Source organism: Hyperoodon ampullatus (assembly GCF_949752795.1).
Source record: "Hyperoodon ampullatus genome assembly, chromosome: 7".
NCBI lineage: Eukaryota > Metazoa > Chordata > Mammalia > Artiodactyla > Ziphiidae > Hyperoodon > Hyperoodon ampullatus.
The window spans coordinates 58,698,335-58,819,689 of record NC_136920.1 but is presented as its reverse complement, the minus strand read 5'-3'; the positions used below and the strand labels follow the sequence as shown (position 1 = coordinate 58,819,689).

Genomic DNA, 121,355 nt, shown 5'->3' with positions numbered 1-121,355 from the left:
AGGGAGGGCTGTCAAGATAGCAGGTGCCTTCAATTAAAATGCTTTTCTGAATTCAAATTGAAGGCTCAGCAGGCCAGGACTTACAAGTGAACCCCTTTGGGAGTGTGGGCAGAATTTGCCAGGTGAGGACTGATATTTTGGTTGCAGAATTGCTCATTGCCGAGTCTCCTTTAGGGAAGATGAAAGAGCAGCAGCTAATGGATGAGTGTAAAGTTGGAGGATGTGTAGTGACTTGAAGATAAAAAGGTGAATAAACGCATGTATACACACAGACACACGCTGCCTCCATATCATGTGGGCAATGGGCAATGTCATGTGGACCCCATTTAGGAGTCTGAAATACAGTGGTATTTTCCAGTTGCCCACCTTTCCTTGTTATTAATTTGTGAAAGCACGATGTAAGGTTTCATAAATTGACAAGATATTAGAGCTAAGGGACCTTGGAACCCAGCCAGCCTAAAGCAAGTACAGGTTAGGGGCCCAGGAAGGGCAGTGCTTTACTCAAGGTGACAGGGCACCTCGTTGGCAGAGCTGGGAGCAGGATTCAGATCTCTTGATTCCCAGTGCATCACTTTCCATTACATCACTGAGGGATGAGTCAGGCTTCTCTCTTAAACAGGAGGCTGCCGGGTTCTGTCACCTTGGAGCTCTTGTGTCACTGACCTAGTTGATTTATCCTCTGACCAGAGCCAAAGGGCTTTTGTTGCTCATGATTAGTCTGACCTGAAACAAATGGAAATTGCTCATAATGCCTTATCCTGGTAAGAGGGACAGATATTCTGATTGCTAGAACCTCAGAGTTACAAAACAATTATAAGCTTCATTTGATTTTCCAGAGGGAAATGAACTTCCCTAGGATCACATGGCAGTGAAATCAAATGGAATGCAAATCTCTGGGCTCTAGCTTGAAAATACCGTCCCCTCCCTTCGTGAGACAACCTACAATATTATAAAGAAAAGAGGCAGACAAACCTGAGCTATTCCTAATTTCTACATTGATTAGTTTTGAGGCCTCAGGTGAGTTATTTTAACCTCATTAAGCCTCAGTTTTCTGATCTGTAAAGTAAGGATAATCCCTTGTAGGAGCTTGAGATGGAGACGATGTATAAAATGGGCAAGCATGTGCTCAGTAAATGTTAGATTACCTTCCCATCTAAACTTCACTATACATTTTTTTTAAGTTTATTTATTTATTTAGGCTGCCTCGGGTCTTACTTGCAGCACACGGGATCTTCTTTGCAGCATGTGGGATCTTTGGTCACAGTGTGTGGGCTTCTCTCTAGTTGTGGTGCGCAGGCTCCAGGGCATGCAGACTCCAGAGCACGCAGGCTTGGTTTCCCTGTGGCATGTGGGATCTTAGTTCTCCGACCAGGGATCAAACCCGCATCCCCTGCATTGGAAGGTGGATTCTTAATCACTAGACCACCAGCAAAGTCCCTCACTGTACTTTTATAAAAGATTATTTTTTCATTGAGGTATAATTTATCTATAGTGAAACACACAGATCTTAAGTGTATATTTGATCAGTTTTGAAAATGCAGGGCTTCCCTGGTGGCGCAGTGGTTGAGAGTCCGCCTGCCAATGCAGGGGACACGGGTTCGTGCCCCGGTCTGGGAGGATCCCACATGCCGCGGAGCGGCTGGGCCCGTGAGCCATGGCCGCTGAGCCTGCGCGTCCGGAGCCTGTGCTCCGCAATGGGAGAGGCCACAACAGTGAGAGGCCCGCGTACCGCAAAAAAAAAAAAAAAAAGAAAATGCAGTCACCTATGAAACCTACACTTATATCAAGTTAAAGAACATTTCCATCTCCCCAGAAAGTTCCCCTACATTCTTTCATAGTCATTCTTCCCAGAAACAACCACTAATCTTATTCCTATTGCCATAGGTTAGTTTCACCTATCTAGAACAATATATAAATATCATAGAGTTATAACCTTTTGTGTCTGACTTCATTCACTTACCCTGATGTTTTATCCACATTGTTGCATGTAGCCATAGTTCATCCTTCAGCATACTTTTAGTTTTGAACCCAGTTAGGGTTAAATTATGCCTAGTACTGCTGCAAAAACATGAGAGCTAGGCAAGAGAGAAGAAAAGGAAGGTCAATGGATTAGGAATCAGGGTAGCTGGGTTCTAGTTTTGGCTCTATCAATGCATAACCTTTGAAATAATCTGTTTTGATCTTCATTTTACAGATGACTTAACTGGCCCAGGAGGGAAAGAAACGTGTCCAAGGTCACTCACAGGGATAGCTCCAGGTCACTCAATTCCTGGTTGAGTACACATTACTGAGATTTTTAGAAATGGATTTTTATGTGGATCAGTAACTTTCAAGAAGGACCAAATGTCCAGGTTAAATGGGCAGTTTTCCTAGTGAAGGCCAGTGGATTCCTCAGCTTGTTTGTCCCTTTCTTCTGGCTGGGGATGCCTTGTTCCTCCACCATCGAGCCTAAAAATTGCCAGCTGTGGATTCTGAAAGGGTATTTTTTAGTTGGACAGAAAGAAATGGAATCTGGATATTCTGGCCATTCAGACAATGTAGCAACACTCAGAGACCCCAGTCCCCACTGTTCTAGGATATAAAGTATGTAAAGCTCTCTGAGCATGCATTGGGTTATGTCTGGAACTAGACCTGCTGACAAGGCACTACAGACAGAAGCAGCCAATGTGTCTTGTGCTTGTTTAATCTGTACTTTAACTTTGTGCCATTTTTGTCTTCATATGTCTGATCTCCCTGGAGAATTTGAAATGATTCATTTAGTTCTTAAACCACCGCCCCCCCGGAATAACTTTCATTCTCAGACATTTCAGGTTTGGAGAATCAGCTCCATATTTAGACAGAATAGCCAGGCTCTGAAAGATGTCCAGGCTCTGAGGAATGAAAACTCTTCAGAAGATAACTGCTAGAGAAGGAAAGAATCCCTCCTGCTTCCTCTGCCTGTTTTAAGTCCCTGCTGGAGCAGAGCACAGAGCCCTAGCTTTCCATACAGTGGAAAAGTATATAAGGTTTCAACCTGGACTTCCTCCAGTTCTCCTCCGATTTCTAAAGTCAGCAGCCCAGGATTTGGTCTGGCAACTTTACCTGAGGGAGGAAGGGTGGGAGGAGTATCTCATTACTCATCTAGTAAAACACTTTACGGTGCACCTTTGTACTGAGCACTGGCCATATCTCCAGCCAAGGAACTTGCAGGGAAGAGCCAAATCATGAGTCTGCCCTAGGCCTAGCCAACGGTGGCACCCAGCCAACAGATCTCTCCACTCATCCCTGGCACCAGGCCTCTCTGCAGAGGTAGATGTAGAGTGTATAGGGATAGGCATGGACCACCCTAAACTCCCGGTCCGTGGCTGTGGGCTACAGAGCCGAGACTAAAAAACCATACTAACCTAGAACACTGTGGGGAACTTTCACTGGTTAGTTTCCTTTTTTATAAAGCACTAAAAAAAAAAGTAAAGTAATATGTATTAACACAGTAAGTATGGTTACTTACTGTGTGTTAAGCACCGTATAGGCACTGGATGCTTGTGAGAGAGAACAGAGAATAGCACAGGCTTTAGAACATACACTTGGAGTCTGATGCCCAATCTGTCCTTTATTTCCTCCTCTGTAAAGGAGAGTTAGTAGTGTTATGAGGATTAAATGAGATAATGTAACTCAGGACAGTGACTAGCACACAATAATAATAATAGCTAACATTTAGTGAATGCTTACTATGTGCCAGATGCTATTTCTAAGCTCTTTACCAATATTGACTCATTCTTTCAACAATCCTATGAGGAAGATCTACATTTATTAGCTTTGATGCCTTTGAGGAAGGTATTATAACTGCACGTCTACAGAAGAAAACACAGATCCTGAGATGTTAAGTAGTTTGCCCAAAGCCACACAGCTAATAAGTGGCATAGTGGAATTTGAAAGCAGCATATCATAGGGATCGAGAGCACAGACTCAGGAACCAGATAGCCTGAGTTAAATGCTTCATACATACTAGTTATAGTAGTTCAATAAATACTAACAACTTTTATTACCAGGTATTTATATATTACCTCTCATTTAATTCTCTTAGTGTACCTATTAAATAGGAATTATCCCCATTTATTGATCCTTGAGGAAACAGGCTTGGGTGGCAATAGAGCCCTCTTTGCCCAAACACATTCTGTGACCGTCCCAGCGTTAGCTCCCTGTCAACTGGAGTCCTTCCAAACCTGCTCCCTCCACTTAGCTGGTTTGAAAGCCATTCCTCCTGCTGAGGTCCTTCCACCCTTTCCCTTTGCTAGAATACCCTGCCCCCCATGACCTATTATTTCTATTTTAATTATACAAATTAATATATAGGTACATTTCTGTTGTAACATATTTGAATATATAAGAATACAGTCCTTACTGATAGAACTTCACACTGTGACCACTTATTCACTGTTATAAACAATGCTGCAATGAACATAATAGATGTTTAAGCAGATTCCTAAAAGAGGTTAAATATTTAAAACATTTGTAGATCTCACCAAATTGCCCTGAAAAGCTTTACTAATTTATGATCCCTTCAATAGTGTGAATGTGTCTGTTTCTCTCCATCCCCACCAACACTGGTCATTATAAATACTTTTAATTTTTGTCAACAGGATCATCTAATAGTACTTTTGTTTTTAAAATCTGTATTTCTCTGATTATAAGTGATGTAGGATATATTTACATTTTCGTATGTTTTGGGGGCATATTTAACTTTGTTCACTTTTCAGTTGGGCTATTTGCTTTTTCTTACTGATTTCTAGTTTTTTTTGGTTTTTTTTTTTTGCCGCACCATGCAGCACGCAGGATCTTAGTTCCCCAACCAGGGATCAAACCCGTGCCCCCTGCAATGGAAGCAGTGTCTTAACCACTGGACCACCAGAGAAATCCCTCTAGGGACTTTTTGTTGCAGATGGTAATCCTTTCTGCTATATATGCTACAAATATGTAGTGTCTACTTCATCTTTAATGGTGTCAACTCAACTACCTCCCTTCTCTTTGAGATTCTTGCTGACAGCTGCAGTCCACACTGCTACCTCCGATGACCCACAGCACTGGGTACACATGGCCCAGCAGAGATTCATTCATCCTTTTATATATATATATATATATATACACACACACACACAAACATCCCCTTCTGCCTGAAGGCTGAAATTGGATTTTATTGTTCTTTGAACTCATATTCCTCATATCTTCTCCCCTTCTCTCTTTCTCTCCTTCCTGAATACCAACACAAAGGCTCAAAGTAGTTTTAGGGCCTACTATATTTCAGACTTGTGCTTCTAATATATATATATGCTTAAGAAATGTTACTGATAATGATGAGAGCATATGCCCCTTTGCATTCCAGTTCCATAGCAGGGGTCACCCTCCCAACTCCCTTCCCACTCCCAAATGTCAGACAGAAAGTAACAGACTGGGTAATGCAGTTCCATGGAAGAAAAATGAAAAGTGGTGGCAACTGTTGTGAACTGGAAAACACATCCACCTAAAAGAGAAATTGTTAATTCAGCTCCAGCAAATTGTTAAGTAAGAATATAAGCTCCATGTTGGCAGCTTCTCCACTTTTCAAAAGCTGAAAATCTGTATGTTAAATGTACTTTTGAAATGTCAAGCCAACATTGTGTGTTTTTTTGTTTGGGAACATGTTGAGGTCAGACTCTTTATCTGTTAATGCAACAGAGTCTGGCATATGAGAGGCACTCAGTATTTGTTTTCCCATTTGCCTTCTTCCTTCCATTAGACTGACTGAAACATCCAGAACAACTGATGAAAAAGAAAGTCATTTACATCATTGTCAGGAATTAATTAGTTATTCTAGTGTTGTTTTGTTTCTCTCTTAAACCAGACTAAAGCAACACAAAGGCAGAGATCATATTTTCATCATATCAATTTCCTACACAGTGCCTGGCACATGAGAAGGTCTCAGAAAAACTTGATGTTTTTGAACCAATGACTGAATAAATGAAGAACTGACTAGGTAACCAATTTACCTTTAGATTGTAAATTTACTTTAAAATTAAATGTCCATGTAATCAGCGCAGTACTTGGCGCACTGACCCAAGATGTAGCGTAGGAGAGCATCCCTTAACCCATTTCTTTGTTTTACACGGCAAATACTGGTCAATATTTAATATCGGTGATATAACATGGGTGAGGATGTGTGGGATCTCAACATGACAATATGACTGCTCTTTATGGCAGGCATGTCCAAACCCATGGCTGCCTGGCTCTCAACCCCAGGCCCAAATACTATCCCCAAGTCTTACACTTCTTGGCCCACACTTCCACCATGGAAGGATTTCTTTCTCCCATGATCTCTCTGGGTGCTAGTTTCTGCAGGGCCATCCTCTGGGGACAGGTGGTGTGAGGTCTCAGCTGTGGGCACTGCTTTGCTCTTTCCTCCTCTGCAGCTCCTCCCGTCGCCTTGCCTGCTGTTCACTCATGCAGTCCCTAAAGGCCTGCACCTGTGGCTGGCACTGTCGCCAGTCCTGGTGCTGGGCCATGCACTCCTGCACTGCATAGTGGGAAGCAGCACAGCCAGAGCGGGAGATCAGCTGGTCCAGTGGGTCCTCTTCTTCATCTTCTTTCTTCACCTGTCGGGACCAGGTATGGCCTTGAGCTGACATCTTTAGGAGTCTCTAGAACATCAATGGAGGCAAGGTTAGAGTAGGGACATGATTATATATGACACTGTTCCTGTTATAAATAACATTGACCACTGCACTGTTATAGCCTATTTAAGCATATGTCTCCCCTTGAAGGTTGTAAGCTATTTGAGGACAGATACTGGGCCTGATTCACCTTGGTACCCCTAGCACTAGGCCTGGCAGAAAGCAGGCCTGCAAAATGGTCTAAACTGAACAGAATGAGATAAAGTATATGAGAATGCTTAGCACAGCACTAATAACCTCGAATAGATTCTACTAATGGAATCTGAATTAAGTGAAATGTTTCCTTTCTGGGGAAGCTATGTTCTTTTCTCCAATTAGCCTTATTCTATGTCTGGAGAAGAACAAAGTTTAGCACTTGGGAGAGTATCCAGATATGTGTAGAGTTTGACATATGAGAGAATGGAGAGAGTTGTGTGGCTGTAACATAGAGCATACAGGGTCCAGGGCAAGAAATGAGTCTGTGAGGTGTGAGAGTATTTAACGTGAGGTGTATCTGCCCAGACTGTCTTCCTACAATCATCTGCTTCAGAACACCTAGCACAAGGTAGCATACAGAAGGAACTTAAGAAAGGTTTGAAGATAAATGACCTCAGCCTTTGTACAAATTCTACCATGACAGACTGTAAATGAGCTAAGACTACTTAATGCTTTTCCTGGGTCTCTGATTCATTCAACAAGTGATCACTGAGTACCTATCATGTACCAAGCACTATGCTAGATTTGAAGATACAGGAATGACCTAGACAGACACAGTTTCTGCCTTCATAGAGTTTACAATCTAGATAAGTAGGCTGTTTACTTGTGTACAGTGTGTACAGACAGCTAAGATTGGGAACACAGTGGAGGAATACCTAATCCAGACAAGGGCAGGAACAGGCAGGGAAGGCTTCTTGGAGAAAGTGATTTCTAAACTGAGGCTTAAAGGATGAAAAGGAATAAGCCAGAGATGTAAAGAATATTCCTGGTCAATGGAACAGCAAGGTGGGGGTTTGAGACAGAATTTGGCATGAGAGGAACTGAAAGTTCTACATGACTGGAGAACAGAGTATGAGAACAGGAAAATTAATGAAATTGGTGACTTGAGAAAGTATCTGATCATAGGAAGGCCTCATATTAAGGCGTTCAGAGGGCAATGGGGAAGTCACAAGAAGGACTTAAGAACTCTATAGCCCTACACAAAACTCATTTGCTTTAGAGGCAGTATAACCTAAGGGAGGAGGGGGAAACTGGGCTTTGAAAACAGACTTGGATTGGAAACTTAGCTTTGTCACTGACTCACTGGGTGGTGACTTTGAGCAAATCACTTCAGAATCTCTCTTGAAAAACAGAGATCAAATCTACCTCACAGGATTGTTGAAGACTAAATGTGATAATGCGTGTAAGGAGCCTGGCACGTCCAAAGAGTTGGATAAGTAATAGTTCCTATGTTTTCCTCTTCCTAAATACACTGTGAGCTCTTTAAAGACAAGGGCAGGGACTTCCCTGGCGGTCCAGTGGTTAAGACTTTGCCTACCAATGCAGGGGGTGTGGGTTCGATCCCTGGTCCGGGAGCTAAGATCCCACATGCCTAGTGGCCAAAAAACCAAAACAGAAAACAGAAACAACACTGTAACAAATTCAATAAAGACTTTAGAAATGGTCCACATAAAAAAAAAAAATCTAATAAATAAATAAATAAAGACAAGGGCAAACCTCTTGGAACAGTGCGGTGGAAAGAACAGTGCCTTGGATCCTAAGCCAAGAAATCTGGGTTCAAATACTTTACTCACTTTACTATGCACACACCTTAGCATGCAATCTTTTTTAGTTTCCTTCTTAAGGTAATATTTAACTCTTAGAATTACTGTAAGGATTAATATCCTGATAAGTCACAAGTGAGTGCATGGGCTACAACAGGACTCAAGTAAATGCTGCCGTATTCTTTCCCCACTACAACCTAGCTTCAGTCTTCCCTAGAGTAAAAAAAGGAAGACCCTCGCTCAGAGATCAAGACAGGCTAAATGGTCGATAGCTGGTTCGCGGAAACCGGCCGGGCAGAGGAAGGCACGGTAAGGACAGGAAAGCAGAGAAACCCAGGTGGCTAAGTCACCTATGGCTTCTCTGGCTCCTCTCCCACCTTCAGAAGAGGACGCATGCGCGTGCGCGGCCGCTGGGCACACCCCCAGTTGTGCCAGCTAGGCTTCACGGCGCAAGATCGCGGCACACAGTGCTCACCGAACACGCGGACAAGAGGACCCGAACGCGCGCTCCTGCACAGCTGCGTCGGTTTTGCAGGCACTTGGAACTCTTCCGACTCTCCTGTCAGGAACCAGCCTCCTGTAGGAAGCGCGGGCGCACAAAGGGGCGGGGAGGGGAAGAGGATCCACCGCGCATTTTCATTGGTGGCCTCTCGGTGTAGATCCCGCCCGTCGTTCTCGACGCAGCGCCTAAGCGGGGACCCACTTCCGTGAAAGAGCGGAAGACGCGGGTTGGTGGAGGCGGGATCAAGATGGCGGCGCCTTTGAGGATTCAGAGCGACTGGGCCCAGGCTCTCAGGTGAATCTAGGTCCAGAACCGGGACGGAGGAGGCGGGTAGCAGATGTTGCCTTTACGTTAAGGAGAGCCATGCCCGATCCAGGATATCCGTAGGGGTTACCTCATCAATTGTTGAGGGAACCCTGGGTCTAGAAAAAGAAGTCTCAAACCCACATGGTCATTGTTTTTCGTTCTCGCAAGAGCTGGGCCGAGGCCGAGGAAACACATATGCGCCGTGTGATTTCAGAGACAGAATAGGATCAGTGAGTTGGAGAAAGACAGAAAAACTCAGAAAAACTGGGAGGCAGGAAGACTCTTGGCCAAGTAGTCATGGTCATTTAGCAAATAGTTATTGGTCCTCAGTTATTTGCAAAAGTCCCAGTACTTTCCACCACCACATTGTCTTTGAGTGTGTGATGGAGTCTTTGTATGCTCCTCGACCCCTAGTGGTATATTAGTCATATTGTACAGTTCTTTTCAGGAAACAGTGTAACGCCTACCATGTCCAGACTCTGACCTAGATAGATGCTCGGCGGAGTTCAGATGTGTACTCTAAAGTTAAGGGGTGGTTCCTGCCCTCCAAAAGGAAACAGCTTAATTGGAATGCACAGCAAACCATTCATTTATTTAACATATATTAATCATATACTGTGCAAGTTATTATGCTAGGCACTAGAATGAGTACAGCAGTGCCATGAATGGCAACTATTATACTAATACGTTTTTCAAATGGAAACAATGGTGACGATGACTAAAACATAGTCTCCTGCATTTAAGAAACTTACACTTTTCTAAGTGGCTGAAATAAAATACACATTGCTTACTACAACACAGAATGTGTAAAAGGAAGACCAGTGACATTTATTGAGGGCCACCAAGTGCCTTTGAGAGCATGCAAGACCAGACTCAAGAAGTAACTTTGACCAAGATTGTGCAACTAATAAGTATTTCATGAAATGTTTGATGAAATACTTGAGCTTCATTTAACCAGCAGATCTATTCGTTAAACACTTAATCCACAAATATTTCTTCAACAAATAAACAAAATTTGTCTGTGCCTGGATGAGATGTTAGACTAGATCATGTCTAAGTGCTGTGGCCAAACTAGAAATTATATGATCTTTCTCCCTTGCATCAGTACCATCCTTTTTTGACATTGAGTGAGCCTAATTAGCTTTTTGTCTCTCTTCATAGGAAGGACGAAGGGGAGGCCTGGCTGAGCTGTCACCCCCCAGGTAATGTCCTTAAATCTATATGCCTTCCCTTTAGAGAAAGAGGATTTACTACCCCTAGGAGAGAGCTTCCTTTCTCCTAGCCCAAAGTTCTTGCATAGTGCTAAGAGTCTTCAAATGTTCTTGACCACTCTGCTGTAATGATTCTGCAACTCCATTCTAGGGGAAGACCTTCAGATTGGTTTTCCATTTGGAAGCCACAGACTTATTCATGGAGACATTGCTGATGCTTCTTAATCAGTCTCTTAGCCATATATTATTGTATTCTAAGCAGTTCTGTAGCTTCAGTTGTGACCTTCCTGATTATGATTCCTAGATCTATAGCTCTAGTTCTGACCTCTCTTCAGTTTCAAGCAGACATTGAGTAGTTGTCTGCTATGCATTTCTGCTTAAAGTTCTCACTGTCATCTTGAGTTTATCAAATCCAAAACCTGAAGCTGAGCACTTCTGTTGTCAAACAGGTTCTCCTTGATTTTCTCAGTTCTTAAGTTACCACCATTCTAGGCATCAGAGTAAAACACCTGGTCACCTCACCCTGCCATTTACCATTCCCAAGGTTTATAAATTTTCCTTTGTTTTACTGATTATTTGTCATTTCAGAGACCTTTGATATCTTTTTATAATAAGATATTTTATTTCTGTGAGAACTAGAGTTTTAAACAGAATTTTCTTTTGAGGAAATTGATGCTGCATCGAAGCGACAGGGTAGCTATAAGGTCTCCAAATCAAGCGTTTTTGTTTTATTTTTAAAGATGGGAACTAATTGGAGAGCAATTAAAATATAGGTTGTAGGTAGAGAAGTGAAGGACTAATAGAAAAAGCATTGTCTTAGAGGAGAGAGAAGGAGATTGAATTAAGTCTAAAAGCCTAGGATGAAAGAAGATGAGGGTAAGTGTAGATGTAGATAAATGCAAAGACATGAATATGGAAATGTGAGAGTATCTTATAGCCTCAGTTTTCTTTGTGATGTTGGAGGTAGGGTCAGCTTTTTCTTTGAAATAAAATGTGCGCTATCTATGTTCTAGATGCTTTACATACATTATTTCTATTCCTCACAACCGTATCAGGTAGGTACTGTTAGCATTCTAATTTTTTTTAGATAATAGCTGTATTGAAATATAATTCATATATGATAAGGTTTATCTTTTTAAAGTGTACAATGCCGTGGATTTTAGTATATTCATAGAGTTGTATGTCTGTCACCACTAATTCCATACATTTTCATCACCCCTAAAAGAAACCCTGTGCTCTTTAGCAGTCACTCCACATTTTGCCCTCCTCCTAGCTCCTAGCAACCACTAATTGACTTTCTGTCTCTATGGATTTGCCTGTTCTGGACATTTCATATAAATAGAATCATAATATGTGGCCTTTTGTGTCTTTCATTTAACATAACATTTTCAAGGTTCATCCATTTTGTAGCATTCATTTGTTTTTGCGGCCAAGTAATGTTCTCTTGTAAGGATATATCACATTTTTTGTCCATTCATCAGTTGATGGACATTTGAATTGTTTCCAATTTTTGGCTGTTATGAAGGAAGAAGGTTTTGATGGCAGGCTAGGTGTTATAAGAACTGGCTGCTCTGGGGAACAAAAGGGGCAAAAGGACTGCAAAACTGTGCAGAGTTTTGGAAAATGGTAAATTGTAGTGGTGCCAGTCTGCACAGTTGTGTCCTTTTCTGTGTCTGCACTCAGCAGCCTACATGTAGAAATGTAGAAGGTGAGTAGTTGGATCATTCCCACTTTTGTTATATAGACAGAATACTGAGACTGGGATCATTTCAGAGACTTTACAAATGTAGAGAGGTCATTGAGGGTGATGACAGGGGATTGGTTGAAATAATGTACCAAAAGGGCTAGACTTCATAGGATGGTTGGTGAAGTCAGGAGGGAATCATGAAATGTGACAAAAAGCAGAGTTCACTCAATCCTATTTTTGTGGCATCTTTCCAAACTAGAATTTCATGCCATTTCTCTGCAAAACCTACTTCACTAGATCTTCTCTAGTCCATAACTTCTACCCTAGATGGTGAGTTACTCCATTAGTATCTTTCAACTACCAAACTGGTATATTAATTGATGCCTCCTTCCCCCTTGTTCTTTGTGACTTTTTCTTATTCTTGACACGCCCCTCCCTGACTTGGGGTTTCCTTTCCCTTATCTTTGGCCTAGTCCTATCTTTTTTCAAGATCCTACTTAAGTCCCACCCTCTCTAAGAAGCTCTCCCACTCTGCATGAATCCATGATGGTTTTTACTTCCCTCTTACTCCTAGAATTTCAGTTTGCTGCAAGTTACTTACTGAATAATTTGTAGCACCTTGCTAGTTTCTGAGCTCAAGGACTTCACAGTCTGGTGGGGAGGCCAGAAATGTAAACAGCATGTTATGGGCTGTTGCAGAAGTGTATATATAAAGTGCAGAAGAAGAATAGAATGTTTTTAACTCCATTCTACCATCTGCATATGTTTATGTGTAGGATAATATCTTATTTAGCCCATATCACTGCAAAAGCAGTGTCCTACTTAAGCAAATTTTCCAGTTATTGAAGCTTAACTCTTTACTCTGTATTATGTGTATATACTGTGGATAAATGCATATGTTCATGTTCATCTTCACCTTTCGTCCTGGTAGAATTCCATTTCACAGCCAGTAAAACTGAGGTTGAGATTACTCTAGTAGTTTTCTCTACAAATACTATATTGTGTCTCAAAATCTTTGTTCCTGGCTTTTAGCCCTTGAATATATTTCTTCCAAATTAGGTTTGCCTAGACTAGTGCTCTTTCTACTTCACCTCACTTTTAACACAAGTGCCTGCTTTTCTTTCATGAGCCAATTTCCTCGCATTTTTACAGATGCCTGAATCGGGTCTTCAAGGAGAAAAATGTTTAATTCTTCTTATTTTTTTGAGACATGCTTTTTTGTGCTATATAGGGAAACCAACTTTGTATGGCAGCCTGACTTGTCAAGGAATTGGCCTTGATGGCATCCCAGAGGTTACAGCTTCAGAAGGATTTATTGTGAACGAAATAAACAAGGTAGGTTTTCATGTCTTCTACATAGCACTGTGTCCAAAACTATGGTAGTACCTATATATGTACTTTAAATATTTATACTGTTATCTGCGTATCAGTGTCGTCTCCATTTCATTTGTATAATAATCATAGTTTTTACTGCCTTTGAATGTCAAGAGTTTTCTTTTTCTTTTATATATACATAAACTTTTAGATGGAAACTTCCTCTTACTTCCCTTGTACCATTGTTGTCCAATAGATGAATGTGAGCCACATATATAATTTTTTTTATTGAAGTATAGTTGATTTACAGTGTTTCAGGTGTACAGCAAAGTGAGTCAGTTATGTATATACATATATATTTTCTTTTTCAGATTCCTTTCCATTATAAGTTATTACAAGATATTGAATATAGTTCCATGTGCTATACAGTAGGTCCTTGTTTATCTATTTTATATATAGTAGTGTGTATCTACATGTGTAATTTAAAATTTTCTAGTAGCCACCCAAAAAAGGTAAAAAGAAACAGGTGAAATTAATTTTAATAATGTATTTTATTTAACCCAGTATATCTAAAGTATTATTTTAACCTGTAATTAATATAAAAAATTATTAGAGATAGTTTTTTTTTTTATTACGTCTTTGAGATCCTCTGTATATTTTACACTTAGAGCACATCTCAATTCAGACTCTTAATTTTTTTTTTTTTTTTTTTTTGTGGTACGCAGGCCTCTCACTGCTGTGGCCTCTCCCGTTGCGGAGCACAGGCTCCGGATGCACAGGCTCAGTGGCCATGGCTCACGGGCCTAGCCGCTCTGCGGCATGTGGGATCTTCCCGGACCGGGGCACAAACCCGTGTCCCCTGCATTGGCAGGCGGACTCTCAACCACTGCGTCACCAGGGAAGCCCCTAATTTTTTTATATATAAAATTTATTTATTTATTTTTGGCTGTGTTGGGTCTTCGTTGCCATGCACGGGCTTTCTCTGGTTGCGGTGAGCAGGGGCTACTCTTCGTTGTGGTGTGCGGGTTTCTCATTGCGGTGGCTTCTCTTGTTGCAGAGCACGGGCTCTAGGTGCGCGGGCTTCAGTAGTTGTGGCACGCGGGCTCAGTAATTTTGGCTCGTGGGCTCTAGAGCGCAGGCCCAGTAGTTGTGGTGCATGGGCTGAGTTGCTCTGCAGCATGTGGGATCTTCCCAGACCAGGGCTTGAACCCGTGTCCCCTGCACTGGCAGGCAGATTCTTAACCACTGTGCCATGAGGGAAGTCCCAGACTCGAATTTTTTATTGGAAATACTTGATATGTATTTAGGTTTTAAAAAATCTACAGTTGAAAACAGATTCACATATCTAAGTAGTTCCAAACGTACTTAAAAAGTTTTCCAGTAACTGAATCAAGTATGTTTTTAAACTAAACTTTAAATAAAATTAAAAATTCATTTACTCATTTGCATTAGCCACATTTTAAGTGCTCAGTAGCTTTATGTGGTTAGTACCCACCATATTGTACAGTGTAGTTTTTTTTTGTTTTTGTTTTTGTTTTGCGGTATGCGGGCCTCTCACTGTTGTGGCCTCTCCCGTTGCGGAGCACAGGCTCCGGACGCGCAGGCTCAACGGCCATGGCTCACGGGCCCAGCCGCTCCGCGGCATGTGGGATCCTCCCGGACAGGGGCACGAATCCATGTCCCCTTCATCGGCAGGCGGACTCTCAACCACTGCGCCACCAGGGAAGCCAGTGTAGTTTTATAATGTGTCTGGGCACACCTTGGTGAAGACCTGTATTACTAGTACTTAATTGTTTTTCTCATTGGTCTTTGAGGTGAGTAGGTGGCCAGATGTAAGTGTTGCAGAACTCATGATCTGACTTTCCTTCCTCTTTTTTTTTTTTTTTAAATAATTAAATATTTATTTTATTTTTATTTATTTCTGGCTGCGTTGGGTCTTCGTTGCTGTGCGCGGGCTTTCTCTAGTTGCAGCAAGCGGGGGCTACTCCCTGTTGCAGTGCGCAGGCTTCTCATTGCGGTGGCCTCTCTTGTTGCGGAGCACAGGGCTCTAGGCACGCAGGCTTCAGTATTTGTGGCTCGTGGGCTCTAGAGCTCAGGCTTAGTAGTTGTGGCGCAGGGGCTTAGTTGCTCCGCGGCATGTGGGATCTTCTTGGACCAGGGCTTGAACCCGTGTCCCCTGCATTGGCAGGCGGATTCTTAACCACTGCGCCACCAGGGAAGCCCTCCTTCCTCTTTCTAATGGCAGCAGTCAGTGTGCTCTGGTGAGATGATTCCCAAAGGGTGAAACAGCCTTTTTTGGTGTGTGTATAATTAAACTTTTTTAGTTGTAAAATATTTTAGGTGTACTGATAAGAGTAGAGAATACTTTGTTTTTTACATAAGATCTTTAGATGTTCATTCATTACCCTCTGTGCAAAATAATAAGCTACATGTTATTATATATTTTATATTTGTTTTTCATAAACAGTATTGTAGAAAGTTCCAGAAGATCTGGGTCCAAGTCTTAGTTACTGTGACACTTACTAGCAATATGGTTTTGGACAAATAGCTTAGTTACCTGAGCCTCAGCTTCCTCATCTATAAAACAGAGACAATATTCTACCTCATAGGCTGATTAGTGGGGAGTGAAATTGCATATGAAAGAAACTAAGATATTAAAAGTGAGTTATTGTTTATCATAACAATCCTGTGGGATTGGCATTTTAAATTTACATTTTGCAGATAAACAAACAGATTCAGAGAGGTTAATTAACCCCTAATAATCAAAGCTAGTTAGACTATGTCAGAATTGAAACCCAGTTCTATTAACTTCAAGTATAACACTACCTTGCAAGCCTACATGTTTTCCAGGTGTTTGCCAATATCCATCCACAGCCTGGGCGCTGACTTCCTTTCTTCCCTTTGTACTCAGGCTGTGATACAATCCTTATCTTTTCCAATATCATTACTAATTTCTGCAGTGTACTTGCTAAGTCAGACAGTAAATGCTTATGGTTGAACGTTCATTTGTTTCCTAACTGCAGTGAGTCACTTTGCTGTTTGATGTTGCTACAGTGTTCTATTATACAGATCTGTCATTATGCTTAAAAACCTAACCTGGAAAGATAAAAAGTTTGACTTTTAATTTTATCTTAATGTGGAATATTCACACTTCCCCCTCACACTGAATTTTGTCTGTTTTGATATCTCCTGCAGCTTTTCTTTAATATCTTTTCATTAACAGCATGATTCTCTACTGTTAGAAGGTAATTCAAAATTTATCTTCCTTCATAGTCTGTTTATGGATTAAAGGGTGATTTGCAGGACCGATAAGCAGGAGAAAACCACTGATTCTTGAAATCTTTTACATAATTAGCCCCAAAGAAATAGTCTTCTGAGAGCAAACCCAGTTCTTACAGAGGCTCGAACACTAAGCTTTCAGAGCTCCTCAGGTCCTTGCTTGGTATGAATATTTGGCCAGGAAAGTTTAGCTGACACTTTAGTTTCGGGTACAGGAGACAATTCCAAATCTGGGTCGGCTCTTGCAGCTGTATGGGCTTTGTCATGTGGTTAGAAGCAAAAACTCATTTAATGAAAGGCCTGCAGGCAGCCAGGCATAGATACGCTGGCTAAGAAAGTACTGTTTGTATAGATAATCTAATTCTCTTTTTAAAGGAGAAGACCTGTAATAAGAACATATTGATTTTCAGTGATGAGAATATTATAACTTTGAAACTGTTCTTTCTAATGAACTCTGAGGACTGCGCTTGTTTTACATAGATTAGCCTTATAAAGAGGTTCAGAAAATCTTGATTATTGAAGGCATTTTCATTGTCCAGCAGAATTTCCAGAAACTTTCAAGTACTACTGCAGAAGAGATAACAGGTTAGGGGCCATTTGGTGAGAGCAGCTCCTCAGCTCTGTGGAGGAGATATACACTTAGGGGATGGTGTTAGTATTCTGCAAATTAGAGTAAGGGATTGTTGTACTGCAAGAATCCTTGAGGCGATGTTTACCAAGCCTTTTATACCTCTGCCTTGAAACACCAACATATTTACCCTAAATGGTTGCAGTCTGCCTTCAGCAAGTCATGTCACTTGAATCTAACATCTGGTTCTAGGTGTAATTTACTACTATGTCACTAGTGTTATCTTGCTGTAGTAGTGGAAATATATGTGATAATGACTAGTCAAAACATGTGGGAAATCATAAGACAGCTATTTGGTGATGACCAGTCTATGAACATGTATAGTCAGTTTAAGTCCTAGTTGGGAATGGGCACCACAAGCCTGACCAGGGCCTACACATTGTGTGAGTATACCGTAATTTACTTTACCTACTTTCTTACTCTGGTAACTATACATGTCAGTAGTCTAACATTTTTTCTGAAAGTTCTTTTATAGGCAGCAAGTTTACTTTTAGACTAGTCTTTTCAGCCCTAGGCCCGGGAGCTGGTGCTGTTTTTTCACAACTGTTGGTACTATTCCTTGCCACACTGCTGACTGAGAGTACTGGTATTAGATTTTCTTATGAAAATTAATGTTCTCGTGTTTGTCATTTGTATCTTATTGTTGGTTTGTCTTCTATGGAACAGTTTTCTTCAACATAAAAGCATAATGGCTCAGCAGTACCAAATTACATTGCAGCCCTCTGCAGTAAAAGGACTGCTGATCTGTAGGGGAGTGATAGTGTCTTGGGTTGGGGAAGGAGGATTAGGGTACACACTTAAAAGGTAAGAGTGTTCTTTCGTCCTAATGTTTTCTTTAAGAAACTTTAATTCCATTGGAGTAGCTTTACTGATGGATTTCATTTTTCCTTCTCTGTTTAGAAAAGCATTCATATTTCATGTCCAAAGGAAAATGCATCTTCGAAGTTTTTGGCACCATATACTACTTTTTCCAGAATTCATGCAGAGAGTGTAAGTATTCTGATTAAATGAGGAGAAAATATAATAACATGTTAGTTTTTCATTTTATCTGCTTGTCTAGTGCTATAAATATATTCATAATTAATGTGTTTTTCATTTACTTTGCATTATAAGATGACACAGCTGATAAAGTGTGATATGTTTGGCAAAACTGGTACTTGGGTCCACTTAGAATAAATATACAAATCCACTCACTGGTAATCTCAAAGAAAGGAATTGTGTGAAATTTCCTTATATATGTTTTACCAGAGCTACTTACCAGCTTTTGGATAATGATGATAGTAGTTGATGTTTGAGTAATTTGCCACTGCTCATATTTCTGTCCCTTTGCCTAACGGAAGGGGCATTTTCTCAAAATTCCAAGTACAGCATATTGAGGGATAATTTTCAAAGGTCTTCGTGATAAAGGCCTTTCTACTACCATAAGCTTTTTAGAAGCAGAAATGAGAAATAGGTGAATAAACTGATTATATTAAAGCCTACTGCTTCTTAGTGTGTGGTACATTTTCAAAAATAGCTGTTTTTATCCTTATTGCAAAACAAATATATATTTAGTGATGAAAATTTAGGAAATGTAAAAGTGAAAATCACTCATTTCTATAATCTAAAGATAACTATTGTAAGCTTTTGTTATGTAACACTTATGAATAATAATCACAGTAATCTTGCCATTTGCAGCAACATAGGGGGACTTGGAAGGCATTATGCTAAGTGAATTAAGTCGGAGGAAGACAAATACTGTATGATGTCACTTATATGTGGAATCTGAAAAATAAAACAAACTAGTGAACATAACAAAAACAGACTCACAGATATAGAGAATAAACTAGTGGTTACCAATGTGGGGAGGGAAATAAGGAGGGACAAAATAGGGGTAGGGGATTAAGAGGTACAAACTATTATGTATAAAATAAATAAGCTACAAGGATATATTGTACAACATAGGTAATATAGCCAATATTTTATAATAACTATAAATGGAATATAACCTTTAAAAAATTGTGAATCACTATTTTGTACACCTGTAACTTATATAATATTGTATATTAATGTATCTCGATTTTAAAAAGTTAAAAAATAATCATAGTAATAGCTGACATTTATTGATCACCTGCTATGTGCCAGCACATGCTAAGCTTTACATATCATTATTTTACTTGATCCAGTCTTTTTTCTTTAAATATTTTACCAAGTAGGTTTTTACAGTATATGTTGTTTTATAAGTTATTTTTTAATTCTTAATAATATATTATGTACATCATTGTGTCTTTTTTTTTTTTTTTTTTTTTTTTTTTTTTTTATGGTACACGGGCCTCTCACTGTTGTGGCCTCTCCCGTCGCGGAGCACAGACTCCGGACGCGCAGGCTCAGCGGCCATGGCTGACGGGCCCAGCCGCTCCGCGGCATGTGGGATCCTCCCGGCCCGGGGCACGAACCCGTGTCCCCTGCATCGGCAGGCGGACTCTCAACCACTGCGCCACCAGGGAAGCCCCATCATTGTGTCTTTTATGTGTATTATTTTAAAAATTGCATAGTATTCCACTGTTATGACTATACTATAGTTTATTTTTCTAATCTTAACATTACCAGACATTCAGTCATTTCCGATTTCGTGACTTCATATTTTGATGTTATAGCTAACCCTTTTCTCACAAAGATAAGAAAAAATTAGAGTACATTTATAAAAGTATAATGTTGAGTCACAGGAAATGTACTTTACAAGGCTGTTGGTATGTTCTAACTGACTTGCACTTAACTGATTTGAGTCAACCGTTGCTCTACATTTCCTCTGTAAACCATTCTGACTTACGCCCACAACACATTTGCAGCTTGTAAAGTCTCTGAGGTCTGCATACTGACACTCCCAGTTAAGCTGAATGCTTACCAAGGGTCAGTTACAGTGCCAGTTGTATTGTTTTTGAAATTATGTTAATTAAATATATTAAACCAATGAAATATGTGTGTGAAAGGCAGAGTGACTATGTCTTTGAAAACCAAGTTGATTGCTTCATAGAGACTTGATAAAGAAGAGGTTTTTTTTTTTTTTGTCTGCGCCACGCAGCATGCAGGATCTTTGCTCCCTGACCAGGGATTGAACCTGTGGAGTCCTAACCACTGGACTGCCGGGGAATTCCTAAGAAGAGTTTTTTTTTTTTTTTTTTTAATTTATTTATTTTATTTTTGGCTGTGTTGGGTCTTTGTTTCTGTGTGAGGGCTTTCTCTAGTTGTGGCAAGCTGGGGCCACTCTTCATCGTGGTGAGCGGGCCTCTCACTATCGCGGCCTCTCTTGTTGCAGAGCACAGGCTCCAGACGCGCAGGCTCAGTAGTTGTGGCGCACGGGCCTAGTTGCTCCGCGGCATGTGGGATCCTCCCAGACCAGGGCTTGAACCCGTGCCCCCTGCATTGGCAGGCAGATCTAAGAAGAGTTTTTTAAAAACCTGCTATTTTAGTATGTGTGGACAAGATAAATGTAGTAGAATATTAGGGGAAAGATTTTTTTTAAAAACCCTGTATAAATCTTTGCTCTTAGATTGCTTTGTAAGTGTGACTAAAGATTTGCCTTGCTTTAAGGAAATTGGAAGTTGTGTACCTTTTGCTTATAGTATATTACAAGCAAGTCAAGATAAAGCTTCCTTATGGTAATTAGTGGACCGATGAAAAGATTAGTGAATATTAATGTACATTTATATAGTTGAGTTAAAATAAAATATAGGTATTTATGTATCATTTTTTATTATTTCCTACTCTAACTGAATTTTTTGATTAACTGAGCTGCTACTGGGCCCTATCCATTGACTAAAAAGACTTTTACCATATTGCTTTTCTACCAGTCTGACTTGACATTCTCTGCTGATACTGGGTATTCGAATTTTTTGAAGTTTTACCATTTTTAGGGATGGTGTTTCATTGCTATTTTAACTTACATTCCTTTGATTAATTATGAATTGACCACATTTTTATATATTTATTGGCCTCTCTTCATGTCATTTGCCCATTTTTCTAAGTGTGAATTTTTTTCTTTATGATAAGAGCTCTTCTTATAATAAGGGTATTGATCCTTTGCTATATATTTTGCAGTTTTTTTCTAGCTTATTGTTTATTGTTATTTGTTTATTGTGTCTTGACATACAAAATATTTAATTTTCTAGATAATGAAACCTGTCAATTTATGGTGACTACCTTTGGGACCCTGCTTAGGGTAGTCCATGATTTTATATATATAAATATATTATTTATATATATATATATATATATATATATATATATATATATATATATATATATAGTAATTACACAGCATAATGGGTAAGAGCAGGGACTCTAGAGACGGGCTCATTGGATTTGACCCCCTGGATTCGAATTTTGGTTCTACCACTTACTAACTGTGTGACCTTAGGCCAGGTACTTAACCTTCCTGTGCTATAGGTTCCTAATCTGTAAAATGAGAGTAAAAATATTTATCTCTTAGGGTTGTTATGAGGATTGAAGCAGTTAGAATTGGGTCCGGAACATGGCAAGCACGATATAAATAGTGTTTGTTAAATAAAATTATAAATATAGTAATCTTTGAATTTTTATGTTTTATTTTTTACATTTCAAACTTTATTTTTGTTATTTGATTTGAAATAGGGGTCTAACTTAATTTTTTTAATTTATTTTATGGAAGTTTAGTTGATTTACAATGTTGTGTAACTTAATTCTTTTTGAAATGATTAGCTTGTTACAGCACTACAAAGTAATCCATCCTTTATCTCAAGAACTTGAATTGTCATCTTTTTTTTTTAACCTCTTTATTGGAGTATAATTGCTTTACAATGGTGTGTTAGTTTCTGGTTTATAACAAAGTGAATCAGCTATACATATACATATATCCCCATATCTCTTCCCTCTTGCGTCTCCCTCTCATTCTCCCTAACCCACCCCTCTACGTGGTCACGAAGCACCGAGCTGATCTCCCTGTGCTATGCGGCTGCTTCCCACTAGCTACCTATCTGTTTTACATTTGTTAGTGTATATAGGTACATGCCACTCTCTCACTTTGTCGCAGCTTACCCTTCCCCCTCCCCGTGTCCTCAGGTCCATTCTCTAGTAGGTCTGTGTCTTTATTCCCGTCTTGCCCCTAGGTTCTTCATGACCATTTTTTTTTTTAGATTCCATATATATGTGTTAGCATATAGTATTTGTTTTTCTCTTTCTGACTTACTTCACTCTGTATGACAGACTCTAGATCCATCCACCTCACTACAAATAACTCAATTCCGTTTCTTTTTATGGCTGAGTAATATTCCATTGTATATATATGCCACATCTTCTTTATCCATTCATCTGTTGATGGACACTTAGGTTGCTTCCATGTCCTGGCTGTTGTAAATAGAGCTGCAGTGAACATTGTGGTACATGACTCATTTTGAATTATGGTTCTCTCAGGGTATATGCCCAGAAGTGGGATTGCTGGGTCATATGGTAGTTTTATTTTTAGTTTTTTAAGGAACCTCCATACTGTTTTCCATAGTGGCTGTATCAATTTACGTTCCCACCAACAGTGCAAGAGGGTTCCCTTTTCTCCACACCCTCTCCAGCATTTATTGTTTGTAGATTTTTTGATGATGGCCATTCTGACTGGTGTGAGGTGATACCTCATTGTAGTTTTGATTTGCATTTCTCTAATGATTAGTGATGTTGAGCATCTTTCATATGTTTGTTGGGAAACTGTATATCTTCTTTGTAGAAATGTCTGTTTAGGTCTTCTGCCCATTTTTGGATTGGGGTTTTTTTTGTTTTGTTTTTTTTTGCTGTACACAGACCTCTCACTTTTGTGGCCTCTCCCGTTGCAGAGCACAGGCTCCGGACACGCAGGCCCCGTGGCCATGGCTCACGGGCCCAGCCGCTCCGCGGCATGTGGGATCCTCCCGGACCAGGGCACGAACCCGTGTCCCCTGCATCGGCAGGCAGACTCTCAACCACTGCGCCACCAGGGAAGCCCGGGTTGTTTGTTTTTTGATACTGAGCTGCGTGATGAGCTGCTTGTAAATTTTGGAGGTTGACAGTTGCTTCATTTGCAAATATTTTGTCCTATTCTGCGGGTTATCTTTTCATCTTCTTTGTGTTTTCCTTTGCTGTGCAAAAGGTTTTAAGTTTCATTAGGTCCCATTTGTTTATATTTGTTTTTATTTCCATTTCTCTAGGAGATGGGTCAAAAAGGATCTTACTGTGATTTATGTCATAGAGTGTTCTGCCTGTGTTTTCCTCTAAGAGTTTTATAGTGTCTGGTCTTATTCATTTTGAGTTTATTTTTGTGTATGGTGTTAGGGAGTGTTCTGATTTCATTCTTTTACATGTAGCTGTCCAGTTTTCCCAACACCACTTATTGAGGAGACTGTCTTTTCTCCGTTGTATATTCTTGCCTCCTTTACCAAAAATAAGGTGACCATATGTGCGTGGGTTTATCTCTGGGCTTTCTATCCTATTCCATTGATGTATATTTCTGTTTTTGTGCCAGTACCATACTGCCTTGATTACTGTAGCTTTGTAGTATAGTCTGAAGTCAGGGAGCCTGATTCCTCCATCTCCATTTTTCTTTCTCAAGATTGCTTTGGCTATTCGGGGTCTTTTGTGTTTCCATACAAATTGTGAAATTTTTTGTTCTAGTTCTGTGAAAAATGCCACTGAGTTTGATAGAGATTGCATTGAATCTGTAGGTTGCTTTGCGTAGTATAGTCATTTTCACATTGTTGATTCTTCCAATCCAAGAACATGGTATATCTCTCCATCTGTTTGTATCATCTTTAATTTCTTTCATCAGTGTCTTGTAGTTTTCTACATGCAGGTCTTTTGTCTCCTTAGGTAGGTTTATTCCTAGATATTTTATTCTTTTTGTTGCAATGGTAAATGGGAGTATTTCCTTAATTTCTCTTTTCAGATTTTTCATCATTGGTGTATAGGAATATAAGAGATTTCTGTGCATTAATTTTGTATCCTGCTACTTTACCAAATTCATTGATTAGCTCTAGTAGTTTTCTAGTAGCATCTTTAGGATTCTCTATGTATAGTATCAATGTCATCTGCAAACAGTGACAGTTTTACTTCTTCTTTTCCAATTTGGATTCCTTTTATTTCTTTTTTTGTCTCTGATTGCTGTGGCTAAAACTTCCAAAGCTATGTTGAATAGTAGTGGTGAGAGTGGACAACCTTGTCTTGTTCCTGATCTTAGAGGAAATGGTTTCAATTTTTCACCATTGAGAATGATGTTGGCTGTGGGTTTGTCATATATGGCCTTTATCATGTTGAGGTAATTTCCCCTATGCCTACTTTCTGGAGGGTTTTTATCATAAATGGGTGTTGAATTTTGTTGAAAGCTTTTTCTGCATCTATTGAGATGATCATATGGTTTTTCTCCTTCAATTTGTTAATATGGTTTATCACATTGATTTGATTGATTTGCGTATATTGAAGAATCCTTGCATTCCTGGGATAAACTCCACTTGATCATGGTGTGTGATCATTTTAATGTGCTGTTGGATTCTGTTTGCTAGTATTTTGTTGAGGATTTTTGCATCTGTGTTCATCAGTGGTATTGGCCTGTAGTTTTCTTTCTTTGTGACATCTTTGTCTGGTTTTGTTATCAGGGCGATGGTGGCCTCGTAGAATGAGTTTGGGAGTGTTCCTCCTTCTGTTATATTTTGGAAGAGTTTGAGAAGGATGGGTGTTAGCTCTTCTCTAAATGTTTGATGGAATTCGCCTGTGAAGCCATCTGGTCCTGGGCTTTTGTTTGTAGGAAGATTTTTAATCACAGTCTCAATTTCAGTGCTTGTGATTGGTCTGTTTATATTTTCTCTTTCTTCCTGGTTCAGTCTCAGAATGTTGTGCTCTTCTAAGAATTTGTCCATTTCTTCCAGGTTGTCCATTTTATTGGCCTATAGTTGCTTGTAGTAATCTCTCATGATCCTTTGTATTTCTGCAGTGTCAGTTGTTACTTCTCCTTTTTTCATTTCTAATTGTATTGGTTTGCGTCTTCCCCCTTTTTTTCTTGATGAGTCTGGCTAATGGTTTATGAATTTTGTTTATCTTCTCAAAGAACCAGCTTTTAGTTTTATTGATCTTTGCTCTTGTCTCCTTCATTTTTTTCATTTATTTCTGATCTGATCTTTATGATATCTTTCCTTCTGCTAACTTTGGGGTTTTTTTATTCTTCTTTCTCTAATTGCTTTTGGTGTAAGGTTAGGCTGTTATTTGAGATGTTTCTTGTTTCTTGAGGCAGGATTGTATTGCTATAAACTTCCATCTTAAGAACTGCTTTTGCTGCATCCCATAGGTTTTGGGTCATCATGTTTTCATTGTCATTTGTCTCTAGGTATTTTTTGATTTCCTCTTTGATTTCTTAAGTGATCTCTTGTTTATTAAGTAGTGTATTGTTTAGCTTCCATGTATTTGTATTTTTTACAGATTTTTTCCTGTAATTGATATCTAGTCTCATAGCGTTGCAGTCAGAAAAGGTACTTGATATGATTTCAGTTTTCTTAAATTTACCAAGGCTTGATTTGTGACCCAAGATATGATCTATCCTGGAGAATGTTCCATGAGCACTTGAGAAGAATGTGTATTCTGCTGTTTTTGGATGGAATGTCCTATAAATATCAATTAAGTCCATCTTGTTTAATGTATCATTTAAAGCTTGTGTTTCCTTCTTTATTTTCATTTTGGATGATCTGTCCATTGGTGAAAGTGGGGTGTTAAAGTCCCATACTGTGATTGTGTTGCTGGTGATTTCCCCTTTTATGGCTGTTATCATTTGCTTTATGTATTGAGGTGCTCCTATGTTGGGTGCATAAATATTTATAATTGTTATATCTTCTTCTTGGATTGATCCCTTGATCATTATGTAGTGTCCTTCTTTGTCTCTTGTAATAGCCTTTAACGTCTGTTTTGTCTGATATGAGAATTGCTACTCCAGCTTTCTTCTGATTTTCATTTGCATGGGATATCTTTTCCCATCCCCTCACTTTCAGTCTGTATGTGTCCCTAGGTCTAAAGTGGGTCTCTTGTAGACAGCATATATACGGGTCTTGTTTTTGTATCTATTCAGCCAGTCTGTGTCTTTTGGTTGGAGCATTTAATCCATTTACATTTAAGGTAGTTATCGATATGTATGTTCCTATTACTATTTTCTTAATTGTTTTGTGTTTGTTATTGTAGGTCTTTTCCTTCTCTTGTGTTTCCTGCCTAGAGAAGTTCCTTTAGCATTTGTTGTAGAGCTGGTTTGGTGGTGCTGAATTCTCTTAGCTTTTGCTTGTCTGTAGAGGTTTTAATTTCTCCTTCAAATCTGAATGAGATCCTTGCTGGGTAGAGTAATCTTGGTTGTAGGTTTTCCCATTCATCACTTTAAATATGTCTTGCCACTCCCTTCTGGCTTGCAGAGTTTCTGCTGAAAGATCAGCTGTTCACCTTATGGTATGGGGATTCCCTTGTATGTTATTTGTTGTTTTTCCCTTGCTCCTTTTAATATTTTTTCTTTGTATTTATTTTTTGATAGTTTAGTTAATATGTGTCTTGGCATGTTTCTCCTTTGATTTATCCTGTATGGGACTCTCTGCACTTCCTGGACTTGATTGACTATTTCCTTTCCCATATTAGGGAAGTTTTCAATTATAATCTCTTCAGATATTTTCTCAGTCCCTTTCTTTTTCTCTTCTTCTTCTGGGACCGCTGTAATTCGAATGTTGGTGTGTTTAATGTTGTCCCAGAGGTCTCTCAGACTGTCCTCAATTCTTTTCATTTTTCTTTATTTTGCTCTGCAGTAGTTATTTCCACTATTTTATCTTCCAGGTCACTTATCCATTCTTCTGCCTCAGTTATTCTGCTGTTGATTCCTTCTAGAGAATTTTTTTTAATTTATTTATTTTATTTATTTTTATTTTTTGGCTGTGTTCGCTCTTTGTTGCTGCTCGCGGGCTGTCTCTAGTTGTGTCAAGTGGGGGCTACTCTTCATTGTGGTGCGCTGGCTTCTCATTGTGGTGGCTTCTCTTGTTGCAGAGCATGGGCTCTAGGTGTGCGGGCTTCAGTAGTTGTGGCTTGCAGCCTTCAGTAGTTGTGACTCGCGAGCTATAGAGCACAGACTCAGTAGTTGTGGCACACGGACTTAGTAGCTCCATGGCATGTGGGATCTTCTCCGGACCAGGGCTCGAACCGATGTCCCCTGCATTGGCAGGCAGATTCTTGACCACTGTGCCACCAGGGAAGCTCCCTTCTAGAGAATTTTTTATTTCATTTATTGTGTTGTTCATCATTGTTTGCTCTTTAGTTCTTCTAGGTCCTTGTTAAACATTTCTTGTATTTTCTCCATTCTATTTCCAAGATTTTGGATCATCTTTACTGTCATTACTCTGAATTCTTTTTCAGGTAGACTGTCTATTTCCTTTTCATTTGTTTGGTCTGGTGGATTTTTACCTTGCTCCTTCATCTGCTGTGTGTTCCTCTGTCTTCTCATTTTGCTCAACTTACTGTGTTTGGGGTCTTCGTTTTGCAGGCTGCAGGTTCGTAGTTCCCGTTGTTTTTGGTGTCTGCCCCCAGTGGCTAAGGTTGGTTCAGTGAGTTGTGTAGGCTTCCTGGTGGAGGGGACTGGTGCCTGTGTTCTGGTGGAAGAGGCTAGATCTTGTCTTTCTGGTGGGCAGGACCACATCCAGTGGTGTGTTTTGGGGTGCCTGTGACCTTATTCTGATTTTAGGCAGCCTCTCTGCTAATGGGTGGGGTTGTGTTCCTGTCTTGCTAGTTGTTTGGCATAGGGTGTCCAGCACTGTAGCTTGCTGGTCATTGAGTGGAGCTGGGTCTTAGCGTTGAGATGGAGGTCTCTGGGAGAGCTTTCGCCATTTGATATTACGTGGAGCTGGGAGGTCTCTGGTTGACCAATGTCCTGAGCTCGGCTCTCCCACCTTAGAGGTACAGGCCTTACACCCAGCCGGAGCACCAAGACCCTGTCAGCCACATGGCTCAGAAGAAAAGGAAGGAAAAAAAGAAAGAAAGAAAGAAAAAAATAAAATAAAGTTATTAAAATAAAAAAATTATTAAAAATAAAAAACATTAAAAAGTAATAAAAAAGGGGGGAAAGAAAGAAAGAAGAGAGCAAGCAAACTGAAAAACAAATCCACCAATGATAAGAAGCACTAAAAACTATACTAAAAAACAAAAAACAAAACCACAAAAAAAACAGATAGACAGAACCATAGGACAAATGGTAAAAGCAAAGCTATACAGACAAAATCACACAAAGAAGCATACACATACACACTCACAAAAAGAGAGAAAGGAAAAAGAAGTATATATCTTTTGGGAAGTCTGAGATCTTCTGCCAGCGTTTGGTAGGTGCTCTGTAGAAGTTGTTCCACATGTAGGTATATTTGTGATGTATTTGTGGGGAGGATGGTGATCTCCACATCTTACTCCTCCACCATTTTGAAGGTCTGTGAGTTGTCATCTTTATCCAGTATTTAGGAATGCTCCATTGATCTGTCTGTTCTTTTGCTGTAACTAAGGAATAGATCTTTAGCTTTAGGCTCTGACCTAGGTTTGTATCCTAGCTCTGCTCTTTCCCCTTGGGGAAATTAAACTACCTCTTAAACCTCAGATTTCTCACCAGTACTTAAAGATTTTTGAGTGGATTATATGAGAGTAGTGTCTGTTACATGTCTGGCACATAATAGCTAGCTATTCAATAAATGTTAGTTCTCTTTCCTCTTTCTCTTTAATAAAAATCTGGAGGAAGGAGACAACTGGTATGATGTATAATCTACTTTTCAGTTTTCTATCACTTTGGAAGAATAGATAGTTCAGACTTAATTACTTTTTAGGTCTAGGAACTAGGGCCCCAAAGATATGTAACTGAGATAAATAACACAATATCCCTGTCCTCTCCAGGAAGAGTATATTAACTGAGAGGGTACCAAATAATATATCAGAGTTTCTCAACCTTGGCAGTATTGACATTTTAAGCTAGATAATTCTTTTTTGTAGGGGGCTGTTCTGTGCACTGTAGGATGTTTAGCTGCATCACTGGCCTCTAGCTACAAGTTGTCCATTGGACATCGCCCCCAGTTGTGACTACTAAAAATGTTTACAGACACCACCAAACGTCCCCCCAGAAACAAATTGCCCCTGGTTGACAACCACTATGATATATTAAGTTGGCCAAAAAGTTCGTTTGGATTTTTCTATAACATCTTATGGCAAAAACCCAAATGAACTTTTTGGCCAACCCAATATAAACATAGAAGCTGAAGACCACTGGGGGAGGAAGTGGTGAACTCCTTGGGGAGTTGGGAAAACCATTTACCTTTTGAGGAGTGGGTCATTTTTAAAAAAATAATTAATTGTCCCTTTATTCTATTTCTTATTCTCCCTTTCTCTTATTTGAGCTCATTATTAGGTGATTCACCCATTTATTAATCACCTACTATATTCCAGATACTCTTCTGGGCACTGGGTCTATATAGTAATGGATAGACCTGTGGTATAGAGCCTGTATTCTAGGGTGTGGGTCCAGACAGGATTTGCCAATGACTTGGATATGAGATGTGAGAAAATGAGGAGTTGGGATAATTCCAAAAATTTTGGCCTGAGAATTGGGTAAATTCTGGTGTCATTTACTTGGGGGACAAGTAGTTGCATTGGTAGGGAGTGGGGGAAATAAGAGTCCTGTTTTGGACATGTTAAGTTTCAGGTATCCACTATAAAGCCAAAGATAGATGCCTAGCAGGCAGTTGGATAGATGGCGCCCGAGTCAGGAAAGAGGTTGGGCTGTATTGCTTTAGGGATTAAATTGACTTCAGAGTGAGTAGGAAAGTGTTTAAATATGTTTTGTTTCTGGGACCTTTGAATGGGGACAGTAGCTGGTCTCATTGATACAGGTCAGATGGCTTTACTTTCTTATCTAGTGTTGATGAGCTGCTTCATCCCTCTTCCCAAACTGTTATTAGGTATTTGTTAAGTAGTTACTCTGTACATAGCCTGTGATTTGTGTGAGAAAGTGCTGGACATGGTTCTGACACTTATAAAGCTCATCATGTAGTTGGGGAGCCAGAATAGAGTTGAACTTGACAGTACTGGTAGTAAGATTTAAGGCCCAGGATTAGGGTGGTAGCAGTGGTGTTGGAGAAGAAAGATCTGAGAAATGTCTCCTACACTAGAATGTGAGAGCAGTATCCACCAATGAGAAGCTAGGAGCAGAATGGGATTATTATGAGGATCAAATGATTCAGTGTATTTGAAAATGTTTTATAAATGATAAAACATGATATAAATGTTAATTGTTGTCATAATCCTTAAAATTAAAAGAACTACAATTAAGTTAATGGTCCTTTTATTGAGGAACCAAAATAAAGAAGAAAAAGTCTTAGAAAGGGTTAGAGTTGACCCATATATCCCTCTAGTTTTTGCCAGACCTATTCATTATGGCTTAATTGACATAGAAATGTAAAGTGGAAGGTTGAATAATTAAAGACAAAGTTCCTATTTTTTTTGTTTTTTGTTTTTGAAAGTTCCTACTTTTTAAAAATAATTTAGGTCATATTGGAATCATAGTTGCTGGGAATATGACTGTGATTATGTATCTCAGTCTTACATTTCTGCAATATTTGCAACTGGGTGTTTTTAATAAAAAGGGGATATTATGTATGCATGTATTGATATATGAAAGAGACTTGGCATTCTGATCATGGCTTATTCATGAAGTGATTCCTAATATTGAAATTGCATAAGTGAATTTGAGAATTTTTCTATTACTTATTCTGAAATACACACACAGACAGTTAAGATTTTACAGAGGGAATGTAAAGTAGTAAATTGGAAGCATCTTTGCTTTTCCTTGAATCCTGGTGCATCTTGGAAATCTGTCTTTTTGTGTAAGTGGGTTCCTAAGAATTAGGAGAGGTATCTTAATTTTAAAATAAAATAGCAAAAGATAGAAACTATGGAAATGATATGGGAATAAGTAACTTTATAGCTGAAGCAGGAGATTATAGATGACTACAAGAATAGTTTTTTGTTTCGAGAAATAAAGGGTTTTGGCTCCAGCCTTGTTGGGAGATTGGTGATGATAACTCAGCCTTCATATGAAACACATGTCCTTTGTGTTGGGAAGCATAGGCTTGAAGAAGTCTTAGAGGAGTGTGAAATGAGAGAGGTTTATAACATATTTCAAGGGAAGAAGAACATTTCGTTATTTGTAACAGTGGTTGTTTTGTCGTTTAAACAGATAACATGCCTGGACATTTCCAGTGGAGGAGGCCTTGGTGTGTCTTCTAGTACCGATGGGAGCATGAAGATCTGGCAGGCTTCCAATGGAGAGCTCAGAGTAAAGGCTTTGTGTACACTTTTAGGGTGGTCTGAGAAACCTTAGACTGGGCCGTGGAAAGAAGAGTGGCCCATTCTGAAAATGTAGGAACACTGCACTTCAGTTGATCTTTGTTCTTCCATTTGTTAATCTGAGAACCATGCTCAAGTTTGGTGATTTGCCAGAACAGATTGGGGCTGGAACAGTGGAAGAGCCAGGCTAGTGAATGTCTGTGGGTGGATGGGATGAACTGCCTTCAGTGACCCATTTCTAAGACAGAGTAGCTAGGCTGTTACACTGACTAGGTGGCTGAGCCCCCCAACCTGTACAGAGGATTTTAAGAAAAGACAAGTAAAAGAGCCCTCAAGCCTCCTCAGCTCCTTATATGTAGAACTAGACTTAGGGATGGCTATGAGAGCTATGGAATCCAAATTCACAACATTTGCAGCCAAAGCCCAGGAAAGGGAGCCAACAGCTCTAAGAACATTACCTGGTATACAGATGAACTAAAGAGATTCTTTGGACCTCTTTTGTTTTAAAATGCAGCATGTAGATATATCATTTACAGGACTAAGGATATGGGAGGTAAGAGAACATCAAGGGATGGACAAGAGAACTAGCATGGAATTTTCTTTTGTTTTTCCAGAGAGTATTGGAAGGACATGTGTTTGATGTGAATTGTTGCAGGTTTTTCCCATCAGGCCTTGTGGTTCTGAGTGGGGGAATGGATGCCCAGCTGAAGATCTGGTCAGCTGAAGATGCTAGCTGTGTGGTGACCTTCAAAGGTCACAAAGGAGGTATGAAGAGTGATTTCTCCTAAAGGTTTCTCTAATGATCCCCAGAAATGAATCACCAAAAAGATAGAAACAGAATCCAGTTATCCACAAAAACACAAGTAATTCATCCAACTGGCCATTTAAATGAACTGGTATTTCCCCAAGGATTAGAAATTCCTTTCCTTCTCAGTCTTATTATTGCTATCTAGAATTAACTAACTTACATAGATCGTTGTTTTCCACAATTGATAAGAGGAAAAAAGCCTCCATAGGAGATCATCTCCTTGTGTGCTGGGGAGAAAAGAGAGAGAGGTATGCCCACTATTTCACATTAGTCCTTTGGCTGAGGTGATAGTAAAAGCTGTGTTGCAAACAGCTGCATCACCAGACATCAGATAGACCTTGGTATTGATGGTCGATTCCTGTGGATTTAAATCACAGTTCAGTTTTTTAAAATGGATTAACCATATAACCTGTTGATACCAGATTGTGGAGACAGAGTGAGAACATCTTCCCTCTGTAACTGATTGGTTGCTTTGTTGGGAAAAAAAGTTAATTTAGAGATGTTTTATCCTTAATTTGGAATGTTTAAAAAAATGATAAATATGTCATTCTTATTTTTACAAGTTTGGATATTTTTGAAAATGTAATAACATCCCCAAATAATTTCTTACCTTGATCCCTCCTTTGGGACCATAATACACATCATCTCACCACTCATTTGGGAATTTATTATGTATTTGCCCTATACTTATGGTATTTAACCCAGTGTTTTTGCCTTATGTACCTGACTATATTATAAATAGCTTGTGTGTAGAGGTTGATTTTTTTTAAGTTTTAGTATTTCTTTATAATGGTTTGTCAGATTACATACAGATCATCTAGCAAACACATGTTAACCTTAGCAAATAAATGGGTTTTTGGGCTTCCCTGGTGGCGCAGTGGTTGAGAGTCCGTCTGCCGATGCAGGGGACATGGGTTCATGCCCCGGTCCGGGAAGATCCCACATGCCACGGAGCGGCTGGGCCCGTGAGCCATGGCCGCTGAGCCTGTGCGTCCGGAGCCTGTGCTCCGCAACGGGAGAGGCCACAACAGTGAGAGGCCCGCGTAACAAAAAAATAAAAAAATAAAAAAATGAGTTTTCTTCTGAAACTTAAGTACATGGGTGCATTGAAAGGGAATAGAAGGAATATATAGAGCCTTCTTCACGTTCAGTCCAAAGAACTGACAGGTCCGAGGAGTCAAAGCAGCCTGCACTGTTGGGGAATCCAGGAGCCAAAACTGTCTAGAAGAAGAACACTGAGGGATTCACCTTAGATCTGGCAACCTTGAAGATTCAAGGCATGGGGGACCTTTCCAGTGGAACAAGGCATAGCTCTGCATGTTGAACTTAACAAGATGCATATTTAACATCCGTGCACACTTAACTTCAGAATACCTTTGGATTACTGTAGTTACTGACTGTGCCCTCCACATGAATCCTGAGTCTCCCAAATGTTCCTCAGTTCTCCTTAAGAATCCATGTGTGTCACTTAGCTTAGGGTGAACTGTAGAGTGTTTGTTGATCTGATTTAAGCTTTTATTCATATAGTTGTTCCATTCTTTTGGCCTTGTGAGAAAGTTCTGGGGTGGGGGTAGGCGCTTCTCCAGAGTATTAACAACCCTTACTTTTGTTTCCTTGAGAGGGTCGTTATTTATTTATTTATTTATTTATTTATTTTTGCGGTATGCGGGCCTCTCCCCGTTGTGGCCTCTCCCGCTGTGGAGCGCAGGCTCAGCGGCCATGGCTCACGGGCCGCTGCGCGGCATGTGGGATCTTCCTGGACCGGGGCACGAACCCGCATCCCCTGCATCGGCAGACGGACTCGCAACCACTGCGCCACCAGGGAAGCCCTTGTTTTTTTTTTTTTTTAATTAGATTGAACAGAAATGATAAGCTTTAGGGGAAATTGCATGAATTCAGATCCAGGTTAATGTCTGTCAGGTCTTGAATGCTTCTCTCCAGTTAGTTCTATAAAGGAGCCCCGGGTTTGGGGTTGCCCATTCTTCAAAAGTATGGAGCCAAAATCAAGATTAATCTCCAATAACAGTGGCATATATGGGTCACTGTCTTTACCTAGTTGACTTCCAGTTTGCTTTGTGTGGCTCCTTTTTTACAGTCTCTTTAGTTCTGAGATTTTTAAGCATTTTAATAAAAGTCATGAACCACATGAAAAACAGAAGAATTATTATTTGCATTTGTGATCTTTAGTGTTTTCACAAGTGGTGACTAAATAAGAGAAGCAGAAGATAGTGTTGAAGTGAACATGGTCTTTTATTGCCTAGGTAAGTCTTGGCAAGCAAGACATAAAAGGAAGACTGGACTGAACATTACCTGATGCTTATTGCAAAGAATCGTTTGGACACTAATAGAGCAGCTCTGTATAAAGATCTGTTATAAAGGATAACCTTTCGTTAGCTTAATTAAGTCCCTGGCTTGCTTACTGCTTCTGGTATATGGAAACATGATAGTAAGGGAGCCAGTACAGTAGAGTGGCAAAGCATAGTATTTGGAGACATACAAATCTTCGTTTAAATCTTAATTCTTCCATTTAAAGTCTGGGAAGCCTTAGAAAGTTGCTTAACTTTTCTGAGCCTTACTTCCTCATATGTAAAATGGGGATAATAGTATTAAATGAAATAGTGCACATGAGAGATTTAGTATAATCCCTGGTATGTAATAAGTGCACATTGAATGCTATTATTGTTCATAAAAAATATGACACTATACTTTAAACCCTGCCAGGAAGGTTGAACCTTGTGATGTTTTAACATACTTGTCAAATGTGAAAAGCAGAAATTGTTATTTCTAATACAGTAGACATTTTTTATCTTAGTTGATATGTAATTGGTCTTTTCTAATACTTTTAGATATATGTTTTATATTTATTTAAAGGATTAGTGTGTTCTTAAGCAGAGGTAAGATTTTTGTAAATCTGTCTAATGAAAACATAAACTGAAAGCAGTGTTCTATTTGTAATATATGAGTTTACTAAGTAGCTCTAAAATGTACTTTGATCAGTTTGAAAATTTTTAATTGACCAGGCCATTTAATTAAGGTTGGTGAATTTGGAGATATATATTCATAATCTTAATTCTTTGTAATAAGCACCAGGTCTTTCATAATCTGTGAAAACACTGAGACCAAATGAAACACCATTTCAGTTGATTGGTTGAGGTTTTTTGCTCACCAAGGTAGGAAAGATGCTTACATTTGAGAAACCAGGTTGCATTCTTTTCAAACTCTTATATACTTTCTCTGAAATAGGATATGCTGCCTCCAAGTAATAGGTGCTTCAAGGCTCATTATTTTCTGAGATTTGAATAGAGTAAACTTGTTAAAAAACCTGCCTAGAAATATGAAATTTGCTCTGTTTCTTACTAATACTTATTTCAGTCATAGTTTCATCTAACATTATTCTTATTTCCCAGACTTTGGCTATGATGTTTATATGTGAATCAGCTGAATCTTTTCTTGAATGCACATTTTTTTTCATCTTCGTTTATATGTTGAGGACTTCTGTCTGTTTGATTTGATATCTAAAGCCTTTGTAGCTCTGCTAGGTCTTAGCTATGGCTACTTCTCTTACAAAGGCATTCCTGCTACTTTCATAGCTTCTTCTTAAGGTAATTCCTCACAGATTCCTGCTCCTGTAAGGCTTCTCTTTCTTTTATTCTTGTCACCTAAGAGTAAAGAGACCCACACTGGATGCCACTGTGTTGTAAGTGACATTTTATTAGAGAGGGAGTGATAGTTTTCCACTCTACTTTCATAAAAAAGGAAAACTTCCTAGATGGCAGCTCTTTACTGAGTATTAGTTGAAATTTGTACACAGTTAATACCATTCACAGCTCCCTAGCCACAGCTGTAGCATCCTGCCTTGGATACATATTTTTCAGAACTTTTTTTTTTTTTAAGTTTGCATCACTTCCATGGAACTCAGCATTTTTAAATAGTGGTTGGAACTTCCCAATAAAGACATAAACAGATCTTTGATGGCTTAGTAAGAGCTGAAGCCCCTTCCTTATGTTCCTATTGGTGATTCCTTAAGATTCTTGAAAGATCTAAGATCCTTTTCTAGGTAGAATGCTGAGTGTGTTATGGAGATAGAGTGGAAAGGTGGATTTTCTAAACTCAAGGTACTTTATGATTACAAAATATGTTGTAAATAAGAAACATAAAATAGCAACAAGATATGTTGCCTCCTTAGATCTGCTTCTGAGGGAAAGACTACTTTTAAAAACTTATCTAGGCTAACACAACACTGTAAAGCAACCACATTCCAATAAAAATGAATTTAAAAAACTAACATATAGGGCTTCCCTGGTGGCGCAGTGGTTGAGAGTCCGCCTGCCGATGCAGGGGACACGGGTTCGTGCCCCGGTCTGGGAAGATCCCACATGCCGCGGAGCGGCTGGGCCCGTGAGCCATGGCCGTTGAGCCTGCGCGTCCGGAGCCTGTGCTCTGCAACGGGAGAGGCCACAACAGTGAGAGGCCCACATACCGCAAAAAACAAAACAAAACAAAACAAAAAAAACATATAACCAAAAATAAATAAATAAAAGCTTATCTATATGGCCTTCATCCAGGAGATATATAAGTACAAGGATTGCATTTTATTTTTCCAACAACTGTAACCAGCTATATAAATTGTATTTAGTTTTTATTTTAAATTGGATATATTTGGAAACTTACCCTGTGAATTAGGTCCCACCTGAGAAAATCATATTTTATCAAACAGGCCCTAAATTGGCTACTTTTTAAATTTGTGGCATTTTTATGAATTCATCTTTTTTCTGAAAAGGGCTTTCAAAGTGAAATTTCCACTGAGAGTTGAGGCATGTGGTTAACTGCATTGCTCATCCATCACTTGTACCTTATATTGAGTTTTTGTAGAGTTTTTGTCAAGGTTTGTATATCTGAAGTCATCTCGTCTTGAGCAGAATGGGAGCAAGCCAGGGCACTAGTTTACTAAGTAACCTTTGATCAGGTACTCTTATTACTCGGCCTGCAAGTGTTTATTGGGCACCTATAATAAGATAATTAAATGGGTTTTAATAAAGCAAGTACTAGCCCTGCCTGTATCACCATAGGGCCAGACTCCCTTTTTACTCTACAGTCCTATGTTGTCGCATATATGCCTCTGAAACTTTATGTCCTTGACTGTCTCTGCCTTTTTACACTGTGTGCTCCTGAGGCCAGGGATCATAGCAAATAGTCAGATAAGGGGTGACAAAGGGCTTCAAAAGTCATAAAATCTGTGGACATTTTGGATATTATAACACTGCATCTTACTTGATCTTTTTTAGCAGATGGTCCCCTGTCGAGGTATGGTACAGGGGCCCAGGAGATGTGTATACTCAGCTTCCTGCTGGGCTTCTCTAACACTGCTCTGGCAAAAGTGGAGCACTGGCTCACGCTACCTGTCTGCAAACAGGTGAGGTAGAAGCTCAGCTTCCCCTTGACCTTGCTGACACCTTCCTGGTAAAAATGGGGCACCATCTTGCATCACCTCAACTTGCACCACCACTTCCTTTCCTCCAAGTGGGCTTGAAAGCTCTGTTTCCTGCTGACTGACAACAGGGGATGGGTTGGGGAAAGTGGAGTGCTACTTCCCTTTCCCTCATGTTTTACCTCTTTCCCCCATTGGTGCTGGGTGAGAGTAGAGGCCCAGCTCCCCGCTGACAGTACCCTGCCAGGCCTGGTCAGCGTCACTGGGTGGGGGAAATTGGAGAGCTGTCTCCTGCTTCCGTGGGGGTTGAGGTAGAAATCACTCCCTGTTCAGCCCCACTGAATCTTTGGGAGAGGGGAGGTAGCAGTTTTTCTGTTGCTGTTTGAGTAAGACGGATATTGCCAAAAAGGTTTTCTGTACTGTTAGGCCACCCTTTTCTCAGTCTTCTGCCTAGAGGCAACAGACTTTTCTTGGAGTTGTTTGGTGGTGGTTTTTTGTTTTTAATTTGTGCCTGTTTTTTTTTTTTTTTTTTTTTTAGTTCTATGTTAGAGGCTTCTGCAGTGTCCTGTCTAGGATATATGGGAGGCAGTAAGGAAATCCAGGGAACTCATTGCCCTGTTGTTCTTCAAGTCCTGAGGTCCCTAGGTGGACTGCTTTCTTCTTTACATCTTTCAGCCTTCTTGTGTTTGTTTGTTGTCTTACGTCCAGGGTTTTTTAGTTGTAAGGGGAGGACCTGGGAGGAATGGGACTACTCCATCTTGGCCAGATGAGAAGTCACTCCTTTTTTACGATTAGCTCCCAATGGAAGCAGCAGGATCTTTTAAGACAGTGATTTTCACACTGAACTGTCTAGGATGTCTACTTAATTTTTGTTGAAAAAACAGGTTTTATACGACCCAGCAATCCCACTACTGGGCATGTACCCTGAGAAAACGATAATTCACAAAGAGTCATGTTGGGCTTCCCTGGTGGCGCAGTGGTTAAGAATCTGCCTGACAATTCAGGGGACACGGGTTCAAGCCCTGGTCTGGGAAGATCCCACATGCTGCGGAGCAACTAAGCCCGTGTGCCACAACTACTGAGCCTATGCTCTAGAGCCTGTGAGCCACAGCTCCTGAGCCCACATGCCACAACTAGTGAAGCCCACCCTCCTAGAGCCTGTACTCCTCAACAAGAGGAGCCACTGCAATGAGAAGCCCATGTACCACAACGAAGAGTAGCCCCCGCTTGCCACAACTAGAGAAAAGCCCTCGCGCAGCAATGAAGACCCAATGCAGCCATAAATTAAAAAAAAAAAAAGAGTCATGTACCACAATGTTCATTGCAGCACTATTTACAATAGCCTGGACATGGAAGCAACCTAAGTGTCCATCGACAGATGAATGGATAAAGAAGATGTGGCACATATATACAATGGAATATTACTCAGCTATAAAAAGAAGTGAAATTGAGTTATTTGTAATGAGGTGGGTGGACCTAGAGTCTGTCATACAGGGTGAAATAAATCAGAAAGAGCAAAACAGATACCGTATGGTAACATATATGGAATCTAAAAAAAAAAAAACGGTTTTGAAGAACCTAGGGACAGGACAGGAATAAAGATGTAGAGGTGGAGAAGGGGCTTGAGGACACGTGGAGGGGGAAGGGTAAGCCGGGACGAAGTGAGAGAGTGGCATGGACATATATACACTACCAAATGTAAAATAGATAGCTAGTAGAAAGCAGCCACATAGCACAGGGAGATCAGCTCAGTGCTTTGTGACCACCTAGAGGGGTGGGATAGGGAGGATGGGAGGGAGACACAAGTGGGAGGGGATATGGGGATATATGTATGTATATGTATAGCTGACTCACTTTGTTATACAGCAGAAACTAACACACCATTGTAAAGCAATTATACTCCAGTAAAGATTTTTTTAAAAAATAAATGAATTTAGGGCCTCCCTGGTGGCGCAGTGGTTGAGAGTCCGCCTGCCGATGCAGGGGATACGGGTTCGTGCCCCGGTCTGGGAGGATCCCATATGCCGCGGAGCGGCTGGGCCCGTGAGCCATGGCTGCTGAGCCTGCGCATCCGGAGCCTGTGCTCCGCAACGGGAGAGGCCACAACAGTGAGAGGCCCGCATACCACAAAAAAAAAAAAAAAAAAAAAAAAAAAAAAAAAAAAAAATAAATGAATTTAAAAAAAACAGGTTCTGGGGCTTCCCTGGTGGCGCAGTGGTTGAGAGTCCGCCTGCCGATGCAGGGGACACGGGTTCGTGCCCCGGTCTGGGAGGATCCCACATGCCGCGGAGCGGCTGGGCCCGTGAGCCATGGCCACTGAGCCTGTGCTCCGGAGCCTGTGCTCCGCAAGGGGAGAGGCCACAGCAGTGAGAGGCCCGCCTACCGCAAAAAAAAAAAAAAAAAAAAAAAAACAGGTTCTAAGCCAAAATAATAACTTGAAAACCACTGCTCTAGAAAACCATATGCCACTAAAAATTAAATCCAAAGCTTCTTTTCCATGTCTGTCTCTTGCAGCTAGTCATTGGGAAACAGGGACCCTGTTCTGTTTATTTCTGTTTTTCTGGCACTTGGATGTGCCCAGCCTGTAGTACATATCCAGTACTTGTTTGTGAAGGAATAGAGTCATTTATGCATATCCGTCTTCTCTGCCCTTGTAGTTCCTTTACTACCTACTCCATCTTAGGGTCTTTTTTTTCTCTTGCCAGGTATCCTGGATACAGCCATTGTTGATCGGGGGAAGAATGTAGTATCTGGTTCTCGAGACGGGACAGCACGACTTTGGGACTGTGGGCGCTCAGCCTGCTTGGGAGTCATTGCCGACTGTGGGTCTTCCATCAACGGAGTGGCTGTGGGTACTGCTGACAACTCTATAAACCTCGGCTCCCCTGAGCAGATGCCCAGTGAGTTGATTGATAACAGTATATGAATTTATTTTGTTTCCTTATATTCCTTCAGTGTTTGCCTTAGTTTCTCCTTTTCTTCCTCGTTCTCTCCTGCTCTGTAGCTGGTATTTCCATTTTTACCATAAGATTAATATTTGTTGCATATCTACTATGTTTCTGTTGCTTTGGAATCTACAAAGGAAGTATATGTCATAGTTACTGCATTTGAGTAAGTACAGTTTAATTTAGCAGATGAGACTAATGCCTATAAAACAGAGAACAATAAAATTTTGGCTGAAGTAACTTAGTGATTCACTTAATGCAAATATAATGGTTTTTTGGAAGAAGAGAGTGTTTTAGGTCAGTATAGATGAGAGGTGTCACAAAAGAAGTTGAACCTTGAAGGATGGATTCAAGTTGAACAGACAAGAATGGGAAGGATGGGAGAATGGGAACTAGGGCAGGGGTAGAGGTAAGGGCAGTTCACATTAAAATAGTGTGGAGAAGGGCTTCCCTGGTGGCGCAGTGGTTGAGAGTCCACCTGCCGATGCAGAGGACACGGGTTCATGTCCTGGTCCAGGAGGATCCCGCATGCCGCGGAGTGGCTAGGCCCATGAGCCATGGCCACTGAGCCTGTGTGTCCGAAGCCTGTGCTCTGCAGCGGGAGGGGCCACAACAGTGAGAGGCCTGCGTACTGCAAAAAAATAAATAAATTTAAAAAATAAAAAATAAAAAAAATAAAATAGTGTGGAGGTAAAATTGACTATTGGGTAGAGATATGCTTTGTTGGGCCAGAAGTTGGCATAAGCATAGTAGGGGGAAATAGGTGAGTAGAGTGATAGCTCTGGTTGAGTCAGAATGATAAAGGTCCTAATAAGGCAGCTTGCATTCTTTTCTTATTTTCCTATGATTATAACATACTTGCTTCTCTGTTTCCATAGGACTGTTTTTCTACCATCATCTCTGCTTCTCGCATTTTTTTTTTAAAAAGGCTTTATTTTTTAGAGCAGTTGGTCCACATGAAATTGAGCAGATAGAGTTCTTGTATACCCTCTGCCCACACACCTGCACACCCTCCCCTGTTATCAGCATCCCCCACCAGAGTGGTACTTTTGTTACAATTGATAGACCTAAACTGACACATCATTATCACTCAAAGTTCAAGGTTTAAATTAGGATTCACTCTTGATGTTGTATATTCTGTGGGTTTGGACAAATGTATAATGACATGTATTTATCATTCTAGTATCATGCAGGAGTTTCACTGCCTGAAAAATCCCTTTTGCTGCACCAATTCGTCCTTTCATCCCCTATAACCTTTGGCAACCACTGATATTTTTACTGTCTTCATGGTTTTGCCTTTTCCAGAATGTTGCAGTTGAAATCATAAACTATGTAGCCTTTTCAGATTGGTTTCTTTCACTTAGTAATATGCATTTAGGGTTCCTCCATGTCTTTTCATGCATTGTTACCTCATTTCTTTTTTTCCATTCATTTATTTATTTATTTTTAAATGTTTTTCAGAGGGGGCTTTCTCTAGTTGTGGCGAGTGGGGGCTACTCTTTGTTGCAGTGCATGGACTTCTCATTGCAGTGCATGGACTTCTCATTACGGTTGCTTCTCTTGTTGCAGAGCACGGGCTCTAGGCACACAGGCTTCAGTAGTTGTGGCGTGCAAGCTCAGTAGTTGTGGTGCACGGGCTTAGTTGCTCCGCGGCATGTGGGATCTTCCCGGACCAGGGCTCGAACCCATGTCCCTTGTGTTGGCAGGTGTATTCTTATCCACTGCGCCACCAGGGAAGTCCTTGATACCTCATTTTTTTAAGCATTGAACAATATTCCATTGTCTGAATGTACCTCAGTTTATCTATTCATTCATCTACTGGAGGACATCTTGGTTGTTTCCAAGTTTGGACAATTATGAATAAAGTTGCTATAAATATCCCTGTGTAGGTTTTTGTGTGGATATGTTTTCAGCTCATTTGGGTGAATTTTGCCCCTCACTGTGGACACACTGCAGGTATTCTCCTCACTCTCTTAAACTTCCCATATAGATACACTGTGGTCCAAGAACTAAAATGGTTGTGACTACCACATGTTGCCTGGCCCCGCTTTGGGAATTAATCGATTAATAGGAAGAGTATTTCCCAAAGTGTGACACATGTGCAGTGAGTGGTAAACAAGATCATTTCAGGCAGTACACATTTTTAATAGTTACATATTAATGCACACATATCTCACTTCAAACCTAAGATTTCACAGATACTACTTAAAATAAGGTTGAGTTTTTTAAAATTAGTTGGTTTAAAGTAATTTAAATGAAAATATTCTTGTTTCCTCTATTTCCTCACTTCCCACTTACTCCTCAACCCGCCCTAGGATGGTTTGTGCCCCAGCTTCTTAACCAGCAGCAGCTCTTGTCGAGGTCACCAGTGACTCCATGTTGCATAATCCAGTGTTACTTCTCTGTGCTTATCTTTCCAAATTCTCAACAGGATACAACATAGTAAACTCTTCTCTTCAGGACACTTTTCTTTTTTTTTTCTTTTATTAGTTTCTGCTTTATAACAAAGTGATTCAGTTATACATGTACATCTGTTCCCATATCCCTTCCCTCTTCGTCTCCCTCCCTCCCACCCTCCCTACAGGACACTTTTCTTTCTTGGCTTCTGTAATACCACACTACACTGCTTTTATTTCTATCTCATTGGCTGCTGCTTCTTAGTCTCCTTTTTTTTAAAAAAAACATTTATTTATTTATTTGGCTGCATTGGGTCTTAGTTGTGGCACGTGGGATCTTTTTTAGTTGCAGCATTTGGGATCTAGTTCCCTGACCAGGGTTTGAACCCGGGCCCCCTGCATTGGGAGCATGGAGCGTTAGCCACTGGACCACCAGGGAAGTCCCAATCCCCTTTTACATGTCTCCTTTAGTCTACCTTTAAATATTGGAGGGCCCTCAGCTCTATAATTTCTCTCTTAGGTGATCTCATCATTTCCATGACTCTAAATATTGTATTTAAGCTGGTGATTTCCAAAAGTATATCTAAAGCATAGATCTTTCACTTGCATTTCAGACTCTATTTAGATGTCTAATAGACATCTTGAACTTATAACATGGAGTGTTTGATTTCCTCCCACCCCAAATCTGTTTTTCCCCATCTCAGTAAATGGCACCACCATCTTCTTGCTCAAGCCCAAAGCCTGAGATTCATTCAAGATCCACCCCCACCTTTCCTCATGTCCTACATCAGCAAGGTCTGTCATCTCTACCTTCAGAATGTTGCTCATATTTTCACCTCACATTCTCCCTCCAGCTCTCCCTTCCTCCTGCCAGCATCCTCATCCATTCTACCATCATCTGTTGCCTGCACTATTCTATAATCTTTTCTCCTCAGAGGAATGATCGTGGTCATTTAAAAATCATAAATCAAGGGACTTCCCTGGTGGTCCAGTGGGTAAGACTCCATGCTTCCAATGAAGGGGGCCCGGGTTTGATCGCTGGTTGGGGAACTAGATTCCACACGCATGCCACAACTAAGAGTGCGCATGCCGCAACTGAGTCCAGATGCTGCCACGATGATCCAGTGCAGCCAAAATAAAAAAATTTTTAAAAAGTAAATAAATAAAAAACATAAATCAAGTCATATCACTCTCCTTTGTCTCTACTGTCCTTTAGCAGCCTCCTTTTTGTATTTTTTTGTTTGGTTGGTTTTTTTGGCCATGTGGGATCTTAATTCCCCAACCAGAGATCAAACCTGCATCCCCTGCCCTGGAAGCATGGAGTCTTAACCACTGGACTGCCAGGGAAGTTCATAGTGGCCTCCTTTTATACATATGTTTGGCCCTCCATATCCATGGGTTACTCATTCAGAACACAATCCACAGCTGGTTGAATCTACGGATGTGGAACCTTTGGATATGGAGGGCCAACTCTGGGGACTTGAGCATCTGCGAATCTTGGTGTCTGCGGTGGGTCCTGGAAGCAACCTTCTGTAAATACCGAGGGACAACTATGTATTAAAATCCTAACCCCTTACCATGGCTTATTACAAATGCTTACACTTTCTAATCCCTGCAGTCCTCTCCAGCCTCAAGTCACACCACCCTCTGCCAGGTCCACTGTGTCCCAGCCATAGGTCTCTGTTCTTTGAGCACAACAGACTGCCAGCCTCCCGGCTTTTGCCTTGTTCTTCCCTTAGCCTGGAATGTACCTCCCAAAACTTTTCATATGGCTGTCTTCTGTTTACCATTCATGTCTCAGTTGAAAAATAACCTCCATTAAACCTTTTTAAAATTGAAGTTTAGGGCTTCCCTGGTGGCGCAGTGGTTAAGAATCCGCCTGCCAATGCTGGGACACAGGTTTGAGCCCTGGTCTGCAAAGATCCCACATGCTGTGGAGCAGCTAAGCCCAGGCGCCACAACTACTGAGCCTGTGCTCTAGAGCCTGCGAGCCACAACTACTGAGCCCGCGTGCCACAACTACTGAAGCCTGCCCGCCTAGAGCCCGTGCTTTGCAACAAGAGAAGCCACGACAATGAGAAGCCCATGCGCCGCAACGAAGAATAGCCCCCGCTCACCACAGCTAGAGAAAGCCCGCGTGCAGCAACAAAGACCCAATGCAGCCAAAAATAAATAAATTAATTTAAAAAATAATAAAATAAAATTGAAGTTTAAAGTTACCTTCCCCCACTCATTTTCCCACCATCTACTCCCTTTTGGTCATATTTTCCTGTTTTATTTCCTTTGTGGAACTCATCACTGTCTGAAGATATCCTACTTGTTTATTTGCTTATTTTACTATTTCCTATTTCTACTAGAATCTAGAATCTAGAATCTACTACTCCTTGAGAGTAAGTACCTTGTCCCTCAGTAAATATTTGTTTAGTGAATGGATAGATCTCATTTCCTCCAGACCGTAAGAGCCTTGAGGGCAGAGACTGTCTACTTTGTTCAGCCTTGTACTCCTGCTCCAAGTATGGTATCTTTCCATATTACAGATGACTTAATAATAATATTTTAAAGTTGGGTTTATTGAGATATATTTTACATGTAGTAAAAGTCATCCTTTTTAATTGCACAGTTCTGTGAGTTTTTACAAATATGTACAGTCATATAAACAATACCACAGTCAAGATATAGAACATAATAAATGTTTTTTTAAGATTAATAAGTGAATCACTAACAGAATAATTCAGTAAACAGCCATCAATAGTTGTGCTTTCTGGGTGCTGCCAGCTGATCAGCCTAGCCCATTATTGACATAGCTCATCTGTCATGCAGGCGAACGGGAGGTTGGAACAGAGTCGAAAATGCTGCTGTTGGCCCGAGAAGATAAGAAACTTCAGTGCTTGGGACTGCAGAGCAGGCAGCCGGCAAGTGGTTCCTCTAAGACCTTTGAACTCTGGGGCAACCTGGGTCACTCTGATTCTTGGAAAGCTATTTTGAAGACATTTCTAATTTCTCTGTATGTTCACCTTTTGAAGAAGCTGCATGAGTGAGAGGCAGTACAGTATGGTGATTAAGAGCATGGGATCTGGAATAAGGGCAACATTTAAATCCTGGTTCTTGCTAATGGCTGTGGCATTGGACAGGTTACTTAACCTCTCTGAGCCTCAGTTTCCTCATCACTAAACTTGTCATAGTAGGATTTACCACATAGGGTTATGTGATGAGATTAAATGTCCTACTGCTTTGTGACCTTTATCAAGTTACTTTCCCTCTGGGCCTTAGTGTGCTGTATGTAAAATGATAAGATTCTATAGATTTCCTTCTTCCTCTAAGGTAATGTGAAGATTTTCTGAGTAAAAGACTCAATGCATTCAGGGCTCTAGATTAATGACCAGAATATCTTTTGTAGAAGAATTGAATTTTCTTCCTTCATTCGCTGAGGTTTTGCCAAGCAGACTATGCTCTTAATTAAACTCTGAGTTTCTTGAGATTTTCTAAATTCCTTTCCAGCTCCTGTCATCATCATCCAGACAACTTGAATGATTTGGTTTGACCACAGGCTTTGTATTTTCATTTCATCTCATGACTTCAGTGTGCTGGTGATGTTTCCTTTTTCAGAGTTTGTTCTGGGAACATCACTATTTTTGATCATATTGCCTTTATACTCTGAATTTCCATGCTGGCTTTTACTTCCAAAGGGAAATCAGGGGTTTTTGTTTGTTTTGTTTTGTTTCTTTTTTTAGAACTTTCAAACTTTACTGTTTGAACTAACACTAAGGAATAAATAAAAGTCTAATAGTTTGGGTTTTTTTTTTTCAGGTACATGGGTGACTTGTGATTCTTTAAATTGCCACTTTGTTTCTTTCCCTTCAAAGGGTTGTCACAAGTGCCTTGAAGCAAACTTAAATGTGTGAATTGCAAGTGTTGATCAAATGGAGGGTTGTGCTGAAAAGAGGGTAAAGGAGACTTTTTGGTTTCAAGGATCCCATGAGTCAATGTGTTAAGGGGAAATCGTATGAAACCTGCTGCCTCAGACTACAATATTATATAACCTGCTTAAGTCCTCAGTCAGCCTCAGGTTCCTGAACTCCTGGGAGTGCTTCCCCCTCAGTTGTTGATGAATGCTTAGTTTAGATCGGAAGTGCTTAAATGTGGAAGAAAGAAATTCTGTACTAAAAATAGTAAAATTCCCCTTTTCTTGGTGCCTGTGTATTCCTGGAAACAAATTAATCTTTAAACAGCATCTTTGTCTCCTACTTGTTCCAGGTGTTCCTCTTTATTGGCTCAGATGCCTTCAACTGCTGTACTTTTCTTTCTGGCTTCTTGCTGTTGGCTGGGACACAGGATGGAAACATTTATCAGCTGGATGTGAGGAGTCCAAGGTGAGTCACCATTTGTTTGCATGATGCAGGTCTTCTGCAGAGTGGAAATTTTTATTGGCTTTCACAGTGATTTAGTCTGGCATACAGATGGCTATTGAATCAAGGGTATGTTTTTCCATTTATAAAGGTTTTCCAGTGTGAATTGTCTGATTGTTCTTATTATTCCTGGAATCGCATTAAAAGGTAATTTGATTCATACTGTCATGATTGTCATGATTGCTTTGGAAATTAAGCTTAAATAATGAACTAACATTTCACTTACAATAATTGTGTAAAACTTTTCATTTTAAGGAGGTTAGTAATTTTCTTCGTGGTATTAGATCTGGGTTGGCCTAAGATTGATCATTTTTAGTTCAGGTAAGCCAGCTCTGATTCTTTATTTGGCTGTGATCATAACCTATCTAAAATAGGCTTTATCCTGGTCTTAAAGATATCCAAAGGGAATCCACAACCTATTTGTCCCAGGATTTAACAGTTTCTACAATTCTGTCCCTTCCTCCTTCTGTTTCCTTCCTTTGTTCAACTGTTATTTATTGAATGGCTTCTGTAGGCATTGGGCTTTGTGCAGGGCAGTGAAAAACAGGAATAAAAAATAAAAACTCTGCCTTTGAGGCATTTGGAGTCTAATAGTAAAGATGAACAAGTAAAAGACTGTTATGACACAGTGTGATCAGTGGTCTGACAGAGCTACACACAAGAATTTCAGGAAACATCAAGAAGGAAAGGGAAGAAGGTGAGACTGCTTCTCCAAGGAAATGAGGCTTTAATTGGATCTGGTCTAGTAGAAAGTTCCCAAGTAAAGAAGAGAAGGACCTGCCTTAGGTAGAATAGCATATAGAGAAGCATGAAGGCATGTGAAAGTATGGCACTTTAAGGGACCTCTGTGTAGTTTAATATGACAAGTATGTACCCTGCCGATGGAGCAGTGATGAGAAGTGATGCCAGACAGGAAAACAGGAATTTGCTTAGAAAGAGCTTACATACCCTCCCAAGGAGTTTGGACTTTATTCCAAGAGCAGTGAAAAAATTTCAGCTGAAGAATGACTAGCTTATACCTTTTATTCCATAATTTAAGTTACTTTATTTTTGTACTTGTTTTTGCCTCCATGGAGATAGGGAACCTGATTATTGTTATAAAGTCACATATGTAATTGATTCTCACCTTCCTCTTTCATTTTACAGAGTCCTGACAATTTTAATATTTCACAGTTGTCTTAATTCTGTCTATAAGTAAAATGATTAACATATTGTTAACATTGTTATCTTAAACCCTTGTCAGGCGTCCCCTAAAAACTGGAAATATCGGTGGTGACTTAGTTCGTTCAGCTCAATAACATGTTTAGATTCACTCCAAGGTGGTTTTGAACAGACTGCCTTGATCTACCATTCAAGGATTTTGCCAGGAAGGAAACCATATGAATGTTTAATTTCTGTCCACATTTGTCCTTTGTGCTGTTATGCAGTTAGTGCTGTATGTTGAATATAGTCAAGCATTGCTTTTGAAGGAAAAAAATTGTAAAATTGCCCCATTTATTCTGAATCCTAGGGCTCCAGTACAAGTCATCCACAGATCAGGAGCACCAGTTATGTCCCTGCTGAGTTTCAGAGACGGATTCATTGCTAGTCAAGGTGGGTCCAGGGGCCAGTTGAGGGAGGTGATTTTATACAGTTCAACTAAACATAGGTTTAAGTTCCTGGCCTGTGGCAGGGCTAGGCTCATAGTCCTACACGATTCTTTGGCACACTGTACTTTTTACATAGTGTTTAACACCCTACTTGTAATTGTCTCTGCCCCCTCCAACTTGAGCTCCTTGAGAGTAATGACTGCGCCTTATTCATCGTGTTATCCCCAGCATTTAGTTCAGTGCCCACTATGTAGTTGGTGCTCAATAAACATTGTCAGAGTAAACGCACTTACCCTTATTGCAAATCATTGAGAATTCAATAACGAATCAGTTACAGTCTCTGCTCTAAAGGAGCTCACAGTTAGTAAGGCAGACAGACATGTGGACATGTGATTGAATACCATTTGATAAGTACTGCAGCAGAAGACTATATGGGAACATGGGGAACAGCTAACTCGAGTGGTAGGAGTGCTGCTGGGATGTCTTCATGGACTGGGTGATGTGTAATCCAGTGAATATTTTACCAACTGGAGATGTAAATATGCACATTGAAGGCCAAAGCTATAGTGTGTGCAAAGTCATAAATAAGTGAAGGGGGGCAGAAAGAAGGGATCTATCATTTATTAGGTGCCTAGCATGCAGTAGGTACTGTGTTTGATGTTTTACATGCATAGTCTGGGTAAAGTGAGTACTTTGGTGTAGCCAGTACAAAATATTTGGAATGGAGCTTGGGAGTGGGGTTGGGTAAAATACATGGAAGAAGGTGTCCATTAAGGGACACTGAATCCTCATAGGAATGATGTAGGTGAGGAGGACTGGTCTATAGGCCTGAAGGGACCACCTTATGTGAGTATTTTGGTATATCAGTTAGGATGTTTTTGGCTGGTAGTAACAGAACACCCAACTGAAAATGGCTTCAGTAATTAGGAAAATGTACTACTTCACTTAACAAGACATTCAGGTTTATGGTGGCTCCACATTAGATTAATTTAGTGATTTGAAAACAAAGTCAACAGAGAGACTAAGAAAAGTTAACTCAGTATGGTATCCTGGATTGTATCCAGGACGTTAAAGACTGGTGAAATCCAAAAAAATATAAACTAAAACTGGCTGAGGGGCATATGAGAACTTATTGAACTATCTTTGTAACTTTTCTGTAAATCTAAAATGATTCTAAAAATATTTTTTAAATATTTTAAATTTAAAAAATGAATAAAAGCTTTAGCAAGGAAAAAAGAAATAAAATCAAGAACCCAGCTTTGCTTCATCTTTTGGCACTCTCCTCCCTAGCATGCTGACTTTTTCCTCAGGTTACAGCGCAGGATAGCTGCTGCAAGTCTCATCTTCACATAACATAGAAATTGTTACCCTTTTTAAGAATGAGGAACATTTCCTCAGGAGCAGCCCAGCAGACTTACTCTCCTATGTCATTGGCCAGAATTATATAATATATGACGTGCCCAGAAGACCTAAATAGACATTTCTCCAAAGAAGATAACACAGATGGCCAACAGGCACATGAAAAGATGCTCAGCATCACTAATTATTAGAGAGATGCAGATCAAACCCACAGTGAGGTATCACCTCACACCAGTCAGAATGGCCATCATCAAAAAGTCTACAAATAATAAATGCTGGAGAGGATGTGAAGAAAAGGGAACCCTCCTACACTGTTGATGGGAATGTAAATTGGTACAGCCACTATGGAAAACAGTATGAAGTTTCCTTAAAAAACTGAAAATAGAGTTGCTGTATTATCCAGCAATCCCACTTCTGGGCATATATCTAGAAAAGACAAAAACTCTAGTTCAAAAAGATACATGCACTCCAGTGTTCATAGCAGCACTATTTACAACAGCCAAGACGTAGAAACAACCCAAGTGCCCATCAACAGACGATTGGCTTAAGAAGATGTGGTGTGTATATATGTACAATGGAATATTGCTCAGTTGTTAAGAAGAATGAAATATTGCCATTTGCAGCAACATGGATGGACCTAGAGAATATTATACTAAGTGAAGTAAGTCAGAGAAAGACAAATATATGACATCACTCATATATGAAATCTAAAAAATAATACAAATGAATCTATATACAAAACAGAAACAGACTCACAGACATTGAAAACAACAATAGGCAACCAACAGCATCCAGATTTCCATGGTCATCTCTCTGATATAGGTACCCTTTGTCCCTGTCAAAACTGGTGCCTTATTTCCCTAGCCCTTTGATTTCCAGACCATAGCAAAGAGTAATCAGGAAGAGATATGGGAACAGATGTATATGTATAACTGATTCACTTTGTTATAAAGCAGAAACTAGCACAGCATTGTAAAGCAATTATACTCCAATAAAGATGTTAAAAAAAAAAAAGAGTAATCAGGAATCTGTAGACCTAAGTTTTCTAGCTGTCTGCACTCCCTCTCTCTCAATCTCTTTCTCCCACATGTCTGGGCATCAGTTAGTGATGCAGTGGTACTCTATATAAAACCTTAAAAAGAGTACAACTGGCATAAGCTTGTGACAGCTTCCCTTGATGCTTCTGCCAGCACTCATGATCCTATTTTATTTTATTCCTTTTGCTGCCATACCACACTCTTTCCTTGAAATCTCTGCAGTGTGCCCTCCATCCCCATCCTTCTGTTCAAACTGCCCTCTTGAAGGCCACCAATCATGAGCCTCTTGCTAGATCCAGTGGCCTTTTATGTGTACAGTCCTCTCTTGTCCACTAGTCCCTAAGCTTCCTTGAGGACAGGTGGCACGTCTTCTTCGTCTCTGTAACCCTAGCTCTTGCACAGGACTGAAGAATCTCAGCAAATGTTTGTTGAATGAGTGAGTACATATGTTTCATCTTTTATGATTCTTAGTGGTAATGGATTTTGTTATGTTATTTCTTTCTTAAAACTATGAGGTCTTTTGACTTCGGTGATACTAATTAATCTCCTGATCATTCTCTTTCTCCAGTTACTGCTCCTTTCCCTGATTGCCCTGGTATTGTGCCTAGCATGATTCATGGTTTACTGTAGGTTCTCTAATTTTTTGTTGACGTTGAATCCTTTTGCTCTTCCTAGTATTGTTGCCATCCCTAAACCAGAGATACTTCCTGAGTTCAGCCTTTGTCCTTCTACCTTTTCTTCTCCATGCTTCCTCAAGGACCGACTGTTCTCATGGTGTTAGCTGTTAATGATTGGAATCCATAGCTCTAGCCCTGATCTCCTACTTAGCCTTTATTTTATTGGGCAGTTGCATGATATAGAAAAAGCATAGATTTTGGATGCAAACTGACAACCTAATCAATGAATTTATATCCTCACTCCATCACTTACTATTAGATTCAGCTCTATGAAATTCCTAATATATGGCCATTTTTGATTTATAAAAATGGCAGTTGTATATGGTTTAATCTAATAGTCCTATGACCTTTGCAAGCCACTTCACTTTTCTAAGTCTCAGTTTACTTAGAGATAAAATAGGTACTTGACATAAAGTAGACATTCTATAAGTGACAGTTTCTTCTTACTCCTGTAACTATCCCTTACCCTATAAGCCCTCCTAAAAAGTGTTTCTTCTCATCATGATCCAGTGAAAAAGCACACACTCACAAAAAGTAGAATTATGCTATAGGGAAAGATATGTGGAAGTATCAAAGGAATAATAAGTGTTACAAGAGGTTGATGGGAGGAAGGGTTTACTATATGGGGTGGTTAGAAATGGCTTCCTAGAGGGAATGGGAATAGAGCTGGGGCTTATCAAGTAGATTTGTGTATAGAAACTTGAATGCAGAATAAGAGCTACGGTAATCAGATTTTCTTATCTCCCCTGTCAGTATTTCTATATGTATCTCTAAAATATATACGAATTCTTTTTTGGAAAAAATTATTTTTAATAATAATAATGCAAGAAATGATAAATTCCTCCTGTATGCTGCTGGTTGCAGTATAGATTAACAGATAAATTAAAATTGATTAACATGTAATTTGGAAAGCAGTTTTTCAGATTTCCAAGAAGTTTCAAATGGTTAATTAATATCTTTTGATTCTTTTCCAGGGTTCTATACAAAGTCATAATATAGAAAAAAACCTTATGTATAAAGATATTCTTTTATGCAGTATGCTCTCAACCATGTAAAATAAAACTTTACACAGAAAAGGTTGGAAAAATACATTAAAATGTGAACAGTAATTATATTTAGTGGTAGATATGGGTGATATTTTGCTTCTGTTTCTTTACTTTTATTTTTTATTATTTTATTCATTTATTTATTTATTTATTTTGCGGTACACGGGCCTCTCACCGTTGTGGCCTCTTCCGTTGCGGAGCACAGGCTCCGGACGCGCAGCCTCAGCGGCCATGGCTCATGGGCTCAGCCGCTCCGCGGCATGTGGGATCTTCCCGGACCGGGGCACGAACTTGTGTCCCCTGCATCGGCAGGCGGACTCTCAACCACTGTGCCACCAGGGAAGCCCTAATTTTTTTTCTTTTTGGCTGCACCGTTCAGCATATGGGATCTTAGTTCCCCAAACAGGGATTGAACCTGTGCCCCCTGCATTGCGAGTGCGGAGTCTTAACCACTGGACCACCAGGGATGTCCCTGTTTCTTTATTTTTAAAGTTTTCTTCAGTGAGCACGTGCTACTTTTATATTAAATAGAACAGGAACAAAAAAGTCACCCATTCAGCAGTTTATAGGTCATTCCAAGTTTCATTTGACCATGCTCTTCTGAGAAAATTAAGTTTAAAAATTAGATATACTTTTATTTTCTTGGTATAACTTTTCTCCTTTGCCTGATTTATGTGGTCAAGTTTATAGATTGAAGAATAATTTTGGAGGATAGTTTTATACATATATATAATTATTTATTTATTTATTTATTTTTGGCTGTGTTGGGTCTTTGTTGCTACGCGCGGGCTTTCTCTAGTTGTGGTGAGCGGGGCCTACTCTTTGTTGCGGGGCACAGGCTTCTCATTGCAGTGGCTTCTCTTGTTGCGGAACACGGGGTCTAGGTGCACAGGCTTCAGTAGTTATGGCACACGGGCTCAGTAACTGTGGCTTGTGGGCTCTAGAGCACAGGCTCAGTAGTTGTGGCGTGTTGGCTTAGTTGCTCCACAGCGTGTGGGATCTTTGCGGACCAGGGCTCAAACCCGTGTCCCTTGCATTGGCAGGTGGTTTCTTAACCACTGAGCCGCCAGGGAAGTCCCAGGAGCATAGTTTTCTTAAAGAAAACATTTATACGGGCAAATTCCCTGTTAAAAATCATTGTCTAGGATAAGTTTGCAAATATATGTATAAGCCTACAGTTGCTTGCTCTGTGCCCTTAGCAATTATTGCTAATCAAAGACAACTCTTCTTCCCACTGAGCTTGCACTTGGCCTTCAGATCCTCTCAAGCCCAGCATTTTAGGCAGTCACTGTAGGTCCTCATATTTGGCCCACATAATGAGTCCTGTCTACCATTCTGTGTCTTAGGACAATCTTCTTTAGGCTAGTGATGTACAGAAATAAACTAAAATGTTGAGGGGTTTGGTTTTTTTTAACTTTGCATGCAGCTTTCTCTTCAGTTATCTTAAGTTTTCTTTCTGCCTTTTAGGTGATGGAAGCTGTTTCATTGTCCAGCAAGACTTAGACTATGTCATTGAGCTCACTGGGGCTGACTGTGACCCTGTGTACAAGGTACAGACCTGAGAGGAGACCAGGCCTGGATGATTCTCGCCTGGGACCTAGGGCTTTTGAGGGGACTGAATCCAGATACTTTGTGGTTATTAGGGGTAATAAAATACTAAGAGGTGGGATAGGAAGAAATAATTTTGAGTCAGAAGTGACTTCATCACTTACTGGCTCTGGAAACTTAAAAAATCACTTTACCCCCTCAGTCTGTCAATTTATCTGTAAAATGAGGATAACAGTGAGATAATGCATATGAAATTTCTTTGTATATTTTAAATATTCTGTAGATATTAGCTATGATTACTATTGTTGTTGTTATTATTATTATTTAGGTTCAAGACTGATTTGGTTAGAGTGAAAAGAGAAAAATGAAAGGGGAAAGAATATTTGTTGACCAGACATTGTTCTAGATGTTTTTACATATATTATCTTACTTAATAGTTGTTATCATCCCTTGAGGTATAATATTATTCCTATTTTTTCTTATAATTTAGAAAAATTTTATAATTAATGCATACTTATAAAAATTCAAACAATACAGACTGGTACAGACTTAAAAGTCTGCTTTAAGACTTTTTTGGTTCCACTCTTTCCTGAAGTAACTAGCATTAATAGTTCGACATGTATCTTTTAAGACTGTTTTTGGAGAATTTGCACTTACATCTTTGTGTATTTATGTAAATAATGTAGTTTTGTCTTTATTTTGTACATAATTGGGATCATTCTATATGTATTGCTCTATGACTTGGGTTATTTTACATGACATTTTGGAGCTCTTTCCAGACAAATGAATATATAATAGATACATTTCATTTTTTTAAATTCCTGCATATTGTTCTGTATTGTGAATTAACGTATCATTTTCGTTTTACAAATGAAGAAATGGGCCCAGAGGGGTTGAGAAAGTTGCTCTAGGTCATGCAGCTACATATTAGCAAACCTATGATTAAGCTAACTCCAGAAATCGTGCCATTTCCATTAAATTAGTGGTGCTTAGCCTTCTTTGAGTCTCAGACTACTTTGAGAATTTGATGAAATCCTCCTCAGAAAAAAAAAAAGGCACATTTTGAGAACTCCTTTGCATATAATTTTATGAGGTTCAAGGATACCCAGGCCTTTCTATGGACCATCTGCTCCCCCAGTACACACTGTCTGCGCTAAACCATGCACAATGCTAGTGGGTTTGTTCTCCACTTGGCCACTTGGTTTCTCTGTTTTGTAGTCATGAGCCCCCTTGATTCTGGCCAGCTATTTTTTTAAATATATATCATGGATGTAAGTCTTGTCTTTGGAGTCAATAAAGCTTCTCAGACTCCTTTGTACTAGTAGGGGTCAATGACAAGGCTCTATCTTTTTGAAATGGAAGAATCCCGGGCTTCCTTTGAGCTGTGAACTCCTGTGTTTCAGATAGCCACATGGGAGAAGCAGATCTACACATGTTGTCGAGATGGTCTTGTGCGACGCTATCAGCTCTCTGACCTCTGACCCCTTGGGAAGAGGAGTCCCAGTTAATGAAAAAGATTGACTCTGATCAGCAGTGAGCAGAAACATCATCAAAGACCATGGAAGGACCGTGGGTGCCCTTTATTGTATTGGGTACCCTTTGGAAGCAACAAAAAGTCAGCTGCGTTGGCCTATGTGGAGCTATCATTCCATGACAGGACCCACTTTGAAGTGAGTAAGAAGCTCACATGTGCTCGCTGCATTTGTCCCAACTTCTCCCTTAAACTCACCCCAGCAACATAGGACAAGGATGTGGATGCTTATAGTTTGTCACACCGATTGTGTTAAATGTTTACAAGGACCGGAGGACTGAAGCCTGTTCTCTGGAGGAAATAAAGAAAATATGTTTGGAGGAGTCTGAATTTGAGAATCTTTGTTAAATACTCCTGCTCTAGCAAAAAGTCAGTCACGGTGATGGGATTCCCTTCTCAGGCACTTCCTGTTAGCCTGGCTAGGTAGGACTACTTGACAGTAGCAGTAAATATCCCATGCTCAACCTGGGAAAGATTCTTAGACAGGTAGGGTAACCAAACTTCCCAGTTTTCCTCGGACTGAGGGGTTTTCTGCTACATGCCTTCTGTCCCAGGCAAACTGATATGATTGGTCACCCTTAATACAGGTGATGAAGTTGAATCATATAATTGTAAAGGCAGCGGCTATCAAAGTGTGGTCCCTTTGGACCACATAACAGCTGTGTCCAATCACCTGGGAACTTGTTAGAAATAGAAATTCTTGGAAACCACCGCCCCCCCACCCTTTCAGACTTAAATCAGAAGTCCTGTGGATGGGGCCCACAATCAGTATTTTAACAAGACTCCCAGGTGATTCTGATTCTTGAGACCTAGAGAAAAAAATGGTGAAGGGCAATTTAGTCATAGATGGAACTCAGGGCTCAAGGGATGGCCAGGCTGGTCTATAGGAGATGAGGCTGGAGAGGTTGACAGGGTCTCAGTTTCTGCTGAGAAATCAGCTGTTAATCTTATGGGAGTTCCCTTGTATGTTATTTGTCATTTTTCCCTTGCTGCTTTCAATAATTTTTCTTTGTCTTTAATTTTTGCCAATTTGATTACTACGTGTCTTGGCGTGTTTCTCCTTGGGTTTATCCTGTATGGGACTCGCTGCGCTTCCTGGACTTGGGTGGCTATTTCCTTTCCCATGTTAGGGAAGTTTTCGACTATAATCTCTTCAAATATTTTCTCTGGTCCTTTCTCTCTCTCTCCTCCTTCTGGGACCCCTATAATGCGAATGTTGTTGTGTTTAATGTTGTCCCAGAGGTCTCTTAGGCTGTCTTCATTTCTTTTCATTCTTTTTTCTTTATTCTGTTCCACACCAGTGAATTCCACCATTCTGTCTTCCAGGTCACTTATCCGTTCTTCTGCCTCAGTTATTCTGCTATTGATTCCTTCTAGTGTAGTTTTCATTTCAGTTATTGTATTGTTCATCTCTGTTTGTTTGTTCTTTAATTCTTCTAGGTCTTTGTTAAACATTTCTTGCATCTTCTTGATCTTTGCCTCCATCCTTTTTCCGAGATCCTGGATCATATTCACTATCGTTATTCTGAATTCTTTTTCTGGAAGGTTGCCTATCTCCACTTCATTTAGTTGTTTTTCTGGGGTTTTATCTTGTTCCTTCATCTGGTACATAGCCCTCTGCCTTTTCATCTTGTCTATCTTTCTGTGAATGTGGTTTTTGTTCCACAGGCTGCAGGATTGTAGTTCTTCTTGCTTCTGCTGTCTGCCCTCTGGTGGATGAGGCTATCTAAGAGGCTTGTGCCAGTTTCCTGGTGGGAGGGACTGGTGGTGGGTAGAGCTGGCTGTTGCTCTGGTGGGCAGAGCTTAATCCCTCATTCTTTTTAATAATTTCCGAAGTTTGGACTTCCCTCGTGGTCCAGTGGTCAAGACTCTGCACTTCCACTGCAGGGGGCATGGGTTCGATCCCTGGTCGGGGAACTAAGATCCCGCATGCTGCACGGCATGGTCATTCATTTCCAGAGTATGAATACCATACCAATTACATTATTAGAGAAAAGCAACCCTTGCACTGGGCCATGTAGGCTAAGATCAGGATTTATTTAAAAGAAGAAGGTAATTCCTAGCTGGGGTAATATTATGGTTTACAGAGTTCTTAAAGGCTGGTGGTAGGGAGTTCCCTGGTGGCCTAGTGTTGGGATTCCGGACCTTTGGTGCTGTGGCCCAGGTTCAGTCCCTGGTCAGGGAACTGAGATCCTCTAAGCCACACAGCACAGCCTAAAAAAAAAAAAAGGCTAGTGGTGAGACTCAACAAGATCTAGTGATTTGCCAAGGGTCATAGAGAGTAGGAACTTGAACACGGTTTATCTTAACTTTAAATCCCATATTTTCCTTCCGGTTGCTTTTGCCTAAACCAAATCGAAAATAAAATACTATAATTCATTGAGTATCTACTGGGTATCTACTCTGTTCTAGGTACTGTATGTAAATATTTAATCCTCGTAACACTCTTAAAAAGGAAATGGTATTATTCCTGTCTAAAGGATAAAGAGGGACTTCCCTGGTGGCACAGTGGTTAAGAATCCACCTGCCAATGCAGGGGACGGGGGTTCAAGCCCTGGTCTGGGAAGATCCCACATGCTGCGGAGCAACTAAGCCTGTGCGCCACAACTACTGAGCCTGCGCTCTAGAGCCTGCGGGCCACACTGCTGAGTCCGTGCGCCACAACTACTGAAGCCTGCGTGCCTAGAGCCTGTGCTCCACAACAAGAGAAGCCACTGCAATGAGAAGCCTACGCGCCACAGTGAAGAGTAGCCCCCGCTCTCCACAGCTAGAGAAAGCTTGCGTGCAACAACGAATTCCCAACGCAGCCAAAAATAAATTAAATTAAATTAAAAACTGAGGCTCAAGGAATTAAGTACCAGAGCCTTGATTTGGACCTTGCTCAGTCTGTCTCCAAGGCCCATGCTCCTTCCACTATACCATGTGGTCACAAGACCTCTGGGACTAGAGCAATTTCATTCAAGGAGTGATTTGTGATAGGGTCAGGTAGACCCAAAAGGACATATTCCAGAGCTCAGAAACATTGAGTCCTAGGAGGTCGAGGTGGAACCTCCAGAAAGTCAGACTAACAAAAAAGGATGAGGAAGAATATAGCTGAGTTCACACAAGTATGTCTCTGAGTTCCCATTCCAGGACTCGTTCTCCTCCATTGCCATCATATTTACAAGCCCCTTTTCACAGGTCTCCAGAGTTGATATCCTCCTGATTGTGATAGATGCAGTAACCCTTGACAGCTGTCCTGAAGTCCAGACCCAAACAGGAGGAGAAGAGGCTAGCTCTCAGGTACCCCAAAGCCTTATCTACTGTGAATGGAATAATCCCCAGTTTGCAGCAGACAAAGGTTTTTTTTCCTTTTGGGTTGAGGAATGCATTCTGGGTAAGGAAGGGTTGACAACCCCCATCTGCAGCACTGCAGGCCCAGGGAAGCTCTGTGCTAGACCTTGTTTCTTGGCTTTCAGATGCCCCCTTGTGACTTCTTGTGAGAATTGCCTCTATTTCTCAGTCCTGGAAAGTTGGCAGTGGCAGCAGCTATTGAGCATATACTGTGTGCCAGGCACAGTCCTCACAATAGCGTTGCAAAGCAAAGGTTTATTTTTCTTGAACAAGTCTCTTTGTGGATATATTTTATATATTTTTCTAATTTACTTTTTATTCTGAAATAATTTCAAACTTGCAGAAAAGCTGTAAGAATAGTTCAGAGGATTCCAGTATATCCCCACCCAGATCTCCCAGTTGTTAACCTCTTATGTTTGCTTTATCATCCTCTCTCTCCCTCTCTCTTTATATATATATATAGATATATTTTTTACACAGGTTATGTATGCTGTATATATTTTTTCTGAATCACTTGTGAGTAATACACAAATTTCATGTCCTCTTACCTTTAAATACTTCAGTATGCATTTGCTGAAATCAAGGACACTCCTGCATAACCACAGTACATCTGTCAAAACAAGGAAACCTCATTGATACTATACTATCATCCAGTTTGCCAGCCCCATTCAAATTTTGCTGGTTGTCCCAACAATGTCCTTTATAATCACTCTTTCCTTTGTGGTCCAGGGTCTAATTCAGGATCATACACTGCATTTATTTGCCTTCTGTCTGGAGTACTTCCTCAGTATTTCCTTTTATAACCCTGATATTTTTGCGGTACTCGGGCCTCTCCCGTTGCGGAACACAGGCTCCGGATGCGCAGGCTCAGCGGCCATGGCTTACGGGCCCAGCCGCTCCATGGCACGTGGGATCTTCCCGGACCGGGGCACGAACCTGTGTTCCCTGCATCGGCAGGCGGACTCTCAACCACTGCGCTACCAGGGAAGCCCAGCCCTGATATTTTTGAAATGTAGGCCACTTTGGGTTTGTCTGATGTTTCCTCATGATTAGATTTAGGTTATGTATTTAGGCAAGAATACTCCCGATGTGATTTTCCATCCTAAGAGCATGGTATTGGGAGCCACACAATGTCGATTTGTCTCATTACTGGTGATGTTAACCTTTTGTTTTGTTTTGTTTTTTGAGATATAATTCACAAACCATAAAATTCACCCTTTTAAAGTATGCAATTTGGTGGTTTTTAGTATATTCACAAAGTCATGCAGCCATCACCACCAATGCCAGAACATTTCATCACCCCAGAAAGAAACACCATATACTTCCAACAGTCACTCCCCATGCCCCAGCCCTGGCAACCACTAATCAACTGACTCTCTGTCTCTGTGGATTTGCCTATTCTGGATGTTTTATATAAGTGGAATCATATTATATGTGGCCTTTTGTGTCTGGCTTCTTTCACTTAGCATAAAGTTTTCAAGGTTCATCCATGTTGTAGCATGCATCAGTACATCATTCTTTTTTGTTGCCAAGTAATAGCCCACTTGCGATGGTTCATTTTATTTGTCGGGCTTCCTTGGTGGCTCAGTGGTTAAGAATCTGCCTGCCAATGCAGGGGACACTGGTTTGAGCCCTGGTCTGGGAGGATCCCACATGCCGCGGAGCAACTAAGCCCGTGTGCCACAACTACTGAGTCTGCGCTCTAGAGCCCGCAAGCCACAACTACTGAGCCCATGTGCCACAACTACTGAAGCCCACGTGCCTAGAGCCCATGCTCCACAGCAGGGGAAGACACTGCAATGAGAAGCCAGTGCACCGCAGCCAAGGGTAGTCCCCACTTGCTGAAACTAGGGAAAGCCCACGTGCAGCAACAAAGACCCAATGCAGCCAAAAATAAATATAAATAAATAAATTCATTAAAAAAAAAAATTTATTTGTCAACGTGACTGAGCCATGTTGCCCAGATATTTGGTCAAACATTCTGGATGGAGCTTCTCTGGTGGCGCAGTGGTTGAGAGTCCGCCTGCCGATGCAGGGGAAACGGGTTCGTGCCCCGGTCTGGGAAGATCCCACATGCCACGGAGCGGCTGGGCCCGTGAGCCATGGCCACTGGGCCTGTGCGTCCGGAGCCTGTGCTCCGCAACAGGAGAGGCCCACATACCGCAAAAAACAAACAAACAAACAAAAAACATTCTGGATGTTTCTGTGTTTTTTGGATGACACTGACATTTAAATGAGTGGACTTTGAGTAAAGCAGATTACCTTCCATAATGTGAGGCCTCATCCAATCAGTTGAAGGCCTTAATAGAGAAAGACTGACCTCCCCCAAGCAAGAAGGAATTCTACCAAAGGATTGCCTTTGGACTCAAACTGCAACTGTTCCCTGGGTCTCCTGCTGTACCACAGGCCTACCCTGCAGATTTTGTACTCTTCAAGTCTCCATAATTGCATGAGCCAATTCCTTAAAATAAATTTCTACACACACACACAGTGCACACAACACACACACACACACACATCTTATTGTCTCTGTTTCCCTGGAGAACCCTAATACACCATTGTATGGATATACTACAGTTTTTTAATCCATTCATCAGATGATAGACTTTGGATTGTTTTCACTTTTTAGCTATTATGGATAATGCTGCTGTGAACATTCGTGTACAGTTTTTTTGTGAACATATATTTTTAGTTCTATTGGGTATATACTTAACAGTGGAACTGCTTGGTCATATGGTAACTCTAGGTTTAATGTTTTGAAAGACTGCCAACTATTTTCCAAAGTGGCTGCACCATTTTACATTCCCACCAGCAATGTATAAGTGTTCTGCTTTCTCCATGTCCTTGCCAATGCTTGTTTTTGTCCATCCTTTTTATTTTAGTCAGGCAATGTTAACTCAGTTCAAATGGTATCTACCAGGTTTCTCTACAGCAAAGTTATTAAGTATTTTGGGGGGAGCTACTTTGAGAGTATATAAATATCCCATTCCTCATCAATCTTGTATGAACTAATTTTAGCATTCTTCAGTGATTTCTGTCTGAATCTGTTATTCCTATGATAATTGCCAAATGGTGATTTTCTAATTCCATTATTCTTTTTACATTTATAATCAGCATTCTACTGTAAGGAAGAACTTTCCCTTCTCCCTCATTTATACATTCATTCACTCATTCACTCGTCAGATATATTATTATAGATTACTCATGGATTCATCTTTTATTCTATGGATTATAATCCGTTATTACTATTATTTATTTTGCTATTTAGAGTGTCCCATTTGGGCCAATGGGGGCTCCTTCAAGCTGGGTCCTGTGTCCTTTTGACATGTTTCCATCATTCTTTGAGCACTTCCATATTCTCTGGTACCACAAGATATTCAAGCCTCAACTTATACTTTCCAATCCCAGCCCTGGAATCAGTTGTTTGTCTAAATAGCCCTGGTTCCTTTTAGTGGAGAATAGTATTCAGAAACCAAAACCTGGGCAATAATATGCTCTTTACTAGTGGAGTATTATTGCTTCTTGGCCCTATCAGTAGATAGTACATATACACATCCCTCTTTCTGCATCCATCATTCTATATATATATTAAAAATCATGCATTCACACTGATGTCACCAATTCTAATCCAGCTCCACCTTTTACGTATTTACCTCCTTTCTCCAACAATGAGAAGCTTCACTCTCATAATTCTTAGTATATTCACTTATTTGCTCAGTACCGCTGTGAGTAACCAATCTTCCAGCCACAGAGGCCACACAGGCCATCTCCTCCCCTTTTACTATGGCCCTTGCACACCTGGTGTCCCTCAGATAGAGTCGCCTCCTTCCTCTCCATTCACCTCAGCCAGTCCCAGACTAAGCAAGGCCTTCCCCCAACCCTCTGAGTTTAATTTTTTTTTTTTTTTTTGCGATACGCGGGCCTCTCACTGTTGTGGCTGTGGCCTCTCCCATTGCGGAGCACAGGCTCCAGACGCGCAGGCTCAATGGCCATGGCTCACGGGCCTAGGCTCTCCGCGGCATGTGGGATCTTCCCGGACTGGGGCACGAACCCGTGTCCCCTGCATCGGCAGGCGGACTCTCAACCACTGCGCCATCAGGGAAGCCCTGAGTTTAATTTTTAACAACACTTTTTTCTGGCAATAAGAGTAAAACAGGTAATTCTCTGGCAGTCCAGTGGTTAGGATTCGGCACTTTCACCGCGGGGGGCCCGGGTTCGATCCCCGGTTGGGGAACTAATATCCTGCAAGCTGTGTGGCTAAAAAAAAAAAAAAAGAGAGAGAGTAAAACAAATGGCCAATACACAAGAAAAAATGTTAAATTTAAGTAATTAAATAAAAATGCAAATTAAATACATAAGAAAGCTCAGAAATGCAAAAAAATATAAAGAGTAATTCCATATTTTCATTTTATAACTAGGCAATTGTAGCTAAGAAATAACTGTTTTAAGGCCATAAAACTAGTAGCTAACAGATAGGATTTGGCTCTGAGTCTACTGCCTCAATGCTGAGGGAGCATCTTCTATGTGGTGCATGCTTTGTATAGTTTTATTTAATATATTTTCACACCAACCCTGTGGTAAAGTTCATGTTAATAATCCCATTTGTTCAAGGAAACTTAGACTTGAGGCCATTAAGTAAACTTGCTTCAGGTCGCACAAATGGCATGTGAATACAGCAACATCAAGATATGGTCACTCTGGGGCTTCCCTGGTGGCGCAGTGGTTGAGAGTCCGCCTGCCGATGCAGGGGATGCGAGTTCGTGCCCCGGTCCGGGAAGATCCCACATGCCACGGAGCGCCTAGGCCCGTGAGCCATGGCCGCTGAGCCTGCGCGTCCGGAGCCTGTGCTCCGCAACGGGAGAGGCCGCAACAGTGAGAGGCCCGCGTACTGCAAAAAAAAAAAAAAAAAAAAAAAGATATGGTCACTCTGGAATGGATAAAGAGGATGTGGTACATATATACAATGGAATATTACTCAGCCATAAGAAGGAACTAAACTGGGTCATTTATAGAGACGTGGATGGATCTAGAGACTCATACAGAGTGAAGGAAGTCAGAAAGAGAAAAACAAATATCACATATATGTGTAATCTAGAAAAATGGTACAGATGAACCAGTTTGCAGGGCAGAAATAGAGACACAGATGTAGAGAACAAACGTTATGGACACCAAGGGGGGAAAGTGGCGGGGTGGTGGTGGTGGTGGTGGTGTGATGAATTGGGAGACTGGGATTGACATGTATACACTGATGTGTATAAAATGGATAACTAATAACCTGATGTATAAAAAAATAAGATAAAATAATTAAAAAAAAAAAAGGTAGGGTCAGCTCACCCAAAACCTACACTTTACTTCTTAGCTTTTTTTTTTTTTTTTTTTTTGCTGTATGCGGGCCTCTCACTGTTGTGGCCTCTCCCGTTGCGGAGCACAGGCTCCGGACACGTAGGCTCAGCAGCCATGGCTCACAGGCCCAGCCACTCCGCAGCATGTGGGATCTTCCTGGACCGGGGCACGAACCCGTGTCCCCTGCATCGGCAGGCGGACTCTCAATCACTGCGCCACCAGGGAAGCCCTACTTCTTAGCTTTGTAATTGATTTCTCTGTCCTTTGGCCCAATTCCAAAAGTGTGTTTTACCACTTCCAGATATACCTAAATATAACTAAAATAGATCTTTTGCCTCAAATAATATGAAAGATCTACTTTAAGGCAGGCCCTCCTCTGTAATAGTGTGGCTTCAGAGGACCCAGGGAAGTTCTTAAATATCTCAGTCGTTAGTATCTGAAGTGCCATCAGGGAACTCTCAAGATTTTCCATCCACAATTAGAGATGAGGTTTAAAATGTAGCACCCCCTTTTCCCTGTACGACTGATATTTGATCCTTTCTTAAGAATACGTTTCCATTTGAGAGGAGTAAGAAGCTAAGTACTTAGAGAAGATACTCCTGAGGAAGAAGGAGGAGGAGAGGAAGGGCTGTAGTGTGGCACTGGCCCAGGGATCGACCAGTGGAACAATAGTCCAGATACAAACCCATGCATATATGTAACATTTGTATATAACACAGCAGTCATACAGATTTGTGGGGAAACAATGGACTGTTGAATAAATGGTTCTGGGATAGTGGGATGTCTAAAAGAAAAAAACAATACCTACCTGGCACCATAAACAGAAAAATAAGTTCTAGGTGGATTAAAGATTTTAAAGTAAAATGGACGTTTGGAAGAATATGTAGGTGAAGATCTTTATGACCTTGTATAGGGAATATTTCTTAAACTAGATACAAAAAGATAACCAAAAAGGAACAGATTGATAAATTTGACCCCAGTTAAAAAAATGATAAAAAGACAAGCTCCAAGGTGGAAGGGGTTTGTATTTTATATTATCAACAAAGAAACATAAAGAGTCACAAATCAATTTGTAAAAAAAGAATAGCCCAATAGAAAAATGGACAAAAGATGTAAATAGGCATTTCACAATGAGGAAAAATAATTTCAAATAAAAATGAAAAGACCTCCACCAAGAAATGCAAATTAAAATCCACAATGAGATGCTATTTCACACCTATATTGGCAACCATTTAAAAATTTGACACCAAGAATTGGTGAGAATGTGGAGCAAAAAGGAACTCTCACACACCGCTATTTTGCCGTTGTAAATTAGAATCACCACATCAGAAAACTGTCTGATACTACCTTGCAGAGTTGACACACATGCCCAAATGTTCAGGATCAGCAGAGAATGCGATACAACCTCTGTGAAGACAAGTCACCCCCACACACCCCCACACACACTTGCACAAACACATACCATTTGCATAAATGATACCATTTATATAAAGTTTAAAAATATGAAAAGGTAAATATGTTGTTTTGGATACATGCAGTGGTATGTGGAGCTGGCTGTGCCAACTTGGGAGAAATTGGCAAATGCTACAAATCAGAGCTATTTTTTTCCTTCTGGTGAGCCTGTTAAACATTTAGCAGTACACCATCAGATGCATGCATAGTAGTAAAATGATAAAGAAACATAAGAGAATAATAAACAGGTAGGGAGGGGCACACAGGGGCAGCAGTCCTTCAATAACAAATGTTCAAATGCTGCTCTTTCTTGCATGTAAACTATTTCATAAGAAAAAAAAGAATGAGTAGGAGTTAGCTGGGCCAAGCAAGGGTTGGTGGTGGGTTTGGTGGGGAGGGTCTGGGTAGAGGTGGCAGCATAGGTGAATGGGAGAGAATGGTTAGCTGGGCATCTGCAAGTGCTGTAGTGAATTCTGACGAGCGGGTGAAGTGTGAGAAGTGAAAGCAGACAGGAGAGAGCAGATCACTGAGCACCTGTGTGCCAGGATAAACGGCTTGCATTAACTCTGGGCAGTGTTACGGAGCCCAAGCTTGCTCTGCTCGCCACAGGACAGGCCAATAAATGGGGAGACCAGTTGTTGGGGCAGGAATAACGACTTTAATTGGAAAGCCAACAGACCGAGAAGATGGCAGACTAGTGTCTCTTTTACACAGAGGAAGGGGAGAGTGGGGCCCACTGTGATGCCTACCAATGGTTGAGTGGGACTGCTATTGGTCGCGCCTGCCCTGCCCTTATTACAAGTGGAGTGAGGTCTCGGCAGGGTAGAGACAAAGTGGCAGGACAGTGAGGAAGTCGTGGTGACCTTGCTGAAAGATGAAAGCCCAAACAAGGCCATGGCTAGGAGGAGGATGAGCAGGGGAGGAGCTTGAGAGACGTCTAGGAGGTAAAATGGTCTGAGCTTGGTGACTGGGTATAGGATGTGAGTGGAAAACCACGCTGCTGCCCTCAAGGAGGTGGAGTGGAACTCCCCACTCTTTAAGGGTGGACTGTGAAATGACTTCCTTCGAAAGAGTACAATCCAGAAATGGGGAAATTAAAGTAACTTTATAGGGGAGAAATCTGACAAACACTACCTCAGCAGGTGATCAAGGTCAACCTTGACAGTGATGAGTCATGGTGATGGTACCTTTGACCTGATGGCATGAGGATGACACTTTACCTCTGTGGTCTTCCTTCCAAAGCACCCCAACCCCAATCTAAATCATAAGAAAAACATCAAACAAGTCCCAGTTGAGAGACAGTCTACAAAATACCTGACCAGTACTCCTTAAACTGTCAAAGTCATCAAAAACATGGAAAGTTTGAGAAACAGCTGTAGCCAAGAGGAGCCTCAGGAGACATGACAACTAAGTTTATTTTATTTATTTATTTATTTTATTGGCTGCGGCATGTGGGGTCTTAGTTCCCTGACCAGGGATCGAACCCGCACCCCCTGCTTTGGGAGTGCGGAGTCTTAACCACTGGACTGCCAGGGAAATCCCCACAACTAAGTTTAATGTGATATCCTGGATCGGATCCTGGAACAGGGAAAAACAAAACAACACAAAACAAAAAACGGCATTAGGGGCTTCCCTGGTGGTTCAGTGGTTAAGAATCTGCCTGCCAATGCAGGGGACCCGGGCTTGCAAGCGACACGGGTTCGAGCCCTGGTCCGGGAAAATCCCACATGCCGCAGAGCATCTAAGCCCATGCGCCACTACTACTGAGCCTGCGTGCCATAACAACTGAAGCCCGCACACCTAGAGCCCATGCTGCACAACAAGAGAAGCCACCGCAATGAGAAGCCCACGCACCGCAGTGAAGGGTAGCTCCCCCTTGCTCACTACAACTAGAAAAAGCCCACGCGCAGCAGCAAAGACCCAACACAGCAAAAAATAAGTAAATAAATTTATTTAAAAAAACAAAACAAAAGGCATTAGGGTAAAAACTAGGAAATCTGAATAAAGGATGGAGTTATGTTATAATGATGTACCGATATTGGTTATTATTTGTGATAAACGTACCATACTCATGTAATGTGTTAATGATAGGGGAAACCTGGTGGGGGGCATACAAGAGCTCTACAATCTTCACACCTTTTCTGAAAATCTAAAAGCATTCTAAAGTATTTATTTTTTAAAATTAGCCAAATCTATTTGTCTGAAAACTTAATTAAAACCAATTGCTACTCTCCTTAAAAACTGTTTTCTTTTTTAAAATTCACTTATTATTATTTTTTCTGAATTTTATTTTATTTTTTTTATACAGCAGGTTCTTATTAGTTATCTATTTTATGCATATTAGTGTGTGTATGTCAATCCCCATCTCCCAATTCATCCCACCACCACCACCCCGCCACTTTCCCCGCTTGGTGTCCATACGAAAAACTCTGTTTTCTGAGTTGAGTGATCCTTAGGCTCACAGAATCAGTCCCAGTTTTCTCAATCCCTCTTCTACGGGCACAGCTGAGAAGGCAGTTTGCTTAGGCAGGAAGGATTACAACTCCCAGAGTGCCCCTGTGCGGTTGTCAGGAGCAACCACGGAATGCAGACTAACAGATCCGCTGGAGTCAGTACTATCCACCGACTGACAACCAGCCAGCCATGGGCCAGGATTATTACTCTGTGCTCCAGATCACTCGCAATTCAGAAGATGCCCAGATCAAGAATGCGTGAGTGGGGGCAGGAGCGAGGCTTTTGGGTTGTGCTGGGACAGGCCCACCCTCATCTCTTCCAAACTGAGCTTTCCTGCACAGCCTAGGGCAGGCAGGGTAGACCTTGTTCCTTTTCTTGCTTCTTGCACACCTACTTCCTGGCTTTGGGCTGGGTCAGGGTTCCCAATCCATCATCCTTTACTTTCTATGCCCTGTCTGCTCTCCTGGGTACCCTGGTTTTCCTAGCAATAAAATGGAAACAAAGGAGACTTTATGCTTAATGTTATGGAGACCCAAAGTATTGTGAACAGGAGAGTGACCTGACCAGATGGATGTATTACATATTTTATCCTGGCTGTCCACGTGGGGTTTTGGCATTGAATAAATTACATCTCTGAATAGTTCCATCAAGTCTTGGGGACTTTGTGGTGTGTCTAAGACAGGAATCAGCACATTTTTCTGAAAAAATATTTTTTGACGAATATTTACTGAGCGCCTACTTATATGGGTTCGGTGCAGTCTCAGCAGCTAGAGATATCGTCATGTGCAGCTTAACTTTGTTGGTGGATACAGATGTTGAGTAAGTCACAGCAAGCTTGATGAGTGTTACAAAAGGGGATGTACAGGGCATGTGGAGGCTATCTTGGAAGGAGAGAGACCCCTTCAGAAGCTGTCATGATCATCAAGGCAAAAGATGAGGCTTGAAGCAGGGCAGTGGGCTGGAGAGAGAAGAGAGAATGGACTTTGAATTGTGCAGATGCTGTTCTGAGAACATTCCATCATTATTTCACTTAATCCTCACAACAGCCCTGAGAGGTAGGTACCATTATTATCCCAAGGCTATGTGCCTAGTAACCGGCAGAGCCAGTATTCAGACACCTTGCCTGCTCTAATTGCCTACCACGGGCCAAGTCCCATAGGGGATCTCAGTGGGGTAAGTGGAGAGAGTCTATAGTGTGGCTGGTGAAACAAGACACAAACTCGTTAATCAGAGAACAATTCGGGACAGTGTGTGATGTCACCCACTATTCATAGCATTTCATTGGCCAGTGAGACCTGTCTAGGGAAAGGTCACAAGGAGGGAGGGCAGTTGGAATGCAGAAAATAAGCCCAACCTAAGCACTGGAAAGAGCCAGGTCTGAACCTAGGTTCTGCTATCTGCTAGCTGTGTGACCTGGGCAAATTGCTTAACCTTTCTGAGCCTCAGTTTTCACATCTCTTAAAAAAAATAAAATGAAAAATAAGAATTGTTGTGGTATTGAAATAGAATTATATGAGATAATGAGCATGAAAATGCCCAGCAATCATTTGCGTCTGAAACCATGTCTTATAAAGAGTGATTAAAAGAGCCATATATGTTCCAAACAACAGTCCTTAACCTTTCTCCCCTGAAACAACTCTTTTAAAAAAAAAATTATTATTTATTTATTTATTTATTTATTTTTGGCTGCGTTGGTTCTTCATTGCTGAACGCGGGTTTTCTCTAGTTGCAGCGAGCGGGGGCTACTCTTCGTTGCGGTGCGCGGGCTTCTCTTGTTGCAGAGCACGGGCTCTAGGCATGTGGAATTCAGTAGTTGTGGCCTGCAGACTCACTAATTTGGCTCCCGGGCTCTAGAGCTCAGGCTCAGTAGTTGTGGCGCACGGGCTTAGTTGCTCCACAGCATGTGGAATCTTCCTGAACCAGGGCTCGAACCCATGTCCCCTGTGTTGGCAGGCGGATTCTTAACCATTGCGCCACCAGGGAAGTCCCCCTGAAACAACTCTTAAGGCATGAGTCACATGTTTGACACACTCTCCCATGGGAGTACCTAGATTTTTGACCCCTCCCCCTAAAAAAGGCTAAACTTATATAATGAACACAAGCACCACAATGATTCATAATCGCCCAGCTATTAACTTCTCTCTCACTTATTCATCCGAGGCTGCCACATCTGGGCTGTGACTTCACCCCTTTCTCTCCCACTCAAGAAAGCAGGTGAATGAGAATGATGTTACTGCAGAGCTTAAAACCACTCAAGTTTATATGGAAAACTGAACTCTTCTCAAACCTCCTTACTTTTACTCACCCTTAGAGTTTTCTTGCAATTCTCACACCTGACTCCAACCTTTGTAATTGAGAAGGGCTGGTTTAGAAGTCTCAGGGAGGGTGTGAAAATTGCGTTCAAGTCTGTCAAGGTAGACAGAGCAGATTCTGTCTGTAAGGCCCCGCAGGGCAGAGCCAGGACCAGGACCCTCGTGGATGGAGGCAGAGTCGCAGGACAGCAGACCCAGCTCAGTAAGAGAAAGCTTTGCCTAAAAGTCAGACTGGCCCCATAGTGCAATGGGCTGCCTTGTGGGACAGTGATTTCACAACGTTTACTCACTGCACTTGGTGCTAGGCACTGAGGACACAGAGAACTGGACACAGCAACTGGAGGGACTCACTCACAGGCTGGTGGGAGAGACAGATCCATCAGACAACTGAGGCACCATGTGCTAAGTACGAGGATCAAAGGCACTTGAGGATGTGGGAAAGAGTATCTCATCTAGACTGGAAACTGCAGTCAGGGAAGACATCCTGGAGGAGTTGAGCCCTGAGTTGAATGTGGAAAGATGAATAAATATTTGCCAGGAGGAGATGAAAGGGGCTGGAGAGGGGTGAGCATTCCAGGTAAAGGGAGGAGAACGTCAAAGCCATGAGCAGTGCAGAGTGTGGAGTTTGGAGCCTGGAGAGAAGGACAGGAGAGGTCGTGGGAGCAGGGAGGGAGAGCTGTGAGTGAGAAGGGCAGAGAGAGAAGCGGAAGTTGAATCTCAGAGACATTTGAATTTTATGCTGAAGACAAAGGGGGAACCAGTAAAGGGTTCAGGCAGGAGAGTGGCTTGGTCAGGGAGCATTTTAAAAACATAAGATTAACAAAAGAGAGAGAGAGAGATCAAACTGGTGGCAGCACACAGAATAGACTGGAGAGGGGGAAACTGGAAACAGGAAGACATGGTTCTGCAATGGTTGTAGGGATGAAGAAGCAGCAAGAAAACATTATTTAGAAGGAAAAGCTGATGTGCCTTGGTGACTGATGGGATGGGGGTGGAGGGGACGAAGGAGAACTTGGAGTGGAAGATACTCAGCTTTTCCACTTCAGGGTCTGGACAAATGGGGAAAAGTTTAGGGAATGAAAATGTGTGCACGTTTGGGCTCATTGAGGTTATGGGGCCCGTGAGACACTGGAGAGGAGGTACCGAGTAGGCAGCTAGGTACAGAGGTCTGGAGCCAAGGGAGCGAACTGGTTTGAGATAGAGATTTGGGAATCATCAGCGTGTAGCTGGTGCTCAAAGCCGTCGGCCAGCTGAGCTTGTCCACGGAGTGTGTGTGGAGTGGAGTAAGAAGCACGGCAGAGCGCTAGGGTCACCGGCATGGAAGGTGTGAGCAGGGCTGAGGAGACGCCCTGTGACCCGGCGGACCGTGTGTGGGACCACGTGTACTGAGTGACTGAGGAGGCTGTGCGGATGCCCTCCTTTGGCTCCTGCAGACCCCCGCCCCACCTTTCTGCACCCTGCTCTCTGCTCTGGGAGACTGGCCCATGTGAACTGCATCAGTAGACGACCTGGCCCTCAGGCTTTCAGATGCATCCTGCAAAAGGAGCACAAGGCAGGAGGTTGGGAGGGAGGAGGGTGGGGCAGGGGCATTTATTCCCAGCTCCCTTCTTATGGGATCTCTTCAGGTTGGCTATGGCCCTGAATCAAAGATCACAGCTTTTACCAAGGCCCTGTCCACACACTCTCTCCTGTGGGATTTCAGTAACCTCTCCCTCCCCTCACTGCTACAGGCTCATGGGTGGTCAGGGCACCTCAGGACTTGTAGCCTCAAGGGATTGTGCTGTCCCTTGTGGTGTCCTGCCCCACCTCTCACAGCTTGGTGTGTGGTCCATTATTAAACTCTCCACAAATCACCAGCTCGTGCCACTGTCTTTCCTCCTGGGATGTAATGATACAGATCCCCAGATGCTGCAGGTGTGGCATCACTGTGTGGTGGGATTGGGCAGACACATAAATGGAGGAAAGAGGGACTTCCCTGGTGGTCCAGTGGTTAAGAATCCACCTTCCAATGCAGGGGATGCGGGTTCGATCCCTGGTCAGGAAACTAAGATCCCACATGCTGCGAGGCAATTAAGCCCACGTGCTGCAACTGCTGAGCCCGCACACTCTGAAACCCGCCACAACTAGAGAGAAGCCTGAGCGCCGCAACAAAAGATCCTGCATGCCGCAGCGAAGATCCCACATGCCACAACTAAGACCTGACTGACACAGGCAAATAAATAAACAAATAAATAAATAAAAAAGAAATAGGGGAAAGAATGAGCACAGAGGGGGAGACAGCGAGATGACCCGATCTTTGCTGAGTGCCTCTCTGTACCAGGCCCACTGACACCTTATTTTATCTAATCTTCCCAAGAAGCCTGTGTGTCAGTTCAGACACCAAGACAGAATTAGATGTGCAAGAAGTGTTTGAGGGAAACAACTGTGAGGATGAAGCGGGACTAGGAATGTGCTGGGAAGCCTTCAGACCATAGTGCAGGTCTGATGCTTGTGAAAGGCAAGAGGGAAGGAAGGGCTGGGTAGGGAGGGCTGTGGCGTCGTCCAGAGAAAATCTCAGCCAGGCTGATGGGGGGGCCTCAAGCAGAGGTTGGGCATTGGAGGAGGCTTGGGTCCTGTAGGGCTGGCCCAGCACTGATACCCCAACAAGCATAGGCATAGGTTGGGAGCAGCTTGGGGCCAGTGCAGCCTCAGCACAAATGGCCAGTGGCGCAGCTACTGGGACTGTCAGTCAACCATGCTTCCGACACTGGGTTCTCTTCCAGGGGATCTGAGCGTTGTGCCTCCCTGGCCACCACAGCCCTGATTTATAGCTGGAACATCAAAGCTCCGAGAGACCACCAGGCAGCAGACAGCAGAGCCAGCTCTGAACCTTGGTCTGTGCCTCAGGATATTAACCCTCCTTGCTCTAGGTACCGGAAACTTGCCCTTAAGAACCACCCGTTGAGGTCTACTGAGCCATCCGCAGCGGAGGCATTCAGGCAAATAGCAGAGGCCTACGATGTGCTGAGCGACCGTGAGTGACTGGGACTGAGCATGGAGGGTGGCTCCTCTGTCCCGCGTCTCTGGTAACGTCATCCTCACGTCTCTGAGCGTTGGGCTTTCTGAGGGGGCCTGACAGAGAGTAAGCATTCCTCTTCCCTGCCCAGAATCTAAACTAATTGAGAAAGAAAACATAATGAACTGCCTTTCTCAGTAGACACAAGCTAAGGTGGAGGACGTGGTGTGGAGAGCCCCCAGATTAGGCTGACCTGCTGCCCTAGTCTCAGCAGTGCAGGACCTGGGTCAGGGCCGCCCCCCCCCAACATGCCCCATGCCCGACCCATCCCCTGCAGGACTGCAGAGTGAGATGAGATGCTTACTGCCCAGGAAAGAAGGCTAAGGCTGAGGCAGACATGCCCAGTTATTCCCTGATTACCAGGAAGCTAAATCTCCATCTCCCCGAGGACAGCATATGTACAAAGGGACAGAGAGGGGTCTGTGATTAGGAAATCTCTCTCCTATGGAAAACTGAAGCCTAGGGAAAGAGATCCCCCGCCCCTGCCCGAGGCAATGCCCACATGGGTTCCCTAAGGGCTTGCCCTGGAGTCTGTAATCATGGATACTGTGCAGAAGAATGGCCAGACACTAATGTTTCTCCAGCCCCAAGTTTTCAGGACTTCGGACTCTAAGATTTCATAGCTCTAGAATTTGGAAGCTCTAGAGTTCTTACATCCTACAATCTCAAGGCTCTAGGATTCTATTTACACCACAAAGGACAGTAGCTGTGATGACTGAGTTAAGCCAAACCCCAGGATGAGAGCCCGACCCTCAGTCTCTCACTGTCTTCTCCAATCCCCACCCCTCCCCCAGCAAGTTTCAGTCTTTGTCATCTCTCCTCTGGGCCATGGAATCATACCTAGGTCCACCCAAGATGAAATGAAATCCCTAACTTCTAGAGTCTGCCAGACAGCAGGCACCTTAGAAATGAGGCTGTTTTCGCCCCGCCCCTTCCTCTCTGCCCCACATCCTTCTGCTTCCCAGCCCTCCAGCTCTCTTAGCCCCTATGCTGGATCCCTCCTCAAGGTGACACTTATCCACAGCTGTGAAAAGAGGCATCTATGACAAGTTTGGAGAGGAAGGCCTGAAGGGCGGAATTCCTCTGGAGTTTGGATCGCAGACCCCGTGGACAACTGGTTACGTCTTCCACGGCAACCCGGAAAAGGTTTTCCATGAGTTCTTCGGGGGAGATAACCCCTTTAATGGTAAGAGGTCCTGCCTGCCCCTTTGCCTTACTGGGAAGGACATAGCTATAGACGATGCTTTTCTCTGAGTAGTCTTGTTTACTTTAAGAAATATATAGTCCATGTTTAAAAAAAAAAAATTATTGTAAAAGAAATTCCAGTCCTCCATTCCTTCCCCAGAAGCAGCCACTCACTGTTAACAGTGTTTGTATCCTTCTAGAAATATTCTATGGATTTATGAGCTTATATTTATTTTTACATAGCCTTTTATTTTGTTAAGGAAATGGGACTACATTATATACACTGATTTTTTTTCACTTATATCTTGGAGATTATCTTATTATACATTATATTGTAAACAGATCTACTTTATTCATTTTAATGGCTGCATAAGATTTCAACGTACAAGCGTGTGTTAGTGAGATGAATACAGGGATGGATGTGTGAATGATCCCAGGTTTGAGGCAAACTGACAAAGAGTTGATTTCCAAGGCTCCGAATCATCATGCAAGGACAGTTCACCTTCAGACCTGTCTTCCTTCCTGGCTCCAGTTAAACAACTCACAGAGTCTAGATTTTCATTGCCTGGCTCCCGCAGCCCCTTCTCCCTGGCTATACTACAGCTTGTCTGCATTTCAAAGGTTTCCTCTTCCTCTTCTCCACGTTGATATGTTAAGTGGGCTACAGCCTGCTCAGAGGCCCCTCCTACTGTGCATTGCCTTCACCTGTCTGCCAGAGGAAGCTGAGTTTATAAACTCCAGGTGAAACTGGAAAAGCAAGGGACTTGGAGTCAGAGGGCCTGTTTCAAACCCATGCACCACCGCTTATGAGCTGTGTGATTCTGAACAAATCTCTTCACCTCTCTGAAACCTCAGCTTCCTCACTGTTAAACAGCCAGTTCCTCACAGGTCATTATCAAATGAGATGATCTTTATGAAAATGGGCTTTGGAGTCAGAAAAATGCCATACAATGGGCCTATCTCTCCCAGGGACAGGTGCATGGAGAAGAAGCTATTCAGAGGAGCGAAACCAGAGCTCACAGGGGCATTGCTCATTAGGGAAGGTCAAATTCATGGTATGGGGGTCCCTCAGGCAGTGCCCAGGAGTTATACTGCTATAGTGCTTCACCATAGGGGTTCTTGTGTCCCATCTCCCTGCAGAATTGAGGGGCTTGGCTTCCTGTGACCTGGCTTTTGGGGTGTCTGAGACCTGGCACACCATAGGTGCTGGGAGAACAAATGAATTCAACCATGCAAGAGGGGACCTGGTAATTCACAGGCCTCTTGATGACCCATCACATCTTTTTTTTTTTTTTTGAATTTTTGAATTTTATTTTATTTTTTATACAGCAGGTTTTTATTAGTTATCTGTTTTATACATATTAGCATATATATGTCAATCGCAATCTCCCAATTCATCACACCACCACCACCCACCACTTTCCCCCCTTGGTGTCCATACGTTTGTTCTCTACATCTGTGTCGATGACTCATCACATCTTAAGGGGACAGAGTGTGACACCACCTTGCCCTCCCTAGCCTAAGGTCATTCTAGCCTGCAAAGTTCTTTTTGTGATATTAACCAGGAGGGGCAGAGTACAGAAAATCTTAATTATGATAGTGACCCCTGCAGTTTACAAAGGGCTTCATTAAGCATAGTGGTTAAAGGCACAGGTTCTGTAGTCAAATCCTCCTGTGTTCGCATCCCAACTCTAATACCACTAGCTGTGGGACTGTGAGCATTTTGTTTGACCTCTCTGGGCCAATAAGATAATATCGCAAAGAGTTGAGAACAGCACCTGACACATAGTAAGCTCTCAGTGAGTTTTGTTTTTAGTTATTTTTTTTAAAGATTTTTTTTTTGATGTGGACCATTTTTAAAGTCTTTATTGAATTTGTTACAATATTGCTTCTGTTTTATGTTTTGGTTTTTTTTGGCTGCGAGGCACGTGGGATCTTAGCTCCCTGACCAGGAATCGAACTGGCACCCCCTGCATTGTAAGGCAAAGTCTTAGCCACTGAACCACCAGGGAGGTCCCTCTGAGCTAGTTTTAGTTCACCATCGTCTTGTTATCTGATCCTAATGGTGGAAGGCAGGTCAAGCATGTTACCCCATCCCACAGCCTGAGACACTGAAGCCCGGACGATTGCAGTGCACCTCAAGGGCAGGGGCTCTTTGCACTAGGATGGAAGGTGGGGCAGCAAGAGGGGTTATGGGTGTAGAGCTGGGAAGGGCTAGAAGAAGTTGAGGAAAGAGGAGTTTGGGAACATGTTGGTGACATCTCTAATTTGTTAGGAACCCTGTCTCTCCCCATCTCAGCTGCTGACTTCATAGAAACTTGAGTCTGGGGTCTCTAGTGGTCTTGGGCTGGGCTGAACAGGGAGGACAATGGAGCCTGGGGAAGGGTGGGGAGGACTGGCATGCTGTGACCCTCCTCCCTAAAAGCTAACAGCACATCATTTGTGGCACTACCAGCCACTGCCACCAGAGGACACTCCTCTCTCCTCTGAGGCAGCCAGAGTTGAGGAGCACTTCCCCAGAGGTAGGGGTGGGGTGGGGGAGGGAGGTAGGGAAGTGTGGGTGAAGGGAGTCTAAAGTGGGGGATGAAGCATTAGAGGGCATCAAGAGATGGTAATTCTTGGATCTACAGTTGAGGATATTACTGAGTCCAAGCTTCTACTGCTTGCTGCAGGACAGGCCAATAAATTGAGAGATGAGTTGTCGGGGGCAAGAAATAGCGACTATATTTGAAAAGCCAGCAAACCAAGAAGATGTGGACTCATGTCCCAAAGAACCATCTTGCCTGCGTTAGAATTCAGGCTTCCTTTATACCAAAAGAGGAGGGGGTAAAGTCACATTTCCTAGCTCCAGTCAGCCTCAGGAGGGGAGGTGTTAATTTCTTCCTCCCTGCAGTCATTCACAGGTGAGCCTGGTCAGGATGTTTCCTGTGAGCTAAACAAGGGTATTTTAGCTTAATGCTCATTACCTGGGAGGTAGGGTTCCCAGAGATGGGCCATTACGTATAATTTAAGCTTATAGGTAACATCCGTTTAGTGATTAACTTGTAATAGAATACAAAGGTTCTTCCCTATTACAAGGACAGCTCGTTGGCCCGGCCAAACAGTCTGAGTCTGCGAGGTGGAAATGGGAGTCTGGGTATTACACTTGGGGACTGAAGAGGTGGGGGGATTGTCTATGAATCTGAGTTTCTGGACACAATTTCTCCTACTCCTCGCCTCTCCCCACCTCCTGCAGAGTTTTTTGATGCAGAAGGAAATGAGGTGGACTTGAACTTTGGGGGACTCCGGGGCCGAGGGGTCAAGAAACAGGACCCCCCAGTCGAACGAGGCCTCTACCTGTCCCTGGAGGACTTATTCTTTGGCTGCACCAAGAAAATTAAGATCTCCCGAAGGGTGAGTACTTGGGAGCCACCTTCTATCCCCTCCAACCCTACTGGTCACCTCCTCCCTGACCTTAACTGGAGACCTCAGGTATGGTCTCTCACAGAATTATGGAATCTTAGATTTGGAGATGGTAGAATTCTAAAGTCTGAGGTTTGGAAGGGACAATTGAGGGTATTAGCCTGGTTCTTTCCTAGTGCAGGAATCCCCTCTGTGTGCTTCTAACTGGGACGAGCCTGTTCTTCTCAGTTCAGCCCCATCCCTGAGGGAAGAGGGAGGGCTGTGGGTGGGAGGAGTCGCCTATGAATTCTGCTCTCTGGGCATTACCAGACCATACCCTCTGGGTTTCATCTGGGTGTCTGCCTCATGAGTAAGAAGGAGCTGTGTGGGCATGGGGGGTGGGCTGGGGGACAGTTCCCAAGGGGACTGGTTGAAGAAGACCCTCAGTGCCCCAGGGTCCAGACCCTGCATTGGCCCTGTCCCATGGTCCAGCCCTGTGCTAGGCACATGAGCAAGGCCACCTCACACCTTTGCCCAACAGAGGAGGTACCAGTTGTAGCCATGCTTTCCACAGATGGCATCCATCTGGGTACGTGATTGGAGAATAGATGGATGACATAACAGAGGAATGCTTTGGGTGAGGCTGAGATATGTTGCCCTCTGTGGTCTTTCTCCCTTCGGGATTAAGAGACCTGCCAGAGGCTCAGGGCCAAAGCCTCTAGGGTGGGAGAGGAAGTGAGTGCATGTTCACCGTATGTCTGTTAGAAGCCAGGGCCACATAATTTCTAGGGCTGGAGTTGTGGCCTTGATCGACTCACGGTGACTGCTTGGCACCTCAGGCCCTAACCCCATGACACGCCATGCCATCCTGGAATCATGAGCTCTTGGTTCCAGTGGAATAGGGTGGGAGTGGGGATGGCTCAGGGCAAGTTCTCCCCATTGCTAGAGAACTGAGCTGAGCACAGATCCCATGGAGCATCCCTCACGTGTGTAAAGGCCAGTTGGGAAATCCTGAGCAAATCTCCCTCCCCTGTCATCTCGCTACAGGTGCTGAACGAGGATGGGTACTCCTCTACCATCAAGGACAAGATCCTCACAATTGACGTGAAACCTGGTTGGAGGCAGGGCACACGTATCACCTTCGAGAAGGAAGGGGACCAGGTGAGAAGAAGGGAAGCTGCCTAGGGACAGTCACATGGGTTCATGTGGTGGGAAGACTGAGGGGGAAGGAGGCAATGCTTTTTCTTGCCCCTATGAGCCCTGGTCTGGAGGGGAGACTGGTCTGCAGCGTGGGTGAGCTGATCCCTAATGCCCCTTCCGAGGGACAGAGCCTCGCACGATGCCTGGGGGATTGGGTAGCCCAGGGCTTCTCCCCATTTTGCAGAGTGAGAAACTGAGGCCTAGAGAGGGAAGGGACTTTCCCTGGGCAAGAGCACCAGAGCTGAAAGGAGAATCCAGTCCTAACATCAGTGTTCTTCCTGATTTTCTTTAGTGTTTCTCTGAGTAAAGCCCAACTATAGGAGCTACGCAGAAACCATTTATTTATAATAATTTTAAATTAAATACTTACTTAAATAAAAATATAAAATTATTGTCCAAGGCATGCCGAATCCTCAAGTCCTGAGAAGAGGCAGGATGATGGTGTCTTTGGAGCCAGAGTGATGAATTCCTCTGCCTGTACTTCTTGCCCCCTTTCTCACTTATGAAACACCTACTTTCGAAAAACCCTCTTCAAGACCCAGTTCCAGTGCTCTGGGCATCCTTCCCTGACCTCCCCTCTGGGTCAGTGCCTCTCTGAGCTCCCGCCTCTGGGTTCCCTTTATCACATTCTTGAGCCTGCTGAGGATTCACTGTGTGCCTGTTTCCTCCACTAGACTGGAAGCCCTTGGGGGTGGTGGCCAGTCTGATCCCTCTGTCCCCAGTGCCCAGAAGAGACCCAGCAGCAGAGTTCTGGAACTTAATGAAGCTTGGCAGGATAGACTTGCAGGCAGTTCTCTGTCCCCAGTACAGTGTTCTGCCCTCCAGCTGCGTGCGTCTAGTTGGGCTGCTCAGTAGAGGACAGTAATGGGGGTAGAGCAGGATTCTTTGGGGTAGGCTTCTCAGAGGAGGGGCTATGAAGCCAGACTGGAAAGACCCTTCCAGAAAACCTGGTCTAATCTCCTCATTGTTCAGAGGAAGACATGGGGACAATAGAGGCAGAAACTTGGCCAAAGTCACACAGCCAATTAGGCCTTGTCATCCCTTGGCTCACCCTGTCCAGGGTCCCAACATCATCCCAGCCGACGTCACCTTCATCATAAAGGAGAAGCTACACCCTCGCTTCCGCAGGGAGAACGACAACCTCTTTTTTGTGAACTCCATCCCCTTGGGCAAGGTGAGCGGGCAAAGTGGAGGAACAAGGGGTGGGCAGATCAGAGCGAGGCCCCCCCACCCCATGGGAGGCCCCGAGGCAAGCAGGCCTCACTCCCCTCTCCTGGCGCAGGCCTTCAGAACGTGATACGTGCCACACAAAACCTTTGTGGCTGTCTTCACTCCTGAGCGTGAGTGACCCCTCTGCGCCCTCACAACACAAGCAAGAAATTGGCACCAGCCTAGACTTTGCCGCCCCTCCCCGACCCCACCTGCGGTCAGGCACTGAGTCCTGTTAATTCCACCTCCACATCTCTTTCCACTTGGTCCACTTCCGTTCAGCCCCACTGTCCAGGTCTGTGCATCTGGGTGTGTGCAGCAGCACTCTCAGTGGCCTTCCTGCCTTTCTTCTCATCTCCTTCAGGCACTTCCCCACCAGGGTCTTGCCACAAAGTCATCTGACCCTGCCACACTCCTGTCTAAACATCTTTGCATGGCATTCAAGGCCCTCTGCTGTCTGGCCCCTGCTGACCTCATCCCCTGCACTCCAGCCACTGCCACTTAGAGCTCCTGCCCATTGGGTGCATTCTTTTTCACACTCTCGTTCTCTTGCTTATGCTGGGCCCTCTGCCTGGAGTGCTGTCTGCCCACCTTGTCTAACTGGTAGGCTCCTCCTCACCCTTTGAGGCCTTCATCAACTGCTACCACCACTATGGAGCCCTCCTGCCCCACCCCAGAATGGTTCGGTGGACCCGCCACCTTGGCTCCCACCGACCCCTTTACTTCCCTCTGTCATAACATGTATCAACATCACTCTTATCTCCCAGACTGTGAACTCCTTGAGGGCAGGTAATAGCCTGACTCACTCACCTATTAGTCCTTGAACATCCTTCTGTCTCCAGTGTGTAGGGCCTGGCACTGAATAGTCTCATAAAGTGCCTTCAAAAGAGAGTGGACATGGGGACGTCCCCCACTCCCACCTTTGGCCTTAATGTCCTCTAGGCTCTGACCTGCTGCACCGTGGAGGTGAAGACCCTAGATGACCGTCTGCTCAACATCCCCATCAATGACATCATCCAGTGAGTCCATCTGCTTGGGCCCCAATACGCAGAAGGGCTGCCTGGTCCTTAGAGGGTGTGTCGGACAGGCTGGCCTGGTATAGTTGTTCAGGTTGTACCCAGCACAAAGGGGTGAGAGAGACTGAAATCCAGCCCCCTCTCTGGCCAAGCTGCGGGCCGCATTCACTTGGCAAATGAAGTGCCTTTTTCTAACTTGCATGAAGCCATTGTGGAGGCCAGGGGCCCCCTGTGTTGGGAAATCCTTGTTGCCTTCATCCTCTAGAAGTTCTAGAGTTCTGAGTTGCATCTCCTAAGCCCTTTTCCAAGCAAGGCCCTCTGCATGGGAATCTCAGCAGCCCAGCACTCCCCCACCCCAACCCAGGGTCTGCTGCTTGTCCTGTTTCCCATCTAAAATGGGATTCCTGGAATCCACCATCAGAGCCTCAGTGTAAACGGTTTTCAGGGAGCAAGTTGTCTGGAAGAAGCCAGTCTCCTCTCCCCTCCCACTGGTTCTAGAAGCTGCTGACTGCCCCACGCCTGAGGTTTTCTGGGCAGGGGCGGGTGTGCTGCTCTGGGGTGCCCTCTGAGCCCCCTTCTTTCATCTTCCCGTCTCAGCCCCAAGTACTTCAAGAAGGTGCCAGGTGAGGGGATGCCGTTGCCAGAGGACCCCACCAAGAAGGGGGACCTCTTCATTTTCTTCGACATCCAGTTCCCCACCCGCCTCACACCCCAGAAGAAGCAGATGTTGCGCCAGGCGTTGCTGACATAACTCTGGTGGGCTGGGGACTGGAGCAGGGGGAAGAGAAGGCTAGCTGGGCCTGACCCCAGCACGGGAGCCAGCCCACTGCACAGGCATGACGTGAGGACCAGATGGCATGGGGTTTTAAACTGATACAATAAAGTTTTATTTCCTATCCTCCAGCTACACCCAAGAGAGTGTGTGTTGGAGGGAGAAGAGCTTCATACAGCCCTTCTTGTGGAGCAGAGGGAAGGGCAGGGCTCAAGAAGCTGAGGACCTGGGACCCTGTCCTGGCTGTGTGAGCCTGGCCAGGTCCCTGAGGGTTCAGAGCCTCTGTGCTCCCACCTTGATAGCGTGGGGCAATGCTGCGTCGTCTCTGAGGGTCCCCAGCTCTATTTCTCACGACACACGATCTTTGGAAGGGCAGTCTTTAGTGTGATATAGTCACATTGTACTCAGGAAAGCAAAGCACAAAGAGAACAAAACACTTGTCTCAGGTCACACAGGGCTCAGTGGCAAAGCTGTCATCAGAACCTTGAAGGCCACTTCCCACAGCCTCACTCTGCTTAGATTAGAGGCGGCACGAGGGACACAAGTGCTGGAAATGACTTTGGCTTCTGCCTTGCCTGGGCGACCTCTAGGCAGGTCTTAGAACTGAGCTCTGCTCCCAATCCCGCCGCTCACCCTTTGGATGTTATTATCCATCTTGTTAGTAAAGCAGAACCCATAACCCTCCTTAGGCAGCTCATTGGTGTGAAAGTGCTTAGTGAACTCACTGCTTAGATTATCAGGGTTACAGCATTGCTACCAATGTGGCCTGGGGGAGTGCCAGCCTCCAAGCCCAGCTGGGCCTTTGCAGACCACACCTGCTTCCCCAGCCTGCCTTCCATCGACAGTGCAGCACGCACCTCTTCTGTGCCAGGGGAGGTGCCCTTCACTTGAGTCTGGACTTGGGCTAAGAGACATCCAAGCTGACAGAGAGGGTGGCCACTCTTGTGAAGTGACTTAAGAGGTGCCAGAGGGAATTCCCTGGTGGTCCACTGGTTAGGATTCCACGCTTTCACTGCTGAGGGCCTGGGTTCAGTCTCTGGTCAGGGAACTAAGATCCTGCAAACCACGTGGAGCAGCACCTGCCCCCAAAAGAAAAAAAAAAAGAGGTGCCAGAAAAGGGCCCCATAATATCCATACTGCTTGGATTCCACCATTCAAAGCTTTTTTTTTTTTTTTTTTTTTGCTGTACGTGGGCCTCTCGCTGTTGTGGCCTCTCCCGTTGTGGAGCACAGGCTCCGGACGCGCAGGCTCAGCGGCCATGGCTCACAGGCCTAGCCGCTCCGTGGCATGTGGGATCTTCCTGGACCGGGGCACGAACCCGTGTCCCCTGCATTGGCAGGCGGACTCTCAACCACTGCGCCACCAGGGAAGCCCCAAAGCATCATATTAGCTTAAGGTTTTTTCCTTAAATGGGGGCTCAGTAGCACCAGTCAGCCATTTTTAAACCATCAGGGAGAAAGCAGCAGACCTTGAGACAGAGTCTGACCCAGGGTTCACTAAGAAATGGGGGCTTTGGAGTTAGATGCACCTCAGGTGTTCTACTTAACCAGCTGTGTACCCTTGGGCAAATCGCTTCACCTCTGAGGCTATTTACAATCCCTATCTTGCAGAGCTGTGGAAACCAGAAGAGTGAAGCAGACTCTGCCCTGAGGCAGGACCCAGGTGGAGAGGTGGTGGTAGGTGCCCTGTTCTGAGAGCAAGCAAGGTCAGGGCCTGCCTTGTGAAACTCTGGTGCTCCAGCTCTCCTCTAGGGCAGCAGCAAGGCCTGCTCTTAACCTTTTCCTCATGGTGAGACTCTCAGGCCTGTGAGAGCCATTTATGAGATTGTTGTTATTACCTCAGTGTGGTCTTCAGTGCTACCTTGTGAGTCACGTATTTTATAGGCATTAAGGGTTGAGGAGTTACTGAGGCCTCCTGGTTGTCCAGTGGTTCCTGCCACCTTTCCCAGCCCCTCATTGTCTCAGGGTCATGCCTAGAACTGTGATGAAGTCTGGTGGCCTCATGTCCATGCCAGTGTCTGAAACACAAGGCTGGTGAATGAGCCAGCTGACAATGCCTAAGGCAACAAATTGCCCCTCAGTTTCCTCTGGTGCAAAACAAATCCTGCCTCAGAGGATTAATGTGAGAATTAAGGTGCATTAAGTACACTGACCGGGTCCTCCACTTATGCCTACTCCCTGCCACCTTCACCCTGGCTTGACTCAGGGCACCCAACCCTGTCCCTCTTGGGGACTATGAGACCTCAGCTCAAAAGTAAGGTGAGGTTGTAAATCAACTATACTTATAAAAATAAAAATGAAAAGTAAGGTGAGGAATCCTGGGCCCTCTTTCCTTCTCTACAACCCTAATATCCTGGACCCCTTGCCCAAGCACTGAAGGGCCCAGCCTCCAGCTCTGACCAGTGGGGAAGGCACAGTAGCACCAGCTGACTTAAACAGGAAGGTCATGTTCTCTGGGCTTGGCTCCACAGCTGCCCAACAGGATTCCTGAAGGACCCCAGCCCCTAAGGGAAAAGTGCACAGGGCGAGGGAGGAATCTGAGTCCTAGTCCCAGTTCAGCTGCTGATTTCCTATGTGTCCTTGCCTGCATGACCTGTCTCAGCCTTCAGCTTCTTCAGACATCTATAAAATGGGCCTGGATGGCTTAATTCTAAGGGCCCAGCCCTTCACGAGATGCCTTGGGATTCTGGAACCTCACAGAGTCCCCTAACCCTTGAAACAGAAGTAGCCCTGCCCACCTGCTTTCCTGACTGGAGACAGATGGTAGGAAGAGGGACAGGGAGGCTGACACCCCTGGTTTGTCACCACCTCCCTGGGTGAGGGTGAGACTCTAAATGGAAAGACTCCGGCTGAGGCTGGGTGTCTGCTCTACAGCCTGTCCCACCCAATGCAGTTATACCGCCTCCTAAGGGTATGACTGTGGAGGATGGGAAGCAACCTGACTTGCCCTCACTAAGCCTGGGACTTGGGGGAGGTGGATTTCCCATTTGTAAAATGGAATAAAATAAGCCTACAGCATCTAAGGTTCCTAAGTTCCTCTAAATCTTCCAAGCAGCACAGGAGAAGCAGGGCAAACAGGAACACTCGTTTTGCAGATTAACAGGCCCAGGGCCAGCTGGGGAGTTGGAAAGGCAGGTACTGGAGTACCAGACACTGGTGAGTGAAAGCTCAAGTGGTCTGGCGAGAGAGCAAGGCCACTGCTGACTCCAGGCTGCTCCTTTACTTGCCACCTCAGCCCTGGCCTGGTCTGGAAAGAGAAGCAGACCAGATGACCTCCACCCAGATTGCTGGAGGAAGATGGGTCACACCCCCCTTTCCAAGTCAGGTGGCTCCTCCCCTGCCTACCACGTGCCAAAAGGGCCCATTAGACCAAGACCTCTGGTAACAGAGAGGGAGGAGACCCCAAGGTTGAGCTTGTTTTATGGGTGATGTGCTAGTCAGGCTCAGGGGCAGGAGGCAGGACGAAGAGTCAGGCTGAACTTCTCAAGGGACTGAGGGCTTGAGATGCTGGCTTGTCCAGGCTTCCCACAGTGTCAGCTGGGGTCAACTCCATCAGGACTGTGAGAGGCAACGGGGAGCTGAGGGGTGAAAATGTGGGGAGAGGGAAGGGAGGCGGTGGGAAAGGGAGCAGAGGGAAGGGGTGGGGAGAGAGGGAAGGGAATGAGGGGAGGAGGAAAAGGGAAGCAGGGCCAGGCTGCAGCCAAAGCCAGAGGTGATCGGCAGGGGAGGCTCAAAAGGGAGCATCCTGGGAAGCACAGGTGGCCACGAGGGCCCGTTTTAGCTGCTCGTAGGTGACGAACATCACCACGTTCCAGGAACCCAATCGGAGAAAGGAGGGCATGAACCTAGAGGGGAGAAAACACAGGTCATCTCTTTCACCCTGCTGGGCCCTGGCATCCAATCCAACCCAGATGCTCTGTTCCAAAGGAAGCTGGGAGGGCCCAGGGAATGGAGCTGTGGCCTGTGAGCAAGAGTCCCCTGTAAGTCTCCATTTTAACACCCACAAAGTAGGCATGATAGCAACTCTGAGAGGAAGGAGTTAAGAGGATAAGAATGCCAGGACCAGGATCAGAAATAGTTTGACACGTGGTTGCCACGGCAACCACTCAGTTCTGGATGGTTCTCTCCCACCTGTGTGATAGGTACAGATGGCCAGGAGGCCTAGAATTGGGTGGGGTGGATCAGAGGCTCACCCTTTGTAGAAGGCTTGGGGACCCTCCTTCTGGAGCATGGTGAGGGCACAGTGGCCAGCACTGCGGTACTGGCATGGGGCAGAGTTCATGTATCTCGTCTTGACCACGTCGACAGGGGAGGCGATGATGGTGGTGCAGAAGCCCGCCCCGAAAGCGGAAGTGAAGTGGCAAGGGAGGTCATCTGCCAAGAAGGAGGAGCAGGGGAAGCAGTCAGGACTCCTCACCCCATAATTCCAGAAGGAAAGAGATGATTTAAGTAGCTAAGGTCTCGTGGTTGTAGAGACACAGAGACTGCAGCTGGGACCTCTCCCAGTGTCTCTGAGAGTCACTCTGCCAGTCTAGCCTCAGCGCCTCAACGTGCAGAGTGGAAACTCACCCCAGTTGGCTTCAATTCAGTGAAAGAGAAATTCACTCCATAAGCAAAGGGGAAATGGGATGAAAAGATGTGGTCTCCAGGTATACCCATACTGGCTCCCGGTTTGGGGGAAGGTGAGACCCAGCATCATCTACCCTAACTCACCTGTCATTAGGTTGGCCTTCAGGAGAGTGTCCTTGATGAGGTCGTAGGTCACCAGCTCAGCACAGTTGACAACAGCATTACGAGCGACATTGGGAGAGGTCCCTGCAGAAAGAAAGGGTGCCTATGTGAGACCAAGGAATAGGGGAAGAGGAGGATGGGGAAGGGAAAACACTTGGTACACACCTTTCCAGAGTCCCCGAAACCCCTCCTCTCGGGCAATGGTTTTGTAGGCCTCAATGGTGCTTTGGTACCTCTGGCCACCTCCAGCCCGGGCCTGCGCTTGGAATCGGACCTTTACCACATCGGTTGGCTGGGCCACGGCCACAGCCAAGGCACCTGTGGTGCTGCCTGCCAGGAGGTGGCTCCCGATGCCGGCATCTGTGGGAGAACCATGGGGGTCAGTGGCCAGCTGGGTTTATACTCATTTCCCACCTCTCCTCACCAAAACCACGTCACTGTCATTTCCTGTCTTCACTGTAACCTCTCGGTAATAAGACCCAGACTAGCTCTGCTCTAAGAACTTTTTGCATCATACAGTATATCACTGGGAGTGTCTACTACGTGCTGGGCACTGGGACAGAGTGAGGAGCAGGACAAAATGGGACTTAATGCTTTCGTTCATAAAGCATTTTCATTCACTACATTTTACCTACTCAACAGCCCCGAGAAATCAGAATCTTTTGGGGTTTTTTTTGGCAGCGCTGTGTGGCTTCTGGGGTCTTAGTTCCTGACCAGGGATCAAACCTGGGCCCTGGCAGTGAAAGTCCTAACCACTGGACTGCCAGGGAATTCCCAAGTATCATTTCCATTTGACAAATATGAAAGGCTCCGAGAGAAGTGGCTTTTCTCAAGGACTGGGGTTCATAGGACTTGGGTTCTCATCCCTGATCTACTCCTCCCTGCCATGTGATCTTGGGAAAAGTCAACCTTTTGATCTGGGTTCTCATTTTCCTCACGTGTAAAATGGAGGGTGGGCATGGCATGCTGAGAAGGTGAAATGGAAGAGTGCTGGCCTTGGAGGCACAAGTCCTAAGTGTGTTTTCTTTCTGGTTCCCCATTATGTGCCCTTGGCCAAGTCCCTCCCGCCCGAGCAAGCCTCACCCTCTTCATCTGTAACACGGGGATGATACTACCTGCTCCCGAGGTGGTTGCGAAGGCTGTCATGAGACGATGCCCTACTCAGAGCCTGGCGCAGCCCAGGTGTTCAGGAATCATTAGAAGAATCAGGGACCCTTCTAGTTCTCAGTTCCTCTGATCTGAAATTCCTCCTAGAGGTCTTGGGGCCTAAAGGAACTGTGCAGCTAAAAGAACGAGGATCAACCATCACTGAGAAGAGGCCAAGAGGCCTATGGCCCAGCTCCACACTCACGCTCAGAGCCCTTGGTGTAGAACTGCTTGACAGAGTCGTACAGGCCGATGCGGATGGAGGCGAAGCTCATCTGGCGCTGCAGGCCGGCGACCAGCCCTTTGTAGAGGCTGCGGGGGCCCTCGGTGCGCACCATGGTCAGGATGGTGCCCAGCACCCCGCGGTACTGGGCACTGGCCGCAGCCTGCACTGGCCCCTGCCTTTCTCCTTGGATCTGCAAGGCCAAGGCAGGTGGTTGCCCTCCCCATCTCCTTCCATCCCTATGCTCTTAAATTTATAGCCTCCAAAAACCCCACTGGCCCTTGAGGAGTCTGTGTTTTGGGGAGGGAGCAGACTAGCCACCATCAGAACCCCAGGCTTCATCTCCTCACCTGTAGCCGGACTTTAGCAGTATCCAGGGGAAAGGTGATGAGATCTGCAATGCAGGCAGCTGTGCCAGCCCCCAGGAACTTCACAGTGGCAGTAGGGGGCACATCTGTGGCCTTGAACCCAACCATAATGCCAATTCCTGCTACCTCCCAGGAGATGAAAAAAGAAGGGGGCACCTTCAATCAGCAACAAGACGAGACAGAGGAACTCTGCTGGAATCTAAGCCAAGGAGAGAGAAGGTCCATCAGAAGCCGAAGCTCCAGACCCCCCCTCCTCACTACCCCACCACACTTTCCCTGATAGCACCACCTCCCTAAGCAAGGACCCAGAGCTGCCCCTGGAGGGCAAGTAGGAGTGAGCTCCACAGGCACTCAAACAGGGGCTGGAGAAGCAATTCATTCCTGAGAAGTCCTCCCTTTCACCACAGGGAGTGTCTGGATCACAGCTATCCTAGTGCTACCTCACAGGCACTGGCCCAGCCCTGTGTCTGCTGGGTGCAGAAATTTCACTGATGCCCACATTCCTGATTCTGCAGATCTGTTTAGAGGGCAGACAGAAGTGGGGAAAAGGTTTCAGTTAGACCAAGACCTGACAGGCACAAACCCACAGGCTTATGCCCTGGATGTCTTAAGCAGGAGAGGTTCCTATGGGTGTTGAACTAAGTCTAGAAGAAAAGGAGTGAACAAGACCTATTCAGCTCTTTCAATTCAGTCTCATTCCCTTCCCCACCAGCCCACACACAGCTTGGGCTCTCTAGAGTCACTCTTCCAAGGAGTCTGCTTTGCTGGGCACTGGCTCACTGAGGCGCAGGAGACAATATCTACCCTAGAGGGTGGCTTATTGTCTGGCACAGGGGATGGACAGGTGATTCAAGCTGCATTTGGGGCTTGCAGAACATAGTCTCAAAGTGCAAAGGAGGGAACATCCAACTCCACTGGGAGAGAAGAAAGGGTGGGTAATCAGAAAAGACTTAGAAAAGGTAGCATTTAGCTGGGCCTTGAAGGATACTGAGCAATTCTCAGGGCTGAGAGTAAGTGCATAAGGTGCTGTACCCACCCCCACCCCGGGCTTACTGTGTAATGCAGGGAAAACTATTCCCTCTCTGGCCAGTTTCCTCTCCTATAATATAGAGGGATCCACATCTTCATGAGAGGTGGGGATGCGGAAGTGCAGGTCAGAGCTATAGTGACAAAGGAAACCAAAACCTCCATTTTGTTCTCAGAATTGGAACAACACCTTCCTCCCCCGCCTTGGGAGGAAGTGAGCCCAGCACCCCAGTGGAGGAGGGTGACCTGCTTCTCTCCCCTGAGTTTCTTTCTTTCACTACATAGGAGTGGCTGCTCTGAGCCTCACCTAATTGGCTGCCCCCATTGCTGGGGCCGGGAGGAAAGAGCTGGCCAGCAGAGGAATGATGTGGTGGCAGTCAGTTGTGAACACACAGACCCATGGAAACAAAATGCTCACCAGGCTTCTTCCTCCTGGGCTTCTCATCCCAGGTGGCTGGGCAAACAGGGAAGTCTAAAGGCTACTCACCACTCAGTTCCTGGCCTTATTCATGCTTCCCTGGATCCTGGCCCACATGAGGCTCAGTGAAGATTGGCACTCAAGCAGCAGAAGGGGTTGATGAAGGTGTTCCAGAACCCCCAGCATCCCTGCCCTGACATCCTCGTTCCCCAGGAACTGCTCCACACCTTTCCTCCCCCCTCTGCCTGGCACATTCTATTAGCTCACTTACTTGTCAGTGCAGCCCTGTGAAGTGGCTGCCCTTACTTCCATGTTTCAGAACAGGGAACTTAGTAAGCGTCCTGTCTGCAGGCTCCAAAGCTTATGCTATTTGGTTTGCACTGTGCCCAGCTCATTTCTTTCCTGCTCTTTTCTCAGCCCCAGGCCATTCACGAGGAGGTCCAACACCGAAGTTCTCTCATGACAATGTGACAGTTCTGAGAAGGTTCAGGCAAACAGGATTCCCTTCTCTGGGCATCAGAGACACGATGACATGAGTCAATCATGTCCTGACCTTGATCTGGGTTGCAACGTGTTGTGAGGGCCAGAGAAGAATAAGGCCCAGCCCCTGCCCACCTCAGAGACAAGTGCAAAGGCTAAGTTGCCATTTTGAATGTTGCCTTGGGTTTGCCATAAGTCAGGTCCTTCAGAGGCATGGGTATGAAGGCAGAGGTCTCCGTGCTAAAGACCATACTAAGAAGATTAAGCTCAGGCCTAACGAGAAAGAGTTAATATATTACAGTCCCCAGCAAATAACCAGTCTCACCTGATTACTAATTGCAATCTTAAGGACAGTCAAAAGCTTGAGTCAACAATATGTAGTTAGAACAACAGGGTCCTGTCCTAACTCTGCTGCTGACTCCTAGGGTGACCTGGGGCTAATCACTGTCCCACCTGGGCCTCAATATCCTCCTTTGTAAAATGGGGATTACCATCCTTGGATTGTCAGGTCAACTTAAGGGCCAGAATGAGACCAGGGATATATGAAAGTGCTTTGTGAACGCTAAGAGTGACTTTACTGGGATGGTGGTGCTAGTTATTTGTGTTAATGTCCTGCTAAACCTGCCCCCAGACCACAGGGCTGAGGCAGTAGAAGACCCCTCCCTTAGAATGGACTCTTACCTGGCTCTGTCAGCTCTCACGCTGAGGCCTTCAAGATCAAGCTTCTCTAAAAGCATCCCATTCTTCAAAGCTGCCAGTGGCTATCATGGCCTGTTCCCTTTGGTTTTCCATAGAAAATGGCTGAGAGATGAAACACCTAATGGTCATACTATGTGTCCTGCAGGTGAGGGCAAAGGAGGAGAGTTTAGAAAGGGAAATGGACCTTAAAGGACCACACCCCAGCAAGGAAAGGGCCATCTGTCCAAGGCACATAAGCCCACTCAATCCTTATCAGGGGGGTGTGAGGGTAGGGAACAGGGTCCATTTCCCACAGGGCAGCTGGCGACTAATTAAGTGCACACACTGGAGGAGGGGGACACACTGGAGGAGAGGATGAACCCAGGAGTCCTCCCTCCCCCGTCTGCTCTCTTAGTATCACACATTGCTCTGTTGCAGATTTCTCCTTTAGTGGAACTCAGTATTCTGGAGAAGCGTCCCGCAACACAGTGGACTCTGGTGAGTGGGAGTGGGGCGGGGGGGGGTCATGATGGGTCAGAGACTCGCTGAGTCAACTAGGGACCAGAGAGGGGCTGCGAGGAGGTTAGAGGGGCTGGAGCGGGCCCTGCTGAGGCTGCATCAAGCAGCTCAAAGCCTCCTGCCAGCAGAAAGAGCCCCAGGAATGGCCTGGGGCCGCCTGGAGTGGCAGAGGTCATCCTGGTCTTCGCTGAAGGTCCCCCACCCCGGCCGAGGAGAGGAAGTAGAAGGGTGAAGGCTTATATTACAGCCATTTGAGCGCGAGAGGTAAAGAACAAAAGCAAGACATGAAAAGAGTGAAAGAAGAGAGATAAAGAAAAACAACAAAAGGTAAAATACAAAATAGGGTGGGAGGTGAGGAGCGAAATTAAAGGTGGCGCGCGGGTTCCTTCCGCCGGGGTAGCGGGAGTAGGGCAGGTATAGCGGGCGCAGGGCTGGGGCGGGCCGGGGCCGGGCTCACCGGGCCGCAGGGAGAACAAGCGAGTACAGGCAGATATGTCAGTCGGCGGGCGGAGCGCGCATCCACGGAGAGCAGACTGTACCCGACCCAAAGGCGCGGCCAGCCGGGCTTGCAGAGAGGTAGGCAGAGGGTGCGGCGCGACTTCGATCTATGGGGCGGGGCCTGCTGGGCGGGGGCGGGACCTGCGGGCTCCGAGGGCTGGGAGGCGGCCCTTTAGTTGCCGCATTTCCGCAGAGACCGCCACGCCCAGAGTTTTCTCCGCGCCTTCCTCCACTTCCATTTTCGGGAGCTGATCCCAGCGTCTGCCCCTTCGTTCCCCCATAGGGTTACCCCTCGCCCCGCCAACTTCATTGTGAAGATGGCAAGACGGACTCCCGGAAAGAAGCAGAGGCTGCCCAGGGTCGTACACGCCTCCGGCCCCTAGCCAGGGCTCTTTTTAACAGCGCCCAGAGGCTTGGGTAGAAGAGCACTCTCCCCTTTCAGGGACGCAGTCCGGTAGTCCCAACTCAGCCACGCGTGATTCCGCAAACCGCCCGCTCTCCCCAGGTGCCAGCGCGGGACCCCCGCGGGGCGGGGCCTCCCTACCGACCTCGCTGGCGATTGGTTAAGGGAGCCGTGGGGCCAGAGGAAAGAGCCAATCTGGGCTGCAGCAGCAGGTGGCCGATCACCGCCAACGCCGTTGGGTGCGGCTGGGTTTCCCTCTGCCTCCGGGTCCTGTCCTGGGCTCTCCGGGGACTTCAGGACGGGGAGGGGTCACGAAGCGTGACGCTCCCGCCCCCACTTAGAGAAGAGCCAATGGTCTGGAGCCTCTCGAATGAGAAGGCCGAACAGGGCGTGGACCTGCTGCGTGTCTAGGCCCCGGCATGAGAAAGGGATGGTAGGTGAGCCGGGACTGGGTCACCCTCAGGTTGTTGGTGGTCTTATGGGGGTGACAGACACGTAAACAACCGGTAATTGTGTCCTGTGGCTGGACAAACACGTGCACGTGGAGTGTAGAAGCAGATAGTCTATGTTCGCCCTTGGACTCTATGTCCCTACTTTTGTGTACCTTCTGACCCCCTCTACCTCTTTTCAGTCTTGTCGACCGTCTGGGACTGTTGTAAGAATTCGTGGAGGTCGTGGAAACCATATCGTTGACTACACTGTAAGCTCTTCTAGAGCAGGAAGCTATTTCCTATATTTTTAGTATCACAACCCTCTAAGGCCCGCTTTAGATGTGGACAGGGACCGTTGCCTGCCATTCTAGTAAACAAAGAATGTTGCCCACCATTCCAGTTCTATAAGGATCTGGCCATTAGTCACTGCAGCCTTCCACCCACAGTGAGCCCTGAAAGGAATTCAGAGTGGAGAAAAACAGGAAGTATTCTGTGCTTTGGATTCTGTTGGCCCTACATAGTTAAGATGCATACCTAAGGAATAATTTAAATGAACCCAGATTCTTGCATCTTCCCACATACAGAAAAGCACTAAAATCATTAATTTGAGATGTCTCTTCTTTGTGATTGACAGTAATCTTTTGATGTTCAACTACATTTTTTTTCCAGCAAAAAACTCGTATTTATCCTGGCTTCTCTCTTACCTCTTCCGAGCAGTTCCTCAAAGCTATCTGAGAGGCCGTCTCCTGGGCTATTGTCTTCAGTAAGATCCTCAAATAAAACTTAACTCGCTACTTTTAGGTCGTGTGTTTTTCTTCAGTTGACATATAGTAGAGGCTCAATGCATGCTGTTTGGGCTGCTGTTGAAAGTGCCCTTGGGAAGTGTAATGGGAGAATCTGGGAAGATGAACATTTAGTGAGTGCAGTTACTACGTTCAGGTTCAGTGTGGATACTTCACATAACTCTGTGAGGCTGGTATTAACCTCTGATCTACAGATGCATGCCAAAGAGGTTAAATCATCTGCCTAATGTCACACGGTTAGGAATGGTGCGCCATGACTTAAACCCTGGTTAATCAGCTCAGTGTGTGTATTTTTTGTCCACAAGCAGAAGGAATTGTCAGCCAGGAGACTATAGCTGGAATGGGACTGGATAATTATAGCAAAAAAGAAAAACACACTGAGCATATGATCCTGGCAGAAACAAAGTGGAAACTGAGAAATCCAGCCAAAAATTTATTTCTGGCACTGTGGAGTCTCCCATTCACTGCTGGCCTAGCTTTTGTACGTAAGCTTCTGTCTTTGGCTGTGATGAACGGATTCCCAGGATACTCAGCAAGTTTGTGGTGAGACTACTGAACTGGTCGGTGATCTTTGAGGAGACATGAAAAATAGAGTAAAACAAAGGCTTGGAAATAAATGTGTTGCCCTGATTGCCAAAACAGGGAAGAATCTGGATTTCAAAGACTATATACCTGTGAAATGTTTGTTCATCCCTAGCAAAATTCAAGGGACTGTTAAAAGGATGATGTGTGGATACTAAAAAGAGAAGTAGATATCACCAGGATTCAACATGGATTTCTTAAGAAGTCCTGTTAAATTCTCTTTTTCTTAGGATGGAGCCAGGCAGATCAGGGTGATGCTACAGACACTGTACCTCTGGATTTTTAGAGGTACAGCTCATCCAAATCATAAGATGTCTTATGCAGAAAGTGAAGAATGTTTGGTGTCAACTGAAAAAAACACACAACCTGAAAGTTGAGAATTATATTTTATTTGGGGCATTACTGAGGCCTTAAGCCCAGGATACAGCCTCTCAGATACCTCTGAAGGCCTGTTCTGAAGAGGTAGGGGAGGAGCCAGGGTATATAGGAGTTTCTGCAAAAACACCAGGTAGCTGAATATCAAAAGATTACTGCTAATTAAAGAAAAAACAGATATCTCAAGTTAATGAATTTGCCACTCTTCTGTGTATGGGAAGATGCAAGAGTCTGGGCTTAATAAAATTATATCCTGTTTTTCTCCATCATGAATCCCCTTAGGGTGCACCATTGGGGGTGGCTGCAGTGGCTGATGGACTGATAGTCTCAACATCCTTTGTTTACTGATACGGCAGGCAGACATTTTTTGTCCACAATGGGTACAGATAAGTGCATTTTACAAACCTGTTTCACATCTAGTTCACTGGAAAAAAAAAATGTATATATATATATATATATATATCTGTACTTATGGTTTTGGAACTTAAAAATTTTAGAAACGTTGTTTGAAACAATGAAAATGAAAAAGACACAAGAAAGACACTGATTTTTTTTTTGTAAATTTATTTATTTTATTTTATTTTTGGCTGCGTTGGGTCTTCGTTGCCGTGCGCGGGCTTTCTCTAGTTGCAGCGAGCGGGGGCTACTCTTCGTTGCGGTTCCTGGGCTTCTCATTCAGTGGCTTCTCTTGTTGCGGAGCACAAGCTCTAGGCACGAGGACTTCAGTAGTTGTGGCTCGTGGGCTCTAGAGTCAGGCTCAGTAGTTGTGGCACACGCGCTCAGTAGTTGTGGCTCGTGGGCTCTAGAGCGCAGGCTCAGTAGTTGTGGCACACAGGCTTAGTTGCTCCGCGGCATGTGGCTCTTCCCGGACCAGGGCTCGAACCCGTGTGCCCTGCATTGGCAGGCGGATTCTTAACCACTGCACCACCAGGGAAGCCCCCCCCGCCCCACCTCCCCAACCCCCACCCCGTCCATATCTTTTTGTTGTTTGTTCTTCTCTTTCTTGATTTCTTTAAAAAAAAAAAAGGTGGGGGAAATGGCCATCAAAAACGAGGTAGAATTACTTTGAACATTTGCAACAACAAAACTGGATTAAAATCGTTAATGAATCTTTGCTGTCAAGTAAGAAACCCTGCATTTTAAATATTTAATTGGGGGCTTCCCTGGTGGCACAGTGGTTGAGAGTCCGCCTGCCGATGCAGGGGACACGGGTCCGTGCCCCGGTCCGGGAAGATCCCACATGCCGCGGAGCGGCTGGGCCCGTGAGCCATGGCCGCTGAGCCTGCGCGTCTGGAGCCTATGCTCCGCAACGGGAGAGGCCACAACAGTGAGAGGCCCATGTACCGCAAAAACAAAACAAAACAAAAAAACAAAACAAAAGGGGCTTCCCTGGTGGCGCAGTGGTTGATAGTCCGCCTGCCGATGCAGGGGACACGGGTTCGTGCCCTGGTCCGGGAGGATCCCACATGCCGCGGAGCGGCTGGGCCCGTGAGCCATGGCCGCTGAGCCTGCGCGTCTGGAGCCTGTGCTCTGCAACGGGAGAGGCCACAACAGTGCGAGGCCCGTGTACCGCAAAAACAAAGCAAAACAAAACAAAAATATTAAATTGGGAAAACATTGTTAAGAGTTAAAAGATGCTTCTTTGTGTGAATTAATGTGTGATTGAAATAAAGCTCAGTTCATAAAGCAGAGCATGAACATAGCAGTTGTTCACATTTTGCTCATAGCTCTGAAAATGCAAGTTCTCCCCCAGTTTCTTTACAGCATGATGGGCCTTCAGCTGGTGATCAGATGGCTAACATTTCCATTTTTATATAAGAAACAACTTGATCACATGGTTTTTCAGTGCCTTCCCTAAAATCCATGATTTTAATAGATTCTATTTTTTCCTCCATTATTTCTCAAAGGAAATATAGCAGCAAATTCATTCACTGCTAACCATTACAAATATTCAGTCCTTTATTAAGGTACATAACATTACAGTAGGCTTAGAGTGCTAATACATAGATAATAAAAAAACTATAGCTAGTAAAACAAAGCAAATGAAAAGAAAATTAAAGAGCCTTTATCAAATGAAATACTTACAACTTTCAATTGAAACACTGTAGAAATTATATATTGAAAAGCACTAGGAATATACAATAATTCAGTAACAATTATTGAGGGAATAAATGAAAGAATCACAGTGATTAGAAATTATTTTCATATTAATATGTATATTAGGGGGTTCTCCAGAGAAACAGAGCCAACAGGATACATGTGTATATGTAAAGAGAGATTTTTGGGTGGGGGGTGCATGCTGCGTGGCTTTCGGGATGTTAGTTCCCCGACCAGGGATTGACCCCTGGCCATGGCAGTGAAAGCACCGAGTCCTAACCATTGGATCGCCATAAAGAGAGATTTTTTAAAAGGAGTTGGCTTGTGCAATTATGGAGGGTTGACAAGCCCAAAATATATAGCATAGACCTGCATATGTAGTTAGAGACCCAAGGAAGAGTTGCAGTTCAAGTCCAAATGCAGTCCTCTGGTAGAATTCCTTCTTGTTTGGGGGAGGTCAGTCTGTTCTGTTCAAGCCTTCAACTGATTGGATGAGGCCCACTTAGGTATGGGGGTGAGGGTAACGTGCCTTTACTCAGAGTATTGGATGAGGCCCACTTAGGTATGGGGGTGGGGGTAACGTGCTTTACTCCAAGTCCACTGATTTAAATGTTAATCTCATCCAAAAAACACCTTCACAGAAACATCCAGAATGTTTGGCCAAGCTTCTGAGCACTGTGACCCAGCCAAGTTGACACAAAATTATCCATCACAGTATGTATTAGTTTTCCTTATATAGATAAGATAGCATATATTTAGTTTCTAGTTCATGTAAGACAAATTAGAAAACTAAACATTATTACATTTACTCCAAGTACAGCACTGACTGAGCCACAGGTAACTTGGTCTAAAATGTTTTTTTTTTTTTTTTTTTGCAGTACGCGGGCCTCTCACTGTTGTGGCCTCTCCCATTGCGGAGCACAGGCTCCGGACGCGCAGACTCAGCGGCCATGGCTCACGGGCCCAGCCGCTCCACGGCATGTGGGATCTTCCCAGACCGGGGCACGAACCCGTGTCCCCTGCATCGGCAGGCGGACTCTCAACCACTGCGCCACCAGGGAAGCCCGGTCTAAAATTTTTAATCCTATAAATAGGCCATAGTATTGAACACATGGTTGTGTTAACAGTTCAAAGAAAGACAGATATTTCTAGAAGTAAGTTAAATGCACATATAGTTTTATAAAGAACAAAAAACCATCAGTAAAAATATTTAGGTTATAATATTCCCAGAGTCTATTTTCCACATTCTTGTTTAGTTAATTTGGTCACAATTTTAAACTGTAAAAAATTACCCTTTAGAGGAACTAAACTATAACATGACATAAACTTCCTAAGGAAGGTAACTTGAAAAATATGAAAAGTGATTCCAATTTTTCTAAGTAACATTTGAGATACTACAAGAGCAAATTAATTAAGAAAACCTTTGAAATTATTCAATTATCTTTAAAATTATACTTGCATAATTTAATATCTAGAATGCCTAAAATAATGTTTTCATAGTAGATTTATCACTAGAGTATTTTGATCTTGAAAGCCTCAGTGCTTCTTTTTTTTTTTGGCTGCATTGGGTCTTCGTTGCTGTGCGCGGGCCTTCTCTAGTTGTGGCGAGTGGAGGCAACTCTTCGTAGTGGTGCTCGGGCTTCTCATTGTGGTGGCTTCTCTTATTGTGAAGCACGGGCTCTAGGTGTGCAGGCTTCGGTAGTTGCAGCATGTGGGCTCAGTAGTTGTAGCACGCGGGCTCAGTAGTTTCAGCGCATGCGTTCAGTAGTTGTGGCTCATGGGCTCTAGAGCGCGGGCTCAGTAGTTGTGGTGCACGGGCTTAGTTGCTCCATGGCATGTGCGATATTCCTGGACCAGGGATCGAACCTGTGTCCCCTGCATGGGCAGGAGGATTCTTAACCACTGCGCCACCAGGGAAGTCCAGCCTCAGAGCTTCTAATGTGTAGCTTTAACCTGAAATCATACTCCTCGGTTTGCAAACATCAAATTCAATTTTATGTTAGTTGATATAGAAACTAAACAAAAAATTCTTAAATCAAGGTGATAGCATGCAGCAACCATTGCTACCAAAATGGAAAAGTTCTATTTTTCCTTAGAGATTCTATGAAAAGAAAACCGACAGTGAGTGACAAATTCTACACATAAACATTGTTTAAAAATAGGATGTTTGGGCTTCCCTGGTGGTGCAGTGGTTGAGAGTCCGCCTGCTGATGCAGGGGACACGGGTTCGTGCCCCGGTCCGGGAAGATCCCACATGCCGTGGAGCGGCTGGGCCCGTGAGCCATGGCTGCTGAGCTTGCGCGTCCGGAGCCTGTGCTCCGCAACGGGAGAGGCCACAACAGTGAGAGGCCCGCGTACCGCAAAAAAAAAAAAAGGATGTTTGCCAAAAATGGAAAATAATCCAAATGTCCACCAATTGTTGAATGGATAAATAAAATGTAGTATACCCAAACAATGGGATACTATTCAACAGTATAAAAAGCAATAAAAAGGAATGAAGTACTGATACATGCTACAATATGGATAAGCCTTGAAAACATTATGCTAAGTGAAAGAAACCAGTCACAGAAGACCACATAGTGTATGTTCCCATTTTTATAGGCAAATCTATAGAGACAGAAAGTAGAGCTAAGGAGGATGGGGGAATTTGGGCATGACAGATAACAGGTAAGGGGGTGTGGTTGTTTTGGGGATGAGGAAAATGTTCTAAAATTGATTGTGGTGATAGTTGCACAACTCTGATTTACTAAAAAGCACTGAATTTTACTCTTTAAATGGGTGAATTGTGTGATATGTGAATTATATTTCAATAATGCTGCTACCAAAAAACAAAGAGAGAGAAACAAAACAAAATGCAAATCAGACCATCTTAACATCCTTTCAAGGACTGCTCTTGCACTCTGAATAAATTCTAAATGGGTTTAAAAAAAAAAAATGTTTTCCAAAATTTCTCGCAAAATGTCAGTGAAATCTTATAGTCTGAATTAAGACCTTATAAAACAAGGTTAAATTATACATAATTTTGCTGATTTGCATACCTTCCATATATAAAACAACGTTAAATTGTACTGATTTGCATACCTTCAACAAGGTTCAGCTGATATACATAATCTATAGGTATCTACAGGAATTCTTTTTTTTTTTTTAACTTTATTTATTTTTTTGGCTATGCTGTGCAGCTGCTCAGCTTGTGTGATCTTAGTTCCCTGATCAGGGAGAAGTGAAAGCACAGAGTCCTAACCCCTGGACTGCCAGGGAATTCCCTCCATAGGAATTCTTAATGTCTCATCATATCTTCTCTCAGTAATTGTTGTTTATTGTTTTATACTCTTTCTATTCTAAATACCAAGAAGTTTTTTCACAGGGAGAGTTAAATCACTTTCCATTATCCCCAAAAGTGTAGGTAACAAAATATAAAATTAAATACGATTTGTTAAAGTAACATAAAATCTCCATAACAATATTCAGTGACTGCTTATAAATGTTACCAGTTATCATAAAGCCTATAAAGTTTATCCTTAGATTAATAAAAAGAAATGTAGGGACTTCCCTGGCGGTCCAGTGGTTAAGACTCTGCACTTCTAGTAAACTCAAAATGGATTAAAGACCTAAATGTAAGACTGGACACTATAAAACTCTTAGAGGAAAACATAGGAAGAACACTCTTTGACATAAATCACAGCAAGGTCTTTTTTGACCCACCTTCTAGAGTAATGGAAATAAAAACAAAGATAAACAAATGGGACTTAATGAAACTTAAAAGCTTCTGCACAGCAAAGGAAACCATAAACAAGATGAAAAGACAGCCCTTAGAATGGGAGAAGATAATTGCAAATGAAGCAACTGACAAAGGATTAACCTCCAAAATATACAAACAGCTTATGCAGTGCAATATCAAAAAAACAAACAACCCAATAAAAAAATGGGCAGAAGACTTCCCTGGTGGTGCAGTGGTTAAGAATCCGCCTGCCAGTGCAGGGGACATGGGTTCGAGTCCTGGTCCAGGAAGATCCCACATGCCGCAGAGCAACTAAGCTGGTGCGCCACAACTACTGAGCCTGCACTCTAGAGCCCGTGAGCCACAACTACTGAGCCCATGTGCCACAACTACTGAAGCCAAAGCGCCTAGAGCCTGTGCTCTGCCACAAGAGAAGCCACCGCAATGAGAAGCCCGTGTGCCACAACGAAGAGTAGCCCCCGCTCACCACCACTAGAGAAAGACCATGCCCAGCAACGAAGACCCAATGCAGCTATAAATAAATAAATGGGAAAAAAAGAAAAAAGGACAGAAGACCTAAATAGACATTTCTCCAAAGAAGACATACAGATGGCCAAGAGATGCGTGAAAATATGCTCAACATCACTAATTATTAGAGAAGTGCAAATCAAAAGTACAATGAGGTAACACCTCACACCAGTCAGAATGGCCATCATCAAAAAATCTACAAACAGTAAATGCTGGAGAGGGTGTGGAGAAAAGGGAACCCTCTTGCACTATTGGTGGGAATGTAAATTGATACAGCCACTATGGAGAACAGTATGGAGGTTCCTTAAAAAACTAAAAATAGAATTACCAAATGACCTAGCAATTCCACTACTGGGCATATACCCAGCGAAAACCATAACTCAAAAAGACACATGTGGACTTCCCTGGTGGTGCAGTGGTTAAGAATCCACTTGCCAGTGCAGGGGACACAGGTTCGAGTCCTGGTCTGGGAAGATCCCACATGCTGTGGAGCAACTAAGCCCGTGCACCACAACTACTGAGCCTGCGCTCTAGAGCCCATAAGCCACAACTACTGAGCCCAAGTGCCACAACTACTGAAGCCCACATGCTCCACATCAAGAGAAGCCACTGCAATGAGAAGCCCATGCACCACAAGGAAGAGTAGCCCCCACTTGCCACAACTAGAGAAAGCCTGTGCGCAGCAATGAAGACCCAATGCAGCTAAAGATAAATAATAAATATAATTAATTAATTAATTAATTAAAGGAAAAAAAAGACACATGCATCTCAATGTTCATTGCAGCACTATTTACAATAGCCAGGTCATGGAAGCAACCTAAATGCCCATCGACAGATGAACGGATAAAGAAGATGTGGTATGTATATATAATGGAATATTACTCAGCCATAGAAAGGAACAAAATTGGGTCATTTGTAGAGACGTGGATGGACCTGGAGACTGTCATACAGAGTGAAGTAAGTCAGAAAGAGAAAAACAAATATCGTATATTAACGCATATATGTGGAATCTAGAAAAATGGTACAGATGAACCGGTTTGCAAGGCAGAAATAGAGACACAGATGTAGAGAACAAATATATGGACACCAAGGGGGGAAAGGGAGGGTGGGCTGAATTGGGAGATTGGGATTGACATATATACACTAACTAATATGTATAAAATAAGTAACTAATGACAACCTGCTTTATAGCACAGGGAACTCCATTTCGCTGTACAGGAGAAACTAACACAACATTGTAAAACAATTATACCCCAATTAAAAAAAAAAAAAAGACTCTATGCTTCCACTGCTGGGAGCTTGGGTTCAGTCCCTGGTCGGGGAACTAAGATACCGCATGCTGCTTGCTGTGGCCAAAAAAACCCAAAAAAACAAAAACAAAACAAAAAACCACCCAGAAGTGTAGATTTGCCTTAAAATGAAAATACAGTGCTGATTGCTAAAAAGTTCTTTGTTAAAAAGAAACAACCAAGGGATCAAGTAAAAAAATATAAAAAGGAGCTCTTTGTTGCGTTAGGATGTGCTATAATGAGCAAGACTCCAGACAAAATTAAATGTTTGCCAAACTACAATACAACACACTTTTAACATCATTAAGTGTAAGTTATATTGCACCAGCAGAATAGTTTTTTTGACTGGCACTATAAAGCTAACTTTAAGAAAGAAAAAAAGACACCAAGTGGAATAACAAATGGTGTAACTAAATTACTGCAAATGAAGATTAGCAGTGAGAAGTGAGGAAGGTGACACTCTAAACCATTCTGATACGATGGCATCTCTATTTTACAAGAAGTAGAACTCCCGTATCAGCATAAGATGGTAAAGTGGACTTGAAAAAGTTGGCCTCAGTGTGAATATCCAGTGTTGAAGCACCTTCCCTGAATGAGTGAACAAAGTTAAGGACACGTAGAGAGAATTTTATGCTGGAATGTCAGAGTCTTTGATGGCTTTCTTCTCTGCAAAAGTTGTATGTAGCAGTTTTCCTACAAACTTCTCATTTAATTCAGAGCTAAATAGTGGAATTTCAAAGCACAGCTTAAGAGAAAGCCAGTCACTTCTGTTGTGGCAACATCAGAGTTGTGTTTTGTTGTTGAATCCGTTGTTGCTTCCTCAATGACCATTTCACAGGATTCTTCATTTGCTTTGAGCCAGAAGTTAAATATGGTAAATCAGGTTCTCCTTTCTCATCAGAAGCATCACCAAGTTTTCTGTTTACACGTTGACTAGAAGCTTAGATATGGTGACACATTCGCAGAAATCCCTGCAAGCCCACTTTATTCCTTAATATTTGCAATGTTTTATGAACATCCATATTGATACAGCAAACTTTCCTTATAGTTCTGTTTTAATCAAATGGAAAAGGTTTTTCTCATCCCATCATTTAACATCTGAGCTAATCTGAAGTAGGAATTACTTCAGGATTATGACTCCAAAACATTATTAATATTCAGTATTAGCTCTGAAATATATCTGATGGTTTTTGAAGTCTTCTACCTTTGGCCAGTAAAAGAAATAGGGATCTGACTTCTGAGCAGTGGCTTCTGGGTAACTGGTCTAATATTCTGAGGAACACTGTTGCTGATAGGCTGTATTCATAAATGAGAGGAGCCATGGAAACAAGCCATGTGTAATTTTGTTTAGAACTCTGCTGCAAATCACAGGGTCCGAATCAAGAAGGCTCTCACACCTTTTAAGAGATACAGAAGAAAACCATAATTGATTGTTCTGGCTGTGTAGCTGTGTGACTGTATCTTTTTTTTTTTTTTTTTTTTTTTTTTTTTTGCGATACGTGGGCCTCTCACTGTTGTGGCCTCTCGCATTGCGGAGCACAGGCTCCGGACATGCAGGCTCAGCGGCCATGGCTCACGGGCCCAGCCGCTCCGCGGCATGTGGGATCCTCCCGGAGCGGGGCATGAACCCGTGTCCCCTGCATCGGCAGGCGGACTCTCAACCACTGCGCCACCAGGGAAGCCCCTGTATCATTATTATAACGTAGAGACAGTATGGTGTTTCTCAGAGTGAGTGCCTGATCAAAATATCTCTGCAGTCTGCACTTTTTCTTCATCAGTGTTTTGAACCTTTTCTAGTTCTGTAAAGAAGCTGTCCAGAGACTTATGTGAAAGTCTGCCAACTTTTGGTATAAGATTTCTCATCATTACAAAGGAAAGTGTTGAGTCAGATAGGAAAGCAATATGCTTTGTGAGTCCTGTAGACAGATCCAAATTGCTTATACTGGCTGTGTCAGCTGGATCTTGACTATTTCGATCAGTACCAGAGCTGACAAAACTTCTTTTCAGGATTCCTACTTTCCTTGCCATCTTTTTTTCTTAAATTAAAATTAATTAATTAATTTATTTTGGTTGCATCGGGTCTTAGTTGCGGCACGTGGGATCTTTGGTGAGGCATGCAGGATCTTCCGTTTCAGCGCACAGTCTTCTCTCTAGTTGTGGTGTGCAGGTTTTCTCTCTCCAGTTGTGGCCCGCGGGCTCCAGGGCACATGGGCTCTGTAGTTTGTGGCATGTGGGCTCTCTCGTTGAAGCGCGTGAGCTCAGTAGTTGTGGTGCGTGCGTTTAGTTGCCCTGCGGCACGTGGGATCTTAGTTCCCCGACCAGGGATTGAACCCACATCCCCTGCATTGGAAGGTGGATTCTTTACTACTGGACCACCAGGGGAGTCCCTTTCATTGCCATCTTATATCGAATAAAAAGAGTATCTTTTGTGGATGGAAAGTACTTTTAAATCTTTTTGCACATGGAACATTGCACCTTGATGAATGTACTTGCTGCACATTTATTACTTATGTCTCTTCTTAGGGGCAGAGCCCAAGCAGCAATACATGGAAACATTCTTAGCCAGTGATATGTCTATCTCAAGGACATTTGCAAGCTCTGCAACATTAGTATGCTCATCTATTGAAAGAAATATAAAGTTTCAAAGTAATCACCTAGTCATCTTGAACTCAATTCATTACAAAACCTTCAGGAGAATAAAATTCAGATATTGACACATTCAAATAAATCCTTTGTTGTATAAACTATGTAGCATATTGTAATATAGGGATTCAGAAAGTTGAGTATATTTCTCAGGCAAATGCACATCTTTATGTCATTTTTGAGATCTGACCAGCCTATACCACTCACCATGCCTCTTTGGCGGTTTCCACTGGCTTTATTGGTAGAAGATGTGAACATTCCTCAAATTTCAAAAAGAAAAAGTTTGATGATCTACGCTGATTCATAATATCAATGTACTGCTATCTTTTTATTGCCAAGAAAACTTAAACAGTCAGCCCTAATAAAATTGGGCAATGAAGCATAACTTTTTTTTTGGCCATGCCAGGCGACTTGTGGGATTTCAGTTCCCAGACCAGGGACTGAACCTGGGCCATGGCAGTGAAAGCCCACAATCCTAACTACTAGGCCACCAGGAAACTCCTAAAGCATAACTTTTCTCATTGTTCTTAATGTCCTCTATAATCTCAGTATAATATTATAATGGTGTTATCCTCAGACCCTTTACCATAATACCCAATAAATGGTAAATATACAGTGTGAAATAATCTCGACTGTAATAGTTCCTCAAAGTATTTGCATTCAATCTTTCTTGACGTGTTTAAGTTATATTTCTGTATCATAACTGACTGTGGGTATGTAGAGGACCATCTGCTTTGCATATTTCCTCTGTGAATTTCCAAGACCCTATCACATGTTGGTGGGCAGCCTGTTCCGTGAGTGGCTGTGCCTGATGTGGAACTTCCTATCCATGGTGCGAGGGCCCTGGTTCAGCTGGTGGGGAGCCTGTAGGAGGCCTGGTGCCTTACACTTTAGAATGCCCAGGCTGCCCCATGGTGAGGGCTCCAGACAGCTCAGCACGGCAGAGAACAGTGTCAGGGGTGCATCAGAGGATCTCAGTTTGTTCATTAAATTATACTTTAAGGAAAAAGAGCTTTTAAAATTAAAATCATCATTCTTGTAAATAATTATACAGTTCACTAATCTACTCTCATATGTCACTGTTCCTCAAATTTCAATGAAAGGGGCTTCTCTGGTGGTGCAGTGGTTGAGAGTCCGCCTGCTGATGCAGGGGACACGGGTTCATGCCCCGGTCCGGGAAGATCCCACATGCCGTGGAGCGGCTGGGCCCGTGAGCTATGGCCGCTGAGCCTGCGTGTCCGGAGCCTGTGCTCTGCGGCGGGAGAGGCCACAGCAGTGAGAGGCCTGCGTACCACAGAAAAATAAAAAAATAAAAATTTCAATGAAAGGATTCGAGAATGCCTTCATTTTGCTTCTCTCCATTTCAAAATTCTTGCCTATGTGACTCTTTTATTTCTAGGTTTACCATATCCTTTCCAGAGTGATCCCTCCTGCCTGCACCCATTATTCTATGCTCTTCTGTTTTCTCGAGGACCTTTCCTCCTATCTTCAGTCTTTCCTTTCTTCTACTGTGTGTGTGTGTGTGTGTGTGTATGTGTATAAATTAAAAGATACCCTCAGGACTTTCCTACTCTTTTTACAGTGGCTATTTTTTCTCCTTTCTTTCTCTGCCAAACTTTCTGAACAGTTGGCTGTCCTCTGACATCTCAGCTTCTGGCACAACTCTTACATATCTGATGAATGAATAAATGAATGATCTCACATTCATCTCTTCATTCACTTTACGCCAGCCACACAGGTCTTTTTTCTGTTCTTTGAACATGCCAAGCTCCTTCCCATAGGACCTGTGGACTGCTTGTTCCCTTTTCCTGGAACACTTTTCCTCAGATCTTTACGTGGCTAGCACCTCTCATCATCCCTGCAGACACACACACACACACTTCTTGGAAATCACCAGTGGTCCCTTCTTCAAGTTGAGTGCACTTTAAAAAAAAAAATTTATCTATTTCCTTTTATTTATTTGTGGCTGAGTTGTGTCTTTGTTACTGTGCACATGCTTTCTCTAGTTGCAGCGAGTGGGGGCTACTCTTTGTCGCAGAGCACGGCCTCTAAGCGTGCAGGCTTCATTAGTTGTGGCTCGCAGGCTCTAGAGAGCAGGCTCAGTAGTTGTGGCGCATGGGCTTAGTTGCTCTGCGGCATGTGGGATCTTCCCCGACCAGGGCTCGAACCCGGTCCCCTGCATTGGCAAGTGGATTCTTAACCACTGCGCCACCAGGGAAGTCCTGAGTGCACTTTTAAGTAAAATTTGAATAGAAGTATAACATACGTATTAAACAGTGCACAAATCATAAGTGTACAGCTTGATAAACTTTCATATAGTGAATGCCTCTATATAATTTGCACTCATCAAGAAACATTAACATTATTTGTGAATTATTCTTCAATAAAGCTAAAAAATTTAAAAAAGAAACATTATTAACACCGCAGAAACAACCTCTCATGTCCCTTCTCAGTCACTATTTTCCCAGAGAATAACTACTATACTGATTTTTAAAAATATATTTATTTATTTATTTGGCTGCATCAGATTTTAGTTGTGGCATGCAGGATCTTTTTTTTTTTTTTTTTTAGTTGCAGCACGTGGGATCTAGTTCCCTGACCAAGGATTGAACCTGGGCCCCCTGCATTGGGAGCGTGGAGTCTTAGCCACTGGACCACCAGGGAAGTCCCTATACTTATTTTTAACATCAAATATTTGTTTTGCCTGTTCTTAAACATCATATACATGGAATTGTGCTATTTTCTGTCTTTCACTCAACATTAAATTTGTGAGATTCAGCCAAGTTACATGAAGTTGTAGATCTTTAATTATCGTTGCTGTATAGTCTCTACTGTATGAGTATATCCAGCGTATTCACTCTACTGTTGATGGAACATTTCAGTTGTGTCCACTTTTTGTCTATTACAGTAGTACTGCCATGAACTGTCATAACCTTTTGCACTTTTAATAGCCTTATTGAGGTACAACTTAAATACCATACGATTCACTCATTGCTAAGTGTATGATTTAATTAATTCTTAGTAAATTTATACAGTTGTGCAGTAATGACCACAATCTAGTTTTAAAACACTTCCATCACCCCCAAAAGTTGTGTTGTGTCTGTTTGCAGTCATTTCCTTCTCTCACCTCAGCCCTGGATGACTACCGATCTACTTTCTGTCTCTACAGCTTTGCATTTTCTAAAATTTTCATATAAGTGCAATGTAGTCTTTGGTGTCTGGCTTCTTTCACTTAACATAATGTTTTTTGAGGTTCATCCATGTTGATGCATGAATCAGCAGTCTGGTCCTTTTTTATTGCTGAGTAGTGTTCCATCACAGTGATATAGAACATTTTGTTTGTGTACTCACCAGTTGATGGGCATTTGGATTACATATTTCCAGTTTGGGGCTATTATGAATAATGCTATTATTGACATTCATGTACAAATCTTTGTGTGGACATGTGATTTCATTTCTCTTGGGTAAATACCTAAAAGTAGGATGGCTGGATCAGATGGTAAATATATATTTAATATTTAAAAAAATTAAAAAATTTCCAAAGTGGCTCTACCATCTTACATTTCCACCAACAACGCATGAGGAATCTAGTGTGTTTCCTACAAAGTTTACCACTTTTAGTTGACAAAGCTGTGGATTTTTGCTCTCTGTCAAATTATTACCCATGTTTTATAGGTAAATAAACTGAGGCTTAAGGAGACCAAGAATTTGACCCATGTCACATAGCTAATAAGTATCAGAATGGGGATTCTAACTTTGGTTTTTGTTACAAGGTTCATACTCATTCCATTGACATGAATTGAGATGTATATTTGAATACTCAAGAGATCCCCACCCCCTCTGAAAAAATAGATTATTCATTGTTTTTTGCTCTCAAAGGCAAAGCTCTATTTTAGGAAGGGGTTTTCTTTTTTTTTTTTTTTTTTTTTTGCGGTATGCGGGCCTCTCACCGTTGTGGCCTCTCCCGCCGTGAGGCACAGGCTCCGGACGCGCAGGCTCAGCGGCCATGGCTCATGGGCCCAGCTGCTCTGCAGTACCCGGGATGCCCCCGGACCGGGGCACGAACCCGTGCCCCCCGCATCGGCAGGCAGACTCTCAACCACTGCGCCACCAGGGAAGCCCAGGGGTTTTCTTTAGCTCTTAAAAATTTATTTATTTTAGAGAGAACTTGGATCCTTACCTAACATTGTACACACAAATTAACTCAAAATGGATCAAAGACCTAAATATAAGATCTAGAGAACTATATGGACTTCCCTGGTGGTCCAGTGGTTAAGACTCTGTGCTTCTAATGCAGGGGGCACGGGTTTGATCCCTGGTTGGGGAAATTCCTCATGCCTCGTGACCAAAAAAAACCCCACAAACCCCAAAAACCTATAAAACTCTTAGAAGAAAACACAGGATAAAAGCTTCATACCGTTATATTTGGCAATGATTTCTTAAATGTGATACCGAAGGCACAGGCAACAAAAGAAAACATAGGGACTTCCCTGGTGGCGCGATGGTTAAGAATTCACCTGCCAATGCAGGGGACACGGGTTCGAGCCCTGGTCCGGGAAGATCCCACATGCCCCAGAGCAACTAAGTCCGTGCACCACAGCTACCGAGCCTGTGCTCTAGAGCCCACGAGCCACAACTGCTGAGCCCGCATGCCACAACTACTGAAGCCCGTGTGCCTAGAGCCTGTGCTCTGCAACAAGAGAAGCCACCGCAGTGAGAAGCCCGTGCACCAAAACGAAGAGTAGTCCCCGCTCGCCACAACTAGAGAAAGCCCGTATGCAGCAATGAAGACCCAACGCAGCCAAAAATAAATAAATTAATTAAAAAAAAAGAAAACATAGACAAATTGGAGCTCATGAAAATTAAAAACTTTTGTGCATCAAAGGATACAATCGACAGAGTAAAAATACAACCTACAGAATGGTAGAAAATATTTGCAAATCACATATCTCATAAGAGGTTAATATCCAGAATATATAGAGGACTACTAAAACTCAAAAACAACAACAAAAACCCAATTAAAAGTTGGGCAAAGGACTTGAATCGACATTTTTCCAAGGAAGATATACAGATGGCCAATAAGCAAATGAAAAGATGCTCAATATCACTAATCATCAGGGAAATGCAAATCAAAACCACAAGATACCACTTCACACTCATTAGGATGGTTATTATTTTTTAAAATGGAAAATAAGTGTTGGTGAGGATGTGGAGAAATTGGAACACTGTGTAGAGTGTTATGTAGAGTGGAATGTAGAGTGGTACAGCTGCCATGGAAAACAGTACGGCAGTCCCTCAAAAATTGAAAAACAGAATGATCCAGCAATTCCACTTCTGGGTATATACCCAAAATAATGGAAAGCAGGGTCTTGGAGAGATATTTGTACACCGATGTTCATAGCAGCATTATTCACAATAGCCAAAAGGTAGGCGCAACCTAAGTATATCCATTGATGGAAGAATGGATAAGCGAAATGTGGCATACATATATATATATATATATATATATATATATATATATATATATAAAATGGAATATTTTTCATCCTTCTAAAAGAAGGAAATTCTGACACATGCTATAGGATGAACCTTGAGGACATTTGTGAAATAAGCCAGTCACAAAAAGATAAATTCTATATGATTCCACTTATATGAGGTACCTAGAACAGTAAAATTGAGAGACAGAATGTATAATGGTGGTTGCCAGGGGCTTCCTGGGAGAGGGAAATGGGGAGTTATTGTTTCATGGGTATGGAATTTCGGTTTTGCAAGATGAAACAATTTCTCGGGATGGATGATTGCACGACATTATAAATGAACTTAATGTCACTGAACACATAAAAATAGTTAAGATGGTAAATTTTATGTTGTGACTTTTATTACAATTTTTAAAAATTAAAACATTCATTCATTCACTCATTAAGTTTGCAATATTCCAGGCACTCTACTAAGGGTGAGGGATACAAATGTAAACAATACCCTGTTCATGCCTGCAAGGAACTTATAGGCTAGTGTGACCATCAGACAGGTGGGCACAGTGTGACCAGGGTTGTGGGAGCCTGTCGGAGGGGCACCTTAGTCCCCTATATATGTCAGACCCAGCATATGTTTAACAAATAACAGAAGTCGGCAAAGCAATAAATGCTACAAGATCTGTCCCTTTGATTCATTATCAGAAAGCTCTCTCCTAGGCAGAGCTGGAGATGGTGAGTCTGCTACTACCCAAGTGGTTTGGTTCAGAGGCCAAAAAATGATTTGCTGGGAATATTACTGAGGGTATTTCTAAGTTACTTAGAACATGTGAGCATCGTCCTTTTTTCTCACTACTCCTTCCAGATGGAATCTTCTATTGATTTTATTACTATTCTATCCACTCAACTCCCACTTCCAATACTCTTGTCTGGGTTATGACAACAGCTTCATCTTCCTATGACCAGAGTCCACTCCACTAATTCATTCTCTGCACTGCAGTCAGTCATCCCTACTTAAAACACTTCAGTGGCTCCACATTACCCTCAGAATACTCCAGGCTCCTTAGTGTGGTGTCTTAACTCAGGCTGCCATAACAATATATCACAGACCTGGTGGCTTTAGCAACAGGAGTTTATTTCTCATTAAGGTCTGGAAGCTGGGAAGTAAGATCAAGGTGCCCATCCATTAGGTTCCCTGGTGGGGGCCCTCTTCCTGCCTTGCAGACAGCCTTCCCACTGTGTCCTCACATGGTGGAGAGAGAGCACTTTGGTCTTTCTTCCTCTTCTTATAAGGACCCTAATCCCATCATGGGGGTGCTACCCTCATGACCTCATCTAAACCTAATTACCTCTCAAAGGCCCAAACTCCAAATACCATCACATTGGGTGCTGGGGCTTCAACTTATGAATTTTGGGGGCACAAATATTCAGTCCATAATATGTGGCTTCTCCAGCCTTTCAGGGCCCCTGTTTTCCTCTTCATCCCCATCTCTCTCACTGCTTCCCTTTAGTCTGCAACCTAGTCATGCTGATAGCTGGCAATACTTGAATGCCTCTTATTCTTGCTTCTTTCTAGGCCTTTGTACAAGCCATTCCCTCTACCTAGAATGACTTTCCCCTCTTTTGCTAGGATAACTCCTATTTGTCCTTTAGGTGTCCTCTGCAAAGAAGCTTCCTGGGCCCCAAACCAGGTCAGGTGTCCTTCATCTGGGTTTCTGCTCTTGAGGGCCTTGTGCATTTCCCTGCGGTGGCTCTCATCACACTGCATCGTTGTCTCTCCTGCCCCACCGTCCACCACCCCAGTGAACTCCCTGAAGGCAGCACGGGCCTCGTTCACCTCAGCACCTAGTACAATGTGTGGCTAACGATGTATGTACAATGAATACTTTGGTTTGTATAACGCTCTGTACTTTTCAGAGTGTCGTGACACAAATTAACTCATCTATAGAGGTATAATTATATTTCCTTACTTAACATTCATTCCTCCTGAATAAAATATTACTTTAAAAATATTACTTTTACAAACAAGATTTCTGTGAAGTCAATAATCCACTATGTCACTAATGTGACTGAGTCAGGGGTCAAACTGTCTCATTTTTCCTGATTATACTAGAAGAGTTTGTGAAAAAGCAGATTTCTTTCTATAACCCAGCAGGACCCTATGGGGCCTTCCTGGGACAGACCCCTCTCCTGTAGTCTCTGCTTTAGCTCCTCTGTGAATTATCTAGATAATCGTATCTGATGCACATTTCCTGAGTAGTTTTACAGATGTTAAAACTCCCACCAAATGGAAGAAATTAACTACTTGATGATGATGAGCCCATAGCCCCCAGACCTACTGGCGCCTAAGGATTGATAATGTTACCCCTGCGACATTGTCCTGTTACCTCACCATCAACCAATCAGAGAATTGTGCACAAGCTGTTCACAGACCCTGGGATGCCCCTCCCTCACTTTGCCTTTAAAAATGCTTTGCTGGGACTTCCCTGGTGGTCTATTGGGTAAGACTCTGTGCTTCCACTGCAGGGGGCACTGGTTCAATCCATGATGTGTGGGGGGGACTTCCCTAGTGGTCCCTGGTGGTTAAGAATCCGCCTTCTAATGCAGGGGATGCGGGTTCGATCCTTGGTCGGGTAACTAAGATCCCACATGCCACAGGGAAACTAGGCCCGTGCGCTGCAGCTAGAGAGCCCATGCACTGCAACTACTGAGCCTGTGTGCCACAACTAAAGACAAGCCCGTGCACCACAACTAGAGAGAAGCTTGTGTGCTGCGACGAAGGATCCAGCGTGTCACAACTAAGACTCGACCCAGACAAAAACAAACAAACAAAACAAAACAAAACAAACCATTAGGGAGTTCGCATGTTTTGAATACTAGCTTTCCTGAACTCCTTGCTTGGTGCCCTGCAATAAGTGCTGACTTTCCTTCACCACAACCCAGTGTCCGTAGATCAGCTTTACTGTGTGTGGGTGAGAGGATTCAAGTTTGGTTCGGTAACATTTTTTTTTTTTTTTTTTTTTTTGCAGTACGCGGGCCTCTCACTGTTGTGGCCTCTCCCGTTGCAGAGTACAGGCTCTGGATGCGCAGGCTCAGCGCCCATGGCTCACGGGCCCAGCTGCTCCGTGGCATGTGGGATCTTCCAGGACTGGGGCACGAACCGTGTCCCCTGCATCGGCAGGCGGACTCTCAACCACTGCGCCACCAGGGAAGCCCGGTTCGGTAACATTTTGAATGACTTGATGGAGGTAGGTGTCTGTGAGGGTGCAGTGGGGGAATGGGTATTGGCTCAGCTGGTGATCTGACCTTAGGAGTTTGCATCCCTGGCTTCCTGGTGGCAGAAATTGGGAGGCAGGACTAGGAAGGGAATGCCTGTGGCTTGGAGGAAGCTCTTAGTTCTTAGAATCATAGAACTTTAGTCTTAGGTCATTTGGTTCAACCTCTGCCTTGAAGAAGTGGGGAAAGAGATCTAGTATTTTGCCCAGAAAAACCTCAGAAGACCTCCCACCAATCTTGTTTTCCCTCTCCCAAAAGCCTGAAGTTGGAGGTCACTAGGCTTCTGATCTCAATCAAAATATCTCTCAGAAGCATTTATCCCCTCTCTTTCAGCAGCATCATCCGAGTAGTATGCTCTGGATAGATGATGGGTTAATATTGCTACATAGAAACTCATGGAAGGCATAGTCCTTGGCCTCTAGGAACTTACAAATCAAGACCAAGTGTATAAAAATGATTTGCACATGCCGTCAAGTCAAAAGAAAGTTTTAAATATAGCTTTTATTTGAAAGCTGAACCAGATATTAAATCAAAATAATTTTTATTTTTTTGCTTTTGCTTGGACTTTCCACTTCGTATATGTAGATGCTCAAAAATTATGATTTAGATTTCGGAAAGTGCTGATTTCGGAAAGTGGATGTTGGTTTTTCCCCATGGTGCAGAGGAGTCAGAGTAGGGAAGGAAGGATGACATCACTGAGCACCTCCTGCACAGTAAGGATTGTCATTCCCACTTCTCTGTAGGACTCTGAGGTACAAGGATTCCCCACGGTTAGGTTGCTAATAGTTGTGTGTGTGTGTGTCTGTGGTTTGAACCCAGTTCTGTCATCAGAGCCACACAGGCTGCTAAGAAGCAGAAAGTCTGGCATCTGGGTCCCAATTATCAATGTGAAATAAGGCCAGTTAAGTTCAGAAGGAGGTTATCTGGTTCAAGCCTGCCTTTTACATATGGAGGCACTGAACCCCTAAACGACAGAGCAGCCAGCCTGCAGCAGGGCAGAAGGCAGTGTATGTGTGTGGGCTAGGTGTGGCCCAGCGCTGACACACAGGAAGCCTGAAGTGAGAAAGGATGATTCCATCCAAGAAAGAAAAGCAGAAAAATGGCTATTCTCATCCCCACACTCAAGGTGTGAATTCCTTTCTTGAGTCATAGTAATTTTCCAAAAATTCTGATTCCTGGTACTTTAGGCTCTCAGCCCAGTATTTATCTTTGTCCCCAAACTCCACACCCTTCAAAGTGCCTCACAGTCCAGCACGGAGTGGGGGGCTCCCGCAGCTGCACATCATTCTCTGTCACCCCTGGCCCCCAAACCCAGGGGTCTCACCTCTAGACAACTGTGTCTTTCAAAAACGTCTTCCCTGGCACTTCCTCACTGACCGATAAAATCTTTCCCAAGGCATGGTACTTATATTTACATTTGTACAGAGCTTTTGCTTTTATAATGTGCTTTCTTGCCCACCTTCTCACTTGATCCTCATAAACACCCCAAGTGAGGTAGGAGGAAAGGGATTATTACTCCCATTTTACAGGAAAGAGACTGAGGCTGCCCTCCTGATTCTCCAGTGTCATCAGCAAACATTTATGGGTCTAAGCCTCACACTGGTTCAGCAGTGCTCCTTTGACACAGGTTCTAGGTTTTCTCCTTTTCTTCTCACGTTTCCTGGAATCCCAGTGGGTTTTACACAGCAGGCACGCTACAAATATAGCTGATGATCCGTGGCTAACCGAAGGCTGCAGTCAAAAGCTTTGTGTTGCTTTGGCGGTGCCCCTGTAGACTCCTTAGCTGATTTCCAAGTGAATTGCATGCCACTCCTGTCCCTTTCCTGTTTATAATTCATCGTCTAATCAGATTTTTCAGGGGACGTAAGTTTGCAAACTTCCATTTTATCCAAATGGCTCTGTTTTGTTTTTCCTTGCCTAAATGTTAGGCATCCAACCTGATGGGTTTCACAAATTAATGTAATTTATTTTCCATTTTGTCAGTGCAAAACAAAGGTGTTCTTAAGACAAAGCACTGAAGACCACAGTCCTTCCTCCTCTTCTATTTCTTGAATCAGCAGCAAGTAAACAGTCTGTAAACATGTGTGGGTCTATGTCCTTGTGTGTGTGGACCCGCTGCTTTTTTCCATCCTTAACTGGTTTTGTCCTAGTTAAGTACCAAGTGGCCTTGTCTTAGTCAAAATGGAGATTCCCGTAGCATCTGGACTTTCATCAAGGCCCGTTTCAGTTGCTCGTAGGTGACGAACATCACCACATTCCAGGCTCCCAAACGCAAAAATGAGGGTGTAAATCTGATGAGAGAAACAACCACATGGTCAGGTGGGTAGACTGGAGTCCCACATGGATCTATGTGCTCTCCCCACTCGGTGCTGGTGCCAAAGGACTAGCCTTCTGTTAGTCACGAGCATTTTCTGAGATTGTTCAGTCATTTTCTTATCTACTGAAGGAATTTAGGCAGAAGCTGGAGTTGGGAAAGGAAAGAAAACTCACATTTTGAGCCGTGTTACTGTGTCAGGCAGTTAATTCTCACAGTTCTATCAGGTAGCTATGATTGTTGCCAGTTTTTTCTCTTCAGAAACCGAGGTTAAGTAGCTCAGTTAAACCACCTGACTCCATTCTGCTGCTGGGTGTTTCTGGGCTCATTTACAACCTGATTGGCCACCCCTGCGGAGACCTCGGCCTCCAGCTGGAGGCCCCCCAGGGCAAAAACAACGTGACACCAAATTTAGCTACTCTCCGGAGCGGAGCGCCTGCGGTAGGTAGCGCGGCTGGGCGAGAGCCGCCGCTCGGCTGTGCTTCGCAGACTCAGGGAGCGGCCCGGCCCCTGCCTCTTCCTCAGCCTCTCTCTCCGCTAATCCTCTCCTGGTCCTCTCAGCTCCTGCCAGACACTTCCTCCCACACCTTTGCCCATGTTGCGCCTTCTGCTTGGAATATCTCCTTCTCTCCTTGCCGCGCTGTTCGCTCTTGGCTCCTTGGGACTCAGCTTGGGGACCAGAACCTCCCACCAAGGCCTCTCCTGAATCCTCAGCCTGGGCCCCTCACAGGGCGTATAGCACGGGGACAACGAATGTGAACTCTGGCGTTAGACCTGGATTCACATCCTAGCTTGACCAGCTTCTTTTTTTTTTTTTTTTTTGCGGTACACGGGCCTCTCACTGTTGCGGCCTCTCCTGTTGCGGAGCACAGGCTCCGGACGCGCAGGCTCAACGGCCATGGCTCACGGGCCCAGCCGCTCCGCGGCATGTGGGATCCTCCCGGACCGGGGCACAAACCTGTGTCCCCTGCATTGGCAGGCGGACTCTCAACCACTGCGCCAGCAGGGAAGCCCCTGACCAGCTTCTTGAACTTAATCTTTCTCAGCCTCAGCTTACTTATCTGTAACATGAGGACAGCAACACCTACCGCACGGAGTTGTCGAGAGGATTAAATGAGTTAAGGTACAGCACATAGCACAAGGCTCGGTATTAGTAAATCCTCAATAAATGTCCCTTACTGGTTGGCTGCTCTTCAAAGGAAGCACAGCACAGGGCCCAGCACCCGCAAGATGCTCAGTGAATGTTTGCCAAGTGAAAGTACAAACCGAGACAAGTGGCTACAGCTGAAGAGTGAAATGATGGAGGCACTTACAGGAAAAGGACTGTCAGCTGGAACTCAGTTTTGTGACGTCATCCCAGGGTCGAGAACATGGTTGCTTGTTGGGCCCAATCTAACGCTGGGCGCCAGAAAACTGTCCTCAGTGGTGGAGGTAAGAGGGCCAAGCAAAGAGCTTAGCGTGGGATGGACGATGTGCATGGTATCTGATGGTCAGGGTTTGAGCCGTGGCTCTGCCGTTCAAACTTTGTGAGCTGGGACAAGTTCCGTGACCCTTCTGAGCCTCAGTCTCTTCCCCAGTAAATGTGGAGAACACGGCCCAGTTCAGGGGGGTGAGATAGTATTTGTGAAGTGCTTAGCAAAAGCCCTCATACTTAGGGACTTAGCAGTCACGATGATTGTTAATGACTACACTATTGAGTGCTGCCTTGGTGCTGGGGACTCTGGGATATGGAAGATGTATACAGTTGACCGTTGAACAACACAGGTTTGAACCATGAGGGTCCACTTATACACAGATCTTTTTTCAATATTAAATACTACAGTACTGTTTGATCTGCGGTTGGTTGGATCCGTGGTTGGTTGAATCTGTGGATGTGGAACCAGGGATATGGAGGGACCATGGCGACGGAGGAGCCTCATGTATGGGGAGGGCCGACTATAAATTGTCCACGTATTTTCAACTGCATGGGGTCCGTGTCCCTGACCCTCGCATTGTTCAAGGGTCAACTGTATAAGCCACAGTCCTTGGCTGCAAGGAGCCTGCACTCTAGCATGGGGGATAATTTAAACTTACAAATACTATAATATTGATACAAAGTAGGAAGTGGTAAATCCCATAAAAATGGTGTGGAGGAAGGATCACTGAAGTTCTCAGAGGGGGAAAATTTACCCCTGAGAGTGTTAGGGAGGAGGTGGCATTTGAACTAGTCTTGAAGGACAGCTAAGATGTAGAGCATGTGGATGGCACAGGAAGGGCATTCCATGCAGAGGGACCAGTAAATGCCAAGGCAGAGCAGCAAGAAAACATGAAGCACATCGGGCACTAGGGCTGCCGACTGTGGTATCCACGGTGACGGTGGTGGGTCGGGGAAAAGTCTCAGGATTACCAACCACCTTTCCCTCCTCCTCCCCTGCCCAGGACGTTTGGGGATGGCACTTTGACCTATGCCTAGACACCTTTTGCTCAGATAAGCCTCCCTGACTCTCCAAATCAGACCTGGTCCACTCTTCCTAAAAATCATTTCCGTAGGTCTTTATACTTGTCCTTTGTGGCATTTACACCTGTGCTGTTCACTAGTGTGTTTCCAGGTGGACCCATGGTAAACACAGTCCACATGGGGGGAAGGAAGGGAGGTGGGGAGGGAGGCCTGCGTCTCTAGGAGGGGGGACTGGCAGCAGGAGGGGAGGCTCACCCCTTATAGAAGGCTGTGGGGCCCTCCTGGGTCACCATCTTCAGCATACAGTCGAAGGGGCTGCGGTACTGGCCTGGGGGTGAGTTCATATACCGGGTCTTCACCACGTCCACTGGGGAGGCCACCACTGTGGCACAGAAGCCAGCTCCAAAGGCAGAGACGAAGTGGCAGGGGAAGTTGTCTGTCGCAGGTTAGGGAAGAGCAAATACTGGGCTGTGAGATGGGGAGTGCCCTTGCTTTCTGTTTCATGTGTGTCCACTGTTTGTCCCTCATGAAATTGTGAACTCCCTGAGTGTAAGGATGGTGTTTTCCAAATCTCTCACAGTGCCCAGGGTGGAGCTCTTGGTAAGGACTCGTAAAACAGAACTGGGCTGTCCCAGAGTTGGAAGGTAATCCAGTCCAACCACCTAGTTGGAGGAAACTGTAGTCAGAGAAGGTGACCCTTGCTTAAAGGTGCACGGGGGGCCTCCCTGGTGGCGCAGTGGTTGAGAGTCCGCCTGCCGATGCAGGGGATACGGGTTCGTGCCCCGGTCTGGGAGGATCCCATATGCCGCGGAGCGGCTGGGCCCGTGGGCCATGGCTGCTGAGCCTGCGCGTCCGGAGCCTGTGCTCCACAACGGGAGAGGCCACAACAGTGAGAGGCCCGCGTACCACAAAAAAAAAAAAAAAAAAAAAAAAGGTGCACGGGGACAGGTGACATGGGGCTGGAAGCCAGGTCTCAGGCCTCCTGTCCGGGGTTCTTTCCTACTCATCATCATCACGTGCTGGGCACTTTTTGCTGGGCGCTGCGCCTCCCTCTATTCCTTCTAAAGCCCAGTTGCCTGTGGGTGGTGCCCACTCTCTGGTGTCCCAGGTTCCCTCTCTGCTATGGGAGGGCCGTCTGCCTGGAGCCCAGGGCCTCACCGGTGAGCAGGTGGTAGTCTAGCAGCTTCTCCTTGATGATGTCGTAGGTCACCATCTCAGCACAGTTGATGATGGCATTCCTCGTGATGTTGGGCAGAGTTCCTATCAGGGAGGGGGTGGGGCTGATGAGTGGGGAAGAGGAGAAATGGAACCCCTGGCTGCAAGGCCCCAGGCCCCAGTTGGGGGGACATGGTGCCCCATTCCAGGGGTCTCAGAGGAGCCCACCTCAGGTGGGCAGATTCCATACCTTCCTTTCTGATGTTTAAAAACTCTCAGGTTATCCATGTCCATCTTAGAGACAAAAAACAGGCCCTCTTGTGTTTGTTTGGGCCACAGTTCAGAGGATAATCTGCAATATCTATCAGAATTAAAATATGCCTCCCTGAGACCTGGCTAGAGGCAGAAAAGGAAGCCTTTCTTTGTAAGAGGGAGGCTAGGCTCTTGGAACAGCGACAGGATGTAGCCCTGGCAGGGCCCGTGGAGAGCGTCAAGACCATCCCCCTGGTTGCACAGATGAGGGCCGGGCTCCAGGAAGGCACACAGCAAGTGAGGCTGTGACCC

The 121,355-nt window shown here is 43.7% G+C and overlaps 5 protein-coding genes across 7 annotated transcripts in view; 2 read left to right on the top strand and 3 right to left on the bottom strand.

The window, feature by feature from the left end:
• Positions 1 to 6,134: 6,134 nt before the first annotated feature.
• Positions 6,135 to 8,962, bottom strand: COA4 (cytochrome c oxidase assembly factor 4 homolog). Its single transcript, XM_079708681.1, has 2 exons — positions 8,898 to 8,962; positions 6,135 to 6,650 (listed from the first exon to the last, which is right to left on the bottom strand). Exon 2 carries the CDS (start codon positions 6,636 to 6,638, stop codon positions 6,384 to 6,386), a length of 255 nt encoding a protein of 84 aa, XP_079564807.1. The 5' UTR covers positions 6,639 to 6,650; positions 8,898 to 8,962; the 3' UTR covers positions 6,135 to 6,383.
• A 203-nt stretch (positions 8,963 to 9,165) lies between these two features.
• On the top strand, positions 9,166 to 56,786 carry PAAF1 (proteasomal ATPase associated factor 1). The gene is made up of 12 exons (XM_079708025.1): positions 9,166 to 9,218; positions 10,392 to 10,432; positions 13,360 to 13,463; positions 18,250 to 18,339; positions 31,592 to 31,690; positions 32,316 to 32,466; positions 40,643 to 40,837; positions 46,099 to 46,190; positions 47,533 to 47,648; positions 49,195 to 49,277; positions 54,860 to 54,942; positions 56,344 to 56,786. Exons 1-12 carry the CDS (start codon positions 9,172 to 9,174, stop codon positions 56,419 to 56,421), a joined length of 1,179 nt encoding a protein of 392 aa, XP_079564151.1. The 5' UTR covers positions 9,166 to 9,171; the 3' UTR covers positions 56,422 to 56,786.
• Positions 56,787 to 69,227: 12,441 nt separating this feature from the next.
• Positions 69,228 to 83,314, top strand: DNAJB13 (DnaJ heat shock protein family (Hsp40) member B13). Its single transcript, XM_079709223.1, has 8 exons — positions 69,228 to 69,310; positions 74,275 to 74,378; positions 75,445 to 75,606; positions 78,841 to 78,998; positions 80,034 to 80,147; positions 81,247 to 81,360; positions 82,338 to 82,414; positions 83,009 to 83,314. Exons 1-8 carry the CDS (start codon positions 69,243 to 69,245, stop codon positions 83,160 to 83,162), a joined length of 951 nt encoding a protein of 316 aa, XP_079565349.1. The 5' UTR covers positions 69,228 to 69,242; the 3' UTR covers positions 83,163 to 83,314.
• Positions 83,315 to 86,630: 3,316 nt separating this feature from the next.
• UCP2 (uncoupling protein 2) lies at positions 86,631 to 89,758 on the bottom strand (the record flags this gene model as incomplete). Of its 3 annotated transcripts, XM_079709510.1 has the most annotated exons (6): positions 86,631 to 87,027; positions 87,376 to 87,556; positions 87,896 to 87,997; positions 88,079 to 88,273; positions 89,265 to 89,475; positions 89,633 to 89,758. In XM_079709510.1, 6 exons carry the CDS (start codon positions 89,756 to 89,758, stop codon positions 86,913 to 86,915), a joined length of 930 nt encoding a protein of 309 aa, XP_079565636.1. In that variant the 3' UTR covers positions 86,631 to 86,912. The 3 variants fall into 3 exon arrangements, with proteins under 3 accessions (XP_079565636.1, XP_079565637.1, XP_079565638.1); XM_079709511.1 differs by lacking the exon at positions 87,896 to 87,997; XM_079709512.1 differs by lacking the exon at positions 88,079 to 88,273.
• A 27,303-nt stretch (positions 89,759 to 117,061) lies between these two features.
• UCP3 (uncoupling protein 3) overlaps positions 117,062 to 121,355 on the bottom strand; it is a gene marked incomplete at its 3' end in the record, with an annotated part of 11,560 nt that continues 7,266 nt past the window's right edge. The window contains exons 5-7 of the mRNA XM_079708341.1: positions 120,795 to 120,896; positions 119,892 to 120,072; positions 117,062 to 117,176 (exon numbers count right to left, since the gene is read on the bottom strand). Coding sequence (XP_079564467.1) covers positions 117,062 to 117,176; positions 119,892 to 120,072; positions 120,795 to 120,896 — 398 coding nt within the window. The remainder of the gene's footprint in view (positions 117,177 to 119,891; positions 120,073 to 120,794; positions 120,897 to 121,355) is intronic.

What these genes read in the sequence shown, in the direction of transcription:
- DNAJB13 (XM_079709223.1), top strand. Translation starts at nt 69,243, where the DNA reads ATGGGCCAGGATTATTACTCTGTGCTCCAGATCACTCGCAATTCAGAA. An exon ending in CTACGATGTGCTGAGCGACC is followed by an intron (nt 74,379 to 75,444) that starts GTGAGTGACTGG and finishes ACTTATCCACAG; the next exon opens with CTGTGAAAAGAGGCATCTAT. An exon ending in ACTCCATCCCCTTGGGCAAG is followed by an intron (nt 81,361 to 82,337) that starts GTGAGCGGGCAA and finishes AATGTCCTCTAG; the next exon opens with GCTCTGACCTGCTGCACCGT.
- COA4 (XM_079708681.1), bottom strand. Translation starts at nt 6,638, where the DNA reads ATGTCAGCTCAAGGCCATACCTGGTCCCGACAGGTGAAGAAAGAAGAT.
- PAAF1 (XM_079708025.1), top strand. Translation starts at nt 9,172, where the DNA reads ATGGCGGCGCCTTTGAGGATTCAGAGCGACTGGGCCCAGGCTCTCAG. An exon ending in CTTCAAAGGTCACAAAGGAG is followed by an intron (nt 32,467 to 40,642) that starts GTATGAAGAGTG and finishes TTCTCTTGCCAG; the next exon opens with GTATCCTGGATACAGCCATT. An exon ending in CTGGATGTGAGGAGTCCAAG is followed by an intron (nt 47,649 to 49,194) that starts GTGAGTCACCAT and finishes TCTGAATCCTAG; the next exon opens with GGCTCCAGTACAAGTCATCC.